The sequence below is a fragment of the Haliotis rubra genome, unplaced genomic scaffold (assembly GCF_003918875.1).
Source record: "Haliotis rubra isolate DU_JTF1 unplaced genomic scaffold, ASM391887v1 Scf361, whole genome shotgun sequence".
Lineage (NCBI taxonomy): Eukaryota > Metazoa > Mollusca > Gastropoda > Lepetellida > Haliotidae > Haliotis > Haliotis rubra.
In genome coordinates this window covers 417,972-562,150 of record NW_025767037.1, presented here as the reverse complement: position 1 = coordinate 562,150, position 144,179 = coordinate 417,972, and the positions used below count along the sequence as shown (strand labels likewise).

General features: G+C 42.2%; 4 protein-coding genes across 4 annotated transcripts; 2 read left to right on the top strand and 2 right to left on the bottom strand.

Annotated features, from left to right (window-relative positions):
• The first annotated feature begins 9,762 nt into the window (after window positions 1–9,762).
• Window positions 9,763–15,190, top strand: LOC124285528 (alpha-amylase-like). Its single transcript, XM_046721767.1, has 8 exons — window positions 9,763–9,806; window positions 10,089–10,237; window positions 10,513–10,667; window positions 11,203–11,547; window positions 12,204–12,976; window positions 13,154–13,357; window positions 13,506–13,725; window positions 14,868–15,190. Exons 1-8 carry the CDS (start codon window positions 9,779–9,781, stop codon window positions 15,109–15,111), a joined length of 2,118 nt encoding a protein of 705 aa, XP_046577723.1. The 5' UTR covers window positions 9,763–9,778; the 3' UTR covers window positions 15,112–15,190.
• Window positions 15,191–29,571: 14,381 nt separating this feature from the next.
• Window positions 29,572–39,592, bottom strand: LOC124285531 (alpha-amylase-like). The gene is made up of 8 exons (XM_046721773.1): window positions 39,527–39,592; window positions 39,239–39,387; window positions 36,640–36,794; window positions 34,718–35,062; window positions 33,571–34,343; window positions 31,585–31,824; window positions 31,138–31,369; window positions 29,572–29,852 (listed from the first exon to the last, which is right to left on the bottom strand). The coding sequence occupies exons 1-8, from the start codon at window positions 39,552–39,554 to the stop codon at window positions 29,615–29,617; spliced, it is 2,160 nt and encodes a 719-aa protein (XP_046577729.1). The 5' UTR covers window positions 39,555–39,592; the 3' UTR covers window positions 29,572–29,614.
• Window positions 39,593–43,775: 4,183 nt separating this feature from the next.
• Window positions 43,776–115,554, bottom strand: LOC124285523 (sodium/bile acid cotransporter 7-B-like). The gene is made up of 11 exons (XM_046721762.1): window positions 115,332–115,554; window positions 96,675–96,757; window positions 95,747–95,883; window positions 77,435–77,510; window positions 75,502–75,540; window positions 68,628–68,663; window positions 63,216–63,364; window positions 57,319–57,419; window positions 53,942–54,067; window positions 45,553–45,702; window positions 43,776–44,776 (listed from the first exon to the last, which is right to left on the bottom strand). The coding sequence occupies exons 1-10, from the start codon at window positions 115,429–115,431 to the stop codon at window positions 45,584–45,586; spliced, it is 966 nt and encodes a 321-aa protein (XP_046577718.1). The 5' UTR covers window positions 115,432–115,554; the 3' UTR covers window positions 43,776–44,776; window positions 45,553–45,583.
• A 135-nt stretch (window positions 115,555–115,689) lies between these two features.
• LOC124285525 (ORC ubiquitin ligase 1-like) lies at window positions 115,690–138,130 on the top strand. The gene is given in 8 exon segments (XM_046721765.1): window positions 115,690–115,857; window positions 116,656–116,791; window positions 122,892–122,983; window positions 128,984–129,208; window positions 129,685–129,736; window positions 129,739–129,772; window positions 134,903–135,900; window positions 136,852–138,130. Coding segments are annotated over 8 exon segments (2,022 nt in total). The 5' UTR covers window positions 115,690–115,770; the 3' UTR covers window positions 137,250–138,130.
• Window positions 138,131–144,179: the final 6,049 nt, after the last annotated feature.

Genomic DNA, 144,179 nt, shown 5'->3' with positions numbered 1-144,179 from the left:
CAGGAACATTAATAACGCACCACCCATATGTTTTATATGATAAGTAGAAAAGTACTATATTATGTTGTATATGCTTTGAAAACCAATTTCGACGTATTAATATGGTACCTGTGACATAAAAAGCACATTTGGTAACAACTGACTTCTGAGAGGAATACATGCACAGAAACGTCAATATCAACAATGCTGGAAAGTATGGCTCCCGTGACTACGCCACGTTGTTATACAGTTCTCAAATAATGATTGTATGAACCCACACTGGCGACCACATCAGACCCTTATGTAGCCACCCCTTGTACTATCTATTAGCAGCATCCTTATACTAGCTATCAAGCATCGAATTCTCAGCATCGGAAGTGTTTGTGACAATTCCTGCATTGCGGCATACGCAACGCAACGCAACGCAACGCAACGCAACGCAACGCAACGCAATGCAACCCTCTATACATTTTGTCCAAAAGTAAATTATACAATGAAGACTAGGGTAAAAAATGAGTTTGTAACCACATGAACTTTACCATGTTTAAAATGTACATTTGTGCCTACAAAAGTTACAAAGTTACTTTCAAACACAGTCGTTGTGAATTGTGTATTTGTTTTTTTAAAAGTTTCACATTGAATAATATATATATAATTTTATTTTTATTAAACCCTACATAATATCACTTCTTTTTAGATATTTTCTATTGAAAACAACAACCCATGTTAAATTGAACTGAAATGTACAGTTCCGTTGGACATTCGGTTCAGAAGATAACCTTGGCCCATCACTTACTTCTACTAAATTGGTATTTTTAATCCACAGATGCCTTTCTCCCACAAGAACTACAGCTCAAAATATGCAATGTAATAGATAACATATCTAAATACTGATAAACTGACATAAGAAAGTAATCTATGTGTAAACCTTGCTCCCATTTTCCAAATACTTTCACGACCAGCAACGATTACATTCGTCTCCACGCTGTGTGCAGCATCGACGTCTGTTGGTCTGAATATACAGCATACATACTGATACATCTCCCCAAAATTAGAAAGAATCTGTTGTTCAGAACAAGTAATTAACATTGTATACTGAACAAGAGGGTTTGCATCACTTCTAAGTAATTACGAAAAGTTAAAGCTGCCCTTTTGTAGCGTAAATGATTTTTCAATCGACATTTCTCACTGCTTTGACTATTTTCTCTTTGTTTGCGAATATTTTCTTGTTATTTCAGTTCCCTTCTCGAAACATTGAGACTTTGCTCATTTACTTCCATATTTTTCGTCTCTTCAAGTTTCTTTCAAAACCTCGAAATTTCGTTTACACTGAAAGTTGCAATTCTTCTCCATTCGCAAAGTCGTGCAAAACCTTTCCATGGATGGTAATCATTGAAATCTCCAAACTTTCAGAGGTCGAAATCTCTTGAAATACTTGGAATACTTTAGATTTAACCAGTTTTGTATGTTTTGGCGTAGGTTTTCAATATCTTATAATCATTGTTTCGGTAGCTGGAATAGTAGGTTGCCAAGCTGCCAAGCATTACAAAAATTGTCAACTCAAGTTTGGAGAGTAGTGTATTTCCATCCAGATTCAAACATGCTGTAGTCAAACCTCTGCTAAAGAAACCTGATCTTGACTCTCAGAATCTTCAGAACTTTCGACCTGTCTTAAATTTATCCTTCATTTCCAAGATAATTGAGAAGGCCGTGCATGTCAGACTCAAAGACCATCTCTATAAACATCTTCTGCTTGATGAATTCCAGTCAGCGTATCGGCAATACTATAGTACGGAGACTGCCTTACTGCAAGTGACGAATGAGCTTCGTTGTGCTGTCGACGATGGTAGGATTGCTGCTCTAGTGTTGTTGGACCTCTCTGCAGCCTTCGACACAATCGATCACCATAGACTCTTGTCCAGGCTCACACAACAGTACGGACTTGAAGGTCATGCCCTTCAATGGGTGACGTCTTATCTGTGTGACCGACAGCAATCTGTTGTTGTTGGCACTGAGAGATCAAGAGGCACTGTAATCACATGTGGAGTGCCACAGGGATCAGTCCTTGGTCCAGTGCTATTTGTGTTGTATACCGGATATGTCGGAAGGATTACTACAGACCACACAGTTTCTCATCATGCCTACGCTGATGACACCCAGCTCCTGAAAGCGTTTCATCTGTCAGATCTCTCCACGTCTCTTCAGTGCATCGCTGAATGTACGCAGGACATCAAGTGCTGGATGACAGGAAACATGCTTAAACTTAATGACACAAAAACAGAAGCAGTTCTCATTGGTACAAAGCAACAACTCAGCAAAGGTCAAAACCGACACCCTTACAGTCGCAGACTTGGGTGTCCACATCGACTCTTCCTTGACTCTGGATGCTCATGTTAACCGTTTGAGCAGGACCTGCTACTTTCACCTAAGATCCATTGGTAACATTCGGCAATACCTGACAACTGCTGCAACTCGAGCCCTTGTTCGAGCTCTTGTTACATCTAGGCTTGATTACTGTAACAGCATCCTTTCAGGCCTCAGTTCTAAACTCCTTGATAAGCTTCAGAAGATCCAAAATACTTCCGCCCGCATCATCAGCAAGACTTCTAAACGTTCCCATATAACACCAGTGTTGAAAGAACTGCATTGGCTACCAGTTAGGGCCAGAATTGACTTTAAGATCCTCTGTCTGACATACAAGTGCCTCCATGGTTTGGCTCCCTCCTACTTGTCTGAACTCCTACATCCGTATGTCCCCGCACGCAACTTGCGCTCAAACACACAAAACCGACTGGTCATCCCATCCTACAAACTGAAATCCTTCGGACACCGATCATTCTCTTACTCCGCGCCTGTGCTCTGGAACTCTCTCCCATGTGCCCTTAAAAGCTCTGCCACAATTGACATTTTTTAAGTCCAGACTTAAAACCCACCTTTTCTCAGTATATTATGTATAACTGTAAATACTCCAGTGTAAATATTCTGTAGCGCTTTGAGCATGCCTTAGGGTGTGGAAGGGGCGCATTATAAATATGCATTTATTATTATAAATATGCATTTATTATAGGTATCTCTTCACTGTCTGGACAGCAGATACTTCTTCACTTTGTAGAGTTGAGTTTGGCTTTACGTCACATCGGCATTATTCCAGCCACATAGTGACGAGATCAAGTCTGCATTCATAATCATCTTAAGTACAAAGTCCAAATGAGTTTTATTCTGAAAACATGTATATTCATTGCATTATTATTTGAAAACAGAAAATGTCCTAGCACAAAATTTAAAAGCAATCAATTCGTTATTCACATTACAATTTAAGCAGTTAACGATGCCCGCTCACACGTAGAGGGGCGGCGGCGGTAGCCCTTTGATTACAGCTTTCACTCGTCACACTGAAGACCCATGTTGGTACAATGTATGAAGTCCATCTCTAGTGTCCCTTCACTGTGATATTGCTGAAATAGCACTATTAAAAAGACTGAGTAAAAACAAACCCACTTTTTTGAGGACTGGAAACTTGTTGGCTCTTGGCTGAAGCAATCCTGCTTATTCTCAATTTCAGTAAGGGCGCAAGAATGAGTGGGTGTTGGCGCTTCCACGCCATCTACAATTTCAAGTTTCCCCAGTCGTCACTGTATGTGATTTCTTGGACCTGATACTTTACAGTAGACAGTGTTCAGCTGAAGCTGACAGTTCCAGTGTTGCGCCCAGGTCCATTTTGTGGGTTACTGGTTTATTAGCGAGAGAAAGAGGCCACAGGCCCATTATACATCAGGTGTACACATTATACATCAGGTGTACATAATATACAATCATTAGAGCACCGTACAACATCATGATAACTGCAAAATTATATATTTGTGGGTACAAGGACTGAAAGTACTTTTTTTCATGGCAAAAATAGGTGTTTTGCAAGACAATTTATAATATAAGTATTCTTTGACGTAAACAACTGAGCTAATTTCACCTCAGATAGATAGGCATGATAATGTTTAGAATATCATTTCTTAATTTCCCATGAAAAAGGCATTCGATGCAGACGTGATATTCATTTTCTATATTAGGTATGATACAAAGCGGGCACAGGCGATCCTCCCTTTTAAGACCTAAAATGTCTACCGTACACTATCATCAAATTGTGGTTTGAGCGACGAAATCTGTTTTACACTAACACTATTGAGCCTACGATAGAAATCCAATTTCGAAACAAGTATAATACGAGATGACCACAACTGGTTACCTATGTCAATGCATCTTTGCTGAAATAATGATATGAAAGTAGATATATTTCCAGCACTTTGACTGGCCCACACATTGCTAAAACCATAACTGTACAAAAGAGATTTCACCTTAAAAGCCCAACAATGTATACCTTTTTCAGCAAGACAATGCTGATAATCATATATACTTATTTAAGATTACATTCTCAACTTGAGACAGGAGGCGAGCCCAATATTTAACAATTTTAATATACTGGTTTACCTTTAATGAATGACAACCAATCTCAGCACGCGCTACAATATTTGGCGTGTTTCTTGAAAGACCCAAAACATGTTAACAGAACCTATCGTGTACATTCAATACAGATGGCGACGGATGGAAACCCCAGACTTCACTTCCGTATAGTAACAATGGCAAAACTTTGACATCAAATATATGGAGCAGAACATCAATTGGTAGATTATAAAAGTTCTTAACCGATGATCTGAGAATATTCAACACCTTCCATGCTTGGTCAACCAAAGTTTTCTGTGAAACATACCATGATCCAGAGGAAGGGAGTGAACACCGAAATATTTAGATGATGCAACAATTTCAAGCAACCGTCCCTTCAAAAGGAATTTTTCGTAATGTCTTAGTCGACCAGCCTTCCTGAATACAATAACTTTACTTTTTCACTTGTTACAATACGAAACTAGCTTGTTTAGCCTCTTTTGCAGACCTATAACTGTAAAGTCAAAAAGCGCAATTATATCATCAGCAAACAATGGGATGAACAGCTCAACTAAGTCTAGATTGATACCCCTCTGACCATCAGCGGATAGACAATCAACAATATCGTTGACAAAGAAGGAAATGAGAAAGGGAGACAACTGGCATCCCTGACGAACTCCTGATAAACAATCAAAGAAGAACGGTGTGTAACCATCTCTCATCGACACATAAGCTATAACATTTTGGTACATGTTTGTCTATAAATTTTACCTTTCGCATTGCCAAGCCAAAGTTTGTAAAGGACACCACACCTATCAACTGAGTCAAAAGCGGCCTTCAAGTCAATAAATGCACAATAGAGGAGGCCTTTGTAAAGTGAAAGATATGTACCAATTATATCATTAAGAATGAAAATATTATCATGAGTCTGGAAACCATACCTGAACCCAGCTTGCTCGTCAACGAAGAATTCTTCCCTTTCAGCCCAAGCGTTCAACCTGTTGTTGATAATGTTACAAAATATTTTACCAGTTACTTCAAGCAGTGTTATAGGTCTATAATTCCCAGGGCAATCAATTTTACCTTTCTTATACAAAGGAATTATAACTCCATACGTCCACTCAGATGGATAAATACCTGTAGACAAAATGCTATTAAAAAGAGATTTCAAGAAATCAATACAATGATGAGGTGCATCTTTTAAAAGTACACACTTGGAATGCTACCGAGTCCTGGTGCTTTTCCATTATGCATTTCTCTAGTAATTCTTAGGGTATTTTTGTGTGAACTGCCTCTCCTTTTTGTGAATTGGAAGACGGACATGTTGTCAAGATGTGGGTGGTAGAACCTGTCCCTGTTAAAGGTTTTGACTTTCAGGGGAACGTAGACAGAATTATGACACATTGGCTGAAGAGAAACCACTTCTGGGCAAGGAGCAGTAAAGTAAAGTTACAAGAGGAGGATCAATAACTCAAAAGTATCGCCACTCTCTTTAGAAGAAACTGACATGGGATCAGTTTGCTATTAATTTAAGGATCACGTTTTGTTGAGGATGTCAGGGCAGATGTTCCTGCCGATACTGAAGGGAAGATTCTTCGCCATGATTCATAAAGAATCATGTATTGATTTAATGATATATGGCAAGTCATTTCAAATCATTTCATATCCCATTTATTATGGTCTCATTTGTGGAATGATGTGTGCGAAATCTGCAGTGAATGTCAAATGGTTGGCCAAATCCATTTCCAAATCAGAAAATGCCATCCTCACCTTTGGAAGTCATTCCAAAGTCTGGAGAACTAATCGTCGGTTTTGTTTGTAGTTTGCCTAAACAGAAATGACAATTTCATAGTGTCACAGGTCATAGTGACCAGAATTCACCCTGCATTCTGTGGTAAAACTGTGCCCGCGAATCAACATCCCTACTGGGTGAATCCACTCAAGCTGCTTGGAACCCTACATAAGAAAGTTCATACATGGTGGACATTATTGAACCAGGTCATAGTGACTAGAATTCACCCTGCATTCTTGAACCAAAGCCTGGTGTAATTACAGATACTGTACGGACAGGAAAATGATGAATACTTGTTATATCAGCAAGAATCAATTGCATTGACAGAATCGGCCCAGGCCAGTATGCCAGATGGACTTGATCATTACAGACTTATGCCGTTTGTGCTCATGAATGATCCAGTCATCTTCCAGTATCAGTGACATTACAGCTCATCTTAAGGGTGTTCAAACCTACACAGCTGATAACAAAGCATTTTTCAAGCTTAAAGTAGACTGACGTTGTTGATGGTGTTGACTGCCATCGTCTCCATGTAGACGTCTTACTAATTGTTGGATCTACATTCTAGAACATGATGAAAACGGTGTAAGAATCTACACCGAAACGTCGCTGTATGCAATAAATAAGATGTTGTTAGCAATGAAGTCGTTTGCTTTATTGACTCATCGACTTTCGGAATGCTGATCAAACATTGCTGATGTCACCGCTCCTTCCATGGAGTGGGATTAACACCTGAAAAGGATCAGTGCCTTCTTCGAGAGACTCACTGACACGAAGTATACTGTAAAGTTAGTAAAATGTGAATTTGCACAGGCACCATGGGGTCATGCCACACGCCAGGTGCTGCCAGTCCAAGCAAAGATGAGCGCTGTTCCAGAACATACTTGTTAATTCTTTAACATTTCCTTCATGTCGGTTATGATTTCATAATTTCCTTTTCAGATAGTTATGATAATGTGGAAACCAAATAGGGTCAAGGTATAACTAGTACATAATTTTTATAATTAGTCATATATAATTCCTTTTAGAAATGTTTGTAGCCATTTATCTCTGTAATAAAATTAATGTGATTGGTATTTTAATGTTCTTAAGATAATGTTTTAAACAACCTGTCTGACGAGTCTGACATTAAGTTGGAAGATAAATTCAGCTATATATGTCATATTCTCTGGAGTATAATACCCCTGCATCCCTGGTGTCAGCATCTTGGACATCAGATGCAATTTGACACTGTCCTTGTTGACATTCCGTGGTGGGTTGGGGGCAAGGGTGCCGATTTGTTTTCCTTTTCATCATGGCACTTCAGTCATCTGGTTCATCTGGAAACGAAAAAAGCGACGTTTAGAGGATTTAGATCTCTCTACTGGAAATATGTCTTCTAACACTGGCTCCTGTGCTCGTTTTATGGTAATTGACGTTTGCTCGTTCGTCTTTCCCACAGTCAATTAAAGCAGGATATTTCAACATCAGAATGGATGTGTATGTCTCCAATCCACTCAAGATATTACAAATGTCCGCATTTCGGACACGGGTCACAATCGTGCCGTAACACTGTAGCATGCCATCGTTGTGGTGATCACCATGAATGTTCTGACTGCGGAAAGGATTACAAGTGCGCTAACTGCGATGGCGCACATCCTGCTTTATCAAGACTCTGCCCTGTGTGGCAACGAGAATCCAAACTTATGAGACTGAAATGTGAAAAAACATATTTCAGTCCCATGAAGGAGGCCAAGTTCTTGGTTCTTATTTTCGACTCCATCCAACTTTTCTTCCGCATATCAAATACCTAAATATAAATGCCTGAATTTACTAGATTTCGTAAAAGTTGTTTCCAACTCAAGGTACCCTCCTTCACATTTATAGATCATTGGTCCGCTCAAAACTTTATCATGGCTCAATCGTATATGGTGGAACCAGCAAAAGCAACCAAAAACTATTAGATTCTGTCCACCACCAATGCCTAAGACTTTGTCGTTGGTCCTTTAGAACTTCACCTGTTGAAAGTCTCTACATCAAGGCCTATGAGTCATCTCTTAAACAACCCCGTATAAAATTATCTTTACAGTATCTCACTAAACTATACTCTTAGAAAAAGAAAATTGACATGCTGTTTTGGGGGTTACTTACTGAGTGCATATATAACTGATTCAAACATGACATCATTGCTCAGTTACAGTAAAATCATCACTTTACAAATGACCAAAACATGATTATCGAGAAAGTGTTTGGTAAAACCACAGAGGGCTATTAAAGCCACTTGGTCAGAGTAAAATGTCAGTATCTGGTGTGACCACCATGAGCATCGATAACAGCTTGGCAGCGGTGATCCATAGATGAAAGGAGATGCCGAATGCTGTCTTGAGAATGTTTTGATACACTTACGTTGACGTTGAACTGGTCTTCTGGCAAAAAGTCTGGCTTTCCATAACCTTTCCTTTCTGCTGCTGGCATTGAGCTGGCATCTCTTTCCCGCCTGCTTTCTTCTCCTCTTTGGCAATTAGTCAGACCACAAGTTGACCTAACATTCAACACTTTCAAGAAATCAGAAACTAATGAATTACAATATAAACAAGAATTTAACCCTTCTTTGAGAGGCATTTTAGAAGTTGGATAGATGAAGGAAAACCAAGTTCTATGGATAGTCAACTTCTTTATTGCAATGAGTTACGACGTTTCGGTGAAGGTACTAACACCGTTTTACGGTGCTTAAATACTTGCTTGATAACGGTCTTAGTACCTACACCGAAACGTCGCACCCATTTCAACAAATCTGTGAGCCCACTTCCGATCCCATACTCCGATAACAAAGCTGTCATTAGATCTAATGGAAAAGAAAAGGGACACTCAAGTAGGTATCAATAAATTACATGCAATAAAACCAACCATCTGTTACACCTACTTAGATTGTCAGTCCAGATTTGAAGAAGTCATCATGCGACGATGGCGTATTGGCCACAGCAGATATACTCATGAATATCTATTGAAAGGCGATAATCCTCTGTTTTGCATCCCTTTTGATTTAAGAATCATGGTCAAGTCCTGTTTGACTGTGTTTTGCATTGCAAGGGATAAGTATTTCAATGTAAAAACGATGGAGGATCTTTTGAATAATGTACCGGTTAATTAAATGTGACTGTTAGTGGCAATAGCTTCAGAGAGGTTGAAGTAGCGTAAAATTACTGTCGCCCCGTGTGGGTATGTCAGTCCCATTTCAATCAAATGTTTTGTCACACTACCTGTTTTTAATATCAGAATAGGTGTTCTTTTAATGTTTGGCTAAATGGTGTAAATCCAGCTGGGTCCATGCAGGTAGCACAAGCACTATAAATCCCAATGGTCCCTAGTATGGTTTGTGTAGATTGTAATGTCCTGAATAGTATATAATTTTAAGTAACACGATAGGTTTTAAATCTATAACTGTGATATTTTAGTTGTTTTACTAATACGTGATAAACAGACAATGAAACATTTCATCTAGTACTGAGGTTCCTTGAACAGAACTTCTTATCGGTTTCAAGGTCAGTTAAGACCTATATATACTTAAGCCAGATAAAGGAAACCACAGACACAATGTTGGTGCAATACGGAATTGTCTCAGGTACAGTAAGTCAAATCCATGCCCAGCACATAATGTTCTCGCTTGTTTGTGTATATTTGGAAATCTCAAAAATTGGGATGTGATCTACCGTTTTCGCTTTTACAGAGTTCGACAAGATGGAGGTTGATGCGTCGGTTTAATTCTATGTTCAATATTTCCAAGCGTTACAGAGTGAAATCAAAACATCTTATTCCTTTAGGCAACTAAACGTTAAACAATGTGAAACGGTGATAAAAAATTGAAAACATGTACAGTTGCACTTGTATGTTCTATGTTGGTCAGCTCTGCTGTTTCTGACGGTGAGAGGTGAGTTCACGGATCCCCACTGCAATGGTAAGCAGGTGTTAGTGCACCTGTTCGAGTGGAAGTGGACAGACATCGCTACAGAATGTGAGCGGTTCCTCTCCAAGAAAGGTTATTGTGCTGTCCAGGTAACTGCAACGTCAAAGTAACAAAATCGCAGATCAAGTAAGGCGCCGGCCATGAATAATGTTCGGGGTAACTAGTGAAAAGGAGCGAACAATCCAATGTATATCGGCAGCATAGGAATAAAATGCAAATAGCTGTCTGACAGTAAGTACTGCAGCGTTGCAGTTCGTTCAACATATCTCGACTGGATGATTAATTTGACAGTATCACTTTATGCTGTAAACATGGATTTGTCCTTCTGTCGGCCATGTTGTATATAAAAGACATTGATATGAAGGTCTCCCCACCCAACGAGCATGTGATGGTGACGAAGGAGTATGCCCGCCCATGGTGGGAGGTGTACCAGCCGGTCAGCTACAAACTCACCAGCAGGTGTGGTAATGAACAGCAGTTCAAGGACATGGTTCAGAGGTGCAAGAAAGTTGGGGTCAGGTACGTCGTCCAAGATATTTCATTTTGTTAATGTTTCAATGCATTTTATTATGATGGATGATCTATGGTGAGTCTTCTGGGAGAATGTAACTGACAATATTCATTGATTTGGCGATAACTTGATAGTGACATGCACAGTTAATCATTGCAAAGTCAGTAACACTGACAGTGTCCAGCACAGTCCTGAAACTGTCGTCCGAATCTCTAACACAGTTACATATCAAATCACATCATCTCTAGGATGACATCTGTTGACATGAATATCAACAGAATTTCATACGTTAATGGTCTATTTTTTGGGTTCTGCGGCTGTTGTTATTCTGAGGGCAAATTCAGTCCAGGTTTCTTTGACGAATACCATAATCTTCAGGGCAATATCAGGACAAAAAACATAAACATAAAATAAATGCCATGTTCTCTGAAAAGTGGATAATTTGTATAAAAAAGCGCTATGTCTGTTTGCAATGAAAATATAGAAAATAATATCCATATATTCTCACCAAGTTAGTGTTACCTAAATACTTTCATGTTTCAGGATTATCGTGGATGGGGTTGTCAACCATATGGCTGGACTGGGAAGATCTGGAACAGGAACGGCAGGTAGTAGCTTCAACTCTGACAACTTGGACTTCCCTGGGGTACCATACCGGAGGGAGCATTTCAATGACCGCAGCAAATGTCCATCTGGCGATGGAAACGTTAACAACTATGGCGACCCCAATAATGTAAGAAACTGTTATCTCGTTGGCCTCACTGACTTGAATCAAGGCGTCGAGTATGTCAGGGACAAGATCGCTGGCTATTTCAATAATCTCATCGATATCGGAGTAGCTGGTTTTAGGATTGACGCTGCTAAACACATGTGGCCTGCTGATATCAGGTAAGTACCATCGGCATTATGTGAAATGTGATGATAGTGGTATGTTGTATTGATTGCGCTAAAATAATGGGCGTTATTCGGGTCGAAGAACCTCGAGCTTTTTATCTATACATTTAAAGGGGAATCGTGCTGCTGAAAACTGCTTTTGGGGGATTGCAATATCTGTTATATTGGGATTACAATTTCTCAGTAAAGTAAAGATTCTAGAACTCCTTTGGGTTGGGTCTCACCCGGGATTCGAGCCCGCACTAACACAGTAAAGCACCTTATCCTCAGCAAACAAAGTCAGCGAGCTAATCCACTCAGCAAACTCGGCTTCAAAGACAAAAACACCTACTTTGTGTACCCCTTGACAAGTGTAAACTGCCACGGCTTCCATGGCCGAAGGTATGAGTACACAATTAGAACATTGTCATCCCAATGAATACAAAGTGCGCTCCCCTTCTTGGTGATCATTATGCATTCTTAAAGCATGTTCAACTGAAGCTCTAAAGTAAATGGGCTCATGAAACTGCAACATGTTCATACAGTGAATCATCAGCACGTGCTTGTTATTCAGCAGGTATTGTACTAACGACTCTGATTTCAGCAGGTTTCATTTCATTGTTGAACGGGTTTTATTGCTTTCATTGGCATAGATGAACCTTGTGTTTCAGCGCAATTCAAAAGCGGGTTAAAGATCTCCCTGAGGGAGGTAAAGCGTTCTGGGCTCACGAGGTGATTGACCAGAATGATGGCGCAATAAAAGTGGGAGAGTACACTTCTCTTGGTTACGTCACCGAGATGAGATATTGTCAAAAAATAGCTCAAGGTGTACATAACTTTGGAGAGCTTGGCAATGTAGTTGACTATGGATGGGGTATGACGCCTTCATCTAACGCCTTTGTCTTTGTTGATAATCACGACAATCAGAGAGGCCATGGTGGCGGCGGGAACCTCATCACCCATAAAACACCCAGAGATTACAAGATGGCCCAAGCGTTCACTCTGGCCTACAACTATGGGTTTGTCAGAGTGATGAGCAGTTATTTCTTCGGAGATGATTCTGATGCTGGACCTCCGCACAACGCGGACTTCACTGCCAAAGATGTCACTATTAATGCAGATGGTTCATGCGGAAATGGCTGGGTTTGTGAGCACAGGTGGGCTCCCATTGCCAACATGGTAGCGTTCAGGAATGCTGTAGCTGGGACAGGCATTGAACATTGGTATGATAGTGGGGACGTCGTTGCCTTTGCCAGAGGCAACAAGGGCTTCTTTGTGATGGCAAAGCAAGGCAATCTGGACCAAACATTCCAAACAGGGCTCCCAGCTGGAGAGTACTGTGACATTATTCATGATTGCCAGCAAAAGGTTACAGTGGATGGCTCAGGAAATGCTCATATTCACATCAGCAACAACGAGGAACCAGTTGTCGCCATTATTGTAGGTTAGTTTTCATGTCTTTGAAAGAGTTCACGAGGATTCATTTGACAAGTGACATCAGTGTATATGAGTATATCAAATTCTATTTAAAGCACAATAGATATATGTATGGTTTATTGATAATAGTTGTGCGTATCTATGTTGCAAATACGTATCTCTGATGACACAAGTCTTTTCTTAGGTGGTCCAACTGGAAGTACAGGGGGTGGAAACACAGGGGGTGGAAACACGGGGGGTGGAAACACCGGAGGAGTGACTCAAGCCCCTGTGACACCGGACTATTCTACTGGAGGCTGGAAACACACAGTGTTATTGATAGAGAGGCGGACCGTTCCAGGCCAGGATCTCTTCATCAGAGGTGGCATTGACCATGGCCACATGACAGGTTACACAACTTCACAACACTCCCGCTTTGTTAAAGTTTGTTCAGACCAACTATTCACTCGTAAATGTATCAATATTTCACAAAATTATTTATGAGATTACTATAAACTGTTCTTTAAAGGATAACCTGTTTCCACATTGTGTTCAAGGTTGCTCGAGTTCGGTGTCTGGGAATCCTTGTGCTATTCCTATCCGCCACAGAGATCTTGGTTCTGGAACCCACTTCGCCAAATATAATGCATGGAGCGCAGGCGATAACTACCTGGACTGGTACGGGACTGAGCCTGGCCAAGTGTCATCTGCCCCTGGAACACCCGCACTGTGGACAACGAACAGTGCTGACAGACCCGAGTACAACCAATACAATACGTATGTATGGAAAAATACAATGTTCCATCTTGGCGAGTTATTGTTATGGGGTGATTTTCGAACTGGAACGCAAATCCAGGAATCTGTTTGCACAGAACTAAATTGAAAAATCAAAGCGAGACGACACAACATTAATGAATGACCAGCAAACAGTTTGGGGTTGAAATTACTAAAAATATAATATTTTATGTGTGAGTATCAATAAGTCACAGGTCCTGCACCTAGTGTTTGTCACGAGTGTCCGGAGTATTTTCTCTGTTGAAAGAGCCATGTACTTTAATCTAGAATGCCATTCGTTTGTTTCACATTAATTTTCGAATCTCTGTGCGCATGCGCAGTGCGTGTAAAAGTATCCACTGGACAACTTCCGGCTTGGTCGTATGCTTTACCGATAGTGTAAACACATTCTAAAGAAAGCAAAAATCAAAACAAATATATGGTTTTATGTCGAATTTAACTGATCTCAATTCATTTATGAATGGAAGGGACCGGGATTAGTTACATAAATAGCTTAACGTTTGTTAACAAGCTCTTGTATAAACACATCTCACCAACACCCGTTCACCGTCCTTCCTACACATCCCTTTCTCACATCTCTGATGCAATTGCCACCAAAATAGGACAATTATTGAAAAGCATAGGCAAGTGGATGTATGTACTCAACTATGAACACTTGTCACACGTAAATAATCTTCATAAAGCTTTTATTTAGAGTGTGTTTACATTATCGGTAATACGATCAAACCGGAAGTTTATTTTTACACGTTCTACGCATGCGCACAGCGAGTCGAAAATTAATGTGAAACCAACGAATAGGAAGCTGGGGGAATTCAGTTCTTACACAATTGGCAACTAGAATATAAACAAGTCTGCTGTTCTGACATATACATTCCCAAAACAACTGTCCTATACAGAACGAGTATGCCTGCCCCGTCAGGGGCATATAACTTTCGCTGAAAACCGTCAGGGATGTTCTGCTCGATGGTGTACATACACCAGCAACACTTGCACGCAACAATATTCATTGCAATCTGTACCCCCTGATCCCCTCTGCGGAGCATTTATCGGGTGAGTGTGATCACAGAATAACCTCACAAGAGTCGCAATAACATGCATGTTTCATATTCTAGTATTTTTCACAGATTTGGAGAGCATTATTGGTTGGTGGACATCGACATGGACTGCTCCAAAACAAAAAATGGCTTTTTCGAGTTCAAGTCTATTGTGAATGGCGGCTGGGAAGGAAACGTGATGGGGGCAACATGCACTGGGTCTGGGGCTGCCTCGCCTCCCTACACAAGCAAGAACCACATGGCCAGGTGCGGTTACCTCAACGTATTCCACTGGGGCAGCGGCTCATGTACGATCACACCGCTTTCCTCCTAAACAACACAATGATGATATACACACATCTATGTAATAACACATTTGAAAAGGTTATTAAATTGGTATGTAGCAAAAAGACGCCTCAGAAATTCGAGTTATTATATTTGACATTCCGACACGTACGCACACCAGCACACGTGGAATATTTAGAGAAAACTACATCTATCCAGAGATTATACATACGTTGAGATAGTGTGCCTATGATTGGGACACGTTTTGCGTAGTCATTATTTCTGTCATATCATGGAAAGGCCGTTGTGCTCACAACCTTGTAAATTCTTTTCAAAACGTTTCATGTTGGAAACGGAGAGACCATTTCCAAATTTGTCGCAACGGTAATCAAAATGGAGTCTGATGCAATTCTCTACTTACACCGTGTGTTCCCATAGTTGTTCGAGTGTACGCTTGACGTGCCTTTGCATGGGTTTGTGGTGTGTACAACCGGTAGGGGAGGATACACTCACCTCGAGCGTCTGGATCAAACGAAGTCTGACTGGACTTACGCCGCTTGTAGCAATGTTCCGGCAAAGTCACGGCGAGGTCACCAAAAATGGCATGGTACGCAAGTGGAGAATCAAACCTGGGTCCTCGGCGTCGCAACGTTCACTTTCAAGCCAGATAACCTGACTCATATCATTTCACTTCAATGCAGTCTTGAGAAGTGCTAAAGTCTAAGCTAAGAAAAAACACCTGTATTCAAGTTCAGGAACTCAGGAACAAATCCGACATACCTCGGGGGAAACGCCAGATGGAGAGCTAGTGGTATGCTTCAGTCTGGTGACGCTGCTCGTCGATTACACATCCATAGAAACACCATTTGGCACGTGCATGTGTATGGCACTTTCAGCAACACAACCAAGTTCTAGACCCCTCTGAGTGACCGCCCACCACCCGAACACCGAGGGAACCACGCACCGCACAACCGTGCAAGCCCAGTCTAACGTCCAATTCTGAAGTCAGAACATCGACGTTGACGTTTCCACGATCACAGAGAACACTTGCGATGGGAAAGAAAATGAGTGGAGAAGATTTCTCTTTACCTGTGAGTTGAGTTTCCTTCTTCGCCGAGATGACTACAGGCACGCAAAGGTGAACGTTACATCGGGACATATGTTCTGGAAGAGGATCGTTTTGTTGATGAGGGCGTTATGATCAGGGCGGGAAAGGGACAGCTGCAGCGAGGACGCCAGTGACTATGACTGAGTGAAACATAAATGCTGTCAGGTACCAAGAAGTGTGATCTTCCATAAGGGCGCTATACCGTGTTTTGTAACAGACACTATAAGGCTAGACCACACCTTGCTGTACAGAAGTATCTTCCCCTGGACTTTTATCAACGTTTAATCGCCTCAATGATCAATGGTACCAGGTCTGAATCAATGCACAAGGCGGACACACTCGTCACTGACCGTATGAACTTGCTTGTGAAGCCCCACTTAAGCACGGGCCCTCGTGACTTTGCGAAGATTAAGGGTTAAACAATTTTAACAACATCAGTGAATGAATGCCAGTGCCCACGTATACGGAAGTGTCAACGGCAGTAAGTGTGTATCTGTGTCCTTATACACACCAGTGAATGAATGATAGTGCCCACGTATACGGAAGTGTCTACGGCAGTAAGTGTCTGTCTGTGTCCTTATACACACCAGTGAATGAATGCCAGTACCCACGTATACGGAAGTGTCTACGGCAGTAAGTGTGAGTCTGTGCCCTTATACACACTAGTGAATGAATGCAGGTGCCCACGTATGCGGAAGTGTCTACGGCAGTAAGTGTGTATCTGTGTCCTTATACACACCAGTGAATGAATGATAGTGCCCACGTATACGGAAGTGTCTACGGCAGTAAGTGTCTGTCTGTGTCCTTATACACACCAGTGAATGAATGCCAGTACCCACGTATACGGAAGCGTCTACGGCAGTAAATGTGAGTCTGTGCCCTTATACACACTAGTGAATGAATGCCAGTGCCCACGTATACGGAAGTGTCTACGGCAGTAAGTGTGAGTCTGTGCCCTTATACACACCAGTGAATGAATGCCAGTACCCACGTATACGGAAGTGTCTACGGCAGTAAGTGTGAGTCTGTGCCCTTATACACACCAGTGAATGAATGCCAGTGCCCACGTATACGGAAGTGTCTACGGCAGTAAGTGTCTGTCAGTATCCTTATACACATCAGTGAATGAATGCCAGTACCCACGTATACGGAAGTGTCTACGGCAGTCAGTGTCTGTCTGTGTCTTTATACACACCAGTGAATGAATCCAAGTACCCACGTTTACGGAAGTGTCTACGGCAGTAAGTGTAGGTCAGTATCCTTATACACATCAGTGAATGAATGCCAGTACCCACGTATACGGAAGTGTCTACGGCAGGTAGTGTCTGTCTGTGCCCTTATACACACCAGTGAATGAATGCCAGTACCCACGTATACGGAAGTGTCTACGGCAGGTAGTGTCTGTCTGTGCCCTTATACACACCAGTGAATGAATGCCAGTACCCACGTATACGGAAGTGTCTACGGCAGTAAGTGTGTGTCTGTGCCCTTATACACACCAGTGAATGAATGCCAGTACCCACGTATACGGAAGTGTCTACGGCAGCAAGTGTGAGTCTGTGCCCTTATACACACCAGTGAATGAATGCCAGTGCCCACGTATACGGAAGTGTCTACGGTAGTAAGTGTCTGTCAGTATCCTTATACACATCAGTGAATGAATGCCAGTACCCACGTATACGGAAGTGTCAACGGCAGTAAGTGTCTGTCTGTGTCCTTATACACACCAGTGAATGAATGCCAGTACCCACGTATACGGAAGTGTCTACGGCAGTAAGTGTCTGTCTGTGTCCTTATACACATCAGTGAATGAATGCCAGTACCCACGTATACGGAAGTGTCAACGGCAGTAAGTGTCTCTCAGTATCCATATTCACATCAGTGAATGAATGCTAGTGCCCACGTATACGGAAGTGTCTACGGCAGTAAGTGACTGTCTGTGTCCTTATACACATCAGTGAATGAATGCCAGTGCCCACGTATACGGAAGTGTCTACGACAGTAAGTGTGTGTCTGTGCCCTTATACACATCAGTGAATGAATGCCAGTACCCACGTATACGGAAGTGTCTACGGCAGTAAGTGTCTGTCTGTGTCCTTATACACATCAGTGAATGAATGGCAGTGCCCACGTATACGGAAGTGTCTACGGCAGTAAGTGTCTGTCTGTGTCCTTATACACACCAGTGAATGAATGGCAGTGCCCACGCATACAGAAGTGTCTACGGCAGGTAGTGTCTGTCTGTGCCCTTATACACATCAGTGAATGAATGGCAGTGCCCACGTATACGGAAGTGTCTACGGAAGTCAGTGTCTGTCTGTGTCCTTATACACACCAGTGAATGAATACCAGTACCCACGTATACGGAAGTATCTACGGCAGTAAATGTCTGTCAGTATCCTTATACACATCAGTGAATGAATGGCAGTGTCCACGTATACGGAAGTGTCAACGGCAGTAAATGTCGGTCAGTATCCTTATACACATCAGTGAATGAATGCCAGTGCCAACGTATACGGAAGTGTCAACGGCAGTAAGTGTGTGTCTGTGCCCTTATACACATCAGTGAATGAATGCCAGTACCCACGTATACGGAAGTGTTTGCGGCAGTAAGTGTCTGTGTCCTTCTACACACCAGTGAATGAATGCCGGTGCCCACGTATACGGAAGTGTCTACGGCAGTAAGTGTCTGTGTCATATACACCCAGTGAATGAATGCCAGTGCCCACGTATACGGAAGTGTCTACGGCAGGTATTGTCTGTCTGTGCCCTTATACACACTAGTGAATGAATGCCAGTACCCACGTATACGGAAGTGTCTACGGCAGTCAGTGTCTGTCCGTGTCCTTATACACATCAGTGAATGAATGCCAGTACCCACGTATACGGAAGTGTCAACGGCAGTAAGTGACTGTCTGTGCCCCATATACACACTAGTGAATGAATGCCAGTGCCCACGTATACGGAAGTGTCTACGGCAGTAAGTGTGAGTCTGTGCCCTTATACACACCAGTGAATGAATGCCAGTACCCACGTATACGGAAGTGTCTACGGCAGTAAGTGTGAGTCTGTGCCCTTATACACACCAGTGAATGAATGCCAGTGCCCACGTATACGGAAGTGTCTACGGCAGTAAGTGTGAGTCTGTGCCCTTATACACACCAGTGAATGAATGCCAGTGCCCACGTATACGGAAGTGTCTACGGCAGTAAGTGTCTGTCAGTATCCCATACAATATCAGTGAATGAATGCCAGTACCCACGTATACGGAAGTGTCTACGGCAGTCAGTGTCTGTCTGTGTCTTTATACACACTAGTGAATGAATGCCAGTACCCACGTATACGGAAGTGTCTACGGCAGTCAGTATCTGTCTGTGATCTTTATACACACCAGTGAATGAATGCCAGTACCCACGTATACGGAAGTGTCTACGGCAGTAAGTGTGAGTCTGTGCCCCATATACACACCAGTGAATGAATGCCAGTGCCCACGTATACGGAAGTGTCTACGGCAGGTAGTGTCTGTCTGTGCCCTTATACACACCAGTGAATGAATGCCAGTACCCACGTATACGGAAGTGTCTACGGCAGTAAGTGTGTCTGTGCCCTTATACACACCAGTGAATGAATGCCAGTACCCACGTATACGGAAGTGTCTACGGCAGCAAGTGTGAGTCTTCGCCCTTATACACACCAGTGAATGAATGCCAGTGCCCACGTATACGGAAGTGTCTACGGTAGTAAGTGTCTGTCAGTATCCTTATACACATCAGTGAATGAATGCCAGTACCCACGTATACGGAAGTGTCAACGGCAGTAAGTGTCTGTCTGTGTCCTTATACACACCAGTGAATGAATGCCAGTACCCACGTATACGGAAGTGTCTACGGCAGTAAGTGTCTGTCTGTGTCCTTATACACATCAGTGAATGAATGCCAGTACCCACGTATACGGAAGTGTAAACGGCAGTAAGTGTCTGTCAGTATCCTTATTCACATCAGTGAATGAATGCTAGTGCCCACGTATACGGAAGTGTCTACGGCAGTAAGTGACTGTCTGTGTCCTTATACACATCAGTGAATGAATGCCAGTGCCCACGTATACGGAAGTGTCTACGACAGTAAGTGTGTCTGTGCCCTTATACACATCAGTGAATGAATGCCAGTACCCACGTATACGGAAGTGTCTACGGCAGTAAGTGTGAGTCTGTGCCCTTATACACACCAGTGAATGAATGCAGGTGCCCACGTATGCGGAAGTGTCTACGGCAGTAAGTGTGTATCTGTGTCCTTATACACACCAGTGAATGAATGATAGTGCCCACGTATACGGAAGTGTCTACGGCAGTAAGTGTCTGTCTGTGTCCTTATACACATCAGTGAATGAATGGCAGTGCCCACGTATACGGAAGTGTCTACGGCAGTAAGTGTCTGTCTGTGTCCTTATACACATCAGTGAATGAATGGCAGTGCCCACGCATACAGAAGTGTCTACGGCAGGTAGTGTCTGTCTGTGCCCTTATACACATCAGTGAATGAATGCCAGTGCCCACGTATACGGAAGTGTCTACGGAAGTCAGTGTGTCTGTCTGTGTCCTTATACACACCAGTGAATGAATACCAGTACCCACGTATACGGAAGTATCTACGGCAGTAAATGTCTGTCGGTATCATATACACATCAGTGAATGAATGGCAGTGTCCACGTATACGGAAGTGTCAACGGCAGTAAATGTCGGTCAGTATCCTATACACATCAGTGAATGAATGCCAGTGCCAACGTATACGGAAGTGTCAACGGCAGTAAGTGTGTGTCTGTGCCCTTATACACATCAGTGAATGAATGCCAGTACCCACGTATACGGAAGTGTTTGCGGCAGTAAGTGTCTGTGTCCTTCTACACACCAGTGAATGAATGCCGGTGCCCACGTATACGGAAGTGTCTACGGCAGTAATGTGTCTGTGTCCTTATACACACCAGTGAATGAATGCCAGTGCCCACGTATACGGAAGTGTCTACGGCGGGTATTGTCTGTCTGTGCCCTTATACACTAGTGAATGAATGCCAGTACCCACGTATACGGAAGTGTCTACGGCAGTCAGTGTCTGTCCGTGTCCTTATACACATCAGTGAATGAATGCCAGTACCCACGTATACGGAAGTGTCAACGGCAGTAAGTGACTGACTGTGCCCTTATACACACTAGTGAATGAATGCCAGTGCCCACGTATACGGAAGTGTCTACGGCAGTAAGTGTGAGTCTGTGCCCTTATACACACCAGTGAATGAATGCCAGTACCCACGTATACGGAAGTGTCTACGGCAGTAAGTGTGAGTCTGTGCCCTTATACACACCAGTGAATGAATGCCAGTGCCCACGTATACGGAAGTGTCTACGGCAGTAAGTGTGAGTCTGTGCCCCTATACACACCAGTGAATGAATGCCAGTGCCCACGTATACGGAAGTGTCTACGGCAGTAAGTGTCTGTCAGTATCCTTATACACATCAGTGAATGAATGCCAGTACCCACGTATACGGAAGTGTCTACGGCAGTCAGTGTCTGTCTGTGTCTTTATACACACTAGTGAATGAATGCCAGTACCCACGTATACGGAAGTGTCTACGGCAGTCAGTGTCTGTCTGTGTCTTTATACACACCAGTGAATGAATGCCAGTACCCACGTATACGGAAGTGTCTACGGCAGTAAGTGTGAGTCTGTGCCCTTATACACACCAGTGAATGAATGCCAGTGCCCACGTATACGGAAGTGTCTACGGCAGGTAGTGTCTGTCTGTGCCCTTATACACACCAGTGAATGAATGCCAGTACCCACGTATACGGAAGTGTCTACGGCAGTAAGTGTGTGTCTGTGCCCTTTATACACACCAGTGAATGAATGCCAGTACCCACGTATACGGAAGTGTCTACGGCAGCAAGTGTGAGTCTTCGCCCCATATACACACCAGTGAATGAATGCCAGTGCCCACATTATACGGAAGTGTCTACGGTAGTAAGTGTCTGTCAGTATCCTTATACACATCAGTGAATGAATGCCAGTACCCACGTATGCGGAAGTGTCAACGGCGGTAAGTGTCTGTCTGTGTCCTATACACACCAGTGAATGAATGCCAGTACCCACGTATACGGAAGTGTCTACGGCAGTAAGTGTCTGTCTGTGTCCTTATACACATCAGTGAATGAATGCCAGTACCCACGTATACGGAAGTGTAAACGGCAGTAAAGTGTCTGTCAGTATCCTTATTCACATCAGTGAATGAATGCTAGTGCCCACGTATACGGAAGTGTCTACGGCAGTAAGTGACTGTCTGTGTCCTTATACACATCAGTGAATGAATGCCAGTGCCCACGTATACGGAAGTGTCTACGACAGTAAGTGTGTGTCTGTGCCCTTATACACATCAGTGAATGAATGCCAGTACCCACGTATACGGAAGTGTCTACGGCAGTAAGTGTGAGTCTGTGCCCTTATACACACTAGTGAATGAATGCAGGTGCCCACGTATGCGGAAGTGTCTACGGCAGTAAGTGTGTATCTGTGTCCTTATACACACCAGTGAATGAATGATAGTGCCCACGTATACGGAAGTGTCTACGGCAGTAAGTGTCTGTCTGTGTCCTTATACACATCAGTGAATGAATGGCAGTGCCCACGTATACGGAAGTGTCTACGGCAGTAAGTGTCTGTCTGTGTCCTTATACACACAGGTGAATGAATGGCAGTGCCCACGCATACAGAAGTGTCTACGGCAGGTAGTGTCTGTCTGTGCCCTTATACACATCAGTGAATGAATGGCAGTGCCCACGTATACGGAAGTGTCTACGGAAGTCAGTGTCTGTCTGTGTCCTTATACACACCAGTGAATGAATACCAGTACCCACGTATACGGAAGTATCTACGGCAGTAAATGTCTGTCAGTATCCTTATACACATCAGTGAATGAATGGCAGTGTCCACGTATACGGAAGTGTCAACGGCAGTAAATGTCGGTCAGTATCCTTATACACATCAGTGAATGAATGCCAGTGCCAACGTATACGGAAGTGTCAACGGCAGTAAGTGTGTGTCTGTGCCCTTATACACATCAGTGAATGAATGCCAGTACCCACGTATACGGAAGTGTTTGCGGCAGTAAGTGTCTGTGTCCTTCTACACACCAGTGAATGAATGCCGGTGCCCACGTATACGGAAGTGTCTACGGCAGTAAGTGTCTGTGTCCTTATACACACCAGTGAATGAATGCCAGTGCCCACGTATACGGAAGTGTCTACGGCAGGTATTGTCTGTCTGTGCCCTTATACACACTAGTGAATGAATGCCAGTACCCACGTATACGGAAGTGTCTACGGCAGTCAGTGTCTGTCCGTGTCCTTATACACATCAGTGAATGAATGCCAGTACCCACGTATACGGAAGTGTCAACGGCAGTAAGTGACTGTCTGTGCCCTTATACACACTAGTGAATGAATGCCAGTGCCCACGTATACGGAAGTGTCTACGGCAGTAAGTGTGAGTCTGTGCCCTTATACACACCAGTGAATGAATGCCAGTACCCACGTATACGGAAGTGTCTACGGCAGTAAGTGTGAGTCTGTGCCCTTATACACACCAGTGAATGAATGCCAGTGCCCACGTATACGGAAGTGTCTACGGCAGTAAGGGTGAGTCTGTGCCCTTATACACACCAGTGAATGAATGCCAGTGCCCACGTATACGGAAGTGTCTACGGCAGTAAGTGTTTGTCAGTATCCTTATACACATCAGTGAATGAATGCCAGTACCCACGTATACGGAAGTGTCTACGGCAGTCAGTGTCTGTCTGTGTCTTTATACACACTAGTGAATGAATGCCAGTACCCACGTATACGGAAGTGTCTACGGCAGTCAGTGTCTGTCTGTGTCTTTATACACACAGTGAATGAATGGCAGTACCCACGTATACGGAAGTGTCTACGGCAGTAAGTGTGAGTCTGTGCCCTTATACACACCAGTGAATGAATGCCAGTGCCCACGTATACGGAAGTGTCTACGGCAGGTAGTGTCTGTCTGTGCCCTTATACACACCAGTGAATGAATGCCAGTACCCACGTATACGGAAGTGTCTACGGCAGTAAGTGTGTGTCTGTGCCCTTATACACACCAGTGAATGAATGCCAGTACCCACGTATACGGAAGTGTCTACGGCAGCAAGTGTGAGTCTTCGCCCTTATACACACCAGTGAATGAATGCCAGTGCCCACGTATACGGAAGTGTCTACGGTAGTAAGTGTCTGTCAGTATCCTTATACACATCAGTGAATGAATGCCAGTACCCACGTATACGGAAGTGTCAACGGCAGTAAGTGTCTGTCTGTGTCCTTATACACCAGTGAATGAATGCCAGTACCCACGTATACGGAAGTGTCTACGGCAGTAAGTGTCTGTCTGTGTCCTTATACACATCAGTGAATGAATGCCAGTACCCACGTATACGGAAGTGTAAACGGCAGTAAGTGTCTGTCAGTATCCTTATTCACATCAGTGAATGAATGCTAGTGCCCACGTATACGGAAGTGTCTACGGCAGTAAGTGACTGTCTGTGTCCTTATACACATCAGTGAATGAATGCCAGTGCCCACGTATACGGAAGTGTCTACGACAGTAAGTGTGTGTCTGTGCCCTTATACACATCAGTGAATGAATGCCAGTACCCACGTATACGGAAGTGTCTACGGCAGTAAGTGTGAGTCTGTGCCCTTATACACACTAGTGAATGAATGCAGGTGCCCACGTATGCGGAAGTGTCTACGGCAGTAAGTGTGTATCTGTGTCCTATACACACCAGTGAATGAATGATAGTGCCCACGTATACGGAAGTGTCTACGGCAGTAAGTGTCTGTCTGTGTCCTTATACACACCAGTGAATGAATGCCAGTACCCACGTATACGGAAGTGTCTACGGCAGTAAATGTGAGTCTGTGCCCTTATACACACTAGTGAATGAATGCCAGTGCCCACGTATACGGAAGTGTCTACGGCAGTAAGTGTCTGTCAGTATCCTTATACACATCAGTGAATGAATGCCAGTACCCACGTATACGGAAGTGTCTACGGCAGTAAGTGTCTGTCTGTGTCTTTATACACACCAGTGAATGAATCCAAGTACCCACGTTTACGGAAGTGTCTACGGCAGTAAGTGTATGTCAGTATCCTTATACACACCAGTGAATGAATGCCAGTACCCACGTATACGGAAGTGTCTACGGCAGGTAGTGTCTGTCTGTGCCCTTATACACACCAGTGAATGAATGCCAGTACCCACGTATACGGAAGTGTCTACGGCAGTAAGTGTGTGTCTGTGCCCTTATACACACCAGTGAATGAATGCCAGTACCCACGTATACGGAAGTGTCTACCGCAGCAAGTGTGAGTCTTCGCCCTTATACACATCAGTGAATGAATGCCAGTGCCCACGTATACGGAAGTGTCTACGGTAGTAAGTGTCTGTCAGTATCCTTATACACATCAGTGAATGAATGCCAGTACCCACGTATACGGAAGTGTCAACGGCAGTAAGTGTCTGTCTGTGTCCTTATACACACCAGTGAATGAATGCCAGTACCCACGTATACGGAAGTGTCTACGGCAGTAAGTGTCTGTCTGTGTCCTTATACACATCAGTGAATGAATGCCAGTACCCACGTATACGGAAGTGTCAACGGCAGTAAGTGTCTCTCAGTATCCATATTCACATCAGTGAATGAATGCTAGTACCCACGTATACGGAAGTGTCTACGGCAGTAAGTGTCTGTCTGTGTCCTTATACACATCAGTGAATGAATGGCAGTGCCCACGCATACAGAAGTGTCTACGGCAGGTAGTGTCTGTCTGTGCCCTTATACACATCAGTGAATGAATGGCAGTGCCCACGTATACGGAAGTGTCTACGGAAGTCAGTGTCTGTCTGTGTCCTTATACACACCAGTGAATGAATACCAGTACCCACGTATACGGAAGTATCTACGGCAGTAAATGTCTGTCAGTATCCTTATACACATCAGTGAATGAATGGCAGTGTCCACGTATACGGAAGTGTCTACGGCAGTAAATGTCGGTCAGTATCCTTATACACATCAGTGAATGAATACCAGTGCCAACGTATACGGAAGTGTCAACGGCAGTAAGTGTGTGTCTGTGCCCTTATACACATCAGTGAATGAATGCCAGTACCCACGTATACGGAAGTGTCTGCGGCAGTAAGTGTCTGTATCCTTCTACACACCAGTGAATGAATGCCGGTGCCCACGTATACGGAAGTGTCTACGGCAGTAAGTGTCTGTCTGTGTCCTTATACACACCAGTGAATGAATGCCAGTGCCCACGTATACGGAAGTGTCTACGGCAGGTAGTGTCTGTCTGTGCCCTTATACACACTAGTGAATGAATGCCAGTACCCACGTATACGGAAGTGTCTACGGCAGTAAGTGTCTGTCCGTGTCCTTATACACATCAGTGAATGAATGCCAGTACCCACGTATACGGAAGTGTCAACGGCAGTAAGTGACTGTCTGTGTCCTTATACACACTAGTGAATGAATGCCAGTGCCCACGTATACGGAAGTGTCTACGGCAGTAAGTGTCTGTCTGTGCCCTTATACACACCAGTGAATGAATGCCAGTACCCACGTATACGGAAGTGTCTACGGCAGTAAGTGTGAGTCTGTGCCCTTATACACATCAGTGAATGAATGCCAGTGCCCACGTATACGGAAGTGTCTACGGCAGTAAGTGTGAGTCTGTGCCCTTATACACACCAGTGAATGAATGGCAGTGCCCACGTATACGGAAGTGTCTACGGCAGTAAGTGTCTGTCAGTATCCTTATACACATCAGTGAATGAATGCCAGTACCCACGTATACGGAAGTGTCTACGGCAGTCAGTGTCTGTCTGTGTCTTTATACACACCAGTGAATGAATGCCAGTACCCACGTATACGGAAGTGTCTACGGCAGTAAGTGTGAGTCTGTGCCCTTATACACACCAGTGAATGAATGCCAGTGCCCACGTATACGGAAGTGTCTACGGCAGGTAGTGTCTGTCTGTGCCCTTATACACACCAGTGAATGAATGCCAGTACCCACGTATACGGAAGTGTCTACGGCAGTAAGTGTGTGTCTGTGCCCTTATACACACCAGTGAATGAATGCCAGTACCCACGTATACGGAAGTGTCTACGGCAGCAAGTGTGAGTCTTCGCCCTTATACACACCAGTGAATGAATGCCAGTGCCCACGTATACGGAAGTGTCTACGGTAGTAAGTGTCTGTCAGTATCCTTATACACATCAGTGAATGAATGCCGAGTACCCACGTATACGGAAGTGTCAACGGCAGTAAGTGTCTGTCTGTGTCCTTATACACACCAGTGAATGAATGCCAGTACCCACGTATACGGAAGTGTCTACGGCAGTAAGTGTCTGTCTGTGTCCTTATACACATCAGTGAATGAATGCCAGTACCCACGTATACGGAAGTGTAAACGGCAGTAAGTGTCTGTCAGTATCCTTATTCACATCAGTGAATGAATGCTAGTGCCCACGTATACGGAAGTGTCTACGGCAGTAAGTGACTGTCTGTGTCCTTATACACATCAGTGAATGAATGCCAGTGCCCACATATACGGAAGTGTCTACGACAGTAAGTGTGTGTCTGTGCCCTTATACACATCAGTGAATGAATGCCAGTACCCACGTATACGGAAGTGTCTACGGCAGTAAGTGTCTGTCTGTGTCCTTATACACATCAGTGAATGAATGGCAGTGCCCACGTATACGGAAGTGTCTACGGCAGTAAGTGTCTGTCTGTGTCCTTATACACACCAGTGAATGAATGGCAGTGCCCACGCATACAGAAGTGTCTACGGCAGGTAGTGTCTGTCTGTGCCCTTATACATATCAGTGAATGAATGGCATTGCCCACGTATACGGAAGTGTCTACGGCAGTCAGTGTCTGTCTGTGTCCTTATACACATCAGTGAATGAATGCCAGTACCCACGTATACGGAAGTATCTACGGCAGTAAATGTCTGTCAGTATCCTTATACACATCAGTGAATGAATGCCAGTGCCCACGTATACGGAAGTGTCTACCGCAGTAAATGTCTGTCAGTATCCTTATACACATCAGTGAATGAATGGCAGTGTCCACGTATACGGAAGTGTCAACGGCAGTAAATGTCGGTCAGTATCCTTATACACATCAGTGAATGAATGCCAGTGCCAACGTATACGGAAGTGTCAACGGCAGTAAGTGTGTGTCTGTGCCCCATACACATCAGTGAATGAATGCCAGTACCCACGTATGCGGAAGTGTCTGCGGCAGTAAGTGTCTGTGTCCTTCTACACACCAGTGAATGAATGCCGGTGCCCACGTATACGGAAGTGTCTACGGCAGTAAGTGTCTGTCTGTGTCCTTATACACACCAGTGAATGAATGCCAGTGCCCACGTATACGGAAGTGTCTACGGCAGGTAGTGTCTGTCTGTGCCCTTATACACACTAGTGAATGAATGCCAGTACCCACGTATACGGAAGTGTCTACGGCAGTAAGTGTCTCTCCGTGTCCTTATACACATCAGTGAATGAATGCCAGTACCCACGTATACGGAAGTGTCTGCGGCAGTAAGTGTCTGTGTCCTTCTACACACCAGTGAATGAATGCCGGTGCCCACGTATACGGAAGTGTCTACGGCAGTAAGTGTCTGTCTGTGTCCTTATACACACCAGTGAATGAATGCCAGTGCCCACGTATACGGAAGTGTCTACGGCAGGTAGTGTCTGTCTGTGCCCTTATACACACTAGTGAATGAATGCCAGTACCCACGTATACGGAAGTGTCTACGGCAGTAAGTGTCTCTCCGTGTCCTTATACACATCAGTGAATGAATGCCAGTACCCACGTATACGGAAGTGTCAACGGCAGTAAGTGTCTGTCAGTATCCTTATTCACATCAGTGAATGAATGCTAGTGCCCACGTATACGGAAGTGTCTGCGGCAGTAAGTGTCTGTGTCCTTCTACACACCAGTGAATGAATGCCGGTGCCCACGTATACGGAAGTGTCTATGGCAGTAAGTGTCTGTCTGTGTCCTTATACACACCAGTGAATGAATGCCAGTGCCCACGTATACGGAAGTGTCTACGGCAGGTAGTGTCTGTCTGTGCCCTTATACACATCAGTGAATGAATGGCAGTGCCCACGTATACGGAAGTGTCTACGGCAATAAGTGTGTTATTGTGTCTTCATATACGGTATGTTTTATCATATGCAAATGTAAAAAGGAATTCGACTAAAGTTCTGATCCCTGCTATCATTCTCTCACATACTGATGAGCACACATGTACACATTTCCAAATGAACTTTATTCCTCTTTAATCTTGCGTCTTTTACACAGGCAGTATTTCACAAGTACTGGTGTCCCAGTGAAAGACATTGACGTACCCACACCGGCCCATGTGGTTCTGGGATTGATACGGGGGATCTACGGCACCTGCACCAGAACACTTGTCCCCGTACATGATACCCTCCCAAGCTCCGTTCACCTCAGCCTTCACCTCAAAGAAACTGTTCACCGTCTTTGAACAGTCCATATCGACCTCCACCAACCAGTAGTGCTCTCCATACCTACAACAGAACAAGAATGCCCAACCGTGATATATTTGTTGGTCAAACGGGCGCCTCTCTTCGCTCAGATTGTATCCCTCGGCTGTCCAAGTTTCCAGATCAGCACCATGCCGCTGTCATGGACTTACACGGAATATCAGAACGTCTTTGATTTCAGGGCTTTCCTTTCCCTTCAACTGAAGTACTGTTCGAAGCGGGATTATAGACCAGAGACCATATAATAGATATGGTCCCTGTATAGACTTGACCGAACTCACTTGCATATTTGTATTCTCTCTGTGAAATAGTGGATATTGGAACAAACAGAAAGTTATCGGTTGACGGGCAAGACAAAGGAAGGACACAACAACTAGATCAGCAACAGAACGTGTGGGCGGTGTAAGGCTGAAAACAACCATCACACACCACAGCGGTGTGCATTCATTGAGTTCTTGTTATCTGATCAGTACAGTATCTGCATATAGACGAGGTCTTGTTATCTGATCAGTACAGTATCTGCATATAGACGAGGTCTTGTTATCTGACCAGTACAGTATCTGCATATAGACGAGGTCTTGTTATCTGACCAGTACAGTATCTGCATATAGACGAGGTCTTGTTATCTGACCAGTACAGTATCTGCATATAGACGAGGTCTTGTTATCTGATCAGTAATTTAGCTGAATGTAGACCGGTTCTTGTTATCTAATGAGTAATTTAGCTGAATGTAGCCCGGTTCTTGTTATCTAATGAGTAATTGAGCTGAATGTAGACCGGTTCTTGTTATCTAATGAGTAATTTAGCTGAATGTAGCCCGGTTCTTGTTATCTAATCAGTAATTGAGCTGAATGTAGACCGGTTCTTGCTATCTAATCAGCAAATGCACAAGTGAACAGCTATCTAATCAGCAAATGCACAAGTGAACAACGATATTATTTGCTGGTTGATTTCTAAAATCTTGTCTTTTTATGAATCGAACCCGGGCTACTCATGTGTTTTACCTAGGTCGACGAGGGCATGTTTTACCTAGGTCGACGAGGGCATGTTTTACCTAGGTCGACGAGGGCATGTTTTACCTAGGTCGACGAGGGCATGTTTTACCTAGGACGACCAACTCTGACAACCGATTATAGGTTGTATATTCTGTGACCCTCTACTCAGAGTTTAAATCAAATTTTATAACACACATCTATATATAACAATTCATATAGTTGCAACAGTCCACATACTCTTTCATCAGATAATTGGAATTTGGACACATCACCTGAATATTCTGGATGTGGATGTTGTAGAATGTTCTACATACTTGTTGTATTTGTTGTATTCTGGTCTATTCTGACTGTTTGTTGTCCACACAGCTGGAGTCCCCTCTGCTACTCTGCCATTGTATGTACCCTGACCTGGCTCAGTACCAAACCAATCCAGATAGTTGTCTCCCTTGCTCCAGGCATTGTAGCTTGCAAAGTGGACACCGGAGCCTAGATTTGTGTGTCGTATTGGGATGGCGCATGGGCTTGTGGTAACGTCACTGGAACAACCTGTCGGAATATAAATCACACACACGTTTTCAAACGTGCATTATTTCGTCCCGCCATATTAAAGGACAAGGCCAATATATGCAATTTTAAAATATCAGCAAAACCGCAACAACAAATGTTAAGTGTATGCATGAAGAATTACGTAACACAAACTTATCAAAACAACCTCCCCTTTGAGATCTGATTGATTTACAACTGATCACTTGTATACCCACCGTTGACATGACTATGATCAATGCCTCCCCTTAAGAACACGTCTTGTCCAGGGTTAGTCCGTCTCTGCACCAGAATAATAGTTTTCTTCCAGCTGCCTGTGTTGTGGTCTGGTGTTGATGCCGGGACTGCTGTAGTTAGGGTAGCTGTAGTGGGGGAGTCTGTGGCGGCAGGGTTGGTATTCCCACCCATGCTGCTGCCATGGGTTACCGTGTTGCCGTGTGTAGGGCCACTGGCACCACCTTCAGCACCGCATCAAAATATAAATAATACTGAGTCAAAAAAGAAACTTCATTCTTTCTTCAGGGCACTATAAAAGAACAAGAGATGGTAAGATGGTTAAATTGTTATTATTTCATTGCTGAGATCTGTGTGATGTACTCGATACACTGACAGTGCCATAATCAGTTCCTTTAGGCTACATCGCCGTTCCAAAACATGGGTATACAGAATGTCAAGTCACAAGAATAAAAATTCGAAATTTCTCAGTTCAGTATTGTTTATGGCCGTCCCGCGCATTCACCACTGCCAAACACCGTCTCCTCATCGACTGCCTGATGCTAGTGAACACGTGGTTGGGGATTCTGCGCCATTGCTCTTGCAAGGCAGCGCCAAGTTCCTGCAAATTCTGAGGTTGGTTCCTAAGACCACAAAGCCTTCTCCCAAGGGCATCCCAAACTTGCTCTATTGGATTAAGGTCAGGGGGTCTCGATGGCCAGTCCATGACGCTGATTCCAGCGTTTTGATGGAAATTTCGTGTCAACATCGCAGTATGCGACCGAGCATTATCATGCTGGAACTGTAGACCTGGGCCATGAGCCGCCATGAAAGGAACGAGTTCAGGGGTGAGCACCTGGTCGCGGTAAGCAGCAGCTGTGAGGTTTCCACGGATGACCAGAAGTCGGGAACGGTTGTTCCCACAGAAAGCACCCCACACCATGCAACTTCCGCCCCCGAATCTGTCGACTTCCTGTACACAACATTGGGCATACCGTTCACGACGTCGTCTCCAGACTCTATGCCTGCCGTCCGCGAATCTGAGGGTAAACCTTGATTCATCGCTAAAGACGATTCGATTCCAGTCTCTCTGGGTCCATCGGAGGTGACGTTGGGCCCACAGCAGACGTTGACGTTGATGAAACGGCGTCAATATTGGCCCACGATATGGAAGTCGAGAATTGAGATTCGCAGCCCGCAACCGATTTCGGATGGTCTGTGAGGACAGTCGACCTCTAAACGTCTCAGCCCTGGTTCGTGTAGCCGGCAGAAATCTGTCACGTAGGTGACGTAGGGCGAGTTGATGGTCTTCTGCTCGTGACGTCACACGTGGACGACCCGACCTTGGGCGATCAGAAGTGGTGCCAGTTTGTTGTAGACGACCTCGCAAGTCATACACAGTACGATGGCTGCATCCCATTCCTCTTGTGACGTCAATAACTGATCTTCCCGCTTGCAACATGCCAACGGCACTTTCACGTTGCACATTTGACAATCGTGGCATTTCAAGTACCGTTAGAACTGTGGTTTAAAAGCGTTTTTTTCAATTCTTGAGGCCAATGCAAACACGTCCATATGAAGAAAACTTCGACGCGAAGATCACGTGATCGACTGCACGTGCAAAACCTGATTTGGCACTAACGTCATTTGCACGACGAATGGATGGGTTTTAGGGGGTTTTGCTAACGTTTTTCTAGAGTCGAAAGATAGGGATCCCATTTCGGATACATAGATGTATCATCAGAGAAAAAGTGTTCATTATTTTTTAAAATTACAATTTGTGAAGTTTCTTTTTTGACTCAGTATATATTATAAATACACCTTTAACATCTTAACACAATTGATCAGTAGATTTATTAAGAAAGGAATACGATATTGCTGATAAACGACAACCGAATGAAGTAATCTGATACGACACCGAGTTTCCCCTCAAGCACTAATATCAGTATTTCACCAAACTACAAATCAGAAGTACTACACAATAAACATACCAACAATAAAAGCAGCAATGGGTTCATCATTGTTGTCAATGTGGATATGAGCATTTCCTGAGCCATCCACTGTTATCTTCTGTTGACAGTTATGCACCAAATCACAGTACTCTCCAGCTGGGAGCCCTGTTTGGAATGTTTGGTCCAGATTGCCTTGCTTTGCCATCACAAAGAAGCCCTTGTTGCCTCTGGCAAAGGCAACGACGTCCCCACTATCATACCAATGTTCAATGCCTGTCCCAGCTACAGCATTCCTGAACGCTACCATGTTGGCAATGGGAGCCCACCTGTGCTCACAAACCCAGCCATTTCCGCATGAACCATCTGCATTAATAGTGACATCTTTGGCAGAGAAGTCCGCGTTGTGAGGTGGACCTGCTTCAGAATCATCTCCGAAGAAGTAACTGCTCATCACTCTGACAAACCCATAGTTGTAGGCCAGAGTGAACGCTTGGGCCATCTTGTAATCTCTGGGTGTTTTATGGGTGATGAGGTTCCCGCCGCCACCATGGCCCCTCTGATTGTCGTGATTATCAACAAAGACGAAGGCGTGTGCAGAGTCTGCCATACCCCATCCATAATCCACAACACCACCTAGCTGACCAAAGTCATGCGTTCCATAAGCTATCTTTTGACAGTACCGAAACTCAGTCACATAGCCCAAGTCGTAGTACTCGTTCACTTTGATTGCACCGTCATTCTGGTCGATTACTTCATGGAAGAAAAATGCTTTACCACCTTCTGGTAGATCCTTCATCCGTTCCTGAATAGCCCTAGATGCAAGCATGTGAATATCAACATCTTGTGATAATGAAATGAATCACTTTACAAGTGTAGATTATTTACTAAAACTGTAAAGTCAACACAGGTATATGTTGATTTATACCCTACAACAGTCTGACCACTACTAACCTCCAGTTAGTTACTGTGGAGCCCCGACATTGTCAGTGTTACTACTTATTAATGAAGAAGAGAAGGCACTTCCTTCGTTCTAAGCAGTATATACAAAATTGTAGAATTACATTAGGAAATAATCACAGCAAAGATATTCTAATATATCCATAATCAGTTACTGTGTGTTTGTATGCCAATCGTAAAGGTGACACATCTAACTATATATAAATACTTAGTACAATTACTCTCGTACTTTATGTCAGCAGGCCACATGTGTTTCGCAGCATCGATTCTGAAGCCAGCAACACCCAGGTCAATGAGGTGATCGTAGAAGCCAGCAATCTTGTCTCGCACATACTCGATACTTTGATCGAGATCGGTGAGACCAACAAGGTTGCAGTTCCTGACGTTGTTTGGATCTCCGTAGTTGTTGACATTGCCGTCACCTGAAGGACATTTACTGCGCGTGTTGAAGTGTTCTCGCCTGTAAGGAACTCCCGGGAAGTCATAGGCATCAGAATTAAACTGACTCCCAGCAGTGCCGGTACCCGTCCGACCCAGTCCAGCCATGTGGTTCACAACAGAGTCCACATAAATTCTAGAAAGAGAAATGAGACTGTCTAGATGAACTGACTTCTTCAGTATGCAAGTTTTAACTCTTCAATTCCTCATAGGAGGACAATAATAACATGTGAAATGTTCAGCCAAGCGATATAAGTATATTACCATTCTGTGCATCATACATGTATGTAACAATATAGAAGTATATTACCACTCTGTGCATCACTCATGTAATATAACAATATATTACCATTCTGTGCATCATACACATGTATGTGCATCACACATGTATGTAACAATATAAGTATTTTACCATTCCATGTATGTGCATATAAACATGTATATTACCATTCTGTGCATGTAAACAATATAAGTACATGTATGTAACAATCATATTACCAGTATATTACCATGTGCATCACACATGTAACAATATAAGTATTTTACAATGTATGTAACAATATAGAGTATATTACCATTCTGTATATTACCATTATATTACCATTCTGTGCATCACACATGTATGTAACAATATAAGTATATTACCATTGTGTGCATCACACATGTATGTAACAATATAAGTATATTACCATTGTGTGCATCATACATGTATGTAACAATATAAGTATATTACCATTGTGTGCATCACACATGTATGTAACAATATAAGTATATTACCATTCTGTGCATCACACATGTATGTAACAATATAAGTATATTACCATTCTGTGCATCACACATGTATGTAACAATAATATAAGTATATTACCATATTACCATTCTGTGCATGTATGTAACAATATAAGTATATTACCATTCATCACACATGTATGTAACAATATAAGTATATTACCACTCTGTGCATTACACATGTATGTAACAATAGAAGTATATTACCACTCTGTGCATCACACATGTATGTAACAATAGAAGTATATTACCACTCTGTGCATCACACATGTATGTAACAATAGAAGTATATTACCACTCTGTGCATCACTCATGTATGTAACAATAGAAGTTGTACGTAATGATGTAAACATCCTCTTCTAATGCTGCAGAACGCGGCCGGAGTGAACATAATGTTCAGTTCAGCTTACACGTGTCTTCTCAAGGACAGCGGCCTGTAGCAATATCTCGCAAGTTTGCAAATATTTTGATAATGAAGAATGAGGCACTACCTTTCACAGTTTCTACTGGTTATACTGAACAAAGTTCACTGAAGAAGTTCGCGTAGTTAAATGAATATCTGAATCTATTTGATGTTACCTGTTGTTGTTGATAATAATAATATAATTTTAAACGCTGCAATATAGGACTTCCAAGCTGCTTTTGAATACGAATACTATAACTTTAAGTGAGGTATACTGATAAATTGCAGGTAACACATATTTCTCTTTTAGTGGTTTATTTCGAATGCATTGAATGAGGAGAATGGATGACTCGTTTAACGTACATCTTACTCTTCCATCCGCCTAATGACTGTAGGGTGGCAACGACATGTGCAATCGTTTAGGATTAGTTGGATTATAACGTGGATGATATCAGTCACTAATTTCTTTCACAGAACAGTCAAACCATGGTCATCAAAACATTATTGCAAATACATCTTACCTGACCCCTACTTTTTTGCATCTCTGAACCATGTCCTTAAACTGGTCCTCTGTACCTGATCTGCTGGTGAGTTTGTAGCTGACTGGCTGGTACCTCTCCCACCATGGACGGGCATACTCCTTCGTCACCATCACATGCTCGTTGGGTGGGGATACCTATATTGTGTTCAATAATAACAATATTACTTATTATCATGTATAGCAACTGGAAGAAAATATCATGATACTCACATTACTGAAATTTGAAGATTATGCTGCTCTAATTTCGAAGTTGCCCTCCCCCAATTGACACAAGAGTGACTATCTTTGTTGTCCATACAGTGTAAAATTAAATGTGTGTTTCCAAAGGCTGGAAATGTAGATACTTTGGCTGAAAAAAAGAGGACGAATTTCGCTCTTAAAGAAGCACTGGTGACCACTATATATTATATTACAATGACGGGGAAATGTCGAGAGTTTCTGTTTCTCGAATTGTGTAAAAGAGTTGTGCAGAAAATAGTGATTATATTTTTGTAAAATGACGAAAAAATGAACTTACTGTAAAATCTTATATCATTTTCTCATACGTTGTTCATAATATTAAAAATGTAAGGCTTATAAACATTTCGAAATCTGGACACAAGAGCAGTTAGTTTGTGGAATGGCATATGATGTTTTATTTACCCTGAACAGTATAGTGGTACTGCCAGTAATTTCGTATGGTGCTGCGATTTAGGGTTTGGTTTTGGTTGTTGTTTACGCCACACTCGACAATATTTCATCTATATGGCGGCCAGAGCCAGTCGTATATACTTGGGGTAGGACATAACACTCCACATCTAGCAGCCTGCCGTGAGATGGGTTAGTTGTCATGTACAATAAAACTGAAACTCTTGTGGGCGATGGGGTAGCCTGGTGGTTAAAGCGTTCGCTTGTCACGCCGAAGGCCCGGGATCGATTCCCCACATGTTCAGCCCAGTCTGTAATATCAGGTCGGTGGGATGCAAATGCATACTAATTATTATCGGTCACAAGACTGACAGGCACGATCACTCACTGAGTAGAAATGTTAACGCTATTGTTGTTCCGCGTGTCATTTCTGAGAGTCGGACAGTCACGAAGTGCTGTATTCTTACAGCAATGTTAACTGACAAACCTGGCTGTGGTGGAAAGCTGTCGACCATGTGCATGCATCGATTTCCAGCTGATCAGCCGACATAAACGACGTTTTGATGCATGTCTGCTCATCTGCCTAAATCTTTGGTTGTCAAACGATGTCTTTGATGCTGAGGGAGCACTAATGCATTCAGTTGATCTAAACCTCAGTGGCAAGTGTCGTGCTCTGTGATACTGATGTGCAACAGTTTTCTACTGACACATACAAATGCTCCTGGTGCACTTGGCTGCATGTCTCTTCATGAAACTGGGATCCTTTTGGCCTTAACAAATGATTTTACCGGTATATTTTAACTATATTTGATAGATGATGTTATTAATCATCAAACTTCATCCTTATCAAACTTTAAGAAGTCTATGTCAATATATCATTTTTTGAGATGTATGCGGGGTTTGTTCGTGCATCGTTGGTGTTTTGCGAAAACTAGAAGTGTCTATCGGGAGAAGATTGTAGTATAACAGACACTGCAGAGGACGGTTGCACAGTGCCAGCTTTGTCCCCAATGGAATGACCAGCTGAAGTTATAATAGCCCTGTCCGTGTGAGGTGTCACTGTTTATTGAAAGTGTATAAATATCTTTAACTGGTGATCTGTACACGGATAAATGCTAATGATTATCCCTATGATAAATATGAAAATAAACATTTACTGCCCCGCTTGGCCTGTAGGATTCAGATCTTGACTCCTGGCGGACCAAGGTAGAGTTGCCATCGCCTCTTGACGTATGAAACGTGCACGTGCACGACATGGCCTAGCATTATCGTCAACGAAGACTAGCTTTTTATCAGGGGATGCTGATTGAAATGTGGTACAACAAGCCTGTCTAGGGTGGCAGTGATATACCGTTGTCCGTTTGTCTGATCGTCATAAGGTCAAGTTAACTGCCATGTGAGAGGCACCCCTACACCATCAAAGAAGCAACGCCAAACGGTCATTGCCCCAAGACATTCCGTCGTGCATACCAAACACGAGCTCAACCATCCGTCATGAACAAACAAGAAACACCCCGTGACCTTCACTTCCAGTGACGTCGAGATTGACACCAAGATAGTCGTACTGCTTTGTGCTCTGGGGATAACAACGGAAGTCTGAAAGGCCGTCTAGCTCAAGGTTCGGTCGATATTAGGCAATTTCAAAATCATCTTACAAACAAACATTACTATGGGTATAGATGGCTATACAGTGGTTGAGAATCATCGGTGTTGCAATACGTTTTTCAATGTGTTTAGAATTGATATTGACAAGATTAGCCTTTCTTCTTAAAGGGGCATTTAGAAAGTGGTATAGGAACTTCTTTACTGCAATATATGTAACGTGTCGGTGCGGATGCTAACATCGTTATTCATGACTTGCTTGGTAACGGCGCTAGCATCTACACCGACACGTCGCATCTGTTGCAATAAAGAAGTTGTCCTCTCCACGATCAGTCATATATGGAACATACCTGAACTCCACAAAAGCCTTTCTGAGACAGAAATCGTTCGCACTCATTTGCAACGTCAGTCCACTTCCACTCAAACAGATGGACCATGACCTGTTTGCCCCCACAGTGGGGGTCAGTATGTGCTCCCCAGGTCAAGGTCAGACGCAGAGCTGAATGGAGCAAACACACCATTAGTGTCATTAAAACAGTTATAAACCACAGTTTGGATACAAACACAAAAGTAAAATATTTGTGGTGGGGAAAGGTCTAATTCGTTTAAGAAATCTGTACACCAACAATAAAACTTACTCAGGAGTATTCCAAACAAAGGTAACATCTTGGCTCAGACAACGAGTCTCCCCAGGGACTTATATATGTGGCATATGAACGCAGATAAGATAACATGTTTTTCATTTTGGCAAAAACGTCCTATGAGACGGTGCAAAGTAGGTGTGTGAACGATAGCTGCTGTTTAAGTAGGGCGAACAACGCGATCTTTATACTGGAATGTCTTTCTATATAAAACAATGTGGTTGTCCAAATCGGGAAAAACAGAGACCAGAAGTGGTTCCTAAAATGTAAGAATTTTAATGGTCCGATATGATGAGGTAGGTTCAGTGAGTGAGTATGGTTCTACGCCGCTTTTAGCAATACCCCAGCAATATCACGACAGGGGACACCAGAAACGGGCTTCACACATTGTGTCTAATACTGCCTATCAGGGACATCAAACCCGGGTCTTCAGCGTGACAAGGTGACGCTTTAACCATTTGGCTACCCCACTGCCCTAGGTAGGTTCAGGAAACCATTGTCGCACTAGGCTTGTGTAAAAGGGGAAATACAATCACCGGACGTGTGGCGGTTATTCTTTAAGGCTAATTTGAAAATTGACCTTAATTATAGTCCGTTTGGCTCAAAAGCGGACCGATGAATTGCAATCTAACTCGAAAACTGATCATAAATGAAAACGTCAGACCAACTCTGAGAGGTGTTTGCAGAATTTATGTCCTAAAAATAAAAAAGTTGTTTAACAAACTATCATTAAAATATAAAGGGACAACCGGGTGTGCGAGATTGGATGGAGACGGCACAGCACAGGTTAATGAATCAATAACTTTGTCGGCACATTTGCAAGTGCTTCTCTAACACCTGGCTGTCCCTTTCTCTGCACTCCTCCCTCGTAACAAATAGTGAACTGTGTCAATATTTTAATGATAGTTTGTTAAACAACTTTTTTAATTTTAGGACAAAAATTATGCAAACAAATCACAGAGTTGGTCTGATATTTTGATTATGATCAGCGTTTCATTGAGCATTCTATGTTTATTAGTTTTTGAGTTAGATTGCAATTCATCGGTCCGCTTTTGAGCCAAACGCACTATACATGTGTGTCGGTGAATATTAAGTCAAAATGCGACAATTTTATAAGATACAACAGACGGAATATTCCACACCAAGATCCTAGAAGCGACATTTTAAAGGAAGATATGAAAAATGTGTAGTGATTATACTGATTATTAGAATGATGTTAGCCTTAATTTACACCCTTTTCTATAGTACATAATCATAAAAAGGTTGGGGGTATTCGGAAATAACTTAACATTTCCAGAATCGAAGTATTAGATTCTGTTAATAGTTTACGACAATACAATAATGAACTCATTAAAACCGATAGAGTAGTAAGACATTAGGCGCTGTGACCGCCAGCTTTCTTGTTCGACTACTGAAATTTGACATTTCAACATCAAAAGAGCACAGAATCGCCACGATTTGTCAAACATTCATTTATGATCACTCGGCCTGAAAAAATGCATACGAGTCTCCCACCGGAATGGGAATGTGTCCAACTCCTTTTGCAGCATCTGGCCAAGTTCAGCCAACTTAGTCAGCTTCATTGACGCACATTGCCAGAGACATGTTCAATGGGGGAGGTCTGGGCTCATTATTGTTCCGGACAGTTTATGCAGTAGAACCCTGGTCCAGGATGTAAACAGTCCAACTCAACGAGAACCTTCTTGTCTAAGAGCTTGTATATATACTGTCATTGCTACTGTAAACTTGGGGTCCCTGGGCTGAAAGATGTGCCATCTATGGGCAAGTCTTGTCGATTCAAAGGCAATATGCTTCCTTGATGAGATCCAAGATTCGGTCATGATGAGCTTCCAATTGTCCACAAATGCCGACAGACTGCCTTCCACTGGACCCATAGATATCGACACAGGTAAATCCAGCATTTTTACTGCAAGATTGTTGGACACAACATAAGTCGTGGACACAATATCTAGAGGTTGAGAAGTCCAAGAGCAGGGAGGTCTGTTTCTGTCCCTGCTTTCCATTCTTCTTCCGTGGGCCCAACACAGCCTTAACATCTTCCGTGGCCCCAACACAGCCTTAACATCTTCCGTGGCCCCAACACAGCCTTAACATCTTCCGTGGCCCCAACACAGTCTTAACATCTTCCGTGGGCCCAACACAGCCTTAACATCTTCCGTGGCCCCAACACAGCCTTAACATCTTCCGTGGCCCCAACACAGCCATAACATCTTCCGTGGCCCCAACACAGTCTTAACATCTTCCGTGGGCCAAACCCATCCTTAACATCTTCCGTGGGCCCAACACAGCCTTAACATCTTCCGTGGGCCCAACACAGCCTTAACATCTTCCGTGGGCCAAACACAGCCTTTACATCTTCCATGGCCCCAACACAGCCTTAACATCTTCCGTGGCTCCTACACAGCCTTAACATCTTCCGTGGGCCAAACACAGACTTAACATCTTCCGTGGGCCCAACACAGCCTTAACATCTTCCGTGGCCCCAACACAGCCTTAACATCTTCCGTGGGCCCAACACAGCCTTAACATCTTCCGTGGGCCAAACCCATCCTTAACATCTTCCGTGGGCCCAACACAGCCTTAACATCTTCCGTGGGCCCAACACAGCCTTAACATCTTCCGTGGGCCAAACCCAGCCTTAACATCTTCCATGGGCCAAACACAGCCTTAACATCTTCCGTGGGCCAAACACAGCCTTAACATCTTCCATGGGCCCAACACAGCCTTAACATCTTCCGTGGGCCAAACCCAGCCTTAACATCTTCCATGGGCCAAACACAGCCTTAACATCTTCCGTGGGCCAAACACAGCCTTAACATCTTCCGTTGGCCCAACACAGCCTTAACATCTTCCATGGGCCCTGTCAAACCTGGTCCTTGCCATGACCAGTAGGGATGAGGTGTCTGAATCCTGAGGAACTGAGGATCTGAGGCAGAAGTTAGGGAGTGATGAAATGTCCTATCCTCTTCAGACACGAGGACTTTCAATGCTTCCTAACATCTCCCATGAAACAGTTGGTCTGATGACCGAATGTAGAGCATGTTAAAGGGACACTGATCCAGAGCAATTCCCGGGATGACATCCCAGAATTCTTGACTGGGTTGCGATCGCTGCTGCGCAACCCCCCATGCAAAGAAATGTATAACTAGTGATGAACACTTTCTAACAGCGTTAGCATCTACACCGAAATGTCGAATCGATTGCAATAAAAAAGTTGTCTATCCTTAAAAATACATTCCTGTTTATCATGCCAGCTTCTAAATGTCACTCAGAGAAGTAATAACTAGTGATAGTTTCTGGTCACATGAGGGGACATGAGTTTCTCGCAAGCAGCCAAATTTTATTTCCCAGGGGGGAGGCAGAAATGAATTTTGAACCTTTAGACTTGATCCATGCATGTGAACTCTTTAGTGTTGACTCATGTATTTCATATGACTGCAAGATGGATTGTATATCAATATTATCAACAGGAATTATTATTATTAGTAGTAGTAGTAGTAGTAGTAGTAGTAGTATTTAGTATAGTATATATTTATATAGCGCACATATCCACGCAACTGGTGCATGCTCAAGGCGCTGGTATTTTTTCCCTCGACCATTGGATGTCAATCTCAATGGCACATCGTATTATTATCAATCTCAACTCCCTGGGGAGTATGCAACTCTTGAGATTCTGCTATTATGCCACATTTGACAACCACCCCACTGCCAGTCATCATAGATGACAATAGTAGGCCTCACCGCTCCAAGCCATCATCCCCCATGCGCTGAACAACGCCATCTAAACACTACCAAGACTTGCCCTGATATGAACCCCATAGAACATTTTTGGGACAATCTTGGACATCAAATCTGAGCTCGAGATCCTCCTGTCCAAAATCTGCAGGAAGTGATGTAGACACACCATGAGGAATGGCAGAGGACTCCGGTAATTTCGGTAGATTACCAGTATGATCAGGAGACCGGAAGATGCTGTCCCAGCTTGGGGTGGCTACACCAGGTACTGATGTGGTCACCAGTGGTGCTTCATACAATCATTATTTGAGAATTCTGTGACAATCAGATTGGTGGCATTGTCATGTTGACCATACTTTCTGGCATTGTTGATATTCAAGTTATCAAATCATTACCAAATTTTAGTTTTAGTTTTGTTTTCATTAGATTAAAATATGTGAAAGTGTTAAGATGCAGATTTTGGATTTCCAAGCAAATACAACAACATGTGGTGTTTTCATACTTTTATAAAATGATATGTGGGTGGTGATTGATTATTGGGAACAGGGTAAGCTTGCTTAACAGTGCTTTTGTAGCCAGACCCTTGACCTTATGAGGTGATGTGAACTTTTGTGGTAAAGGTATCAGCATATGACAAATGAGGCAATATGAACCCAATAATTCACTGTAGAAAGATCATGATCATTGTTTTCTATTTTGTACTTTGAGCACATAAAAAACAATTCAAATACATATCCTGGATATCTGAAATCATACCAAATTTTACAGATTTACAAATGTTTGCCAGCCAAAAGAAAATCACATATTTCAAACTCTTGTAAATTTAGTCACAAAAATCAGCAGAAATGAACTTGAAATAGGCAATGATCAAGTATTTATGCTTGGAAATGTCTGCGAATCTAGTCAAAGCATTCATGAAAAGCGGGACTGTGCATACTGCTATAAGCAGTTGTCACACATTTAACGTAGCTCCAAAAACAATAACATACGAAGTCAGTTCATCTTAGAAACATACATTTCCCCCCTGTATTTGCCTTAAATAGGTGTACAATCTGGTTTTGGTCATGTAATATGTCCAACAGCAACCTTGATGGAGATGATTATGGAGGTGGATGGGATTACTCCTTATCTCAGAATAGAGGTCCTTGAGTTGTTATCAACAACTATTTTCACTTGATAAATCTTGCAAACACAAAACCTCTATTTTATCACAGGAACAATCCACACAGTTTTTCGGTGGGTCCAGACATCCATTGACACACTGGACAACATTAAAATTCCCATGTGAAGCTTGAAAGTGCTGTAGATTGTTGGTTCTTTACGAATAAATGCTTACACCAGAACACATCAGTTGCCTTTAATTGTTGGTAAAATACATAAGATCCTCTGCCCTCCAATGCATTGATCTTTTGTCAGATCAAACACAAAGAGTGTGTCAGAATTCAAACTTGTAGAAATTGTGCAAACCTCTGTCGACTTGGATACATATATCTGTAAAACAACAAAACAAACATTAAAGTACACTACTGGTTGAAAAACATAAGCAAAATCCATTCCCGCTAACTCAATTCAGTTAATCACCCCATCAGTCATCGAAACAAGCACTTATTAAGCTATGTAAAAGTGCTTTTACGGTACTTCTGCAGATATTGTAATGCCAAAAGATGAGGTTGCAGGTATTGTGGTGTATCTTTGAAAAATAGAGCCACCAAATATTCTTGGGCACCATAGTTGAGTGACAAACATCACTCAGTGATCAACCTTGAACATACTGATTCTGGGAAAGTATTACTGTATGGTCAAAGTCTAAAAGCCCACAAGAATATTTAGAACATACAAGTTCCTACAACCAAAAACTATACATATACTCTTGAGTGAGTGAGTATGGTTTTACGCCACCTTTAGCAGTATTCCAATATCACGGCCGGGGACACCAGAAATGGGCTTTGATCATTGTACCCATGTAGGGAATCGAACCCGGGTCTTCAGCATGATGAGAGAACGCTTTAACCACTAGGCTACCCCACCGCCCTATACAAATGCCAAACTCACTCCTTTAGATAAATTGTATGACTGTGGACAAACAGAAAGGAGGTCAAAGTGTTGATGGATGACCGCTCAGCAGGTATGCTTCATATACTAGCCATAACATTGAGCTAATAAGGATATTTAAAGTACTGCAACAATGGCAATAATCATTAACAACAACATCTTTAAACACACCACAATGTTTGATTATATTTTCATAAGACAAAGAAGCGGTTTACCTGAACCTCTCTGTGGTGATGAGCCATGCCTTTACCATGGGAACGAGAAGCCCCCCAAGTAGAATCTGTACTGGGTGGTAGACCAGCAGGGGATGCTTATCAGAGATAAACCATCATACCCACCAAATATGATCTTGATTATTGGAATGCCTGTTAAAAAAGTACATCCAGTTATGAATAAAGATACTAAAGGACATTAAAGAGAGGTGAAAGAATTTCTAAGAATGCATAAAAGGACTGGAATATTGGGAAAACAAGTGACTTCTGTCAGGTTTGTGTTCTAATATGGATTGTGTATGGTATGTGAACACCCTACTATTGACAAATTTAGCAATCTCATAAAATCTAGTCTTATTCCTTGCAAAAACAAATAATGGATCAGAGTATATCCCAGTGTGGGTCACATCAGATGTGGCATGATCTGTCATGGACGACCTCAGATCTTTGTTTAGCAGTAGCACGAATACAAATCTGACTTTAATGAGGATGTAACTCTACATGCCTCTGCCAATGTGGTCACTGACCTGGGATTTCATAATGTTGACCATTCACTGAACCAAACATAAATTTGACATGTTTACAAGTAAATAGTTTTTAATTCATCACAGTTTATATCATTTGGAAAACTTGAAATGTGCATTGAGAAATATGACATATGTTCAACATGTAATTTTTGGGATAAAATTGATATTTTATACTCATGCTATATTGTTTATCTCCCTTCTCCTTCGAACGGTTAAGTGGAAACTTGAATCCCTTTCAGTTCCCTGAAGCGAACGTACAATCACTCACCCGGGAGCTGCCTTTCCCGCCAAAAGCACCCACGTGACCATAAGGCATGCAGTTTCACTCTCTCAGCGTATCTGCCAACACTAAGGCTTGCAGGGAAACCAGAAGTGCTGAGAGGGGACAGTTGGGAGGGCTTCAAATCATGAGTCACGATAAGTATAAAATAAAAAATTTATCTGAATAATTACATAGTTTTCCTTATCCTCACTCATGCTATATTGTTTATTGAATCCGAAGAAAACAGGTGGTGGGTCAGCCACCTATGGGATTCTCTGTGACTGAATAATCATGTCATCGTTCCCTCATATACCCCCTGGGAACTCTTCTTGCGGCTGGAACACATCAAATTTTCCTGATTATCGGGGAGCCACCTTCTTTTACATGCGTAACAGAAGTAAGTCATGTAGATTTCGTGGATGTTAGATAAACTAGTACGCCACCATGTCTAGTTATCTAGAACGACCCATATGTTAAGGTAAGGACTATTACCGAAACTGAGCCTATATCACTCATGCGCTGACTTATCTTGTAAGACAGGGGAACATGGACTCTCAGCCGGTGGCAATGGATCAGTTGCCTGGTGTCAACGAGTCTGTGTGACAAGGATGAGTATTCTCATCGTCTGGCTGGAATCATGCTGCACTACTACTAGTGGCCTGAACTGGTGTATCCTGGATACGTCTTCAGTAGCGATATCTCGTAGATAGTGGTTGGCGAACACAGAGTCTGACTTCCAAAAGCAGCCTTCCATCATGGATGATAAAGAGCAGTTCCCATGTAGGGCGAGTGTCGAGGCCAGTGCTCATACTTCATGTGGGTTCGATGCTTGGGTGGCTCTAACCCTGTTGCTTTATACGCTCATAGGATCACGGCTCTGATCCAAAAGGATATCGTAGTTCGGGAGACCTCTAGTTGTGGCGGGTGATAGTGGGATAAATAAACTGACGGGCAAAAGTTAGTATATGACGTTTTGAACGTCCTGTAACAAAGACATACACCGAAATTTCCCAAAAATATTTCATGCATCATAATAAAAAAACACTTGAGCTGTAAATCACAAAAAATCAACAATTTCATTCAAGGAGTTTGTGAGCCGCTGTCAAGTAAACACGCAAGGGGTGGAATTTTGCATAAATCGATTATCACAATCTGAGTTTATGAGTCAGTAGCAGGGGCATTCCTTCAATACAGGATCTTGTGCACATCAGTATCGTGTGCTGACCCCCTGCTGCGTCAATGCATGCCCTCACACGTCTCCTCATTGGCGTCGTCAAGCGTCGAATGGCGTCATTGGGAATGCGGTTCCATTCCTCTCTGAGTGCTTGCTCTAGCTGTTGCCTGTTCTGTGGAACTTGTTGCCGACCTCTGATCTTCCTGTCCAGATGATCCCAGAGGTGCTCGATCGGGTTCATATCCGGTGAACACGCTGGCCAGGAGCAGGGCGTCAACATTGTTCTGTTGCAGAAAGTAGCGAGTCTCTCTGGCAGTGTGAGGTCTCGCGTTGTCATGTTGTAGGAGTACACCCGGGGTTGATTCTGTAGGAAGGGTACCACAACTGGCTGTAGGATCTGTCCGATGTACCCGTGCATTGAGATTGCCCTGCACTACAACCAGACAGGTCTTCTGGTCTCCACAGATACCGCCCCAAACCATGACTCCACCCCGCCCGAATGGATGAACTTCTCTGATGCATGGCCTTGATAAGCGTTCCCTCGTCCCGCGATATACCCGTTCTTTGCCATCCGCACTTGTAAAGGGTGAAACGGCTTTCATCGGAAAAGAGAACACGTTAAGCCAATCTCGGACTTGCCACCTGTAAACTTGCCTTGCCCACCGCTGTCTGTTTTGGCGATGTCTGAGGGTCAGGACCATTCAGCGGAAAGGCGGTAAGCCCTTATACCAGCTAATCTCAATCTTCGGTCACTGTGCGGCGACTGATCACGATGCCAGAGTGCTGTAGCCGCCGTCGGCGTTGCCGTCCGCGAACCTGTTCGGAGATGGATAGTCCGGATGTAGCGGTCTTCTATGGGTGTAGTGACCCGTGGCCGTCCACTTCGGCCTGTCTTGAGTGCTACCAGTATTCGATAACGTGTGAACAGCCTGGAGATTGTTGCTGGGGTACAGCCCGAGCGTTCTGGCAAGATGAGCTTGGGTAGCTCCATATCGCATTCAATGGCTTGCTCTCGCTGAATTTGTGTCAGCCCGGCATTTTTGCATGTGCTTTCAGTTACTGTGATATGCCAGCATGTATCCATCCCATTTCTACCCGACTGGTGCACGTGCATGTTCGTGATTTTCAAAGATTACATGTTATACCTTTTTCTCGTGCTAGGGGTCACGTGACTACATCTACTGACATCACTACCATTCTGCAATATTCTCGTGACTTTGACAATGTTTGCTTTGGATGTTTCATTGGAATTTAGACATGCTCAATTTCCCCAAACCAAATTGAAAACGTTATACTAACTTTTGCCCGTCAGTTTAGATGCTTGAACTTCCTCCTCCTCACAGCAGTCCTGTCTAAGTAGACTTCCAAGGCTCTGACCGGGCATAAGGATAGATCTTGTGTATCGTCTGGACCCAAGATGGTTGATAGTGCCAGAACATAGAACTGACGATCCAGTTGGCCAGGCAGCTGATTCTTAGCGATGACGTCCCATCTAATGTCTAGATGGACTGCAGCACGCTGTCCAGTGTCGAATCTCGTACGGCCGAAGTTGAGGGCGTGGATTTCTGACATTCTAGCAGCAGTAGCTAGGTGTCTAGTAGCCCTCAGATGACACAGGTAGTCAGCTACTTGTGGGTGCGTTCCTTTCATGGCCGAGAACCCTTTGTTAGCACTGTTTTAACTGCTCTGGCGGAGTACCCTCTTCTCTTCAAATAGTGCGTAATATGTTCCATGTATGTATATGGAAACCTGCTGGGTGTGAGGATGGATCGCAAGAGCCAGGAGGAAGAAAGTCTTAAATGTGACATTCTCGAAATCCTTCTCCGCCAGGGGTTTGTATTCCTCTGACGTGAGATGGTTTAGAGGTGAGGTGAGGTCCCAGGCTTGTGGCCGGAACTTCCGGGATTGATCAGCAACTTTGTAAGATCTGAGGAGAGACTGGAGCTCAGGGACAGTTGACACCTTCACACCCATAGCCGGCGCAATAACTGTGTTAAGCGCGAACAGGTACGTAGACAAGGTAGAACCCTCCAATTTCTTGGAAGTTCTAGGATGCTGGAGGTACTCCGCGACCATCTGCGGCGATGCTGTTGTGGGAAATACAATACCCTTCGCCTTGCAGTACGCTTCAAAATTCTTCCATTTGTCATCATAGAGTGACCTGGTGGAAGGTCGGTGCACCGTGGTAATCGCCGTAGTGACTCGCTTGGAATATCCCTTTGCAGTTAGCGATTTATGTAAATGCGTCAGGCGTGAAGATGGAGCGTGAGCGGAGACCAGTGCAGCTGATCGGAGTGAGGATGAACCAGAAGATCGACGCGATCAGGAAGTGGTACTGGATTTGGATCGGCCAAGTCTTGCAGGTCTACAAACCCAACTTCTGGCCGGCCAAAAAGGTGCGACCAAAATCAGTGTGTCGCTGTGTCATGCGTAACTTGAGCACTATGCATGGAAGTAGAGCCACTGGTGGAAACACATACGCGTTCAAGTCGTCCCAATGGCTGGCTAGAGCATCATATTCCCAGGCCAAAGGATCCGGGATCGTGGAGACGAACATTGGAAGCTGATGACCGAAGCAGGTAGCAAACAGATCCACTATTGGGTTCGACATCTGAAAGCACACATGCGAACACCTGCGGGATGGTCGAACCGGACGGGACAGAGAATCTGCAATGACGTTCTTCACCCCTGGGATGTGATTGGCCTGGACCGTGATGCTCAGAGAGTCCACTAAGTGGACAAACTGTTTTGTCCACTGAAGAAGCTGAGGAGACCCTGTGGATCCCATTCGATTGATGTGCCACACGACTGCAGCATTGTCCGATAAAATCAAAAGCAACAGGTGTTGCCAATGAGTGATCGCTAGAATCACTGCCCTGAGCTCCAGAACGTTGATGTGACACGTGTGGTCTGCGGAACCACCTGCTGATCGAGAAGGTGAGCTCCCTACCCATGTAGAGAGGCGTCTACGTACAGGTGATGTACTGGAGCAAACGGCCTTAAAGAGACTCCGCCACAAACATTGAACTCGTCCAACCACCACTGAAGATGGGGATGGAGCGCTGGAAGAAGAGAGATCAATGTGTGAGGGAGGCTGATCCTGATGTGCGGACACACACAAATTGGAGAGGCCGTAGTTAAAGCTATCCCCTGAGAGTCAAAGCTTGAACTGACGTCAACAGAAGTTAGGGGTACCATAGAACTCAAGCGCAGACATTCTGTTCATCGAGCGATCACTGAAGGACTGGACGAAGCGGTACTGAAAGGAGAATCAATTCCTTCGGGTTCAGTTGTCGGCCTCGAGATACGAGAGTATAAATCGCTGTATCAGCCAAAGCTGGAGATGGCCTCTGTATGTTGGGGCTTGAGCTGATGTCAGAAGGCCCAGCAACTACTGCCACTGAAGATGGGATCTCTCCTGAGATAGGATACGTTCGATTAGCCAAGCTTCCTTCACAGTACTGAAGAAGTGCTGAATGTAGTAGGTTCATGGCACGGAGATTATCAGTCAATCTACAGGACAGTCACATTGTACACAGAGTGATGAAGGTCATATAATCAGTGATCGCAGGAACGTATGGTTCGCCAAAAGAAGTGTTGGTCAAGTTTCTGCGTGTGGTACCAGCAGTGATGTATCTTCGTCGAAAGGTAGATTCGTTGAATCGAATCATTCATCAAAGATGAAGATCGGAAGGTAGATGACGGAGGAATTTTGACGATCCAGGATCGTCAATAGCCATCATAATTTAGAGGCCTGTGCTACTGACATAACTACTACCTCTGTACAACCAGCAGAAACAATGCACTAACTGGAAGTGCCGCACTGGATGGAAGCGTTGATACATAAGAGAGCAGCGCTCTGGATACGAGTGGCGTACTAGTAGGAAACATGGGATTGAAGCGGCGCATTGGTGTGTAGAGACAAGCCAATCAAAACCCAAGGTACACTCTGAAGCACCGAACTGAATGAAAGCGCCGCATTGGAGTGAACGCTCTGTCCGTACATAGATACCGCAGAAGCATGAAGCGTAACCCCAAAGCCAAGCTGAGCAATGGTAGAAACTGCAGAAATGAGGTATCAACACGGAAGTTGGAAGAATTGTTGAAGGTAAACTCGTAGTAGAAAAAATCACTGTAGGTAACATAGTTTGCGAACTAGCAAACAAAGTCATGTTGACAGTAGGTGCATAGAGGGAATCAGATGAATCGGTGAATGCTGATAGTTCGGCGAACACTGTCGGATCGGCATATACTGTTGGAGCAGCGATCTGGTGTGGTTCGTCGACCAGGATCAGTTCTGAGATCTAGGTCGGTTCGACGATCTGGGCCTAGATTTTCGAAGCTCTCTTAGCGCTTAGATAGTTGTAAGTGCCATTCATTAACATACAACTATCTTAGCTCTAAGAGAGCTTCGAAAATTTAGGCACAGATTAGGAAAGGTGATCTTGTTCAGTACTGTGATCCGGTTTGGTCAAGTGATTTGGTTCGGCTGATCTAAAGCGCTGAGTCAATCAGGACCGGTGCACTCATCTAAAACGCCATACTATACAGTAATGGTTTACTGGACTGAAAAGTTGTTCAATCGAAAAAACAGTTCACAAGGTTGAATCGTTGTTCCAATCGAAAAGGCACACTGGGCAGAAGTGTTGATCCAATCGAAGCGGCGCACTGGGGTAATGAGTTGTACCGAGCGAGAGCGGTGAACTGAAGTGAAATGGTGCACTGGCCTTTTCTTCCCTATGTGAGAGCGTCCGGTGATAGTGATAAATGGCGAGCTGTTTGGTACGGACAATCTCGCTTCGAAAGTTGAGATGAAGATGGACCCTTGGAAAGCCTCCGACGATTTCTGTCTGCCACATGATAATGGAGAACGCTTCCAAACTGGCACAATAAGAGCAACAGTGAGGCCCGTCACACCATCCGATACAATCAACGCACAGTGTGTGAGGATCAGAGGCAGGGAAAAACAATTCTATAATTGTCACAGTGTCATCTCTTCCAGGAAGATTGAACACTTTCCTCATGATGAAAAGTAGAGACGAGTGGCAGACAGAGCATAACACAGGTCCACACCAGTGGGCAACAAGAAAGAGAATGACAGTAATGGGATGTCACATGATCATCTGAGCGATCTCATCTTATGGAGATGATTGACAGGTCATGCTATCGGAGTGGGGGCAGAGGTCAGGTGGGACAGAGGCCGAAAGATTTGATTCAACTTAGCCAACAGCCTTCTACTTTCCACATATGGGTCAAAGTAGAAGAGAGAGGTGCATACCGTGAGATAGGATAAGTTTAAAGATTTCAACGAATTCCAAAAATCATACAAATGTGTATAATAAATACATGTTGAGAATATCAAACAGGATTCCAGACACAATTGAGCAACCAATGTGTGAATCAAGCGTTGAGACGTGATAATATCATTGTTTACACAAAGATCATGTAAACAGACAGTCACCTGGAATGGAGTGAAAATCATACAAATTAGTCGAAATTTACACAACAATTTCCATAAATATGAATAATAGCCTAAATAACACATTCACGGCAAAAATTGAGTTAAATATCCAAAGTAAAAAGCATTATAAGCCGCAAAAGGGACCCTGAATATACCGCCCAACCGTTCACTTGGGCAATTAAGGAGAGAGTGAGGACTGCATGCCTTATGGTCACGTGGGTGCTTTTGGCGGGAAAGGCATGGGAGGCAGCTCCAGGGTAAGTGATTGTACGTTCGCTTCAGGGAACTGAAAGGGATTCAAGTTTCCACTTAACCGTTCGAAGGAGAAGGGAGATAAGCAACAAAGATCTAGCATGAGTCAGGATAAGGAAAATTATCATTTTTGGTTATTATTATTCTATTATTTTCTCCTGAATAATGTTCACAATCTTTTCTATGTTGCCTCAGAAAATCTCTTTAGGCGGACACATGTTCATCAATATGGCCTCCTTCAAACCGGCCAATAGAGAGGAACCAACCTCCCCTCATGGCACTCTGGATTTCCCTGTAGATCCGGGTGTCGGGCTCATATTCGGAGAGAGTGAAGAGCATGTCTGATCATGTGACGGTTTTGGCGCCAAATATCAAAGGAAGGCTACTTTTGGGGTGAGTGATTTTACGTCCGCTTTTTTTAAGGGAGCTTCAAAAGGGGATTCAAGTGTTCCACTATAGCTCGCAAGAAGGAGACAAGCAATTAAGCATGAGTCAGGATACGGAAAAATAATTATTTTTGGTTTTATTTGGTTAAGAAACCTGTACGGTCTAGTTATTTTAACAGGGCATATGAGCCTTTTAAAATATGGACTAATTGGCCTTGTTCAGTTATTAACGAGGATCCACCGATATCTCTGAAACTTATTGTTTGAAACACTGACTACAGTAAATTACCAGAGATAGAGCCATTTTGATGTTTAGAAACTGATATATACCTAGAGTCAAGGACTTATGCGTACAACAGAACACCAGAGCCACAGTATCAGCTGGCTGTAGTCCAAGAAAGGAGCATTTTGACACAGCAAAAACTAACATCATCAGGCCAGCTTGAAGCACGATTACTGAAAAGTAAATGACATCATCAATTACCACATTGTTTAAAAAGCAAAGCACTCTGAAAAACAAGAAAACAAAATAGTAAGACTTTGGTTTGTTAACAACCGGTCAGCCTGGAAGCTTAAGATTGTCCACCATGTCACGTGCATCATGATAACTATATACAGTAAAAAAGTATTGCAACACATATGTTTTTAATACCCATATACCCATTCATATTGAGTTTTTGATTATTTTGACCCTTTGGGCGAACCATACATTGATTTTAGATACACACCTGCTATGAATAAGTACGAGTATTACATGCAATGCATGTACTCGTCATTAAGTACAGAACCGTAACCTAAATTCGTGGATAACCTTGATTCGTGGATCGCGGAAATTATCATGCTAGCTCGTAAATTAAGTCTCGACTGACGTCACGAAGCGGTACTTTTGATGTACATACAATGCCACGCCTAGCTGACAAAAAGGTTCCGAATCTCTGCATTACACACAAGTACACTAAATGTAATTGTCCAGCATTGAGATAAATAGCCCCAGATCACTAATTACCATTACCAAATTTTATTTTTACAAAATTTCAAGTAAAAAAGATACCGTTAGCTCCAGCCTTCGCACTTCTCGTTGTCTGCTTTCCTTGGTGTCAATACTTACTGCCGTGTTATGTCGTACATAGTGGTATAAAGTAACCGACTACGTAATCCACGAAACAAGGTGACGTCACATTTTGTGGGCACACGAATGGGTGATGATTGCAAATGGCTTCCGTAAACAAACGTTTCATACACGAGTGGAATATTAGGCATTTTCAATTTGCTGAATAAATGAATAAACTAATCAGTGCGTATACAAAATGAAATCATGCATTTAAAATATGAATTTCGCCGCATTCCTTTATATCCACAAATCAAGGTTACGCGAGTGTACATATCAAGTTTCAGAAAAATGTTTTCCAGCTTGATAACTTTGAAAAACTATTGATTTTGTAACATGGGGCTTCCGAAACTGACAACTGCTCAAAGATGGTAAGTTATTGGTATGCGGAATGCTGGCATGTTATTGAGGACTACTGCAAGAGATAATAGTTGTCATCCATTATTTAGCCAATTTTCAAGAAAATATCAGCCAACTAATGACAATAAGGACTGCCAACATTCAAGTCAACAATGCACAATGCAATACCATTTGGCAGGGATTCACTGATGGTGTGGGGTACCTCTCACGTGACTGTAAACTTGAGATCATCACACAAAATCTTGAATTATTGGAACAAGCCTTCCATCAAGAATGGAATGCAATGCCTTAATTTCAAATTCAACCTACGATACAGTCAACGAGGAGGAGGGTCAAGCATGCCATTCCATTGCAGTTGGCATGGGTTACACTAGATACTGACATTGTGCTCGGTTATTGATACTTATGTGATATTGAAGATTGTAGGCATGGGTTACACTAGATACTGACATTGTGCTCGGTTATTGATACTTATGTGATATTGAAGATTGTAGGCATGGGTTACACTAGATACTGACATTGTGCTCGGTTATTGATACTTATGTGATATTGAAGATTGTAGGCATGGGTTACACTAGATACTGACATTGTGCTCAATTTATTGATACTTATGTGATATTGAAGATTGTAGGCATGGGTTACACTAGATACTGACATTGTGCTCGGTTATTGATACTTATGTGATATTGAAGATTGTAGGCATGGGTTACACTAGATACTTGAGACATTTGACAGATACTTATGTGATATTATTGAATACAACTAGATACTGACAGGTTATTATTGATACTTATGTGATATTGAAGATTGTAGGCATGGGTTACACTAGATACTGACATTGTGCTTTCGGCCTTATGTGATATATTGAAGATTGTAGGCATGGGTTACACTAGATACTGACATTGTGCTCGGTTATTGATACTTATGTGATATTGAAGATTGTAGGCATGGGTTACACTAGATACTGACATTGTGCTCGGTTATTGATACTTATGTGATATTGAAGATTGTAGGCATGAATCTTGAAAATTACCAGACTTCTTGACAGAATACAACCACAGTTATCAGCTCTACAAAATGAATCAGTTTTGGCCATGTAGGCTTCCCTAAAAACAACAACATTTTTTTCACTCTTTTAGCATTTTAATTATGCCTTGAGGGTCAATTAATCCCAATAGTAAGTTAAATTAGAGGTTTGATAAGTTACTTTGCTTTGGTAAATTGTAACATTTTGATACTATGAAAAATAAGGTGTCTTGCGATACTTTTTCCATAAGTATTCATGGAAATGTCACAGCCAATAAATAGCTAACCATATGACAGTAACTGAAACTAACTACAGCAGATTTTTTTGAAGTAAAACAGATTTTTCAGTAGCTTTTGCACAAACCTTTAATAAAAATTACAAATAATCAGTTTCCAAAATGGAAGTAGAATTCCTAGTGAGAACTCCATGCATGCAAAGTAGGGGTGGGTATTGCAGAGAATTTTCATATTGCGATATATTGCGATTCGAAAGCATATATTGCGATACGTATTGCAATATATTGCAAGAATATTTTTTCACCAAAACTTACTTATAATCGAGTTAATGCTTGATTTATAAAGCAAAAAGACAACAAAATCACTATGCTTGATTAAGCTTTAATAAAAACTTTTAATCATGTTAAAATGAAGGAAACAAGGAAACATCAACACAGTGGTTACTAGTTTGAACTAGTTTCTCCACTATCAAAAATGCCCCGAGATTTTAGACAGCAACTTGACCTGGTCAGGACATATCAGGGATCACTGGTCATTAATGAGTAAATATAGAACGTTCAGATCAGAAACTTTGCGAAATACTTGAGCAAAAATTAAGAACACAACTTCAAACCGAACTTAACTTGATTTCCGGTGTGAAAAATGTTAATATCCAAAGATTTCTGAGTGTTACGAAGTTTTCCGAATGCATGTCGAAAAAACAGTTTTCGATCCGGGTATCGCAATACGTATCGATTTCATGTCTGAACCGGTAAATATACTGGTAAACCGGTTATATTGCGCAGCCCTAATGCAAAGTAATAATTGAAATAAAACTTCCTATGTATTAGAAACTCACCATAAGTTTTCATTCTTTGAAATACCTCAATCTTTAGATAGTGCATGTACCATCATCTCTACTGGACAACATACCAGCTTACCGATTAAACCTATGGTACCTGTGTAGGTTCATAACGATTGTTCTGCAAATACATACCTAACAGAACAACTGATACTAAGCTCATCTCGTCCACGTTGATGTCCCTGTGGGAGAACGTGTCACAGAAGGTGGTGTAGATGACAAGCAGGAGCACCACACTGTGGAGACAAACACACATGTCAGCTGGGCTAGATACATGGACATCTACCATCAAACACACGTCAGCTGGGCTAGATACATGGACATCTACCATCTAACACACATGTCAGCTGGGCTAGATACATGGACATCTACCATCAAACACACATCAGCTGGGCTAGATACATGGACACCTACCATCAAACACACATGTCAGCTGGGCTAGACACATGGACATCTACCATCTAACACACATGTCAGCTGGGCTAGATACATGGACATCTACCATCAAACACACATGTCAGCTGGGCTAGATACATGGACATCTACCATCTAACACACATGTCTACTGGGAATAGATACATGGACATCTACCATCAAACACATGTCAGCTGGGCTAGATACATGGACATCTACCATCAAACACACATGTCAGCTGGGGGACACATGGACATCTACCATCAAACACACATGTCAGCTTGGCTAGATACATGGACATCTACCATCTAACACACATGTCAGCTGGGCTAGATACATGGACATCTACCATCTAACACACATGTCAGCTGGGCTAGATACATGGACATCTACCATCAAACACATGTCAGCTGGGCTAGATACATGGACATCTACCATCAAACACACATGTCAGCTGGGCTAGATACATGGACATCTACCATCAAACACACGTCAGCTGGGACAGATACATGGACATCTACCATCAAACACACATGTCAGCTGGGCTAGATACATGGACATCTACCATCAAACACACATGTCAGCTGGGCTAGATACATGGACATCTACCATCAAACACACATGTCAGCTGGGCTAGATACATGGACATCTACCATCAAACACACATGTCAGCTGGGCTAGATACATGGACATCTACCATCAAACACACATGTCAGCTGGGCTAGATACATGGACATCTACCATCAAACACACACGTCAGCTGGGCTAGATACATGGACATCTCAAACCATGGGCTAGATACATGGACATCTACCATCAAACACACATCTCAGCTGGGCTAGACACATGGACATCTACCATCAAACACACATGTCAGCTGGGTAAGACACATGGACATCTACCATCAAACACACACGTCAGCTGGGTTAGACACATGGACATCTACCATCAAACACACATGTCAGCTGGGCTAGATACATGGACATCTACCATCAAACACACATGTCAGCTGGGCTAGATACATGGACATCTACCATCAAACACACATGTCAGCTGGGCTAGACACATGGATATCTACCATCAAACACACATGTCAGCTGGGCTAGATTCATGGACATCTACCATCAAACACATGTCAGCTGGGCTAGACACATGCACATCTACCATCAAACACACATGTCAGCTGGGCTAGATACATGCACATCTACCATCAAACACACATGTCAGCTGGGCTAGACACATGGACATTTACCATCAAACACACATGTCAGCTGGGCTTGATACATGGACATCTACCATCAAACACACACATCAGCTGGGCTAGACACATGGACATCTACAATCAAACACACACGTCAGCTGGGTTAGACACATGGACATCTACCATCAAACACACACGTCAGCTGGGTGAGACACATGGACATCTACCATCAAACACACACGTCAGCTGAGTTAGACACATGGACATCTACCATCAAACACACATGTCAGCTGGGCTAGACACATGGACATCTACTATCAAACACACATGTCAGCTGGGCTAGATACATGCACATCTACCATCAAACACACATGTCAGCTGGGCTAGACACATGGACATCTACCATCAAACACACATGTCAGCTGGGCTTGATACATGGACATCTACCATCAAACACACATGTCAGCTGGGGGACACATGGATATCTACCATCTAACACACACGTCAGCTGGGTTAGATACATGCACATCTACCATCAAACACACATGTCAGCTGGGCTAGATACATGCACATCTACCATCAAACACACATGTCAGCCGGGCTAGACACATGGACATCTACCATCAAACACACATGTCAGCTGGGCTTGATACATGGACATCTACCATCAAACACACATGTCAGCTGGGGGACACATGGATATCTACCATCTAACACACACGTCAGCTGGGTTAGATACACGGACATCTTCAATCAAACACACGTCAGCAGGGACAGATACATGAAAATCTGCCATCTAACACACGTCAGCTGGGGGACACATAGACATCTACAATCAAACACACACGTCAGCTGGGCTAGATACGTGGATATCTACCATGAAACACACATGTCAGCTGGGCTAGATACATGGACATCTACCATCAAACATACATGTCAGCTGGGAATAGATACATGGACATCTACCATCAAACACACATGTCAGCTGGGCTAGATAAATGGACATCTACCATCAAACACACATGTCAGCTGGGGGACACATGGACATCTACCATCTAACACACATGTCAGCTGGGCTAGATACATGGACATCTACCATCAAACACACATGTCAGCTGGGCTAGATACATGGACCATCTAACACATCAGCTGGGCTAGATACACACACCATGTAACACACATGTCAGCTGGGCTAGATACATGGACATCTACCATCAAACACACATGTCAGCTGGGGGACACATGGACATCCTGGGATAGATACATGGACATCTACCATCTAACACACACGTCAGCTGGGGGACACATGGACATCTACCATCTAACACACATGTCAGCTGGGATAGATACGTGGATATCTACCATCAAACACACATGTCAGCTGGGCTAGATACATGGACATCTACCATCAAAAACACACGTCAGCTGGGGGACACATGGACATCTACCATCTAACACACATGTCAGCTAGGGGACACATGGATATCTACCATCAAACATACATGTCAGCTGGGCTAGATAAGTGGATATCTACCATCAAACACACACGTCAGCTGGGACAGATACATGGACATCTACCATCAAACACACACATCAGCTGGGCTAGATACATGGACATCTACCATCAAACACACACATCAGCTGGGCTAGATACATGGACATCTACCATCAAACACACATGTCAGCTGGGAATAGATACATGGACATCTACCATCAAACACACATGTCAGCTGTACCTGTACAACTATGTACCTTCAGCTGATTGAATCATGTGGCCAATTCCGACTGCCAATATCAGTAAACTTATGAAATCATGCTTTCAGGAAGGTTTAGCACACACTAATTTCAGTGAAATTCCATCAGTTCTTGTTCCAGGTTACCATTAAGAAATAAACCTCGAACACAAACAGGACAATCTTCGAAGACTGACAATCTATCCATGTGTGTTATACCTTATCAGTACTTATCAAACGGAATGTGTAAACATATCCCTGGCAAATTCTAGACTGGACATGTAACTTTTGACACACTGTTATTTGGCTTGCTATCTTGACCATGTGCTAGATCACAAGCAACAGTTCCTGTAGTTTTGAAACTCTGCCACAATCTCCCAACAACACTACAAGTGGCACTAAATCATTTTACACCTTGCATCATATTATCTCAGGTTCCATTAGGTGTATTTATTGAAAAGAATGGCTTCATCTCCACCTGTCATGTCTAAATACATAAAGCCTTAGTTGTTGCACTGATTATAGATTGAGGCCTACAAAATAGCCTTGATTTTCATCAAGATATTCATACAGCTGATTGGTGATCGTGAACAACCCGTGTATTGCTAGCTGCAGTTGTGTACTCTCCCAGGACACCATTGCTTCTGTTTATGTGTTTACATCACGTAACATGGACAGGCCACCTGCAGTGAGACTGAGACAGAGGTACACAACTGATCAGTCTCACATGGCAGGAACTGCAAGACCGAGAAGTCTCTTGTCCTTTACAGTACAGGATGACACTGAAGCATAATGTAAAACCTGGAGTCAACTGAACAAATTGTATCACTGTTAGTGAAATAAGCATGGGACACAGCTGCCAATAGTTGGTCAGGCCAATGTCTGCATGCCTTATCTTGGAATCATGTCATCTGGAATTGTTATCTTCCACTTCAAAATGTCTGCTGGTAATTGCAGAAAATGGAAAAATGACAGGACACAAAGTCCGCGGACCTCAGGCCAGTCAAATGTCCATTCAAAACAACATCAGTTTGCCTGCCATTACCCTTGACTGATCATAGACAAGTTTGGTTAACCTGGTATGCCACTCAACTTGGAATATTGACATCCCCCTTCTGTCTTACCCACAATTCACCATTCTGTCTGGTTATTGAAGCATGGGCCAAGCAACACTGGCATCTGCTCCTCCACCACATGCTGTTCAGGCTTGGTGTAATATTTCAGGATTAGATGATGCATTCAGATGCAATACCACAGTATTGTAAATGTACACCTCAAAGATAGCTCCAATTAAACAAGTTTGGTAAGTTTTTGGTAGTGTATATGTTCAAGACGAAACCATATTTTATTACTGACAAATGAGTCTTGACATATGGCAATTTTGAAATTATTTGAAGCATGTGATTTCAATCCATGTGAAAACAATGAAGTGTCTGAACATATACACATATGATTATACCTTTAAACAATGACGACAAGTGGAGTTAAGACAATAGTTTCCACTCACCTTCCCTTATCATCTCAACATAACAAAATTAGTTTAAAGGTTACATGCAACATAAAACACAACTTTGCAGATTCTGATACTTTTCGGTATGGACTTACCGAAACAAATCATCAAAAATGCAAATTCAACTTATAAAGTTGAAAAATAACGCGATGAAAAAAACCATGCGAAATCGTAGTTCAAACAATTCACTAACTTTCCCCAAGCGCTTGGGGGAATTCAATTGGTTTCAACAGCTGGGCTGCGCTCATAGCACATGCGCAGTGAAATAGGTTCGCAGAGCTTGGAAGCGGGTTGTCCGGTAAATTCGGTGGAGGCTTTGGTGTGAGCTATTTTTCTAATGTTTTGTTGATATTTCACAGGCGCGAGCTTTTTATATGTTATTACAGTAGATTACCGATTTAACTGTTTATATAATTTCATTTGTCTATTTCACCACACGTTCTTCTTACCGAGTCACTTTCTCAGTTTGATACTTAAAAGCAATGTCATTATTTAGCGTCAACAGAATTTCTAACTGTGATATAGATATGTCGTTGTCACAGACAAAACTCAAAGTCTGTTTTATTGGCACCTATGTGTCTGCCTGCCCGTCTGCTAATGACAATATTCAATACACAATTTCAATCACTGACCACATGCAATTTGAACTTAACACCTATCAGGCTATACACCATAAACAAAACGCATTGATTTATGGCCCGAGTTCGGTCGCTGTCACATTATGTAATTACACAGACAGGCAGGTGTGATACTTGTACACATGACATGTTATGATGTCTGTTGATTGCAAATTGTTATACACAAAAAACGAGCATGTATTTACAAAACCCAACATCTCTATATATACACACAATGAGCCGTGAGGGCATACGCAAATGAACCAGCCGTTACACTTGAGTGCACACCCACCCGCTCTGACTGGGTTCGGTATCCCGGCTGCTTCGTTTCTTGGGAAGTACACCCCAAGTACAAAATATTGCACTTTTGATTTGCAATTGTATGCTTATAATTTTGTTTTTATGTTTTTTCATATCCAGCAATGTATATTATATGTCATGAATTAGTGATAATTGTGTTTTAATTATGTTTTATTTTTTGGTTGCATGTGACCTTTAAGTCTGAAAATTCTGCAAGGTACAAACATAAAAGTATCATTTATCATTTCTGTAACAACCTTCCAATAGCTCCAAAGGGTATCTTGTTTCTCTCCAGCTTTCGTTTATACGCAGCCCGCAACATCTGTCCTAGGGCCAGAGGCAGAACCACTGTGGAGGACAGCTGTACGAAGATAGTGCTGACCGGGACATGTGCAGTTGATCCTACCTGCACAGGAAAACAAAGGAAATGATCACAGGAATATCACTCAGAATATAGGATACACACTTCTCGCATTGATCATCAGCTGTTGAACATGTTTACAAATCAGTATGCATCTCTGAACTGAGATTACACAACAATCTCTGAGTTCAGTACTATCAGCCAAAGATTACACAACAATCTCTGAGTTCAGCACTATCAGCCCAAGATTACACAACAATCTCTGAGTTCAGCACTATCAGCCCAAGATTACACAACAATCTCTGAGTTCAGCACTATCAGCCCAAGATTACACAACAATCTCTGAGTTCAGCACTATCAGCCCAAGATTACACAACAATCTCTGAGTTCAGCACTATCAGCCAGAGATTACACAACAATCTCTGAGTTCAGCACTATCACCCAAACATTACACAACCATCTCTGAGTTCAGCACTATCAGCCAGAGATTACACAACAATCTCTGAGTTCAGCACTATCAGCCAGGGATTACACAACAATCTCTGAGTTCAGCACTATCAGCCCAAGATTACACAACAATCTCTGAGTTCAGCACTATCAGCCAGAGATTACACAACAATCTCTGAGTTCAGCACTATCAGCCAGAGATTACACAACAATCTCTGAGTTCAGCACTATCAGCCAAAGATTACACAACAATCTCTGAGTTCAGCACTATCAGCCAGAGATTACACAACAATCTCTGAGTTCAGCACTATCAGCCAGAGATTACACAACAATCTCTGAGTTCAGCACTATCAGCCAGAGATTACACAACAATCTCTGAGTTCAGCACTATCAGCCAGAGATTACACAACAATCTCTGAGTTCAGCACTATCAGCCAGAGATTACACAACAATCTCTGAGTTCAGCACTATCAGCCAGAGATTACACAACAATCTCTGAGTTCAGCACTATCAACCAGAGATTACACAACAATCTCTGAGTTCAGCACTATCAGCCAGAGATTACACAACAATCTCTGAGTTCAGCACTATCAGCCAGAGATTACACAACAATCTCTGAGTTCAGCACTATCAGCCAGAGATTACACAACAATCTCTGAGTTCAGCACTATCACCCAAACATTACACAACAATCTCTGAGTTCAGCACTATCAGCCAGAGATTACACAACAATCTCTGAGTTCAGCACTATCAGCCAAACATTACACAACAATCTCTGAGTTCAGCACTATCAGCCAGAGATTACACAACAATCTCTGAGTTCAGCACTATCAGCCAGGGATTACACAACAATCAATGATATGGGAACTTCAATCGTCTGAAGAAGGCAAAATTTGTTCAATCAGTCGACAATGTCATGAATCCTTAATGCAGGTGGCCTGACAGACCACATATACTATACTGATCTGCTCGGGCAACTACATTACAATAAGAAGGGTAAATGTGGTAGAAAACTGACAAAAGATGTGGTGTTTCACCAGGACAATGAAGCTATGGACAAGTATGTTGTTGCCAAGTCTGTAATGCATCAATGTGCCTTTGGCCTGATTAAATATCCTCCATATTCCCCAGATCTGTGACCAATCCATGTCTTGCCAAACTTAAAAACATTTAAGTGTGGTATATTGTAATAATGTGGAAGTCTTCTTACATCAGTTCAGTCCAGACACTTCAGCATTGTTGGCCGAAATGTGTGGACCTTGGAGGCTAATATGTTGAAAAGGTTTTCATAAACCAACTCTATGAATGTTTGGCATAAAACTAACACAGCCAGCCCTTGTAGTGAGCAATCATGGTTTTACTCCACTTTATGCAATATTCCACCAACATCATGTCTGGGGGCACCAGAAAAAAGCATCACACATTGGCACAATGTGCTAAATCGGAACTCAGTATTTTGGTTCGATTAGCAAATACTGTTTACAGGGTGAAGAAAAGTATTCAGAGACAATTTAGAAGCATGGCCAAAGTGTCTAGTGAAGTGGTGAATTGAACCTAGATCTTGTGCATTATTATCACATGTCTTAACCACTACGATACTGGACTAGGCTGCCACATTAATCGTTTCCCTAACAACCATGTTACAATGTCCTTGATGAAGTATAGTTTACAATATAGAAGACAGGAGCTTTTCTAAAACAAACAGGACCAGACCATACAAGAAACCATCAAGATTTACCTCCCTTTCAGAAGAGCTTGATTGTCATGAATCTGAATAATATCACACCGTGTTGTTTTTTAAATATCTGCACAAATAATTGCAAAGTCTAAATGCTTCCTCTGAACAAACCTAATTTCAGAACCATCATAGCTTCAATTATCAAGCGGTTTCACTTACATTAAGTACATAATCAGTTGGATAGCACAGGCTATACCCACGTCAGATAAATGTTTCAGATTCATGACACAGCAAAATGAACAGCTGCTTGCCAACAAAGGACTACACCATTTCCATGATTGTCAACTTGTACCTCCTGTCCATGTAGCAAACAGAATATAAACATAGGCCAGAGACATAACAGCAATATACATTCACACTTTAAAAAACAAGAAGACACTCAGAGAAAATTTACAATTTCAAAAACTGTAACACATATTACTCTCTAGTATCAGATGCCATACAGTAATACATGAAATGGTATCATTTTACAACTGGTTAATGGGTGACAGTAAATGTCCTGAACAATTTCGAAGCAATAAAGGGGTAGGATGGGAAGTTTCAAAGTTCTTAGATGAGTAGTGGGTGGTCAGCTGCACTCATGTCTTCCTGTCACGTCCCTGATGTCTTCATTGAACCAAAGGTCTGGGGTCTGGCCATACCTTCCATGGATGTTGGACTGCTGGAGTGAGTATGACAAAATGTTGTCCAAAACCATTTTTTTTTCTCTTGTAATATGGTGAGGGTTTTGCTCAGTCACAGTGGTGCAACACCATAACCGCTCAACTAACAAATGAGATCAACTCTTGTCACTGACTGTTCCAAGGACTACTGGTTGAAGGCTGTGAAACACTGAAAGTATTTGACACTGCATGCTCACTTCTGCCATTTTGCATCATGCCAATCACCTGTAGATGGGGCACCGCAGACATTGTATCACTAGTTCATACAAAAACAACCAAGTACATAAAGAAAATCTGAATGATGACAGTGTCAACATCAAGCATGACACCCTATGCATGTGTGTGAAGATTCTGATTGCAGCACATGCAAACAATCATTCTACCATGACATTTAAGTATGTTCGTTTTTGATTGGCTGTTACTAAAAAATTAGAAGTGAAAACATTTCAATAACCACTTCTGAGAGCCGGTTCAAACTGTGAGTAGGAATATTTTGCACTCATTAACCCTTACAAAGGTAAACAAACATGTCGTCTGAAACTGTTACGTTTGACCTCGGCGATTACTTTGATGTGTTTGGATCGGATATGGAGGAAAATATTGACCCAGCCTGGTTCCAAGTCGAATCACATAATCACTGCTTCCTGTCTTCGATGTCTGGTCTTTTCAAAATTAACAACAGTCAGGTTGTCATAAATAACTACTTTCGGAACTAAGCAAAGCACTGACACGCATCCAGGACAGCCACGTTTCGAAAATGGCACGCGCCAATGATGTCAGAACGAAGGTCAAACCAGACGAATCTATTTTTGAAGTTAGAGGGGTGTTCCTTATTACATAACTCATCCCATTAAAGTTGTCCAGAACATAAGAAGTAGAATGCCAGTACAGATGTTGCAACTTGCAATGTATTTGAAGGAAACTTCATCGTGGAAATAATTAAAACATTTGACACTATGTAAATTGTTTCTTGTTCCTGTTTCACCCCGAGTATGGGTGAAACCATTTAGAAGGCTCTAGCCGCAGTAGTGTCAAAACACTACGCAAGGGTAAAGAGTGCATATTTAAAACGCGTTTTATTCATGGTGCATATGTCATGGTAGAATGGAGATAATCCTATTGTGTTTACATTTTGGAAGTGATTATAGTTGGTTGAATGATGCTAAATGAAACATTTAGCAGCGTTCAACCAACTATAATCACTTCCAAAATGTAAACACAATAGGATTATCTCCTAAGTAAAGGGTAATGACAAAGACAGACACACAACTGTCGAAGGTAGGATCAGCAAAGAAGGAACAAAGGCAACAACATCAACATGGTTGATGGTAGTGGTACCCACGTCAAGGTTGCACCAAGGATTGGCCAACCACATGTAGGAATCGGTAAAGGTGAAGGGATTGTCAAACTAGCTGAAGAGAGCCTAACTAGCTGGAGGCATCTTCAAACCAGAGGGATAGCGAGTGAGAGAGTGAGTGAGTGAGTGAGTGAGTGAGTGAGTGAGTGAGTTAGAGTTTATTTTTACTCCGCTTTTAGCAATATTCCAGCATTATCACGGTGGGGGACACCAGAAATGGGCTTCACACATTGTACCCATGTGGATAATCGAACCAGGGTCTTCGGGTGTGACAAGTGAAAGCTTAACCACTAGGCTACCCCAGTGCCCCATCAGAGGGATAGACAAACCAGATTGAGAGATTGATGAATGATTACATCAATCAGCCCAACTGCATGAAACCAGGCAGTCACTTGAAGCCATGTGGGGGTTGAGTGCTAAAAACATCTGTTAGCAGTTTGAACAGACTTTTCTTTTTGTCATCTGTTGTCAAGGTAAGCTGTCTTCACAGGACGGCAACAAAAAACGAAAATGACTTCAGTAGGGAGTCATGCGGTCATCCAAGGCAAGACGCATTCACTGGCTTCTTGTGACTGCCTACATCAATAGCTGGATCAGGGTTGTGCTCGGTCAATATGATACCACAGAGTCTAGGAGGTCGCTTGATAACAAGGGATAGTGTACAGAGAGAGATAGGATAAGTTTAAAATATGTATTTTTGAAAAATTGATGCCTTAAACCATCTTGAGCTTCCCTAAGCCTTTGAATATACAGCCAGGTTTCAGGCCAGTCAAGCAGGTTCCAGAGTGAGGGTTTGAAAGTTGATTTGACCAGTCAGCATTATTCCTGCTACAATTTCCAAGAAAGTTCCTGGTAGAAAAATGTGGGCTTATATTATTCAAATCAAATTTTGTTCAAAATAAAACTGAGAGACAAAGTTTCACTTGTCATCCATTAGATATACCCATACAATTCAATGCTATCACCATTCCAACAGTGTGGTGTCAATCTAATACATCTATACCACTGACATCAACAAAATGCAGCAGTGATGTGCCTTGACGAGGCAATACCTGCTGGCTTGATAATCCTGTTTATTGCCACTGGAGGCTGATAGATACTCACTGTAGCTAGGATGAGAGCTGGAGTGATGAAGACGCCCTAGAAATTGAAATGAAGAAGAAATGTAAACAATAACAGGTACAATAACAAGAAGATCACAAAAAAGGACTTCGAGTGTTTCTGTCCAGCCTCAGAAATTAAGTAACCATCTGAACAATCACACAATGGTTCTGGAGAGCTTGAGCAAATAGAATAACCCATTCATATCAGAATAGAATCTGAGCACCTTGAGTGTTTCAGCAAGTGTGTTTTTATTTCCATACTTTATATTACAGACGAGAACTGTAAGTCCAGAACACAGCGTGAAATGCCCCATGTGAAGCACAAACATAACTGGAGAACACTTTGTGGTTCTGGGGAATCATACAACTCAAGTATTGCTGGCTGCAGCAACTTTCAAAAAATATTTTCAGATATTGAAAAGAGTTGGTTCACATTATATTGAAAAGTTGAGCCACAGCACTGTAGCAATTGTAGATATGTTGTCAACATTTTATAATGTCTGTTGCCTTCTGCAAGTGAGCTGATGATGTTAAGGGTTGCCAGCAATTCTGGGCAAAGGTCAAAATATTTCTGCTGACAGGCATTGGATAGAGTGAGTGAGCTTAGAGTTTTACACCGCTTTTAGCAATATTCCAGCCATATCATGGCGAGGGACACCAGAAATGGGCTTCACACATTGTTCCCATGTGGGGACTCGAACCTGGGTCTTCGGCGTGAAGAAGAAAATGCTTTAACCACTAGGCTACCCCATCGCCCCCGGAGAGATTGGTATGACTGGAGGCAGGAGATCCCAGTGTCTATCATTGGTACATCTACGAGGGACATTCAAAAAGTACTCAGCCTAACTATATTCTCGATGTCCAATGTTTGAAAAGCTTCCATTTTATTTTGATGGAATCATTAGCAAAGCCAAATCCAAAATTTCACATATGTGGGTAATGTGGTTAACATAATTTTAATCATTACAACACATTGTGGTATAAAATAGTTCTTAAAAATGAAAAACGATCTGTCATTTGGTACCTCTTGGATAATGGTATGCCTTCAGATAATATGGTATAAACTATGTTCAGTATAGTATTGGATGACTACGCGTCATAATCAACATCATGTAATTTTCTGACTAAAATTGATATTTTATACTTATCCTGACTCATGCTAAATGCTTGTCTCCTTCTTCTTGCGAATGATAGTGGAACACTTGAAATCCCTTGAAGTTCCCTTCTACCCACGAGTCTCCCTTGCCTCCTTTTGGCTCCCTTTTGTATCACATGACCAGCCATGTTTGTCACTCTCTCCGTATGTATGCCCGACACCCGGATTTACAGGGACATCCAGAGTGCTCTGAGAGGGGAGGTTGAGAGAACTGACCTCATGAGTCAGGATAAGTATAAAATATCAATTTTAGTCAGAAAATGACATATTTTTCCTTATCCTGACTCATGTTAAATGCTTGCAGAATCCGTCGGAATCGGTGGTGGGTCAGGCCACTTCCTGGATTCACTGGCTGTTGATTTATGTCCTGTATTATCCCCCATAGGAACTTATGACGGCACAGACGGTTCTGTTCTTTCAACTTCCCCTGATGAGTCTGGGGGGGAACCACAACTTGTCAGATTTCTTCCGAAACTTCTCCTGACATTTTCGACATTTGCATACTGTTCAAATCTCTGCCACTTGTCATCGTACAAGTTGCGAGTTGATCTGCGTTGAGCTAGTGTTACTGCTTTTGCTGCTCTGGCGGAGTACCCTCCAGTCTTCAGGCATGCACTGATATGCTCAACGAGTGTAGCTGGAACCAAGCCGGATTCCCGTTAGCTTGCTTGGTGTGTGGATGGACGAGCAGGTTCGACCTGCGTCTGTTGCCCATGCCTGAGGATCCGGAATCGGTGAGACGAATGTTGGTAGTTGCAAGTTGAACTTTGTTGCAAACAGTCTATCAGTGGAGATCCTATTGCCTGTATGACGAACCGGAGCGCTTCTGGGTGTAACATCCATTCCGTCGGGGATGGTTGTAATGGACGAGATAGGGCGTCTGCTATGGCATTCTTTGCTCCTGGAATGTGGCATGCCTTCATGTAAATGTTCAGGTCGTCGACGATGCTGAACAGGAGAGTTGTAGCAGACTTGTTGATCTTGTTGATCCTTGTTTGTTGATGTTCAACGCTACTGTGGAGATGTCCGTGTGGACCGTGAGTCTAGCGTTCTTTAGTACGCTAGACCAGTCTTGTAAAGCGTTGATCACTGCTTTCATCTCCAACAGGTTGATGTGCAGACTCTGATCCTGACTCGACCACTTCCCTGCTGCCACTTCGTTGTCGAGGTGGGCACCCCATCCTTGTAGCGATGCATCCACGTAGAGATGAGTGTTGCAAACAGGCTCTGACAAAAAGGTTCCTCCGCAAACATTCGACTTCCGAGTCCACCATAAGAGGTATGGTTTCAGGCTGTCCGGTAGTATCAGCGGATCCAGACTGTTGAGATGTGGGGTTCACAAATATGTGTAGTGGGCGCAGTTGTAATTTCCTGCTGCGAGTCATGTCTTGAGCTGAGCTGAGTAGACCGAGCTTGCTTTGCCAAGCACATAGTGTCAATGGAGAGAGCATTGCTTGAGATATCATATGTTGTATCTTGACCCAACGATCCTCTGGGACAACTATGCGATTCACAGGCGTGATGAGTCATATTCCTAGAAATTGAAGATCCTGTTTCGGCTCCAGTTCCAACTTGAGGAGATTTACCAGCCATCCTAAATGAGTGAGAAGCCTGATGGTGAAGTCTAGTTGCAGTCTGAGTTGACTGGGATATTGATGAACTTGAATTCCGTCGTCCAGGTAAAAAAGCACTGCGTAGACCTCGACGATGTAGATATGTGACGATGGGCTTGGTCACTCGAGTAAACAACCAAAGGGGCCGACGTTATTCCAAACGGTAGAACCTTCCACTGGAAGTGATGTCCGTTGAAAAGGAATCTTAGGTATTTCCTTGAGTCTGGATGTATCGGGATGTGTAGGTATGCATCTTGTAGATCTGTGCTGGCGAGGTAGTCTGATGGCCGAACGAGATGTCGGAGCTGAGGAAGATGTATCATCTTGAATTTTTGCTGGTCTGTGGAGATACTCCTGGTTGAACGTCCTCATGTTGTAGATGAGCTGAAACTTTTCCTTGGAATTCTTCTTCGGTACCAGGAAAATTGGGGAGTATAAACCAGGCACGATGAGATCTTGATTTATCTCTTCTACTGCATCTTTGTCGAGTAGAGTCTTGATTGCGTCGTCCAGTTTCTCTGTCTGGTCGGCTGTGTAGTTGAAGTTCAGCGGGTTGCTTGTAAGCGGCGGGGTGGCTTCCAACTGTATCTTGTACCCTCTGCGTAGTATCTGGAATACGTAGTCGTCCTGTAGTATACCCCAATTCTCCCAGTACCGTTGAAGACGTCCACCCACTGTCCAAGGTTGTACAGGAATGGCTGGGGGTGGAAGACTCCAGTCGTTCCAAACCTGTCCTTTAGCGTTTGGTTCCCCTGGCACCCCCGGGTGCTCGGCCTCTTCCGGGGTTACTTCTTGGGGCTTCGGTTGGGCGACGAAAAGAACCTCTTCCTCCTCTTGAGCTGGAATACTTCTTTTCTCTGGCTCTCTGGACTCCTGCAAACTTGGATTTGTTGGAGTAGCACTGGGACGTCTTGCGAATCACATTTGCCAAGGTATCTATGGACTTTATCATCATGACCTCCCTTGATTCGTGTGTAACCTCTTTGGCAACTTCTTCAATTCCTCCTCCGAAGATGGATGATGCTGACCATGGGGCTCTGTGTAGGGACTTTGTGAACCGCTCACTCCAGGTGCACGATGACAATAATCCTTGTCTCCTCAGAAAAGTCAGGCCTGCTGATGTGGATGCTAGATGCTCCGACATAAACTGGTGGTCCTTTTTCTGAGTCAGTAGCGCAGAATATATCATCCAGTCGTCTTCGGCGGTTGAGTTCTTGAACTTCGAGATGAGTGCTTCATTGATAGCCCTAGACCTGGCTAGTCCGAAGAAGGTACGTCTAGTAGTCGTATCCAGTTGCGCTAGCTTCTTGTCCTCTATCTTGTAAGTTCTATAGCGGGAGTTGTTGATGATCTTGTAGTCCTCATCAATCTCTGGTCCCTTCAGGAAGGGTTCCATGTGATGTAAAGGGAATTTCCTGGCGTTGAACGTCGGGATATGCTGATTCCGGAACTTGGTAGCCTTATCAAAGGCTGAGCTGAGACTGTTCGGTACTTGGGAGATCGGGTCGATAGGCGGAAAGGTGAGTGTGTGGAAATCATCGTTGGACATCTTGTATGTAAATGCTTCGTCTATGTCCTTGGAAGGAGATGCTAGGTCCAGGCCATTAGCAATCCATGAGGTTACTTCTGTATCGGAGAGTATGACTTCACCCTCTTCCTCTGATTTAGACATCTCCCGCTCTGACGATCCACACAACGTGAGTCTCTGTGTGAAGATCTGTATGACGAACTGCGCGCAGGTGAGCGATCCCGATGTGATAGTGTATCCTTCCTGGAGTCTTGAGATGTCTCTCTAGACCTTTGTGAAAATTGATTCTTAGGCATAGTCTCCCCTCTGTAAGATGTGGATTGCCTGCGTGCAGGTTCCCGATGTGCATCTGAGTCCGATGGTGATGACGACCCGTATCTATGACGTCTGCAGGGTTCCGGGAGAACGCTTCGATCTGCTTCTGATGATGCTTCTGACAACGATGAGGTGTCTTCTAAGGCACGCTGCACATGTGAAGAGTTGACGCTGCTGCTATCTCTGGTACCCAATGTCTGCGTTGATAGAAGGTCTTCTGTCAATGTCTGCGCTGATAAAGTTGCCGATGTAACTGTAGAAGCAGGCTTCTTGCTGACAACTGTGACTTCATGTATGAGGATGGGGGGATCATGATACACATCTGCTTCTTCCGGAGGTACAATCTCGGCAGAGAAGGATCTTGTCTTCTGCGTAGAGCTGAGTAGAGACTTCGATGAAGTCTTAGGGGTAGTAGCCTTCTTCTTCTGCGTTAAAGACGATCTAGTCTTCTTCGCCTGAGAAGAGGTCAGCTCCGTTGACGACGATCTCTTATTGGCTCCAGAGTTCATCACTGGAACAGTGACCTGCCCCCCATAAAACGCTCGTCAATTCACTGGAATTATGAACATTGGCAGCAGTAGTTAACACACGGTTATCAGCGCAATCACTCGATTTACCAGACATGACTTGTGACCTTCTTACCCAGTCCTTTGCACGTCTATGAATCGAAAAAAGGTAGTTATTTAATTCAAAAGTGGTTAAATTCAGACAATGTTTACAGCGAGAGCTGAAAGAACATGAAGGAGTGCGATCAGGACATAATAAATGTGGGTCAGCCGCAGATAGCCGGTACCTACAAGGAATACAAGTTTTCATCAAATGTAAACACGATGAAAAAACATGTCAAACAACGAATAATTTAGATCAAATTTCAAACCATATAGTAGAATACAATCTTAAAAGCCATATACAGCAATAATTTTGATGTAAAGGTCCAAAAGAGAAAAGGATATGTGCCGTATAGGGACCCAGGTGCTCTCACAACCGTCGTCAAGGGCGAAGAAGGAGAGAGTGACAAACATGGCTGGTCATGTGATACAAAAGGGAGCCAAAAGGAGGCAAGGGAGACTACTCGTGGGTGAGTGATGATTTTACGTCCGCTTTTTAGAAGGGAACTTCAAGGGATTTCAAGTGTTCCACTATCATTCGCAAGAAGAAGGAGACAAGCATTTAGGATGAGTCAGGATAAGGAAAAATTAAAGATTTAGATTGCTTGATATATATTTAGATGGGGGCTGTTTTTTAAGGACACCCCCATTTAATCTTTCAAAAACATTGTGTCCAGATATTCAAGTTGGCACTGTTTACAATATATTGAGACCTGACACTTGTGTGACCATTCAGTATTTAGATTGAACCCTTGGCATCATGTAGGAATACGTGAAAATATTAGAATACGTTATGTCGTTATGATTATGTCATCTGAAAGGGGGTGGGTAGTGTCTCCAAAACAAGCTCTTGCAGTAAACAAGAAGGAGGGAGTCACTTTTACAAGCGATTGTAGTTTCAAATTGCTTTTTTATGCACTTGATTATATAAGTTTGATTCTAGCAGATTATCTCAAATACACAAAACGTTTCTTGCATATTTTGTTTCCTGAAGTTTGTGATGCATTTATTGCAGATTTTGCATTTTTGGGGGGTACCAAGATATAAAGTCAAACAAAATGGGGATCGTGAGGCTGGAATATAGCAAAACCAAATTGCTTGAGGTTGACAGATAATATGCAGAAAACTAAAACATAAAAACAGCAGCGTTTGTATCATTTGTGAGGCTGACTACTTTTTGAACGCCCCTCATACAACTAACTTTCTTGTAGATCTTCATCATTAATATGATTACAAGCAGAGAAAACTTATCCCATGCACTAATGGCAAGACAATCACGCATGAAGGGAGGTGTCAAAAGAAGAAAAGATGTGATTACAACTATCACACACCTTCTTCTGCCGTGTCATTTTTGCCCAAAGTTCATCTGTATCTTCTAAGATAAGCAAATAAGTTGTAGCCAGTTGTAGCCTAAAGAAATATATTCTCTGAAAGACATTTGTGAAGTCCATTTCTGGTGTTCCCCGCAGTGATCTGGCTGAAATATTGCTCAAGGAGGAGTAAAACTAAGACAGGAAGTCTTCCCTCACAGGCTTTAAGAAAGTGAAATGGAGATAGCTGGAAGTATATTTCTTTAAAATGACTTGCACTTGAGATAAGGTAAGTAAACGTTCACAGAGATGGATATATATTAATTCAGGAAAAGAAAGACTTACCAAGAAACTACCAAGTGCAGAATTAAATACTGCAACAGCCTGGAAAAGAAAACATTTGCATAATTAGATGGTACAAACAGCCAGTGTAGTTATGAAATAGGGCCTCAGTTACTCCAGTTTCAACCATTAACACTTTGACTGCCACCCCAGTACATTCCCAGCTACACCAATGGTATGTTGAAACAAGTTTCACATGTTGGCAAAACAGGCACAAGAAACAATCGTCTCCTGGCGGTAGCAAAGAACGCCAGGAGACGTTTGTTTCTTGAGCCTATTTTACCAACACGCGAAACCATTGATGTAGCTGGGAATGTACTCGGGTGGCAGTCAACGTGTTATCTCGTAGTGGCAAATTCGGCCAGAATTGATACTACAAGTATATTCCTGAAAGGCAGTCAATGTGTTAATCAATGAAGGCCATCTTGGCTGTGGGTGTGTGTGTTGAAGTTTAGGAACAATAGGTCTATCAGAATGGAGAGCACTTGGCAATGAATTGGCAGGAAACATTTGTCCATAATGTCCATAGCCATCAATAATAAGGTGTGAGATGCCATGATTTTTCCAGCTGATGTTCCTCATCCCCATATCTTCATGGATTGTCCACAACAACATTTCACTATTTGACAATTTCTTCTATGTGTGACTCAGACTTGAACATTATCAAGAATGATAATAATTCTCAGAGTACTACATCTTACACTTGATTGCATTTTTCGGAATCCACAGGCTAAAATAAAATGTTAACATCCAAGGACGTCTTTCTTCCTTGTGGTCCACCAAATGCTATTTTTTCCTAGGGCACCATAACTATAAGGTACTCTGTGATTCAAGTGTTAGAGGTAGTATTCTAAGAATTATAATCATTGTTGACAATGTTAAAAAATTCCCAAGAAGACATCCCAGAGTATCCTCAGCCCAAGAAAGGAAGGACAATCATAAAGAAACAGTGACTGAACGTTAACTGGTAAGGGACCGTTCATAATTTATGGCTAGGGGGTGATGACGATTTTAAGGGGGTGGTGGGGTGTCTCACCCATTTTGTTCTGGGGATTTAGGGGGGATCAGCAATTTTGTACATAAAAATATTAAAAAATTATGCTCAGAAATTATAGGAGGGTGGGGGTGGGGGTGTGTGTGTCATTGATTTTGCACATGATATGCAAGGGGGGTCATATGTATAATATGGAGGATTTATTACATCTTTTCCAGTTAATGTTACATCTGACGACGTCACTTCCAGTTAGTTATTGTCCACTAGATGTGAAAACGGAATAACATCCCTGAATGGACAAAACAACAGCTCACTTTTTATCATTTGAGGCATGAGACATAAGTCATGAAGCAAGAAGCATCAATGAGTTCATGACAACAAACCACAGGATTGAGTTATTAGGAATGCCTTGGAAGGGTTCAGTCATTTGGAGATACCATCAGAGGTACAGACAAGCTGTGTATCTGCGTAAATTACGCAAATATCTATGTGAAAACTAAATTCCTGAGAGAGAGAAGTCCATGTCTTATTCCTTTACTGTCCCGCAGTAAGCAGGATAACAATAAGTATTATCTTTGTCTCCTGGTAGGACATGGCCAGGGCAATTACCACTGACACCTAACCCCAAAAAAGATTTTTCGTTTGTTGTTATCAGGTAACATTTTTTTACAAAATAGACACCTTACCTCATTGCAAAGAAGGAAAATTATCCTTACAACAACTGAAAACATTGACTAATGATTTCTGAGCAGAGATTCTTCCAGGGCCCAAGTCCAGTTTGTACATTAGTTGTACCCTGGGACATGAGAAGCGTGTTAGGTGAGTATAGCATTAATATAGTTGGTAAACTGCTGGGGGATGGTTTCAAGTTTAATACTAATGATAAGACAAAATATACGTAAAAAGGTCAGTATTACAATAATGCATGAAGAACGTGCTAACCTCATTCCCACCGGCTGCTTTTGTGAGTAGAACTGCTGAGGAGACCGGCGGGGGCATGCAGCTCAGTAGTCTCAGTCTGGAACACACAAAATGGTCGTTGTGCTCAGCATACTGACAGCTGTCAATACTCATGCCAACAAAAGTTGATGTTGTCCCCATATCAAGAGTACTTCCATACTACTAGCTATGATACCATGGCAATGAACGTATGTTTACATTCCAAGGAGTAAAGGATTTCACATTACGCTAATACAACTCTTTCTATGAACAAAATACAGTGTAAGAATTACTATTGCAACATTCCAAGTCAGCAAACTGGCATTTACAGAAAACAAAATAATAAGGAATACAGTAGTCAGGAGGACGGACTGATAGACTGAAGTTGTAAAAGTGGTGGACAGTCGGATAGACTGAAGTTGTAAAGTGGTGGACAAACAGATAGACTGAAGTTGTAAAAGTGGTGGACGATCAGATAGACTGAAGTTGTAAAAGTGGTGGACGATCGGATAGACTGAAGTTGTAAAAGTGGTGGACAGTCGGATAGACTGAAGTTGTAAAAGTGGTGGACAGTCGGATAGACTGAAGTTGTAAAAGTGGTGGACAGTCGGATAGACTGAAGTTGTAAAAGTGGTGGACAGTCGGATAGACTGAAGTTGTAAAAGTGGTGGACAGTCGGATAGACTGAAGTTGTAAAAGTGGTGGACAGTCGGATAGACTGAAGTTGTAAAAGTGGTGGACAGTCGGATAGACTGAAGTTGTAAAAGTGGTGGACAGTCGGATAGACTGAAGTTGTAAAAGTGGTGGACAGTCGAATAGACTGAAGTTGTAAAGGTGGTGGACATTCCGATAGACTGAAGTTGTAAAAGTGGTGGACAGTCGGATAGACTGAAGTTGTAAAAGTGGTGGACAGTCGGATAGACTGAAGTTGTAAAATTGGTGGACAGTCGGATAGACTGAAGTTGTAAAAGTGGTGGACAGTCGGATAGACTGAAGTTGTAAAAGTGGTGGACAGTCGTATAGACTGAAGTTGTAAAAGTGGTGGACAATCGGATAGACTGAAATTGTAAAAGTGGTGGACAGTCGAATAGACTGAAGTTGTAAAAGTGGTGGACAATCGGATCGACTGAAGTTGTAAAACTGGTGGACGGTCGGATAGACAGAAGTTGTAAAAGTGGTGGACAGTCGGATAGACTGAAGTTGTAAAAGTGGTGGACAGTCGTATAGACTGAAGTTGTAAAGGTGGTGGACATTCCGATAGACTGAAGTTGTAAAAGTGGTGGACAAACGGATAGACTGAAGTTGTAAAAGTGGTGGACAGTCGTATAGACTGAAGTTGTAAAGGTGGTGGACATTCCGATAGACTGAAGTTGTAAAAGTGGTGGACAAACGGATAGACTGAAGTTGTAAAAGTGGTGGACAATCGGATCGACTGAAGTTGTAAAACTGGTGGACGGTCGGATAGACAGAAGTTGTAAAAGTGGTGGACAGTCGGATAGACTGAAGTTGTAAAAGTGGTGGACAGTCGGATAGACTGAAGTTGTAAAACTGGTGGACGGTCGGATAGACAGAAGTTGTAAAAGTGGTGGACAGTCGGATAGACTGAAGTTGTAAAAGTGGTGGACAGTCGGATAGACTGAAGTTGTAACAGTCGGATAGACTGAAGTTGTAAAAGTGGTGGACAGTCGGATAGACTGAAGTTGTAACAGTCGGATAGACTGAAGTTGTAAAAGTGGTGGACAGTCGGAAAGACTGAAGTTGTAAAAGTGGTGGACAGTCGGATAGACTGAAGTTGTTAAAGTGGTGGACAAACGGATAGACTGAAGTTGTAAAAGTGGTGGACGATCAGATAGACTGCAAGGATAGACTGAAGTTGTAAAAGTGGTGGGCATCAGGATAGACTGAAGTTGTAAAAGTGGTGGACAGTCCGGATAGACTGAAGTTGTAAAAGTGGTGGACAGTCGGATAGACTGAAGTTGTAAAGTGGTGGACAGTCGGATAGGACTGAAGTTGTAAAAGTGGTGGACAGTCGGATAGACTGAAGTTGTAAAGTGGTGGACAGTCGAATAGACTGAAGTTGTAAAGGTGGTGGACAATCCGGATAGACTGAAGTTGTAAAAAGACAAAATGGTGGACAGTCGGATAGACTGAAGTTGTAAAAAGTGGTGGACAGTCGGATAGACTGAAGTTGTAAAAGTGGGTGGACAGTCGGATAGACTGAAGTTGTAAATGAATGACTCAGGTGGTGGACAGTCGGATAGACTGAAGTTGTAAAGTGGTGGACAAAAGTCGGATAGACTGAAGTTGTAAAAAGTGGTGGACAGTCGGGATAGACTGAAGTTGTAAAAGTGGTGGACAGTTCGGAATAGACTGAAGTTGTAAAAGTGGTGGACAACCCTTTAAAATATATGAAACGAAGACAATGGAACTGAAAGAACACTGGTAAATAAAACCAAGCTGAAAGTTCCATACCAATGGGCCATTCGAATATGAAACTTCAAAACCCTAAAATGTGAAAAAACCATTAGGAATGCCAAAAGACTTGCCAAAGTTTCTAAAAGTATTATTTGAATACATTCCATAATTGAAATTATAAAAGTAAGTGAACCCATGGAACAAGGCTGAGGCATTCCATGCCTACATAAACCAAATACCGACAAAAGAAACACACCAAAAATGACATTACGATTGAGCTTCAATTTTAAAGAAATATTGGACCAACGGATAAACTAAGAAAATTCTGCAAAACAGTACACAAGACGCAATATTATGAACTAAAGAAATTACAAAAGTAATGAAAGGCTATTCGAACTTGAAAATGAATACCATTGGACTAAGACTGAAATTATACAAAATGGTAGGCTGAAATGAGACGAACTAAGAAATTATAAAAACAGACATTCGGATAAGGCACTTCAAAAGAACCATAAAATGAAACAGACACCATTCGGGATGAGCTTCGAAAGGAGACCAAGAAATATCATTGGTGCAAATGAATGAAAACCACATACATGTCAATGGGCACCCGTAAGAATGAACCAAAGAAATTAAAAGTATTGAACCACATTTTCTGAGACATAAGGCTTCAAAATTCTAAAATATTGAATGCAATTAAGACAGACTTCAGAAAATTACAAAAAATGAAACAATTAGAACCAAACCGAACACAAAAGTAATTGAGACAATGGGACATGAACTAAATTTCCACTACCAAAACAGACCATTCAAGACTTCTTCAAATTACATAAAATGATGAACATTCAAATGACTCAGAAACATTAAAGCATAATTGATACATTCGATTCAAACTGAAATTCTTTAAAAATGATGAACTGGTATATGGAATCCCAGGCTGAAATTCCTATAAAAGAAATATGAACAAATAGGATCCATTCGAGAAATTGCCTCCAAAATAAAACAACTAGATACATTAGGATATAAACCCCGAAATTATACCATTGTGGTAATTCAGACCAATTTAATTTTAAGAAATTTCAGACCAAACTGATTGGAAAATAAACCATAAAACAGTGAATATTTATTTAGCCTTGACTAATTACCCATGGTGGGCTGTCAGGACAAACTTCAAGAACCATAAAAGTAATTGAACACATTGGGACTAAATTACCCATAAAGCTATCAAACAGACTGATGGATGAACTGTAAAAAGTAATTGAGACTGCATTCTCAGGACCTTGAGCTAAGAGAACTAAAAGCTGAGCAGACTGATAGGAATGAAAGACCAATTCCATAAGAAACTGTTGGAGGCAAATAGATCAGACTTCGAAGTTCTTTAAAATGATGAGACGTCAGAACAGGCTGAAAGTTCCAAAATGTTGTGGGCATTATTTCGTACTGAGCTGAGAAGTTCATAAAATGACATGGTTGACCAACCAAAGTGGTGGACAGTCGGATAGACTGAAGTTGTAAAAAGTGGTGGACAGTCGGATAGACTGAAGTTGTAAAAGTGGTGGACAGTCGGATAGACTGAAGTTGTAAAAGTGGTGGACAGTCGGGATAGACTGAAGTTGTAAAAGTGGTGGACAGTCGGATAGACTGAAGTTGTAAAAGTGGTGGACAGTCGGATAGACTGAAGTTGTAAAAGTGGTGGACAGTCGGATAGACTGAAGTTGTAAAAAGTGGTGGACAGTCGGATAGACTGAAGCTGTAAAAGTGGTGGACAATCGGATAGACTGAAGTTGTAAGTTGTAAAAGTGGTGGACAGTCGGATATAGACTGAAGTTGTAAAAGTGGTGGACAGTCGGATAGACTGAAGTTGTAAAAGTGGTGGACAGTCGGATAGACTGAAGTTGTAAAAGTGGTGGACAGTCGGATAGACTGAAGTTGTAAAAGTGGTGGACAGTCGGATAGACTGAAGTTGTAAAAGTGGTGGACAGTCGGATAGACTGAAGTTGTAAAAGTGGTGACTGACAAAGTCGTGATAGACTGAAGTTGTAAAAGTGGTGGTGGACAGTCGGATAGACTGAAGTTGTAAAGTGGTGGACAGTCGGATAGACTGAAGTTGTAAAAGTGGTGGACAGTCGGATAGACTGAAGATAAACTGACAGTTAGATAAAAGTGGTGGTGGTGGACAACGGATAGACTGAAGTTGTAAAAGTGGTGGACAGTCGGATAGACTGAAGTTGTTAAAGTGGTGGACAAACGGATAGACTGAAGTTGTAAAAAGTGGTGGACAGTCGGATAGACTGAAGTTGTAAAAGTGGTGGACAGTCGGATAGACTGAAGTTGTAAAAGTGGTGGACAGTCGGATAGACTGAAGTTGTAAAGTGGTGGACAGTCGGATAGACTGAAGTTGTAAAAGTGGTGGACAATCGGATAGACTGAAGTTGTAAAAGTGGTGGACAGTCGGATAGACTGAAGTTGTAAAAGTGGTGGACAGTCGGATAGACTGAAGTTGTAAAAGTGGTGGACAGTCGGATAGACTGAAGTTGTAAAAGTGGTGGACAGTCGGATAGACTGAAGTTGTAAAAAGTGGTGGACAGTCGGATAGACTGAAGTTGTAAAAGTGGTGGACAGTCGGATAGACTGAAGTTGTAAAAGTGGTGGACAGTCGGATAGACTGAAGTTGTAAAAGTGGTGGACAGTCGGATAGACTGAAGTTGTAAAAGTGGTGGACAGTCGGATAGACTGAAGTTGTAAAAGTGGTGGACAATCGGATAGACTGAAGTTGTAAAAGTGGTGGACAGTCGGATAGACTGAAGTTGTAAAGTGGTGGACAGTCGGATAGACTGGAAGTGAAGTTGTAAAAGACTGGTGGACAGTCGGATAGACTGAAGTTGTAAAAGTGTGGTGGACAGTCGGATAGACTGAAGTTGTAAAAGTGGTGGACAGTCGGATAGACTGAAGTTGTAAAAGTGGTGGACAATCGGATAGACTGAAGTTGTAAAAGTGGTGGACAGTCGGATAGACTGAAGTTGTAAAGTGGTGGACAGTCGGATAGACTGAAGTTGTAAAGTGGTGGACAGTCGGATAGACTGAAGTTGTAAAAGTGGTGGACAGTCGGATAGACTGAAGTTGTAAAAGTGGTGGACAGTCGGATAGACTGAAGTTGTAAAAGTGGTGGACAGTCGGATAGACTGAAGTTGTAAAAGTGGTGGACAAAGTCGGATAGACTGAAGTTGTAAAGTGGTGGACAGTCGGATAGACTGAAGTTGTAAAAGTGGTGGACAGTCGGATAGACTGAAGTTGTAAAAGTGGTGGACAGTCGGATAGACTGAAGTTGTAAAAGTGGGTGGACAGTCGGATAGACTGAAGTTGTAAAAGTGGTGGACAGTCGGATAGACTGAAGTTGTAAAAGTGGTGGACAGTCGGATAGACTGAAGTTGTAAAAGTGGTGGACAGTCGGATAGACTGAAGTTGTAAAAGTGGTGGACAGTCGGATAGACTGAAGTTGTAAAGTGGTGGACAGTCGGATAGACTGAAGTTGTAAAAGTGTGGACAGTGGTGGACAGTCAGGATAGACTGAAGTTGTAAAAGTGGTGGACAGTCGGATAGACTGAAGTTGTAAAGTGGTGGACAGTCGGATAGACTGAAGTTGTAAAAGTGGTGGACAATCGGATAGACTGAAGTTGTAAAAGTGGTGGACAGTCGGATAGACTGAAGTTGTAAAAGTGGTGGACAGTCGGATAGACTGAAGTTGTAAAAGTGGTGGACAGTCGGATAGACTGAAGTTGTAAAAGTGGTGGACAGTCGGATAGACTGAAGTTGTAAAAGTGGTGGACAGTCGGATAGACTGAAGTTGTAAAAGTGGTGGACAGTCGGATAGACTGAAGTTGTAAAAGTGGTGGACAGTCGGATAGACTGAAGTTGTAAAGTGGTGGACAGTCGGATAGACTGAAGTTGTAAAAGTGGTGGACAGTCGGATAGACTGAAGTTGTAAAAGTGGTGGACAGTCGGATAGACTGAAGTTGTAAAAGTGGTGGACAGTCGGATAGACTGAAGTTGTAAAGTGGTGGACAGTCGGATAGACTGAAGTTGTAAAAGTGGTGGACAGTCGGATAGACTGAAGTTGTAAAAGTGGTGGACAGTCGGATAGACTGAAGTTGTAAAAGTGGTGGACAGTCGGATAGACTGAAGTTGTAAAAGTGGTGGACAGTCGGATAGACTGAAGTTGTAAAAGTGGTGGACAGTCGGATAGACTGAAGTTGTAAAAGTGGTGGACAGTCGGATAGACTGAAGTTGTAAAAGTGGTGGACAGTCGGATAGACTGAAGTTGTAAAAGTGGTGGACAGTCGGATAGACTGAAGTTGTAAAAGTGGTGGACAGTCGATAGACTGAAGTTGTAAAGTGGTGGACAGTCGGATAGACTGAAGTTGTAAAAAGTGGTGGACAGTCGGATAGACTGAAGTTGTAAAAGTGGTGGACAAGTCGGATATAGACTGAAGTTGTAAAAGTGGTGGACAGTCGGATAGACTGAAGTTGTAAAAGTGGTGGACAGTCGGATAGACTGAAGTTGTAAAAGTGGTGGACAGTCAGGATAGACTGAAGTTGTAAAAGTGGTGGACAGTCGGATAGACTGAAGTTGTAAAAGTGGTGGACAGTCGGATAGACTGAAGTTGTAAAAGTGGTGGACAGTCGGATAGACTGAAGTTGTAAAAGTGGTGGACAGTCGGATAGACTGAAGTTGTAAAAGTGGTGGACAGTCGGATAGACTGAAGTTGTAAAAAAGTGGTGGACAGTCGGATAGACTGAAGTTGTAAAAGTGGTGGACAGTCGGATAGACTGAAGTTGTAAAAGTGGTGGACAGTCGGATAGACTGAAGTTGTAAAAGTGGTGGACAGTCGGATAGACTGAAGTTGTAAAAGTGGTGGACAGTCGGATAGACTGAAGTTGTAAAAGTGGTGGACAGTCAGATAGACTGAAGTTGTAAAAGTGGTGGACAGTCAGATAGACTGAAGTTGTAAAAGTGGTGGACAGTCGGATAGACTGAAGTTGTAAAAGTGGTGGACAGTCGGATAGACTGAAGTTGTAAAAGTGGTGGACAGTCGGATAGACTGAAGTTGTAAAAGTTGTAAAAGTGGTGGACAGTCGGATAGACTGAAGTTGTAAAAGGGTGGACAGTCGGATAGACTGAAGTTGTAAAAGTGGTGGACAGTCGGATAGACTGAAGTTGTAAAAGTGGTGGACAGTCAGGATAGACTGAAGTTGTAAAAGTGGTGGACAGTCGGATAGACTGAAGTTGTAAAAGTGGTGGACAGTCGGATAGACTGAAGTTGTAAAAGTTGGTGGACAGTCGGATAGACTGAAGTTGTAAAAAGTGGTGGACAGTCGGATAGACTGAAGTTGTAAAAGTGGTGGACAGTCGGATAGACTGAAGTTGTAAAAGTGGTGGACAGTCGGATAGACTGAAGTTGTAAAAGTGGTGGACAGATAGACTGAAGTTGATAGATAGACTGAAGTTGTAAAAGTGGTGGACAGTCATATAGACTGAAGTTGTAAAAGTAGACTAGACTGAAGTTGTAAAAGTGGTGGACAGTCGGATAGACTGAAGTTGTAAAAGTGGTGGACAGTCGGATAGACTGAAGTTGTAAAAGTGGTGGACAGTCGGATAGACTGAAGTTGTTAAAGTGGTGGACAAACGGATAGACTGAAGTTGTAAAAAGTGGTGGACAGTCGGATAGACTGAAGTTGTAAAAGTGGTGGACAGTCGGATAGACTGAAGTTGTAAAAGTGGTGGACAGTCGGATAGACTGAAGTTGTAAAGTGGTGGACAGTCGGATAGACTGAAGTTGTAAAAGTGGTGGACAGTCGGATAGACTGAAGTTGTAAAGTGGTGGACAGTCGGATAGACTGAAGTTGTAAAAGTGGTGGACAGTCGGATAGACTGAAGTTGTAAAGTGGTGGACAGTCGGATAGACTGAAGTTGTAAAAGTGGTGGACAGTCGGATAGACTGAAGTTGTAAAAGTGGTGGACAGTCGGATAGACTGAAGTTGTAAAAGTGGTGGACAGTCGGATAGACTGAAGTTGTAAAAGTGGTGGACAGTCGGATAGACTGAAGTTGTAAAAGTAGTGGACAGTCAGATAGACTGAAGTTGTAAAAGTGGTGGACAGTCGGATAGACTGAAGTCTACCGGCTGAAGCAGCACAGTGGTCAGTTGGATGGGACAAGTGGTAATGTGGGAAGTGGTGTACAGTCAGATAGGCTGTAGCAAATAGGTCTATGTGTGGCTGTTCTCAGGTTAAAGCTTTCTGCCCTAATGCTTCTGGATGTAATGTGCATTCTGTGGATATATCATATGTTATATTTGGGATTACACTTTCTCAGTAAAGTACAAATTCCAGTACTTTTGGGGGGTTGAGTCCCATCCGGGATTCGAACCCACACCCTCAGAGTCAGGCACCTAATCGCCAAAAATGGAAGTCGGACAACTGGTAGTCTAGACTGCGGACTTAGTGTACCCCTCTGATAAGCGTTAATTGGCACGTCTCCCAGGGCCGAAAGCTATGAAATACACAACGCCATATTAGAAAGTGGTGAAATGTAACATATGTTATATTTGGGATTACACCTTCTCAGTAAAGTACAAATTCCAGTACTTTTTGTGGGTTGAGTCCCATTCGGGATTCGAACCCACACCCTCAGAGTCAGGCACCTACTCGCCAGCACACAAAGTCAGACGCCTAGACCGTTCAGCCACCGCGGCTTCCACAAAAATGGAAGTCGGACAACTGGTACTCTAAACGGCGGACTTTGTGTACCCCTCTGATAAGAGTTAATTGGCAAGGCTCCCACGGCCGAAAGCTATGAAATGTTAAATTGGCTTTATTCAGTTCATGAATACCAGATACAACATTGCACGCCATGTGCTTGTGCTCGACAGACCATAATCTACCGGAAACAGGTGGCGCTCACAATCTCCCCTTAAAAATTAAAAATATTAACTTGTCAAGTTGGCGTAATAGCATTCACAAATTAAAAATATATCTGTGCACCGATATATACATGTGCAGTGTTAAATATTTGTTGTTGTTGTAATTTTAAAATGTGGAAATATAATTGAAATGAACTGGTTAAAAAAATTTGAAGTTCAAATGTTGAAAGTGCATTCAACCAATGTGTGAGTTAGCACATCATCAGGACTTTGACACAGTTCAGTTCTTTCACTTGTATCTAGGAATGTTTTATTGTCGTTAGGTCCAGGGTTCCATCATGTATCGCTTTCAATAATGGAAATGATGAGGCTCCATTCTTTGTGAAACAGTCTGCAAGTTGATCATTGGTAGGAGACCAATGCACACCAGTAATTTGACCAGTTCCAATGAGTTCTTTGATTCCACTTATCTCAAGACTCAGACGTTTGTCAGACACAAACTTTGTGGACTTGACTGCGTCAAAGAGAGAGTGGTTATCCACAATACACTGTATCGGAAGTCTTGCTTCGTCAGTCTCACCAGTTGTAACCTCTGAATAGAGGGTGCTGAGGAATATTCCGTTATCTATTCCATCTGCCAATGCAAGTGTCTCACCCTCTAACGTGCTTCGCACAACACAGCCTGATTCTCTTTGACTGCTAACACAAAGGAGAGAACTTGCCATCATCTCCCAGCAGCATAACGACATGACGACCTTGTGTTGCCCCATCAGGCAAGTTGCCCAAAGAAGCATCACTAAACACCACTAAACTTCGTCAAATGTATAAATCTCAAAGAAATGCTTTTTGCAAGATTGTCCGAGAGCAGAAGCAAATCACAGAGTGTGTAGGAAAGCCTAGAGATCTCCACAATTTCATGAAATATATTATGGGCAAGACGAAAGAAGTTGTTCTTCCTCAATGTGATAATGTTACACAACTTGGAAATGATTTCAATTCATTCTTTGAGAATAAAATTCTGGATATCAAGAAACTTCTCAGGGAGTATCAACAGCCAGACATGGTGTTCGAGGAAACCTTGTTTGATGGCGTTCCTCTGAGGGAGTTCGCACTTTGTACTCCACAGGATGTTCTGAGTCTCATCAAATCATCCAACAAAACCACTTGTCTGAATGATCCAATGCCAAGCAATCTTGTGGTTGATCATCTCGATCATTTACTTCCAGTTATAACCGACATTATTAATAAAAGTCTTTCATCCGGTGTTTTCCTACATGTTTGAAAGATGCTATTGTTACTCCACTGTTAAAGAATTCCAAACTTGATACCAACATCTCAAGAACTATCGGCCCATTTCAAACTTGACTTTTCTTTCAAAACTTGTGGAGAAAGCTGTTACCAGACAACTGATGAAGCATATCAACCTCCATGACATCCTTGATGACTATCAGTCTGCTTATCGTCCGCAGCATTCAACAGAGACCTTGCTCCTGAGAGTTGTTAATGATCTCAGGTGTCTAGTGGATTCTGGTGACATGGCAATGCTGACTCTTTTAGATCTCAGTGCAGCATTTGATATGGTTGATCATTCCAAGCTTCTGGATATTTTACAGCATCAAGTTGGTACCAGTGGAACAGTGCTCTCTTGGTTTGCATCTTATCTCCATGTCAGGCAGCAGTCTATATATGTCTTGGGACAGTTTTCGGATAAGACAGTGCTCTTGTGTGGAGTCCCACAAGGTTCAGTGTTGGGACCTGTGTTGTTTCTCTTATACGTAAACTGTCTCAAAACCATAACTGACAAGTTTGGGACTCCTCATTTTTCATATGCAGATGATGTTCAACTGATGAATAGATTTAACACTGAATAAATTTCATTTCTGACACCCTACAACAAATTGAAAACTGTACTTCTGCAATTAAGTCATGGATGACCGAAAGAAAACTAAAGTTAAATGACGACAAAACAGAGGTATTATTGGTTGGAAGACAACAGCACATCGACAAGGTAGATGTTGAGCGAGTGATGATTGCTTCTGCCTGTATCTCCCCATCACGACAAGTTAAATATCTTGGAGTACAGCTACAGTCGGACCTTTCCATGTCTGCACAAGTGGATCATCTGTGTAAGACATGCTACTTTCACATTCGTTCCATTGGTACCATCCGAAAATACATCACTAAAGAGAATGCACATATCCTGATCAGATGTCTTGTGTCTTCTCGTCTAGACTACTGCAATAGCCTTCTCACTGGAATATCCAAAGAACACATGAAAAAACTCCAGAAAGTGCAGAATACAGCCGCTAGAATTATATCTTTGAGTTCTAAATATGATCATATAGCCCCCGTGATAAAGTGTTTGCACTGGCTTCCTGTTCAATACCAAGTTGACTTCAAAGTTCTGTGTACAGTCTTAGAGTGTCTCAACAACCTTGCCCCTACATATCTCTCATCTCTCCTAACCCAGTATGTGCCTTCCAGAACTCTACGTTCCCAGGATAAACAGCTCCTCAAAGTACCTCAAGCTCGGCTCACCTCTTTTGGAAAGAGGAGTTTTCAGCATGTCACGCCTCTCTTATGGAACTCTCTACCGCTCCAAATCAAACACGCCCCGACCCTGGACTCTTTTAAGAAGGCCCTAAAGACATTCCTTTTTACTAAAGCCTATAATTGACATTTTCCCATAATTAGTGATATTTAGACTTCACTGGTCCCTTGGCTTATTAGGAGAATATGTTTAAAGGGAAAGGATAGCATTTTAAGAGAATTTTGTGGTAAGATGAAAGTCAAATGTATACTGAAGAGTTTATCTGGGTAATCTGGGTCAAACTTTGAAATATCACAGAAAAAGGAACATATAACTTTAGCCCAACTACTAACTATACATATAACACATCTGATTATATCTTTAACAAAAATGCCTCAGTCATGGCCTACATTGAAAGTGAGATTTGAAAGTCTTAGCAAATTCAGGTGTCATGATCAGTGTGAAGTCTCAACTTAATTGGTCCAGTTGGTTGTAAGCACATGATATTTACAGATGTTGATGACAAGCAGGCAGTAAAGTCAAGTGAGTTCAAAATGACTTTACGACAGGTGAGATAAGTTTCTATTCTAAGAGTCAGGTTAAGAGAACCAGTTGTACCGTGTTTATATTTTGCTAAACTTACGTCATTGACAGATTACAGTTGAAAATTAAAACAACAATGTCTTTATTGTTTTACCTAAATGCCTATATGTTCACAATCCAATGCTACATACCGCCATACATGAACATACAGAATAGGCCCATTTGCATACAGTAGTGACTGAGATAAACAGATGTAATTCAATTCATTAAAATTTAGCACCAGACAAGAAGAACTAAAGTACTGTCGGAAATAGAAAAAAACTGTATTTTCTCATTTATATCTACAATTTATGTAGTTGATATGTGAAAGTGCGAAATATCTGTTAAACTAACTTCGGCCTAACTACAGTCTTAGTGGTAGGGACATAGGAAACGGAGAAAAGGACTTTACTGAGGGGAAATTAGAGCAGAAATGAGCAAGACTTATTTGGAACAGACCATGGCTTTATGCAAATTAATGTGCGACGATATTGTATTACAAAGGACACTTTTAAAATGCCCAATTTGAAATTAGACGTAGATTCATTATAAACGATAGCTGACGTAAAAAATAATAACTTTTATGCTGAAACTATTAAGGATGTAGCTTCCATGGAGTCTCACTGCCACTATATAAAGAAACAGATAGGAGGGGTTGTCACAAAAGCAAAAACCTGGGGTCGGGCTGGGGGATAGGTGAGGTGAGGTGAAATTGGGTTTTACGTCGTGCTTGAGATAATTTCGCTCATATGACGACGTGCATGCGTGTGTATGTGTATGTGCGGCTGCTTGTACTAGCCCAGACTGAAGCTGGTTTTATAGTGCTAGCCCACTGAGATACCATGCCGCAGTGAAGCATGAATACCCCACTCAGACACATTATACTGACTCCGAGCCGACCAGTCCTTGTTGTGCCCATTAATGCCGAGCGCCAGGCAGGGACCAACAAGTACCATATTTTAACGTCTTTTTGGTATGACGCGGTCGGGGATCGAACCCGCGACCTTCCGCTCTCCGGCGGACGCTCTAACCACTACACCACGGAGGCGGTCGCTGGGGGATAGAGATATCAGCTAAGATAAGATCATCCTTTAGGGCAATTATACTGGGGAGGTACACGGCACGTCATAACAATTTACAAATAATATCCAGTCATGTCGATTTTCGGGTGGTCATGCCACCAATATACTACGATGCGTTTCTATGGTTTTCGGGTATCATACTCTTTTACATATCTCAACATAAACTTTATGAAAGAAAGACACGTAAGATGTTAATCAATAGATGAGACATAGTCAACACACATGAAAAAGCACAAAATATCTTTGAGACGACCCCTTGTGCCTGTAGGCAGCACGTGCATTTCATGCCAAGTGAGTCGACGGTCCGTCTTCATACCTGGCTGAGCGACCTAATTGCCATCTATAGTCTGATCTATTGTTTTCAGCAGCTCTTCGAATTTTTTCTTAGTTTTGACCGATTTTACGAGTAAACATGCTTTTCTGGATATCGTATTACGCATCCCACTGAACGCCCAGTTAGACCGAAGTGGGTTATTTCGACATATGCTATTTGCAATTGTGTAAATTTTAGGGATACAGAGTAACAGCCTAAAACAGTTTTTTTTCTATTTTTGTCAGTACTTTAGTCAAGAGGGATTCCCTACAAGAGAAGGGAGGTAACTCTGTGTAATCTGCCTGACTACAGTTTTGGTAAACTTACGTCACTGACAGATTACAGTTGAAAATTAAAACAACAATGTCTTTATTGTTTGAACTAAATGCCTATATAGTGAAAAAGAGACATGATAAAGCAATCTGCCATATTAACATGTCAAACATTTTTTAACTCTCAAAAAGCACAATAGTACACCAATATCTTAAAAATCTTAAAGAAAATATTAGGCTTACTCCTATGGTAACAAGAAAATGCTGAAATTCCATAATTATGGTAGAAACACTGATATCAACCATTGAGTACCGACTCTGAAAAGTCTTTTGGTGTTCTGCTGTGTACATAATGTCCATAGAAAACAGACTGTTTTCCATCTCCCGACTTTCATGACAATTTTAGGATCCTGACAATTCAGAATCACCAGTGATGCTCCTGTTGGACGGAACGATTTTGCAGAAAACTGCTTGGAAGAGAGTCCGGCATCTTTTATGGATTGTTCTAGAATCTCTGAAACAGTAGATGCTTGCACAGAGACAAGAAAACACTACTAGTGTCCATTCAGAGAGAGTCTGTCCGACCTATGTAATCCTTCAAGGTCCAACTTGCTGCAATCTGCAGGCTGAACCAAAACCTCAAAACCAGTACGTGAAGTGTCATTTTTTATGACAAAGAAGTTTATAGTCAGAGAACCATCTGCATGAAAAGACAATTGATTCGTTGTAAACTTGTTGCTCTTAGTCAAGCGGGTCTGGGCATCATAATGTACCGATTTCAAGGCGATATCTGATGGGCGCAACCTAGCCACCACAGCTAATAGAGTCACTGCCTTTTGGCGGAGCTGTTTTATTGACAACATTTTGTTATCTGGCCATCATTGGAACAGATCATTCAATGCTGATACTGGCATCACCGTGGAACGCTGCATAGGAACCTCTGTACCAGACTTCACTAGAGCCTTTACTAATCTAGATACATTAGGAGTGTGCACAATGTTCTGAAGATTCATAGTTTCATACAGACAAGGTATAGCCGCACATGCACTTTTCAACTGAGATCTAGGTTTAGGTGATGAATCCGCAACCTTACACAGAAAAGTTGCTAACACAGATGTACTAGTAGGTGGAAAGACACATTTCTCTTCAATGTGATATCTGATCAGCAGCTCGAGTCGTCCACTCAGAACGAATTAACCATTCCCTCCATAGATCTTCCAAGCAAACAGTCTGCATTTTGGATTTGCCAGTGGTTCCGGTTTTGCTAACAGTGGAAGGCAACAACGTCATTGACGAGGAAGCTTTAGAGGTGAGCACATTGATAGTTTCTGAAGACAAGGAAACCATGTCTGGGCTGGCCACCATGGCGCTATCACTGTGGTAAAGGACTTTGTGGACACAACTTTTTGCAGAATGTCTGGTATCAATCTGAACGGAGCGTTGACAAAATTGTTGTGTATATGCCAATCCTTCTGAGCCAGCCTGTCGACTCCTTGAGTGTACGGATCGCATGTTCGACTGTTGTAGACTAGCAGCTGTGTGGTTTGATACGACACAAATTTGTCAACTGTGTGTGGTCCCCACATGTAATCCAGCATGTTGAAGACACGTGGTTGTAACCTCCACTCGTACCAGTCGAATCGGCGGGATAGCATGTCCGCCTCTACATTCTCCACCCCGGGTAGATGGCGAGCCACTAGCATAATGTCTCTGTCTAAGCAGAGCTCCCATATTCTTGTTGCCAGCTCTGTTAACTCCTTGATGGGACCTCCAATGTGATTGAGGTAAGCCATTGTTGTCACATTGTCCGATAGCAATTGAATTTTTCGGCCTGTCAGGTGAATCGAAAATGACTTTAGAGCCCTTAACACAGCAAGCATTTCTCAAAAGTTTATTGACTGAAATGAAGTGTCCACTGTCCATACACCCTGTGCTAAAAAGGCCTTTGAAAACTGCTCCCAAGCCGGTGTTCGAGGCATCCGTTTCGAGCTGTCCGTCGAAAGGTCCTCACAAGCATAGTGGTACCGTTCCAGGAATTCAAGGCGCTTATCCACCATTTCAGATCTGAAAGGCTATCATCAGTCCAAACTAATGTTGATACCCATGTGTGTTTGCTCGCAAGAAGCCTATACACTGACCTAAGCTTAAGTTTTCCTGGAAATATTGCTCTACAGACAGAGATACACTGGCCTGCAAGGCGCGCTAAATGTCTAGCTCTAATGTAAGGGACAGATATCGCTCTCCGTATGTCCTTCTTCAACTTTCTCACCTTGTGATTCCGAACCTTTAGAACAGGCACACCCTTAGGTCCAACAGAATCCACAAAGAATCCAAGAAATTCCTTTCTAATACTAGGACTGAGAGAAGATTTGTCATAATTTATCACCCATCCAAGAAACTCTAACACACAAATTACCTTGTTAGCATGGTCTGAAATAAGCTCCTTCTTAGCTACAATGATAATATCGTCCATGTTCACCAGGAGTCTTATACCTAACCCACGAAGATGTCGAGCAACTGGTCTGAGAGTCTTACAAAAAAAGTCTACGGGCTTACTGATAACTCAAAAGGGAGCAAATTCCACTAATAAAACCATCCATGCCAATGAAACCCAAAGTATTTTCTATCATCACTGTGAATTGGTACATGGTGAAATCCATCCTCTAGATCCAGTGTAACCAAATAGTCATTTGGCTCAATAATGTGTGACAATTTATGTTCATATCTAAATTTTGGTACTGAACAAATAGAGTTCACATATCGCAGATCAACAATTAAGCGCGACTTGTGATTGTGTTTACGAACAACACCTAGAGGATGCACACAATATGGTTTATCAGACACTCTTTGTATAGCTCCAGAAATTGTCAGTCTTGAAATCTCTTCATTGACAAAGTTAATCTGAGAACCTGTCAAACGATGATTGTCTTGAACACTTACAGAAGAAGAGCAATGGAAAGTTAACACCATTCTGAATCCAGGATAATATAAACTCTGGACATCCAAAATTTTGCCATTTCTGGTAACACCTAAGTAGAGCCATTACTGTTCATGATCCACTCGAGGAGTGTTATTGTGAAAAGGTGGTCCGTCCCGGCGACCGTAGGAGAATCTACCCCCTGAACCTTGGTAACCTCGGACATAACTACGCCCTCGGTTGAACCCACTGTTCCGTGGTGGCTTGAATGCAGCCGCAATGGTGGTTGCGTTACGTAGGGTATTCAAGGATTCTTCATTAAATGAACATGTATTTCTCTGCAGTGTCCTGTATATCCTTGTAGTATTGCGGTCAAACTGGCCTTGAACTATCAGAGATGACTGTTCCTCCTGCAGATAACGTATCTGTGCGAGTTGAACTTGATATAGTTTAATCAAAGCGTCCTGTATAATGTTTCTTGCATCAGAAACAAAGGTTTCAATGTTGTTTCACTATAATGCACACACCTTTCTACAACTGCCACATCTTGTTGATCCTCACGTTTAATACCCTGCTTAGAATCAGGCACTTTCAAGTCTGCAGGGAGTTTTACATTGGTTACAGTGTCATGTATTGTTTGATACTCTCCCTGAATATCCAAAGCTGCACTTCATATAAAAGCGGCACCTTGGGCACTATCGTGCTGAATCCCCTCGGTATTTAACTCATCACTTGAAATATCATCTGTTTGGCTAGCACTGTTGCTATGTCTATCTCGCACACATGCGGTAGGGTCAAAGTTCACTGAATCATGCGGACCCGACTGACTATCAACGCTCTCAAAGATATTAGACAAGCATCTAAGAGAACAAACATCATGGTCTAAACGATCTAACCTATGTCTTGTATCACTATTCTGCACTTTCACCTCCTTCAAAGCTTCAAGTATATCATTTAACTTGCAATTTTCTTCATCAGCCTTTTTGGCCATGTTGACAAGATCAACTAGTCAACCTTCCTTGACTAGAGATTCCCTACAAGGGAAGGGAGGTAACTCTGTGTAATCTGCCTGACTACAGTCAAAGCAAGTATATCAGGCAGCCTCCTCAAAGTATGATCTAATAATTACTTGGGAATTATGTCCCATTATTACATCAACCTGAACACCTTTTCCTCTTATCCTCCTTATTTTATACCACTAAGGGTGGTTAAGCTCAAATATAAAGTGAGATATATACTATGGATGTTTCTGCATGAGGGGTAAGCACAAATGTAAGATACATTACCCATCCAGCAGGTGAGCTTCCAGTGGACTGGTCTGCAGGAGGAGGGCCACTGCATGCAACAGGAACGGGATCACAATGAAGGTGAAACACTGCACAAACAAGTGAACGTTCACTTGGCAGAGAGCAGCAGTCAGTTGCTAAAAAACAATCAAATAGCAGTAAGAGAAATGTATATTTTGTCACATGAACCTCAGTGTACCAGGGTCTATTACTAACTGAGAGTGTAAACTCATAACCTTAGCAGTTAGACAGGTTATTACTAAGACTCTGAACACAGATCCATACAAGAACACCATACATCAACCTGATAACAGAACACAGGGCCATACAAGAATACCATACATCAACCTGATGACAGAACACAGGGCCATACAAGAATACCATACACCATCCTGATGACAGAACACACAGCCATACAAGAATACCATACATCAATCTGATGACAGAACACAGAGCCATACAAGAATACCATACATCAACCTGATGACAGAACACAGGGCCATACAAGAATACCATACATCAACCTGATGACAGAACACAGAGCCATACAAGAATACCATACATCAACCTGATGACAGAACACAGGGCCATACAAGAATACCATACATCAATCTGATGACAGAACACAGAGCCATACAAGAATACCATACATCAACCTGATGACAGAACACAGAGCCATACAAGAATAACATTAACACATATAAGAATGCCATTCGCTCATCTGATGACAGAACACAGAGCCATACAAGAATACCACCCCATACATGAATTCCACATCACACAAGAATTCCACTCACTTTGCATGTGACAGAACACATGGCCATACAAGAAGAATACCACACACTTAGATGATGACAGAACACATATCCATTGAAGTATTTATAAAAGGTCAAAAGTTAGATTATTCTAATTGACAGTATTTACGTACCTCAGTTTTCAATGAAAGGCCACTGTTGAAGAATATTATAGAAACTCCAATGTACTTCACAGTTACCTCTGGCTTTAAGAAACCTGGTAAAAGTGAAAAACAGTTTTGTCTGAAATATGTCAATACTCAAAACTAATTTCTGTGAAAGACTGAATGTTGTTTCATCCCGTAGTAACCTAAAACCTAAAACCAATCTGTAGAGACCATGCCAACCAGTGGCTGTAAGCATGAAATACAAACAAGCATTTCTTCTTGTATTGTAAGACATCTAAAACCTTAGAAATGAGATAAAATGCCATTTTGTTTCATCAACTATTCAATTTTCCTTCAAATTATTATTTTGTTTTCCCATAATCATTTCAATTTCATTTTGTCCTCATAAAATATGTTTTTGTCCATTTGAAATTGGTCAGAAACATAATACAACCATTTTCAAATTACTTAAATTACTATCTACAGCTCCACTCAGTGTAGTGTTTGTGCAGTCCTTGATTCACCAACAGGTTATCGGCTCCAAAGTCTTATATATACATATGTAACAGTATTTTTCCTAATTGACTGGAAAATACTCAGATGTTTTATGAATTAACCTGGAGTTTTAAGAAAAGTAAACCATTAATAATTTGACCTTCAGGAACATTGACCAAACAGGGAGGTCACTAACACATATATCAAGACCAGTCTTGAGAGATTGTAAAATGTTTTAGTAAATTCCATACTATGAAAACCCCCGAAAGGTATCTTTGTACACAAGCATTTCTATGCCATATTTATACTGAGCAATCTTAGCCTTCAATGTCGTCTAATCATGAGTCAGAAATATGAAACATCTATTATTTATTGCCTGATTATACAGGATTGAATGGTGGTTTCTAACATCCTGTTGGATAGCTAACAGTTGTTTATTGGTACCTAATACGTCAAAACCCTTCAAACTTAGGCACTATGAACATTGTAGAATATTAAATTCAGAAAGATTTCAAGGTCATAAGCAAATTATGGTCAATTTCAACTGTATTATTTCTATATTTGCGTCCCTTTTCCCACTTGTGACATCATCAGGTGACCCATTCATATTATCTTCCAGTGTGTCAGTGACGTCACTTCCACCCCTGAAGTCATTTATTGTGGCATGGATTGTCACCTCCAGGCATGATGTTAACTGCTCTGCCCTTCTCTCAGTTGATAATTAAGGTATAAAGGTTAACTTGCCTTCCAAAGCTGTAGCTGCCGGAATTCTGCCCCAAACAACTCCACTTCTTACTAGAAGGGAGACTACTGCTGGAGACTCCAGGGAGTTAAGCTTGAATATCATGGAAGTGGAAGTTACTGAACAAAGAGTGGGACTTGCATTGGCAGCCAGGGACCACTTGTTCAATGGAGACCAGGCTTCAAGATACTAGGCAGGTTGACATAGCCCTCTCTTTGTGTGTTGTTAATGATCCCAACAAAGGAGTACTAGATAGTGTACAGGTAGATATTTCTGTGTGACTATCTGCAAACATGGTTTTCAAGCATGCCGCATGTGACATGTTATGTTACACACAGTCTTACAGAACATGAGCTGTGTCCTGGTTCCATTTATGATTTGTCACTGCCAAATATTACCCAAGATCAGGTTGATCTACAGCTATACTCAGTGCAGAGTTTGTGCAGTCCGTGATTCACTAACAGGTTATCGGCTCCAAAGTCTGTGAAATATTCGACAGTGATAAAACTCCAAACCTCTGTGTGACAGGAGCAGGCAGCTGCGACACTTTAGCTGCTTGGGCTAGTAATAATAATAATAATAATAAGTGTTCTTGTATAGCGCACAAATCAAACTGCAAGGCAATTTCTCTAGGCGCTAAAAGATAGAGTGATCTGAAGAAAGGATTAAAGTTCATAAGCTTGTTTAAAAAGGAAAGTTTTCAGTTGGGACTGGAAAGATTCCACGGACGCGGCTTGTCGGATGTGAAGAGGCAGTGAGTTCCAGAAAAGGGGAGCTGTGTAAGAGAACTGTCTATGTCCATATGACTTTAATCTGACCTTGGGGACATTCAACTGACAATTAGAACTTGATCTTAAAAACCGTGGTGGGACATATTCACTGAGGAGATCTTTCAGATAGATTGGAGCTTTGTCATGGAGGCACTTGAAAGCGAGAGTGAGGATTTTATATTCTATTCTCTGTTTTGTGGGCAGCCAATGTAAAGCGTATCAGCAATGGTGTAATGTGACTGCGCTTTGTTGACTCGGCAAATCAATCGCGCCCGCAGAGTTCTGAATCCTCTGGAGCTTGGACAATAGATCTTGGCGGATATTTACAAGAAGACTGCAGCAATAATCCAAACGTGAGAGAACAAGTGAACGAACTAGGTGGTGAGCTGCATCAAATGTCAGAATATCACGAATGGAAGCAATATTTCTGAGATGAAAATAGCATGACTTACAAACAGAGTTTACGTGTGTTTCCATGGATAAATTTGAGTCTAGAAAAACACCAAGGTCTTTCACGGAATCACTGAAAGGAACTTTCTCATTACCCACTACCAACGAAGACACATCCACCTTAGCAGTGCTACTGGGTGATCCACACAGCAAAACCTCGGTCTTACTGTCATTTAATCTCAGCTTCCTTTGTATCATCCATGCTTTGGAGTCAAGGATACAGTCTTCGATTATAGACATATCGGCTGGAAGTGAGTCGGTTTAGTGGAGCATAACAGCTGGGTGTCATCAGCATATGACTTCATTACATCACAACATGATGCCGAATGATATTGCCGAGATTCTTCATATAGAGTGAAAAGAGAATGGGCCCAAGAACGGAACCTTGTGGCACTCCATTATGTAAGCTGATCGCATTACCGCGATTTCACGTCTTGAATGACCACAGATTGTGTCCTATTATTGAGGTATGAGACAAACCATCCAAGAGCTGTGCCATGAATACCAAATTCTGTTTTCAGACACTCAGTTAGTTGAACATGGTCAATGGTATCAAAAGCCGCTGATAAATCAAGCAGCGTTAGAACTGTAACATAGCCCGCATCAGCTGCAGCAAGAAATCTCTCCATCACATGCAGAAGTACGGTCTCTGTGGAATGATCGGAGCGATATGCAGACTGATGCACGTCATAGAGATCATAGTAGATAAGTCTTGGTCTTCTGAGGTGGGGTCCATACTCCAGAGAGTTATGCTTGAATATCACGAAAGTGGAAGTTACTGAACGAATAGTAGGACTTGCATTGGAAGCCAGAGACCACTTGTTCTATGGAGACCAGGCCCAAAGACACTAGGCAGGTTGACATAGCTCTTTCTTTGTATGTTATCAATGATCAAAAAATATAATCACATCCATTTGTTATGTATCGCATGGTGTGGTTTCCTAAACCGATATTATAATTCTGAGGAATAGAAGCTAATGCTAATCTATAATCCTCAATCGTACCATGACAAAACTTTTTAGGTAGGTGTAAAAAGTCTGCCAACATGTGCACAATCACATCTTTACTCTCTGGTCACCGCCTATCGCTCCACCACCAACAACCATCTGTCAACTGCAGATGAAGAAACATTATGTCTGTTGACAGCCAACACTCAACACTCTAGTAGTTCTTTCCTGGGTAGTTTTGACAGTCTAGAGAGAGACAGAGAGAAGGAGGAGGTAAAGGAGGAGAGGAGAGAAATGATGATTTTAAGGGGGTGTGAGTGGGGGGTTCAGCAATTTTCTACACATGTACTATGGGGGTGTTAGCAATTTTGTACAACTACATTTTTAAAAATATGCTTACAAATTATGGGAAGGGGGGACGGGGAGGGGGGGTCATTGATATTGTACATGATATGCAAAGGGGGTACTTACTTTGTACATAAATTTGGGGGGAGTGGGGGTCATTCAGTGTACATGCTTTTGCATAAAAATCACCATCACCCCCTTTGCCATAAATTATGAATGGTCCCTAAGCATTGTTACGTTAGAACTGAATACTACCTCCATCATTTGATAAGCCATTTTCCTGAAACTTGTTTCTGATCAACAGGTTTAATTGAACAAAAAAAAAAAATCCATTCAGTTTTGTTGTCTTACTTCCTGGTGGTCTATCCGAACACCCCTGATAGAACCCTGGTTGTATCCCCTGATAAGCTCACGAAACATCATAATTTTTCCTTTGGTATTTTTTGTGCAAAATACTCCTGTGAGGACAATGAGCAGGCCTTTACCTGAAGTATTAGAGGTATTATTTTAAGAATTATCCCCCTAACACTTGATTAGCCGCATCCCACATGGGCTTGGTGGGCCCAGACTAGCCTGGACTAGGATAGGAAGACAACCATACTACTCACAGCTCCAGATGTTTACTGCTAAGACAAATAGACCTGCGTTTGGTTGTTTTGACAACACTCAAGGACATCTTAATAATGGTTCTAGTAGGACAGTCCACGAACTCTCTGAGGTCCTTGCGGCTGATATTGTCCATGTGGCTTTTTGTGGACCATATGGTTAGCCTGGGTCAAGTGACTGTTGTGGACCGTGCAGTGAGGCTGGTCTGTGTGATTGGTGGGTCCCTGCAGCTGGTGATATCTCTACAATCACTCTGGTCGAAATCAGGTTGCAAGGGTAGAAAGTCATGTACCATGACTTGTGCTGACTGATCATCGATAGAGATGGGTGTCAAGGGCTGTGGAACTCAGGCTGTGTCTCACACCAGGTGACCCACACATTCAGTGTGGTCTCTATCATGGTCATAACGGCTGGTATAATGCTGTCTGCTATTCCCACCATGACTTAGGTCTGATGTAGTCAGAAAGTCATGGTGACCTGGAGATGTGCTGTCCAACTTCTTATCCTGCCCTTTTTGACTAGTCATCATAGCACATATACTGAGTCAAAAAAGAAACTTCACAAAATGTAATTCTCTGATGATACATCTATGTATCCGAAATGGGATCCCTATCTTTCGACTCTAGAAAAACGTTAGCAAAACCCACTCAAACCCATCCATTCGTCGTGCAAATGACGTTAGTGCCAACTCAGGTTTTGCACGTGCAGTCGATCACGTGATCTTTCGCATCGAAGTTTTCTTCATATGCACATGTTTGCATTGGCCTCAAGAATTGAAAAAACACTTTTAAACCACAGTTCTAACGGTACTTGAAATGCCACAATTGTCAAATGTGCAACGTGAACGTGCCGTTGGCATGTTACAAGCGGAAGATCAGTTCTTGACGTCGCAAAGAGCAATGGGATGCAGCCGTCGTACTGTGTATGACTTGCGAGGTCGTCTACAACAAACTGGCACCACTTCTGATCGCCCAAAGGTTGGATCGCCCACGTGTGGCGCCACGAGCAGAAGACCGTCAAATCGTCCTCGTCACCTACGTGACAGATTTCTGCCAGCTACACGAAACCAGGGCTGAGATGTTTAGAGGTCGACTGTCCTCACAGACCATTCAAATCGGGTTGCGGGCTGCCAATCTCCATTTCTCGGCGTCCATATCGTGGGCCAATATTGGCGCCGTTTCATCAACATCAAAGTCTGCTGTGGGCCCAACGTCACCTCCGATGGACCCAGAGAGACTGGAATCGAAGTCGCCTTTAGCGATGAATCCAGGTTTACCCTCAGATTCGCGGACGGCAGGCATAGAGTCTGGAGACGGCGTCGTGAACGGTATGCCCAATGTTGTGTACAAGAAGTCGACAGATTCGGGGCGGAAGTTGCATGGTGTGGGGTGCTTTCTGTGGGAACAACCGTTCCGACTTCTGGTCATCCGTGGAAACCTCACAGCTGCTGCTTACCACGCGACCAGGTGCTCACCCCTGAACTTGTTCCTTTCATGGCGGCTCATGGCCCAGGTCTACAGTTCCAGCTTGATAATGCTCGCCGCATATACCGCGATGTTGACACGAAATTTCCTTCAAAACGCTGGAATCAACGTCATGGACTGGCCATCAAGGTCCCCTGACCTTAATCCAATAGAGCACGTTTGGGATGCACTTGGGAGAAGGCTTCGTGGTCTTAGGAACCAACCTCAGAATTTGCAGGAACTTGGCTGCCTTGCAAGAGCAATGGCGCAGAATCCCCAACCACGTGTTCACAAGCATCAGGCAGTCGATGAGGAGACGGTGTTTGGCAGTGGTGAATGCGCGGGGCGGCCATACACGATACTGAACTGAGAAATTTCGCATTTTTATTCTTGTGACTTGACATTCTGTATACCCATGTTTTGAAATGGCGGTGTAGCCTAATGGAACTGATTATGGCACTGTCAGTGTATCGAGTACATCACACAGATCTCAGCAATGAAATAATAACAATTTAACCATCTTACCATCTCTTGTTCTTTTATAGTGCCCTGAAGAAAGAATGTGAAGTTTCATTTTTGACTCAGTATATTTCAAACACTGCTCATGATAAGGCTGAGCAGACATCGCAAGGAACATGGTGCATCTATGTACTCCCAACATTGATCATGAGCATTGTGATGAGACATCAATTTACTACAATCTTTTGTGCCCAAAGGAGAGGAAGAGATATACTTAGAGCCTTTAGATTTACCCATTGTATAATCAAATCAGAAAACTTAATTCAGAAATTTTGAAAAAAACATTATGATCAGGGGAGACAACACCTTCAGATAGAACTTGGGAAGACCACACAACTCTATAGATTCTAAAATTAAATTATATTCAATTAAACCTGTGGATCAGAAACAATTTTCAGGCTAACCAAGTGTCAGAGGGATGTATTAGTAAGAATTCTATAGCTTTGAAACAGGGGAACCTCATTCCACAAAGACTTCTACCCTGACCCGTTTATAAATATGAGAAGGAACAAATTGTGGATTTTCAATGGCAGCCAGAAAGCAATAACATACAGTGGCTATGAAAAAGCTACCATCTTGTCTCATGTGGGTTGGAGGCAACCAAGAGGTTAAAATAACCAGAGGAATACAGTCATCCAGGATACCTTAGTGTTTTACCATAAAGGGATGATTCAACAATTTTTCAGAAAATTTAGATACTAGTAGATCATTAAAGCTCTGACTTTGCAAAAGGAAAGGTCCTTCATATCGTCAGGATCTTAGTAGGGCTGGGCAAAAAGATTCTAAATATCATCGATAGAAAAGATTATTAAGGAGATAAACATACTGCGATGGAAAATCAGAGGTATATAACAAAATTATAATAGCCCTAAATTTGATTCGTTATATACCTCTGATGTTCCAACACAGTATGTTTATCTCCATTCTACCATAACCATGTTATTAAGATTTAAAAAAAGAAAGAATACATACTGTGTTGGAAAATTAGAGGTATATAATGTGAGTATATACCTCTGAATGACTTTAATTAACCAATCGCAATCCAGTATTTCCTGAAGTCATGGTAGAATAATGATTATCAATATGAAAACCCTGGCAATAAAATAAAGTTTTAATTTACTCACATAATACACAAAGTCAGGTCTTTATTCATGGGGTGCTTTTAAATTATGTTCAGAGCGCTGTTATGTTTGTAATCCATGCACAAACATGGTGTCTTTCAAAACATACTATAGAAGACTGTCTAAGAAGCATCAAGGCTTGAAACTGAGCAGCTGTGGAGATCTTGGAACCTGTGGTTGTGGAAATCACCCAATGAATAGCAGCTTCCCAGTAGCCCATGCAGGTCCTCTGCTAGCAGTGGAGGTGATGTATTGGTTAGATATGTCCTGTTTTAATGTCCCAAGACTTGCAATAATCCTTGAAAGCCTTCCACTTACGGTCATACAATGTCTTTGTGGAAGAGCAATAGCCATCAGCAATGTACTTGGATATGGAATACTTTCATTTGAAGTCAGAAAATAGTTTCCTCTCCAAGATCAAAGACAAAGGATGAGACATATTGTGTGAGACAAGATATATAAAAAAATTACATTTTCATTAGTCCCATTGATGCATATTTCATTTTAAAATACTGAATCAAATCAGTGATCAAAATGGCCATATACTATGTATACACATCTCGTTTAATGCTTTGTCAAGGCAAACAAACACAACCTCAGCTATTGAGCATCCATTGAATAAAAAGAGGAAACGATCAACTATACTCAAATGGGGCTTTGAACAACAACTGACACATAGTGGGTACTTGACAGAGTTGACTCCCTATTAAAACAAATGGCAGCATCTAATGGTAAAAAAATCCAACATTAATGGTTGCCATTCACAGAGAGAAGAGAACTATGCATGAAAACAACAAACCACAAAGAAATGAGCAGTAATTAACAATTGTATTCTAAAATAATGTAATTTTCTGAATAAAATTGATATTTTATACTTATCCTGACTCATGCTCTTTTGCTTGTCTCCTTCTTAGTGGAACACTTGTATCTCCTATTGAAGCTCCCTTCAATAAAGAACAGACGTAAAATCCCTACTCACCACGAGTTATCTGTGTGGCCGTTTTGGCGGGAAAGCGGCGCCACCGTACTCCCACGCTTCACTCTCTCCGAATTATGAGCCTGACACTTTAATTACAGGAAAATCCAAAGTGTCTAGCGGGGAGGTTGGGAGGGCTTATCTCATGAGTCAGGATAAGTATAAAATATCAATTTTATTCAGAAAATTACATATTTTTCCTTATCCTGACTCATGCTCTTTTGCTTGTAGAATCCTACGGAGTTGGTGGTGGGTCAAGCTACTTCTGGATTTCATGTAGTGATTTACGTCTTGCATACCCCCCTATGGGAACTTCTGTTACTGCTAGGCTCTGCTGCTGCTGTAACCCTTCACTTCCAGCTTTCTCTGATGGGGGGACCACAATTGTTAACTTTTGGTCCTTGCTTCTGTTAACATTTCATGTGGATTTTGCAACTCCATCTCTTGATGCGAGCATCAAGTGGAGAAGCGACCCTTTCCTGTACGAGGATGTCTTTACAAGTACTGGGTCATAACACTTATGCTAGTTTGTCTAGACTTGCATATAGACTCTAAAGCTGAACTCTCCTGAGTGTAGGCTTTTGCAAGTCATGTGGTAAAAGGGCGAGACTCCGTCCCAGCGCCTTTGTGGGACTGTCAATTGTTGTGCTACAACAAGTGGGCCGAAATGGTGAATGCCAGAGACTTCCTCGGTGGCGATGTCCCTCAGGTAGTGGTTGGCAAACACCATGTCCCATTTCCCGAAGCATCCCTCCATTATCGTCCTGATAGAGCGATTCCCATGTAGAGCGAGCGTTGACGCCAGAGCTCTAACTTCATGTGGGTTGGAGGCTCTTGGAGGATCAAATCCTGCTGCTTTGTAGGCCTGTAGTATGACAGTTCTGATCCAGCTGGGGCGGTGGGGTAGCCTAGTGGTTAAAGCGTTGGCTCGTCACGCCGAATACCCGGGTTCGATTCCCCACATGGGCACAATGTGTTAAGCCCATTTCTGGTGTCCCCCGCCGTGATATTGCTGGAATATTGCTAAAAGCGGCATAAAACTAAACTCAGTCAGTCAGTCTGATCCAGCTTGATATCTTAGTGCGGAAGACCTCCGTCTGTGTCGCTGTCGATATCGAGACGAAAAGACACTTGAATTTCCGTCTCCTGGACCTGGATCTTTGTAGGAAAACTTTCAATGCTCTCACTGGGCACAAGGATAGGTCCTGCGTATCCTGTGGTCTAAGGACTGATGATAGTGTTGGGACGTGGAACTGTCTGGCTGGATGACCTGGCAGTTGATTCTTTGCTATGAAGTCCCATCTCAGTCCCATATGCACGATGTTTTGACTTTCATCAAATCGTGTTCTCTCGAAGTCCAGAGCATGTATTTCCGACACCCTTGCTGCTGTTGCTAAGGTTATCAGGAACAGCGTCTTCTGCGTCAAGAACTCGAATGATGTTCTCTATAATGGTTCGTAGATGTCACTAGTGAGATGTCGTAGAACTACGTTGAGGTCTCACACCGGAGCTTTAAATCTCTTTTGTTGGTCCTCCAATTAAAAGGGCGTAGTAAGGCCAGTAACTCTGGTACTTTCGTCAGTTGCACTTGTCCTCATGGCGATAACTGACCTCAATGCCGCTAGGTATGTTGAGAGTGTTGACCCTTTTAACCGCTTCGTTTGTCTAGGTGACAAAGGTAGTCCGCCACTTGAGGATGTGTCGCTTTCATGGCTGTGAAGCCGGCCCTCGAAGCGTATGTCTCGAAGCGTCGCCACTTGTCACAAGTTGCGTGTAGACTTGCCTAAAGCTAGTGTGACTGCTTTCGCTGCCCTGGCAGAATATCCTCTCTTGTTCAAGCATGCCTTGATACAGTGCACACGTGTAGCCGGAACACCTCTGGGTTGCCGTGCGCCTGCTTTGTGTGAGGATGTATTAGTAAATTCATCCACTCTGGTAGTTGCAGTTGAGGCAGTCCTAGATCTTGTATGAGAATAGGGAACCATATTCTCGCTGGCCAGTAAGGCGCGCCCCAAGTAGTTGTAGGACTCTCGTGTGACTGATTTTCTGCAACACCCTCGGTATTAGAGCTGGTGGTGGAAAAGCGTAAGCATTTTAGTCCTTGCCAGGAGATGCTTAGCGTGTCCGTTGCCCATGCCCGTGGATCTGGTATTGGTGAGACGAATGTATCAGTTGACCCATGTGGCGAAGAGGTTCTAAATGGTGCTCCCATCTCTTGTATGATCTTCTGGATGTAGCATCCAGTCTGTTGAGAATGGCTGCGTTGGACAGGATAGTGCATCTGCTGTCACATTCTTGGCTCTTGGAATGTGGCATGCTCTGATGTGGACATTCAGGTTGACTGTTATGCTGGCCAGTTGAAAGCATAGGTCCAGAAGGTTTGCCGACCTTGTTGATCCTTCTGTGGATGTAGAACGCCACTATGGAGGTGACTGTATGTACCGTCAGATGAGCATTCAACAAAATGCTGGTCCTGTGGAGTATGGCGTTTATCACTGCTTTCATTTCCAGCATGTGGAAGAGCAGATCTTCTCTGCTATAGTCCATATCCCAGCTGACACATCTTTGTTGATGTGTGCTTCCCAATCTTGGAGAGATGCGTCGACATAGAGATGCGTCTTGTACTCCGGCTCTGCTAAATAGGTGCGTCTGCGAAACTCCTATCTCTGAGTCCACCATATTAGATATGGATTTAATCTGTCCGGGAGTCAGAAGGGGTCCGGATCGTCCAGTTGTACATTCACGAAGACCTGTAGTGGGCGTAGTTGTAGACTCCCTCTGCGTGTCATGTCTTGCGCTGACGTGAGAAGAACCAACAGACTCTGCCACTTCGTAGTAATAACGGAGAGAGTAGTGCTTGAGATACAAGGACTTGTATCTATATCCGACGATCTTGAAACCCTTGCCGTGTCCGTAAGGGAAATGAAGCGATGTCCGACTCTATGACTGCCATCGTTGTGAAGTCGTCTGGCTGCCACCACCTAAAGTCCGGCCAACGTATGTTGCTGCAAGTCGTCTGAAGAATCGTCTTCAATGATGACAGGGAAGGTCTCTAACCCCATGAAGGCAGCCAAATCACGTAGGTCCCATCTAACTGGACTGTAATTGAGGCCTTCCTCGCTCGCTGACATGTTGTTGTCACTTGTAACCCATTTCTTGACCTGTGAACTACGTCCGACCTCTGCGCAGGGCGTTGTCTCTCGTGGTCCAATCAAAATAAAGCATTTTGATTCCTTTGGCTTGCCGCGCTGTGACGTCACCGGAGTAGCAGGAAAAAGGTCCTTGTAGAATCTAGTGCCGCCGTTGATATCTGATCAACTGTCGGTCTTGTCCGTAGCCTTCCGAAGTTACACGAGTGACCACGTGTATCGAGGGTTGATTAGGTAAACGTGCAAAAAATTTCGCCGCGTAATACCGATGTAGGTAGGCTGTTTTCCTGGCTGCTGTGACTGTTACTTCAGTCCTGAAGATAATGCCGGCGCCCTTTATACAGATGATCAGCTGAAATCTTCACGTTGTCAGCTTGTAGACTGCATACATCAATGAAGCGTCGTAATTGTAGAATTAATGCTGAACTTTGTTGTAAATTCTACTCAGGGAATCGTTGACGAGTATGTATTTTCCTAGCAGTAGCAAGGCTGCTGTTGAACCACGCCAGTGAGAATATCTGCAGATCTGTACGGAAGTGAAGATCTCTATATGGCCATGAGTCTTCTAATGTAGATATATCAATCTATGTGAATCCCGTCCTGGATTCAGTCTGAAGATCCGTGCCGGTGATGAATTCGGACAAGAGTACCCCTCTTGAACTGTATTACATGTCCTTCAGTCTGTGTACCGACGAAGATCTTTCCCTTCTAGGGTGACGCTACCTGGTTGAATAACCTTGAAGATCTGCGTAGCGATGTGCGTGGTGGTCGGCGTGGTGTGACTGTATGGCGCCTTGCGTGTAGGTAATCATTTCGTAGTCCGGGATTGCCTTCCTGGCAATATATTCCTAAATGGTGATTCCCGTGATGATCTGCGAGGCGTCGTTGATGCCCTTGATGTAGGTAGTCGGCCTGAAGATCCTTTATTAGGCTCATCATCTGTTGACAGTCTCTGAAGATAGCGCCGTCCTTCGCGCAAGTTGTAGACGACCTGTAGCGTTCTGTTAAGAAGCTAAATACTGCGACGTCTCTGTAGATGGCCTGTGCGAATGCCTTCGCGCAGGCTCGGTGATGGCATGTAGCATTCTGTTGAGAATCTAAGTACTGCGGCGTCTCTGCGTTGTAGATGGCCTGCGCGAATGCCTTCGCGCAGGCTTGTTGACGGCATGTAGCTTTCAGTTGAGAGACTAAGTACTGCGATGTCTCTGCTTCGCTGGGGATCTGCGTGGAGACCTGCGTGACGACCTGCATGAAGACCTTCGTGGAGACCTGCGTGGAGATCGGCGTGGCGAGTGGCCCGGTGAACTGCGTCTGTAGGGTGACCTGCGCGGAGATGAGCGACTGTGGGTTCGCGAATGTCTCGGCGAATCCCTCGACGATCTGCATGATGTCTTGGATACTGTATCTGAAGTCCTTCGCGAACGCTGATCATCTGATTCCGCATCTGGGGAATGGCGACTGGTCCTTCGCGAACGCCTTCGCGAACGCTGGTCGTCCAATTCTGTATCCGGGGATGGGTGATTCCTCCTTCGCGAACGCCTTTGCGAATGCTGATCGTTCGAATCCCTTGCCGGTGATGACCGAGTCGTCCTTCGCGAATGCCTTCGCGGATGTTGAACGTCCGAGTTCGCCGCAGGGGATGGTTGAGTCGACCTTTCGCGCATGCTGGTCCTGCAGTGTAGATCTGCTGCCAGATGTCACGTTGATGGAGGGTCCCTCAGAGACGACGTCTGCGTTGGAGCCTTCGCGAAGGCTCGGGACCTCTTTGTGGGCTGTGACTTCTTCTCCAGGCCGTAACGCTGCTCTATCATCTCCTGCATAAAGTCCCCCGGGTTGAAGGTCTGCGGTGGTAGTAGCGCTGCCCTTTCTGCGGTGATAGCGACGTGGCCCACAGGACGCTCATCTGTTGTCAGCGTAGATACCTCGGGTACCGTGGAGATCTGCGCTGAAGTCACCGTAGCTGAGACTGGTCTTTTCTTGGGATGAACCTCTGGGATGATGATCGGTTGATCATCGTAGAGTCCCTGTTCCGTCAACGGGACAATCTCGGCAGAGAAAGTCCTAGTAGTCTGCGCAGACGTCCCCGTAGAGTTGGTCGTCATCTGAGGGGTGTGTAGCCTTCTCTGGGTAGAGGATGGCTTCTATTCATCGTCTGCGATGATTGTAGAGCTGCCCTCTCTGCGTTGATAGCGATATGGTCCAGGGATCGCTCATCTGCCGCCCTCGGACTGCGTGCTGTATCTCTGGGATGATCAGCAACGGCTCATCATGAAGTCATCTCACTGCCATCGGGACGATGTCTGTGATGCTTCATTCTGCGTAGAGGATGGCTTCTTCTTCTACGTCTGCGTTGAGGGGTTGTCCGATGTAGAAGCCAACGTCTTCGAAGTAATGGCGGACAACATCCCACGCCGATCCTCCGAGGACACCTCCGGCAGGTCACTTGATGGTAGTAAGTCGTCTAACAGCAGTAGACAGCTCGTGAGGGACTCAGCCAGTTTATCCATGACTAAGAAAGTCACCTGGATTTGTCGGTAGTACGTCTAAGTACAGAGAAAAATTATTTATTAAACTGAATTTCTATTAAATGCTGATAAAGATTACAGCTATAGCTGGAAGTACATGTTGTTGTGCAGCTAGGGCACAGTCAATGCGGGTTTGCAGCAGTGAACCTAAACCTACAACGAAAATAGGTTTTCATGAAATGTAAACAACTGAACAAACACGGACAATTCCGTGAATAAACAGTGCTAAATACGATTAAATATCAAACCATATTGTTGAAGAATACTAACTAAACCTCTATAAAAGTAGAATAGAGGAGAATAACTAAGTAATAAAAGGATATAGTGCCGTATAGGAGACACAGGCGCTCTCACAACCTGCCCACAGGGCGAAGAAGGAGAGAGTGAAGCGTGGGAGTACGGTGGCGCCGCTTTCCCACCAAAACGGCCACACAGATAACTCGTGGTGAGTAGGGATTTTACGTCTGTTCTTTATTGAAGGGAGCTTCAATAGGAGATACAAGTGTTCCACTAACGTTCGCAAGAGGAAGGAGACAAGCAAAAGAGCATGAGTCAGGATAAGGAAAAATAACAAAATTCACAAATCAGTACAAATTAAGTACAACCTACCATATGACAGTACAAAGAGAGGCAATACATATTCAGAGGCAGCATAATACAAGAGCACTGATTATAGCAATTAACACAATGATGGGATATTCATCTCTCAGCAAAGTAGTCCAACTTGAAACTAAGACTAGACAGGGTATGTGATCATCACACAATGGTGGCCTTCTGGTGACTGGGGATGTAAAGGGAGATGAGAAACAATAACTCACTCTGCTTATAATGCCAAGGAATGGCTTGGAAAATTCCACAATAGTCTCAGATGATTGTAGAACATGGGCGGATCCAGGAATTTTGAAGGGGTGGTGGGTGGTGGTGGTTCAGGGGTTCGATGAACCCCCCCTTGGATCCGCCCATGTAGAAAGTATGCAAAGGGTGACACATCATGGTATCTTACAGGCCACATTAGGAAAGGTGACTCATGGATGAAGAGAACTCTTCTCCACTCACATGCTCCCCGTCACAAGTGTTGTCTGTTCTACAGAAGACATCGACATCAGTGTTCTTGCAACAGAATTGGTTGCTGGGCTGGATGCATGGATGCGACACATAGGTGCAGTACAAATATTGTCACATATAAACCTCTGTTGCCAGATATGACACAGGCTGTATGGGTAGCTGGTTGGAACCTGTGTGGGAGGTGCACGGTTCAAAGCCATCGGTCTTGACATGAAGTCGTTACCGGTAGGGGGCCATTTCGGGGACAGTCTTTAACTTGATTGTTTGGCTGAAAATGTCATCATTATTGCCAAATGGTGTTTCTATGGACGTTAAATCAACAAGCAACGCCACACTGCGAGATACCAGACTGAAGTCACAATAACTTTTGCCTGAGTATATGTACACAATACCTTAAAATAACTGAACCAATTCATGTCAGCTGACTGCAGGTTAGTGTCAGACTCAGATGTCAAAGGATTCATATCTTAAGATTCCAGATATTTCAGAACTGTTTAAATAACATCTAATTGTATCAAATGTTGTGGTCCACCCAGACTTACATTGTAGTAGGATTGGTCAACTTACATAAGCCTGTATACATGTACGATAGTTGCTCTTGCCTACCTTGGAATATGCTCAGTCCCTGGCAAGTCTTTGTTCTCTCATCATTAAGGTATGTGTTTGTTAGCTACTGATCTAGCAATGAGCTATATATGTCTTTATATGCTTTCGAACTGTCTCTTGTTCTACCTGGCTATGAGCAAATGAGTATTGTTCTGGATACTCAGAGATTTTCATAACAGATAGGAAGTGAGCGGTGAACAGTAGTCCAGTCATATAGTGGCAGCCTGTAAATAATCTATTCTGAGCCAACACAATTCCTGCATCAGTGTACATCAGCTACTATTAGCAAAGTCACCAGAGCTGACCACCCAATCCATTATGGTGTCTGTTTCAACCCACAATGCCCATCGGAGAGAAAGGATAAGGATTAAAACATCTGAATTTTCTTGCACTTATATTTTACTCTGGAGTCATTTTATTGTTAAATGCCAGAAATTTGATTATCTGAAGAGAAGACCTTCAGACCAGTGGTGCTTAGTTTGCACATCCATAGAGCATACATACACTTCATACTAGTGTTCAATTTATGTGATATCACATATACTATTATCAGAGAAGTTGTTGCACAGTTTTCATTTGAGGTTAAAACATGAATTGAACTGAAACAACTTAAACATGTTAAAGCTGCGATTTACAAGGCACATCTAATATACAACACTAAATGATGTGACTTTCCTGTGATCAAAAGGATAAAGAAGAAAAAGGAATAGGTTTGTGAAGGTCATGTCCCTCATCATGCACATAATATTTGCTTTATTTTGACTTAACTGCTAAAGATCTTTTTTGGAAAACATTTCTGTTCATATCTTGAGAAAGAAATAATCTCAAACATATTTACTGTGTGTTCACCTCTAAATTAAAACTGTTTTTGTGAGGTTCTTTCTTTGCATGTGCACAAGTAATTTTCTTAAAGAATACTGGAAAATTGCAGTAACTGACTGGGTTACAGATAAAGTCATCAGAAACATGTACCCCAATTTCTAATGCAGAAGTATGATTATTTTTATTTTAATCATGAAAACAGTTTCTGCTTTCTCAGCTTTAGTCATTATGCATATTCCGCCAGCAAGTCCGTGAACCCACGTGACCTTTCACACTCGTGACATCATATGTGATTTAGGTCTGCCATAATGCATAAGACCAAGCGCTACAGTAATGTAAACCGCTTTTTTCTGTCATTTTTGGCAATTGATAAGATGGGGTATTGTGTTGCCTGGGGTTGCACGGCATCATCAGACAGTGGAAATAGGCACCACGGTGAGGTAAATAGTTTTGGCACCAGTTTTCAAACGACATGACCGTTACCATAGACCTTGATTTCTTACAAAAATAATTCATGCCCTTTTCATAATATTGCATCTATACTACATTATTACATGTTACAACTTACTGTCAGTGGTATGTTTTAACATTGATCAAATCAAGTCCAGTTGTGAAGAAACATGTATTATTAAAATCAGTAAGAGAATTCCCATGAGCTTGAAAATATTCCATTTGTTCCGGTTTGGAGCCCCAAATACTGCAGCCTACCCGAAAAAGACATTATCTAAAATACAACTGCAAAGTATAAAGTACCTGTTACATTAATTGTGTTTCATTTTGTCGAATTACGCGGCATCAGACTCAGACATTTTTCAGTATTTGTTCTGTATTCTCAATGGCTGACCTGATGTCATTCTAAGGTTACGACCTATTTCCATAATGAGTGAGTAAGATAAGCTTTCGCCGCACTCAGCAATATTCCATCTACATGGCGGTGGTCTGTAAATAATCGAGACTGGACCAGACAATCCAGTGATCAACAGCATGAGCATCGACCTGCGCAATTGGGGACCAATGACATGTGTCAACCAAGCCAGCGAGCCTGACCACCCGATCCCGTTAGTCGCCTCTTACGACAAGCATGGGTTACTGAAGGTTCATTCTAACCCGGACCTTCACGGGTACTATTTCCATAAGCTAAAACTAGGAAAACATACATTGTCCAGACTAGAATTTTAGAATTCATCCGTTTTGGGGTCTACATCGCTTATATTATCTCTGCTCAACCAGGCTGGGGTCTTGTGCGGAGACAAGATAATTTATTGATGAGAACTTGGGTCCTATTTTTTTTTCAATGAAATAGTTCCTTGCAACAGTGTAATTTTTGTAGCAGACAATTTCTATTTTCCCTCATCTGAAGCATAATAATTGTTTAAAAGATTTTCTGGGGCAATCAATTTGGGCTTTTTTAAAAAAAAAACCATCCCAGACTCCCTGCAGTCACCAGTTTAACACAAAAGGAACTGTAATCACATTTTAAAAAATAATTTTTACTTAAGGGTTGGTGATTTATAATTTGGGTGGGTGTGGCTGGTTGGAACTGTATCACAGTTTGTTGACAAATAAAATTGCTCTTAAAGTATATAGTCCATTTTAAAAATTATACGACATCAAGTGGTGCCTCTGTTTTGCTTGACGTAAAAGCTTGATTTGATACTGTGTAACACCCATGTAAAAAGTGACATCAGAAACATCTTTTACTGCTTCAGAACTTCAGAATTGTCCATGGTCAATGCCATGTCATATGGTACCTGGCTTCTTCTCACTAACTGTCGAGTGTTTCCGTATAAGTTCAGAGAGAGAGAGAGAGAGAGATGCTCTTCAGGGAAGTGTGTGTGTATAAAGCCACCTCAGTAAAGCTATATTATGGCAGTCTATAAATACTCAAGTCTGAAGGTGACAATCCAGTCATTTACATCATGAGCACTGTCATACACAACAGAGACATCATGACATGCATGGTCCAAGTTTGTGAGTGTGACATGAAAGCATAGGACAGTATATTAGATCCTGGACAAAGAGTCCTCCTTCCATTTAATCATGATACGAAAGTTTATAAATTTTGAATTGTGTTTCAGCCTACCTCCTTTTGCACCAACATTTGGGCTAGCTTTCGCCAAAATTATCACTAGTACAATGCCTATGAGGAACCAGTTCTGAATAACCGATCTTAACAGTGACATTATCCAGGAACATCCGGTTTTCTGTTTTTAGCACTTTTCATACTGATAACAGAGCTATCTAAATATATCTTCCATATGTAAGTGAATGCGAACTTGACAGCTGCCCAGAACAGGAAGTACACATGACCGTGTCGGAAGTAAGAGAATTCGCCTTGCAAAACATAGTCCCGACGTTGTACTTCAAACAGATCTTTATTCGATGAGATTATGTTAGGTCACATGTACCACTCCAAAAATGCTCGGTGTTAATGCTAACCAAGTTGTCACATTATGCAGATACTCCGTAATACTACGAAAACCTGTACTATTTTTATGTACTAATTTCTTTGTTTACATTTAATGGCGGCTACGATGAATGCAAGACGGGACAAGCCCGCAACAATTTCGTTCACACTGCCCATTTCATGTCAAATATGTCTCGGCAAGGTATTTGCATTTCTATGTTTGATATTTCATGTTATGAGAATCGATACACAAGATTGTCATTTTTAAGACTACCTGTCACGAGGAGTACGTACTTCTTTAAAGTTTAATACACTGAAATTGGCAGTGTGAAGAATTTGCATTGGTGTGACAGTGTCCGAAAACATAATTGACTTTGTCAGTTTGCCCTTTCCCAAGTTAAATTGTATACTACTAAGTTCTTTGAAGTTGAACAATGTAACAAGAAGTTTACAGATTCAGTAATTGGACAACTAATGTGTTGTCATGAAAAATGAAACACCAAATTAAACTTCTTTGATTGGCATTCAAGAAGATGGATAGATAAAAAGAATGAGGACTATTTTTATGGATATACAACTTCTTTATTCTGTATAGGCGATGTTTCGACATAGATCCTAATGTCGTTGTCACTACTTGCTATGTCGAAATGTCACCTACACACAATAACGAAGTTGTATATCCATAAAATAGTCCTCATTCTTCATCAAATTAAACTTTAGGAAGTATTTTTCTTATTGTTATGTTTGTTAATGAAGACGTAACCAACTGATGGAGCTTCTCACTCGTAAAACTGTATACATGGTAAAGTAAGCCACATATGATTACAATAAATAATTGATTGAATACTAAGATCCATTTGTAGATCTGCAATTTGTGAGCAATAACTGGCACTAATGTCAAATCATATATATTTTCTTTGGGTGCAGATTTGCTTTTTGGAGTGTGAGTCATCTAGTTGATCCTGTATGAGTTATCCAGTATCTGGATATTTTGTTGTAGGTGAAGCAGCCTGTGCTGTGTCCAAACAACCATGTTTTCTGCTCACCATGTATGGATGTCTGGCTGCAGAGAATCCAGCAGTGTCCTGCCTGCCGAACTCCAGTGGACTCCAGTAACCCCATCAAACATATCAAAGGTGCAGTTTGTATCTAACATAGCCATAATACTTTCAAATTATTTGATCAGCATGCTATAAATTCTGGTTTCTTGCATAGAGCAATGATGCTCTATGCTATAAACAATAATACAGTTAAATGCTTCAGTTTTGATAACTGTTAGTTAATTCATAAAGACTTCATATGTAAACCATGTAAACAATTAGTGTTACAGGGGTACAGATAAGCTGCGTATCTGCATAAATTATGCAAATATTTATGTGAAAACTCAATTCCTATTAAGTCTATTGTGTACAAGTACGCTTGAATTTTTGTAAATACTCAATAAATTTGATCTTACATGCATACACACAAAAATGTCAATCAGAGGACAAGCTGCATGCTTCTCAGGAGCTATTAGTGTCCAGATATGGTAGCAGCAGGGGTGTGTTTGGGCGAACGGTTTCAGGAGAGGCCAAACCTCTGTTTACAGTTCGTTTCCACTCAGCTGTCAAAAACACATAAGAGAGCGTACAAGACATGAGATAGGATAAATATTATAGATATACAATTTATAGTTAAAATTTTCAATATCTATTTGTTTTACCATACATCTTAGGAAATGCAAATCTGGGGCTAAAATACACTATATGTGTATGATGTTTTTCATCAAATAGAGTAACACAGCAACTTATGTGGCAGCAGCCTTAGGGACAATTAAATGATGTGACGCGGGTCTTTTGTAATTAAGCAGGTAGGATAGAAATAATTATGGTCTGTGATGTGTGTAACATAACAATTCATTTTCAGGGTAGTGGCAGATATTTTGAAAGTTACCATGGTAACTGAAATGTATTTCATGTTAGAATGTGTCGTCATGGTCATGGCAAACACAAGCAAACCCACATTTTTAAACTTATCCTATCTCACTGTATGCACCTCTCCTCTTCTTCTATGACCATGTGTGGAAACATACTGTAGGCTAAGTTGAATCAAATCTTACTGGCCTCTGACCACCTGACCTCTGCCCCCACTCCGATATCATATCATCTCAATAAGTGTGCAGATCGCTCAGATGATCACGTGACGTCCTGTGCCTGTCATTCTCTTTCTTGTCACTACGTCATGTGGACGTGTGCTTTTCTCAGAGAGTTTTGATTGTGTTTCAACATGGGTAGATCGAATCGTAATGTTTCTAAGAAGCGCAAACATTGTGACAGTTGTAACAGTAACTTATCCGTGGCAGATCCACATGCATTATGTGTGGATTGCTTAGGTCGTTGTGATTGGTCTTGTCGCTGCACTTTTTGTGCTGATCTCGACGACGATGCTTTTCCTGAATATCCCCGGGTAGCTTGTAGAAGCATGTCAGATAGGGACCGTTGTAAAACATCTGAGGGTCTGTCTTCGTCTAAACGCCCTAAGACAGAACGCCGTAAGAAAACAGCAGTTCGACGTTCGAAGTCCCCATCTCCCAAGAGGATTTCCTAGATGAGGCGTCTGATTCCTACCTCAGTGAAAATCTTCGTTGATTTTGCTGTCCGCATTTGCTATCCGATTTGCTATCTAGTTTTGATATGAAGCCAGGTGATTTTGGTTCTATCACCTTTCCGCCTCGTCCTTGCATCACTCAACTGGCAGCGTCTCTCTTGATGAGGCTTTTGATTACCTGAGGAAGGTTAAGGATGGGTTCGCGGCTCCCCCGCTTCAATTTAGCATCTTCTCATGTTCATGGTTTCTCTACGCTGATCGTCTCCCCTCCTGTGGATGATGACATTGTGTTGTTGGGGTCCAAACAGAGAGCCTACTCGCCATTTCTGGTCGAGGATCGTGAGCTATTGCATTTGGATGGTGTCATTAGGAAGATTATGGCACCCCTCAACAAGGTTTTGACGACGACTGAGGCGGTGGCTATGTCGGTGTCACATGCGACTTCCCATCAACAGGTGTATATTTGGGCGGCGATGGTGCTCTTACAAGAACAGTTTCAGACCATCTTGGATCAGTTGGCCCATTTTTTCTCCGACGTCACAGCGATGCGATGCAGGGGACCCCTTCACTTATCCTCATGGGAGGATAGGTTCCGAACTGACCTTTTCCGCCAACCGTGGTCTGGCAGGTCACTCTTCAACGGGGCTATTAGAGATGTAGCCACCAGAGTCGGTCAAGATGCTCATTTACAGGTTGTTGAAATTCCAACGATTGCAGGTAGAGGACTCGTTGCGTCAACGACGGCCAGCCCGTTATGTACCTTCCAACCCGGACCTTCGTTCGGGATCTGCTGCTTCCTTTCGTGGAAAGGGTTCGTCCAGAGGACGTTTCAGCCGTCAGCGATGGGCATTCACTGCTTCACGGCCAACTTCCTCTCCGACCAGTCCTCCTCTCAAAGGCCTGAGAAACAGTGACTTGCAGACATTAGAGCTCGACTGGGTCCTTCTGCCCAAGTCATGCCCATCCAGACTTCCCCAGTAGGCGGAAGACTTGGGATTTATGCTCCCAATTGGACCATCTTGGACGACCCTTTCGTCCTCTCCACTTTGTCCAAGGAGTTTCAGCTTCCGATCATCGGCAGTCCTCCTCTAACTTTACTTCCGGATCACAGAACGTATCCCGCTCAGCAAACGGCTGTTCTACGATCCACGATAAACACCTTACTCCAGAAACTTGCGATCGAATCCCTGGGCCCGGCCCCGGTCGCCCGGGATTTTACTCTCCAATGTTTCTGGTTCCCAAGAAGGATTCGGACAAGTTGAGACTAATATTCAACATGAAGGTCTTCAACGAGATGTTTCTGCAGCCTCCGCCCCATTTTTGAATGGTGTCGGTGGCCCTACTCAAGACTATTATCAAACCAGGAGACAACATGGTCAGCCTCGACCTACAGGATGCGTACCTTCGCATCCCGATCTTCCCGGCCCATCGCAAGTTCCTTTTGTTTGTCTTCGAGGGGCACCCACTATCAGTGGTGTGTCCTCCCGTTTGGAATTTCTTCGGCCCCGTGGCTGTTTACAAGGGTGACGAAGTCTATCACCAGTTTCCTCCATCGCAAGGGGATAGTTTTCAAGGCTTACATCGACGACTGCATTCAGGCGCAGACCGATCATGCCCTTCTACTTCGTCACCAATTAGGTCAATCTGCAGAAGTCGGAACTAGCCCCTACTTGCCGTCTTCAATTCATTGGAGCAGTGTTCGATACAGAGGTCAACAAACTGTTTGTCCCGAGGGATCGTTTCTGCAAGATACAGAGATTGGTTCCCCTTGCATTGGTGCAACCCAGGACGCTTCATCAATGGCAGAAGCTCCTGGGCCTCTTGACGTCAGCTCAGGCATTGACCCTCAGGGGCCAACTGCGACTTCGGCCCTTGCAGCTTTTCCTGGCACCTCACATCAGAGTGGGCGATCCGCTCGCTTTGATCACTCTGCCTCCAGAGCTCCATCCCCATCTCCTGTGGTGGATGGAAGAGTTGAACATTTGCGGTGGAGTTTGCTTAGGGCCGTTCGTTCCGTCTCACCACCTGTATGTGGATGCATCTCTACACGGGTGGGGGGCTCACCTTCTTGATCAGCAAGTGGCAGGGCAGTGGTCTCTCGCAGATCGCGCTTGCTACATCAATGTTCTGGAGTTCAGGGCGGTGATTCATTCAATCATTCACTAGCAAGAAATCCTTTGAGCAACTTCTCTCATGGTCTGATCGGAAAATGCAGCAGTTGTGTGGCACATCAGCAGGATGGGGTCAACGGGGTCTCCTCAACTCCTGCAGTAGACACAACAGTTCTTCGACCTGGTGGACTCTCTCAACATCTCTGTGCGAGCCAACCATATTCCAGGGGTGAAGAACGTCGTTGCGGATTCTCTGTCCCTCCCCAACAGAGTGGAAACTACACCCAAAGGTGTTCCAGACCTTCTGCCTTCTGTTGACGACTCCGACAGTGGATCTATTCGCCACCCGGTTCAACCATTAGCTGCCTCTGTTTGTGTCTCTGATTCCGGACCCTCTGGCTTGGGCTCACGATGCTCTAGCCATTCCATGGGACGACCTAAATGCTTACGCGTTTCCGCCAGTGGCCCTTCTTCCACGCATACTACTGAAACTGCGCGCAACTCAGCTTTAGGGTAGGGTAAATCTTCAAGAAATAGCTGAACCAGATCCGGTACCACTTCCTCGATCTACTGGTTCATCCGCACTCCGATCAGCTACATTGGTCTCCGCTCACGCTCCATCTTCACCTTTGGCGCATTTACATCGGTTGCCAACAGCCAAGGGTGTTGCTACTACCATTACTACAGCACATCGCACCTCCACTAGGTCACTTTATAATTACAAGTGGAAGAATTTTGAAGCGTATTGCAGGACGAAGGGCATAACATCTTTAAGACCTTCTTTCTCTTGGCCTTGGCTACAGCTGCCCGTATTTCCGAGTTGCACGCTCTCGATGTCTCTCAGGTACGTTTTGAAAGGTCTAGACATGCTAAAGTGTTCCTTGGTTTGAGCTGGGATTTTCTCGCCCAAAATCAGTTACCAGGACAGCCGGACCGCACGTTTACAATCCCACCACTGTCTACTATCCTGGGCCCAGATAACAAAGAAGATCTTTCCTTATGCCCGGTTCGTACATTACGGATTTACCTGGCTGCCTCTAAGGCCTGTGCAAGAGACTGTTCATTCCGTTTTCCACTGCCTCCGCCTCGGAAGTCCCTCGCACTACCTTAGCGTTTTGGATGAGGTCTACGATCCTGCGTGCATATGCCTTTGCTGACCTTCCTCCACCTTCAACGGCGAAGCCTCATGAGACTCAGGCTCTTGCTTCGACCATGGCGCTTCACAGGAATTGTTCCCTCCAGGCCATCGTGGAGTGATGCTTTTGGAAATCGGATACCGTGTTCGCCTCACTCTACCTTCAGGATCTCTCGGTTACAGATGTGGAATGTCTACATCAGTTCGGCCCTTTGGTCTTGTTCGCAGATGAAGCAATCCTTCTTTCTGTCGGTTTTGCTCTGTACATAATAAAAGATATCGATGTAATCCATGGCTTGCTACTTTTTTTCATTTGGGCTTAGATCATTCTCACCTAGGGAACTAGGGCGTGTCTGCACTGTCATAGCTATGACTGGATAGACTGTGAGGCCAGTCTTGTGCTACATGCAAAAATGGTCGACACTCCGCTTACTGACATCTACTGTCTGAGCAATTACGTAGTGAAGTGTTGATTTCCAATTACTTACATGGTTTTCGATGCATTCCGCTCCTAAGTCCTTTCTCACCTTTGGTAAGTTAGGGGGATTGGTACTGAACGTTAAACTAGTTGAGCAACCGGGCTATTCCCTCTTTCACCGCCTTCCAGCATGTGTCTGTGGGGGGTAGTTTCAATGCAGGGACTGGCCAGATTAAGGTCCTCGACTTTAATTCACTGGGGTCACCTGATAAATCAATGGGAGGCGGGGCCTACTTGCCAAACTGCATCCTTTTGCTTGTCAAAAGCTGCGACTGAAAACTTCATTAATTCAGGAGCGCCCACTCCCTAGAGTTTTTGTGCTGTGTAAGCCAAGGGGTTATCTGAAGAAACCGATCACAAGTTTTTGGAGTTTGCATATCGGGAGTTGGTCCTTTCTCCTGGCCTCCTTGTGTCATGCGTCCTCACGGTTGTACTGGTGACAGGGTAATCTGCGGCCCTCCTGCCAACAGTGGGATAATACATACCGTGAGCTAGGACAAGTTTAAAAATTTGGAAATTTTAACTATAAATTGTATATTTATATACTTATCCTATCCCACCCGACCTGCCCTACATCACAGATTACTGGAGGCTCCAAGATGAGAATGACAGGCACAGGACGTCATGTGATCATCTGAACAATCTGCACGCTTATTTAGATGATTGACAGGTGCTGATATCGGAGTGGGGGCAGAAGTCAGGTGGTCAGAGGCCAGTAAGATTTGATTCAACTTAGCGTACAGCACGTTTCCACACATGGTCGAGAAGAAGAAGAGGAGAGGTGCATACCGTGAGATAGGATAAGTATAAACATACAATTTATAGTTAAAATTTCAATTTTTAGTAAAGACAAATATTAAGCTGTCTCTTTAGGATTTTGCATATAATTTCTTACTAATATTGTTTCCGCTTTGTCTCTTTGTCAGGGGGATTGAATCAAGTTGAGGACAATAAAGAAAAGATGACTAACCCAGATATGAGAAGAGCCAGATTTGAACTGCTGTACAAGGAATATGAGGTTTGATTAAAACTGATTTAAAAAGTTATTCCCCATAACAGTTTTTAAACAATGAATGACATTATGTCAAATCCTAGGGATCATTAACTGCTGATTCTGAAGCTCACTGTCCCTTTGGTCAAAAAAGCCTTATGAACAGTGGGAAAATATTTACATTTTATCAATTTTTATTAGCAGACACACACTGTCATCAACATTGTTTAAAGGACCTTACATGATGATGTCATACAAAAGCAACTCATATGTTTGGTGACTTACAAGTACTAGATCAGCATGTGTAAACATGGTAGACAAACCCTGGTCAGATTTTTAAGGTGGACATCTACTGAATCAAAACTTAAGATATATTAAGTAGTCATACTAAGTACACATGTCTAAATCCCAGCTCCAGCTATGATGTCCTAGTGGAGAGATAGGTTAGGTATTTTTTCCTATCTTATCCTATCTCACGTTCTGTACTCTCTCTCTTACGTTCGATAGCTGAGTGGAAACGAACTGTAACTGAAATTTTTTGGAGTCTTTGAAGGGCATTTAGAAGTGATACACATAAAGACAAGAGTTTTTATGGATACTTCGAAACTTCGCGACCCTTCACAATAAAGAAGCTGTCATCCATAAAAACTCATCTTAATGAAAATGTTTACCTCTCTGAACAACTCGCCCGAACACACCCCTGCTGCTCTGGACAGCCTTGCAGCTCCTGTGAAGCATGCAGCATATCCTCTGGTTGATCATGTGACCCCTCTATATGTAGTCATTCTCTTTCTTGTCATGCTGATGTGCTGTAACTCTGTCAATAAACTGACTTAGATTAGACTTTAACATCAAGAGAAAGAAAGAATCTTCATCTAGAAAAAGGAAAGTTTGTGCTGACTGCAAGAAGACCTTTTCTACTTCGGATCCTCATGTGTCTTGCATTGACTGCATTAGACTTTGCAACTTGCATAGAAAGACGCAACGTGTGTATCAAGATGGACGAGGATAGCTTTGCTAACTACAGGGAGGTGGGGTCCCAGCGCCTTTCTTCAACTAAGAAAACCAAGAGTTCTGTAAAGAAGGCACACAGACGGAGTGTCCACATATATATCAGATCAAGACAACTTCTAGATATGCCGTCAGACTATTATTGAGTGAGAACTCAGATGCATCGATCCTCTTGTCCGTCAGTTTCATTACTGGTACTGGTCATACAATGTTTTCTGAACCTACAGTCATCGAACTCGCAAGACGCGGCAAACCCCCATTCGTCAGAATTGCAAGATGCTGTGGTTCCTCACAACTCAACGATGCCATTGGATTCGGGGAGACATCAGGCATCGGAGAACTTAGATGACTTTTAAATCCTTCGGACGGATCAGGCATTCGCCAATCCCCAGACCAGCAGTTTCATCATGGGCAGTGGTCTTCGAACCCACATCATTTGTTGAACTTGATCCTATGACTTCTACAATTACTAAGGTGTGTCAGTCTCACACATATGCGTAGAACAATCGTCAAAATAGTAAGATGCTGACGATTCCTCACGACTCGACCATCCTCTTGTATTCGACGGGACATTAGACTAAATCATCAATCCCACCTAGTTTGACAAACCTCTGAATACGAATCAACCATCTACGATCAATTCGGCACAGACTTCGGCTGCATATTCTGGCTCACATTCAGCAAACGCTAATGATTTGGCTACAGCGTCACATCACATCACTTCTACGATCCATACAGATTCGACTATCCCTACGACCAACTCCTAGATACCAGCCTACTTCTGTGACATTCACCTATACGTTTGCAAGCTACAAGACCGACACAGCCAATGTTACAAGTGTCTTAGGATCATTGTCCCAAGATACACAGTCGAATACCAACCTCCTAGTTCGCTTTCAAGAACCTGAAGAGAATCATGATGGTTTCTCTTCCCAAAATACTCTCAGGCAGAGGTTTGCTAGTTGTATCCCCACATAAACATCTTCACACTCTGCCCTAAAACGGAACAACACTCCCTTCCTAATTGAGAATCGGGACACCCGGCACAATATGTTTCGACGAATCCTGAACTGCAGGAATCGACTTGAGCTAAACTTCGCTTCAACCCAGGACAAGAGGAGAACTCAAATCCACATCCTACGGCAGAAGGGTGCAAACGGCAGACTCCAGTAAACAATGAATGTCAAGAGACTTCGCACAACTGGGATCTTCCACCCCCAGTCATCCTGATTTTAGATTCCCCGGTTGGCGGAAAAATTGGCACATATGCTAACAATAGATCCTTTCATCACACACTTGGCTTGGGCTATAAACTACCGATTGTCGGATCTCTGGCTTTGACGAATGATCTGGTTCAAAGAACCTACCCTTTGACGCAGATATCATCTCTACTAACCATTGGCTTTGCTATGGCCCAAGTCTATTTACCCTCATCATGAAACCCATCACTCAGTTCTGCATCGTCGGGGAATCGTTTCGAGGCCTACGTCAACGATTGTATACAAGCCATCAGAAATCGTCAGATCTTCCTACAATATCTACAATTCACCATAAGCTAGGGTTGATTCTCAACATCAAGAAGTCAGAGCGGATTCCAACTAAACGACTGCAGTTCATCGAGGCTGTCCTCGAAACTGGTATGGGGTAGATATTTGTTTATCTCAACAGTCTCTTTAGCAGAAGTCTGTCGTACCACGTTGGCCTTCTGGATGAGATCGACTATCCTGCATGCCTACATCTTCACCAGTATCCCCCTCCAGCCGCGTGAAGGCCTCACGAGACTCTGGCCCAGCATCTACGATGGCTCTTCACACAGAGGTACAGATAAGCTGCGTATCTGCGTAAATTAAGCAAATATTTATGTGAAAACTCAATTCCTATTTAGGCTATTGCATACAAGTATGCTTGATTTTTAGTAAATACTCAATAAATGTGAACTTACATGTGCACACACAAAAATGCCAAATCTTAGCTTGTATACCGGTTGATAAATAAAATAACTGAGGTATATTGAGAGGTTCTATTTCAGGACATGAACTTGGCAACTGGCAGTCTTTCTTATCGTTCCTCATATTACTGATCAAACATAAATAACAAACACTAACAGTTAAACTTTAGTGTATTTTTAAAATTAATGGAAAATGGCAAAATACCCAAATGAGTTGAGTGAGATGAGTACAATATATTTTTTACTCAAAGGAATATTAGGATACCCAATTGAGATGAACACAAGCGAGTACATAACTCAATGACCCAAAAAGTGATCTGTAGTTCTGTTCACATCAACTGTTTGTGGACATCTATTTTTGAGGGATGTTTCTGGAGATCACAGACGGTCTTTGCCGCCCACTACTACGTGACCTCTCAGTGACTGATGTAAAGTGACTCCATCAGTTTGGTATTGACGCAGTATCTGTCCTTGGCCCGACAACACAGATAGTGACATCCTCCATCCACGGAATGGGTGTTACCTTGTAAAAGTGAAGAAGGTGTATTCATTCGACTTCATCTTGGTTCTACTTTCCTTGGGCATAGATCTAACTCACCTGGAACGACACTGGGGCAGTGCAGTACAGTCACCATAGACTTCATCATAGACTGAGAGGCCAGCCTTGTGCTACGATGCAGAGGTGGTCGACACTCATATTCATTAACCTCTACACTAATGAGCAATCATGTCAGTGGTGTATGAATACTTAATTCCAGTGCATTTTGATGTGTTCTGCTCCAGGTTGCCAGAAACATCCTTCATCAAGGTTAAGCACAGGAGCTAGGGTCAATTGATGTCGTTCAGAAATGAATGTTAAACAGTTCAGCTAACCAAGCCATTCTGCCTTTTGCCTTTGTGTGTGATCGCAGGGGATGGTTTTGAAGCAGGGGCAAGCCAGACTAGAGTTTCTGGAAATCGGGGCGAAGCAGGGAAACCTGTTTGAGTTCTTTCATTTGTCTTTTTGACAAATGATACGTTGTGAAAACCACATAAACTCAGGAGCGCCCACTCCCTGAGAGTTTTATGCTGTGTAACGCTAAGGGGTTTATTGGAAGCAACCCATCACAAGTGATCTATGCAGTCAATCGGCAGATTGCAGTCATAACCAGCCAGTCCAACCTAAGACAGAGAGTACAGAACTTGAGATAGGATAAGAATTAAAAATATACATTACTGTAAACGTATTATATATCGCGCAGGTTTTATTTTCGCTCTTTTCGCTTTTACCGCGAAAATTTATACAGCGAATAAACCTTTCATTCATTCACTCAAGTTTGAAGATAGAAATCTAAAATGACGACTGATAGTAGCATAAAGAATCATACTTAACTGTCGCTGTAATGGATTTCCCAAATCATGTCCCAACATGTTCTATTTTGACCAATCGTAGTGACAGATGGTTTGATACAAAATGGATTACCATGAAACGACTCGGAAAGAAATAATACAGCAGTATTTTATTAATTCATTAAGATTTTATTTATGTTTATTCCCGCATATCACGAAATGAAATCACAAAGTCTGGAAGTCCAGGTGTCTTAGGGGTAGGTGCTTTCTTTAACCACATTCGCAATGCCATCGTCAGATCGTCAGAATTCGGAACATAAGACTGATGTGTTTTTCATCTCTTTATATAGTATACTAGTACCATCACATCTCACTTCCTAAGTTCTTAATACTTCCGTGAGTAAACGTATTACTGTACATATCGCGCAGGAAGGGATTTCCTGTGAGTAAGCAATACGCGCCGCCTGACAGATGCTTATAAGCCACCCTGGTTGTTTTCATTGATATTAGTGGCGGCCTAAGAGACAGCTGGCAGTTCCGGCAATTACTGATTGCGCGAATAATTGACTGCGCGATGTAGTCTAAACTGTCAATTCTGCTAAAATTTGCACCAAATCAAAAAAAGTACGTTTACAGTATATAGTTAAAATTTTCAATATCGAAATGCAAATCTGGGGCTAAAATACACTGTTTATGTTGTAATTGTTCAGGTATATGCAGATTCTGGAGTGACAATAAAACTCTCTTATCTGTCAACAACAAACAAACAAACAAACATCTCTCACAAATGGAGCCGACCGCCTCCGTGGTGTAGTGGTTAGAGCGTCCGCCGAGAGCCGGAAGGTCGCGGGTTCCATCCCCGACCGCGTCATACCAAAAGACGTTAAAATATGGTACTTGTTGGTCCCTGCCTGGCACTCGGCATTAATGGGTACAACAAGGACTGGTCGGCTCGGAGTCAGTATAATGTGTCTGAGTGGGGTATTCATGACCTCACGTCACCTCACAAATGGAGCCTAAACATTTTCCTGGACTGTGTGCATGTATTACACCACAAGGTTAGTGGTTTGTGTCACAGTGAATCTTGTGTTTAACATGCTTGGTATCTAAGATCATGTCGATTATTTGTTGGATGATAACAATCACATGACATAACAATACTTGATCACAGAAACAAAAGTTCTACATCAAACAATGAAAGTAGCACCTACCTTTTTTCTTTTGCATTTGTATATATTTAAATGTGTACTTTTTCTGGGGTTGAGTCCCATCTCATAATGATGCTCCCAATCGCCTGCACACAAAGCAAGTAGTACAATCTGTACACAAATATTGTGACCACTTTTTAAAAGGTATTGTTTAGTCATATTCTTCTTCTTTTTTAAATTGTTTATGGGTGAGTGAGTAAGGTTTCACGCCGCTTTTAGCAATATTCCAGCAATATCACTTTGTACCCATGTGGGGAACCCGGGACTTCCGTGTGACAAGTGGACGCTTTAACTGTTAGGCTACTCCACCACAAATGTTTATGGGGGTCGGTGGGTAGACTAGTGGTTAAAGTGGCTTGTCACGCCGTAGATGTAGGTTCGATTCCCCACATGAGTCCATGTCCCCAGCTGTGATATTGATGGAATATTGCTGAAAGAGATGTAAAACTATGCTCACTTATTTATTTTATGTCTTATATTGAAAGTTGTCATGCAGAAATTAAGTGATATGTTTATAACATTTGTTCACAGGATGAATTTAATCATCTAGAATCTGAGGTGAAGCTTTTCAAAAAGGAGAATGAAATCTTGAAAGAGCAGCTCAAGAGAGATGGGAGGTCAGAGGTCAGTGGAAGACCAGATTTCATTCATCCAGGATCCTCGGATACAAGTAGTCTGATGACACTCACCAAGAAACTACAAGATGCCCAGAAACTATATGAACGCCTCAAAACCGACATGAAGAAGGTCAATGAGGTACACATCTGACTAACTACAAGTTTCATCTCACCTGATAAACAGACACGTGAATCCTTCAAACTAGACCTGTTAATTCAGAAATAAGTTTTAGTGAAACAGGCGATCAAGCGTTAGAGGTAGTATTCTAAGAATTATTATCATTGTGTTTCAGTTTTGCAGATTCAGAAACATTGAGAATATTTTGTTGTTTCATAATGCTGAATACTTTTGTCCACATTATTAGTGCAGAAATTATTGAATAGAGTTCCAGGTGAGCTTCTTTGCGGTGGCACTAATTTTGTTTGTTAATAGAGTCTAAGACAAGCCAAGTTTGACATCCATGCAAACTAGACAGCATTTAGGGGGGTAAGCAATTAATTTAACTGTTTGTTTTTGCCCAGTTTATCTCATAAAATATGTCAAAGAGTAAATAACTCAATCTTTTTGTTAATATTGAGTTTCAAGTAATCGCTTTAATACTTACACATTTTTAGGAAAATAACAAACTCAAGGATGAAAAGGTCAACCTTAACCGAGAAAATGAGAAACTCGAATGGAGATTGCAACCCGATCTCCACACAGGTGAGTGCAATCATCTCCCTTCTGGTAATGCTGTTTTTCATTGTCTTTTTGTTGTAAGTGATAAACAAACTGACTTCTTAGCCACTGAAATGCTGTACCAATATCTAGTGCTGAGGGTGCACAATGCCATTTTCGAAGTTGCCAAATGTAACGAATGTAATATTTGGGATAACACTTTCTCAGTAAAGCAAAGATTCTAGTACTTTTTGAGGGTTGAGTCCCATCCAGGATTAGAAGCCATACTCTCAGAGTCCGGCACCCAATCGCCAGCACACAAAATCAATGATCTTACCCACCCAGCCACCATGGCTTCCACATAAATAGAAGTAAGACAACTGGTACTCTTGTTTACATATTTTGTGTACCCATCTGACTATCTTCACCAAGTTTTAGCCATGTATCATCCACACATCTCCAATGATCCAAATAAAATGTTATCTCTAACAAAAGTTGATGTCAGGTGCAATTAGAGTATAGTATAATATTGAACCATTCATCAAAATTTCATCCGAATTCCCTGAATTCCAGAATTTTGTAGGTATGACAATGACTTTAACTCTTTCAACACCAGTCAACCAGAGGTATTTACTGCCATGACACCGAGTTCCCAGAGACTCTAAGGTCATAGATGAAGCCTATGTTTATGAAGGAAATTATAAGCTTGTAAAACGTTATTGCTACTACATCTTATACACCATTTAAAAGATCTAATCCCACTGTTGATAAATATGAAGTTTATTTTTATAATATTATTCAAATAATACAACTACAACTAAAATAAATCTATTTTTAATGTCCAGATAAACCACGAAAAGAAGCAAAAACTATGGCGATTTTTTTCCATTTGTGACATGTCATAACATGCCCATGCCTTTTTCTTTTATATTTTCAGTTTTACGTAATCAGAAAATGATTATAAAAAGATTTCTGAAATAATATGTATGGTCGCCTATTTCCCGATATCAGTGGCTTTCCGCTCGGTAAAATGACACAACGGAAAATAAATCCGTTTTGGAAGCTTCGTATGAATAACATGCGAGGCGAATTGTTTGATGTCGGGTATCGTTCGAAAGCTCTGAACATCAACAATATCACTGTAGCCAATCATTTATGGCAATGGATACCTTCCTCGTAAATGAGAACTTTTAGAATTAGACGAAAGTTTTGGGTAAAATAATGCTATTCTGAACACATTAAGCAAGAAATCGCTACCTATACGTAAATTATGGAACCTGTTGGACATGTCGTGCTACGTTATTACCTGTGACAAAAATGCTTCATGCATATATTTTCGCATTGAACATCGTGTCCAAGCGTGAAGATTGAGGCGACGAGAGCCGAGATGTCACTTGTCAGTGACTTGACTTACATTACATGATCGCACAAAAAGATGGAAATAGTAATTTTATATGTACGTTTGACAACTTTTATGAATACTGTTGTTGATTTTATTCATTAGTTTATTCAATTTATTTAATGATTTCCTCGAAACATCATTACTTTGCTCTTTGACAATGTTATTGTGGACCCGCTGCCGAAGCATGTGTCCGAGAATCGTTGTTTTCAATAACATTGCGAAAAATAGTTTATAATTTTAATTCTGCTGATAATAATATATATAATCAATTGAAATTTAATAAGTGTTTTCAGACATTGTGAAATGTGATAGATTTAATATATGAATCATAAGTCAGGTAGGTTCCTAAAATTATGTCTCATTTTGATGTGTCTACTGCCTGGCCGGTGTCAGGGGACTCATAATGTTGTGGCCTGGGGTGTTGAATGGGTTAAGGTAGTTTCAGGTTTGGTGTCTAAATCTTGTAAACAGAGCATTTTGGCAATCATCAAAACATACCTTATGATCCATGTGAGGTAAGGTGAAATTGGGTTTAACGTCGTGCTTGAGAATATTTTGCTCATATGACGATTATGATCCATGTGGTAATTGCAAGTGGAAAGTGATCTAATCTACTGAGTTCTAAATGTGTGTGTGATAAAAAGGTTGCACACTAGGTCATTGAAGGGGTCTGGGATCAAATTTGCATTTTACAGCCAAAGTCATTAATATTTAGTAGGAATACTTGAGTTGTTCAGACATGAAAGGAATTTCAGGGCATGCTTGTGATGGTTCAACAACTGTGATGTATACAACTTCCATGACATCCTGGACATGTTCATAGGGAAAGGTCAGGACTTAGTGCTGGCCATGGTATGACATGGATTTTTCATCCCGGTACAATAGGCATGTGCATCATCATCATCATCATCATCATCATCATGAATGTTGAAATGTTACCTGATATGTTATGCAAATGTCATCTGTGACTCAACCATGGGCTTCACCTCGGTTCTTCAGTATCCTCCCTCGATAAAGGACGTCAGTGTTTCTAAATATTTCTCTCGTCTTCGCCTCGAGAAATACTTAGAAACACCTCCATAAATTTCACCAGGAAAAGGTAAAGTGCTGAAAGTGCAAGCCGTAAAAGTCAGGTTTTGGTTTTTTTTTTTTATTTTATATGTTAATGGCATGTTCACTTGTGAACTACATTCACATTCATGACACAGTTGGCAGCCGATATAACAGAACCAGGATCAATTGTGAATTCACCTGCTGCAGAACCTGTAGTAGTAGATATGCCAGTTGAATTGGGCTTTATATCGCGTCTTCAGCATCTTCATCTTGGCCTTTCTTTGGCAAAGTGTCCAGCAGTCTGCTGACTTGTAGATTTTGTTCTTCCAAGGTTCTCTTATATGAGCAAATGCCTGATTGAAAAATTAAAATTAAAAATTTTGAAATTACCAACACATCCACAAAGCAGTCTGAACACCATTAACGCATCATACTGAAAAATTACTCTACTTTCTGTTACATGTGAAACACAGGGTTCAGTTAGCCAGTTGTACATTAGGAACATCACACGACACATGGGATTCACGTGCAAAACATGACCATTTTAGTCACCTGTTATGACAAGCATGACCTAATGAGGTGTATTCCCCAGACACCATAAAACACCAATATAATTTCAAAATAAATAATGCGAAATCTTTGATTCAACAAACTAATTAGCCATATATCTTGGCGTACATGTAAAATATTAACCTGAACCCTCGCGATATGGCCAATATACCAGCTCAGGGCTCAGGTTAATATTTACTACAATAAGGTCAAAGCCAGACTCATCAGAGGTGTACAAAAGTTGTCGCAGACGTTTTATCTTGACAAGATTGCCTGGAGCCTCAAGCCAAAGATCTTTCATTCCCTCTGCCTGAAAATCAGCAATGCCCTGGTGGATCTCTGCGACCTGATTCAACAAAGATCTGTTGACATTTCTGTGATTCCAGGCCCTTCCTCTGAGGATCATGACACTGACCTGGAAGGGCCTGAACACGTTTGTGATTCCTCTATCATGCCTATTTCCATAAGTTCTCAACAAACTGCAGTCAACCCAAAAGATTCATCTTATTTTGGTCACACCCTTCTGGCTGCTGAAAAGTTGCCAGACAGACCAAGAGACAACTTGTTGACACACCCTCACTCTGACCAACACCATTGGTCTCTACAGATGGCTCATGTTCTCTAATCGTGATAGGAGACTCCAAAGAGTTGTTACAACAATCACATTGGCTCACTGTACCACCACTTGTGATAACTAATGGAAGATGTTTCAAGAACATTGTAATGTGCATAGTATTTCTTCACCTACTACTGTTCAGCACAGACAGTTGCCAAATACCTTCAGCTTCTTCACATTATTTTAAGAAATTCAAGTATTCTAACTTGTCTGTTTCTCATAGTCATTCATATGTTTATTCGACTGGGAATAGGATTTTTACAATTCCAGAACTTCAATCCTACAAGCTGGTTGATATGTCAAAGAAGGTCGAGCCACTTGGGATCTTACAGTGGTTCTCTCTCATCAGCTGATATTTTGAACCACTCAAGGAAAAAGACTTTGAGTGCAAAACCCTGTAGATAGTCTTCTTCATATCTTTCACTACTGCAGCAAGCATCTCACAGCAAGCACCTCATATTATTTAATTAATCATTTAATTTTGGAGGTGTGGCGGGCAAACTGTCCAAGGTGCCAGGCTAGTGATCGAGCGAGTTAAGGTGCTGAGATCGAGCCCACCAGTAACCGGGTGGCCACATGAATACGTGCAAACACCTAGTTGCGGATACAGCAACATGCTGTGAAGTTGGACAAAGTACTGTGACTATGTGTCCCAGTCCACCCAGCTGTGAATGGGTATCTCGTAAGGATGGGAAAGCCACATTAACTTTGTGTGCCTAATGGCTGCAAGTGTGATCCCCAGGGAGTTGAGATTGAAAATATGATGTGTAGTTGAGATTGGCATCCAATGATTGTGGGAAAACAAAGCGCCTTTGAGCAGCTGAATTGGATATTGGTGCTATACAAATATTAATGTGTGTGTGTGTGTGAGCGTGTGTTCGAGATTATTTGTTGGAAGTAAACACTTTTGTAAGTTCACTGGCATTAATCAACTAACGAGCTAGCCAATTATGTTAATTTTGTTGTTTTATTTGTTACACTCTACATATATACATGCCCTACACTTCATGTTACATTCTTGTCTGATTGAATGTTTTGTCCAAGGATCTTCTAATCACCACAGGAATAGACCAATGTGCATCATGTTCACTTGAAAGTAAGCTCTCAATTGTGTCCAAGGTCATTAGGGGCGGTGGGGTAGCCAAGTGGTTAAAAGCGTTTGCTCGTCACGCTGAAAACCCAGGTTCGATTCCTCACATGGGTACAATGTGTGAAGCCCATTTCTGGTTTTCCCCGCCGTGATATTGCTGGAATATTGATAAAAGCGTCACAAAACCATGTTCACTCACTCACTCACTCACTCCCAGGTCATTATTTTGAAGTGGCAAATACTAGTAACAGATACTTTCATTCCGCTGTCTTTGCAGACAAAATCTGGCTACATCACTGATAATCTTGTGAGTGAGAGAGGGAATATTGTTTAATGCTACATCTGCAATTTTACAGCTATGCAGCAAGGATAATTTCATGTATAATGTGTTATATTTTTACAAAATTACATAGTCTGATGGTTTGATTTTTACATATACTATAAGTTTCAATATTTTACTTTCAGATATGGGAGATACACTGTTGCAACATTGGAAGCAAAGGTTGAGAGCTATGAAAAGGAAGTAAGACAACTGAATAAAGCTTTGGAACGAAGTGATAGATATGTGGAAGATCTTGAATCCGAACTAAAAAAACTGAAAGGAATAATCCCAGGCAAATCCAGCTCTGTTCCCCACAAATCTTCCTTAGATTCAAGGAACAAAGATCATGTCTCTGAAAATCCGGCCAAAAGACAGCTGTTTGGAAGCTCCATGGAAGATTTAAGAAATCTTCATGCTGGAGATTTGATCTCAGTAAAAGCCAGACAAATGCCAACATCCACTGTCTATCAGAAAGTTGCTTCCGACAGAGCATTTGGAGGATCTGTAAATGGCTTCATGGATTCCAAGTCAAGATCACAAAAAGAGATGCAAAAGAGAGATGACACAGAGATCACCATGAACAGCACCTCTGATTCAGGATCACCAATAAAAGATAAGAGTCCCAAAAAAGTGCATTTTTCTCTCCCCCAAAAAACATATGATACATCATCCTTTGATCTGGATCAGCCAAGTCCACTGACACCCTCAAGTGCATTAGAGAAATTGGCCATTGGGAATGGTAGATCATCACCAAGTGAGATTGAGTCTAGATATTTTGAACGTGCGAGGTATGGCTCTGAAACCTCTGATAGAAAGAATTCTGTGGATGGCAATTCATCCCTTGATAGTTTTGATGGCTTGGGGAAAAAAGGAAAGTCCATTCTTAAAACTACAGAAAAATATGATGATACTTCAAGTACAAGCCTACTTAGTGTTCCTGACTTTGAAACAACACCTACAAAGAGGTTTAAACACAGGCATGACCTTGAGTTGAGTGACCTTGATGACACACAGACAATTAGAAGTGAGCTTGATGACCTGAATATATCTCTGACACCAGAGTTAAGTGACTGTATGAAATTGTTGAACCGAGCTGAGAAGAAAACACACAATTTTGAAGGAACTGTTCAAGACACAGCAGGTACAGCAACAGACATTGCACAAGACAACTATGCCAGCCAAGAGGGCCAGTTATTGAGTACTATGTTAACAACTGCTACTGTCCATCCATACCACTCAAATCCAGATAGTCTGTTAAGCGTGCAAGACAATGAATACTACAGTAAAGTAAGACCTAGCACTTACAAAATGCAGACTGTGCCCAGTGATAATGGAAGTAGTTACTCCAAGTTAGCATTCTCTGATGCAGGTGTTAGTAGTGCAAATGTCTACCCTAAGGTGGTCACCTCTCTTCCAGGTTCATCCTTAGCATATACAGGACTATCAAACTATGACACACTTCCAGCAACTACATCAGTTTCACATTCTTATGGTGCATCTGCCCATTTCAACCGTGGACAGTTAAAAGGTATTCACTCAATGCAAAATATGGATGAAAAGTTGCACATGCTAAACATAACAGGAGATAAATATAGAGCATCAGGTTTATATGACCAAAATGTTTTGGCTACTAAATCAGATTCAGCCCTGAAAAGCAGGTATGACAGGCACTTTCCATCAGCCACTGTCCCTCCCCAATCTTTCCACTCATCCTTGCCCATTACCACAACTGCAAAACCTCTTGATCGAGACTTGCTCCTTACAACTGATCTGCCTCCAAGAAATCCAATTCAGCGCCGTTCCTCTCTAGATTATGGCAAAGAAGTTCACTTTAATCCTCTTAAAGGTTCAGATGCTCAGAACCTTCTTGCTTGTCAAATGAAGGAACGAAAATCTTCCTCACTCACCAACATTCCAGCAGCTATCCCTTTGTCATCCTCGGCCCTTTCCAATTCGCAGACAGTCGGCAATCATCTTCACAAGTTGAATAAACTGTTTCCAGTCTCCTCCAGTTCTTCCATTGGAACTTATGTTTCCTCTGGTTTGCCTCATTCCATGTCTTCTAATCCTAGCTTCTCATTGTCATTGACAGGTAGCACTCCAGCTTCTGCTGTCATTGCGGCGTCCAGTTGTGTAGCTCACCCTGTGTCAAGGCCACCCCAAGCACTTCCTGCTAACTCCTTGCTCTCTGCTGCTGTCGTCCCAAACCAATCAGTGGTTAGCTACCCTGCTACATCCAGCATTACATTTGCACCTTCAGCTCTCAGGACATCCTCAACGAAATCATTAGTTCCAGACCGACTTGAACATTTGACAGGTGCAAGTGAAATAAGCAAGACAGGGAACTATAGTTACGTGTCTAATGCCTCAAATGACCTTTCATCCAGAGGGTCAGACTCTTATTTGCCAGAGCCCAAAAAGCGCCTTTTTGAGAGTGGAGATGATCTAGATCTGACTTTAAGCCCTATCAAGTCAACCAGAATTCACTAGTCAGTTCCAATTGAAAAGGTCAACCCCAAAACGTTGATCATCATGGCACATGCTTTATCACATTTGCACCAACCACTTAAAACCTCAAACAGGAACATGAGATAATGCTTAACTCAAAGACAATCTTTAAAATTGTATGAAATCAAAGTAGGTCAAATGTGAATGTGTATTTTTGTCCTTGTAAATCATTTCATGTATGTGACAAACACCCAAACACGCCTCTTCTATGTCGGGGCAACTGTTTCTCTTGCTTGCCACTCATGCCACTTCTAATCCCTCACTTTCCCTTCCCATCACACAAAAGATACATGTGTTTGTATTTGGGAACTGCAGTATTCAACATAACACATTCTTGAAGAACAAAACTTCAGTTACCTTCCTCAATGGTTACACTCTCTGTTGCAAATATTCAATTTTGCATTATGTGGAGTTACGGCAATTTTCCGCTGATCCACATATTTCCGCCGATTCCTTTTTTCAAATTGATCAGTTCTGTGAATCGTCTGAACGCCCCCATTCAATCACACAATGTTAAGTTTTCAGCTGAAAATAGATTTTCCTGTTGCCGTATCTAATAATGTGTTCTTGTTTAGTGTTCATTCCGCAAGTTGGTGAATGGTAAACTTTCCTGCCAAATCTTTGTAACTATTTATCTTGTTGCATCACCACAATCGTCTTTGGTTTAGACTATTTTTTTTGACAATCCCATCAAAAAGCCAACATTTTGTTTCATTAGAGGGCAATAGTGACCGTTTGATTTCATATTTGGGAATCTGTTATTGTTCATGTGCTTTTACACCAATATGACTTTTAATGTTATGTATCCTATGTATCATGAAACGGGTTGTCAATCAGTGTGTCGTTCTATAGGCCTCATTTCGGGATACAGTACTGTATTGCTGTATCATTACAGTGCTGATAACTGTCTCTCTAAGTACCAATGACAACATACATGTGTCAACTATATGCAAGGTATTTAATGTGTACACTTACGGTGTACCTGCTATGGCATCTTTGTACCGTTTTATTTGTGAATTGTCTTCATTTTTTTCCGCAGTCATTTTGTAACACATGCTTTACTGTCTACAAGCCCTTTCTTCTGGCAGATATTTCAGTAGATTTTTTCACAATATATGAACAAATGTCAGGTAAACTTACTTGTCGTGCTTATCAGGTGGAAATATTACTATTCATAGCTTTGGACTAGTTGCTGGCTTACTATCACATGATGAATTAGGGGTGATTTCAGGATTTTATAGAGGTGAGGATTCTGATTAGGTCATTTCTAGTGTCAGTGGCCAGGAGATTCCACACAAACGTTTTCCAGAAAATCACAAACATGATCAGTTAACTATTATTAATTTCACTTGAACAAGCAAATGAATGTTATCCATTGACCCTTTTTTCCACAATATGATGTGGGTTTTCCTCAGTTCTAGGCATGCCACCCACACCACAACAAATCTGCTGCTGAATCTGCCATAGGCTGAAAGGTTGACAATAGCTTGATGCTCATTTTGTTATTGTCTGACATGACCGTGTCCATTAAAGGTCACATGCAACCAAAAAATCAAACATAATTAAAACACAATTATCACTTATTCGTGACATATAATATACATTGCTGGTTATGAAAAAACATATAAACAAAATTATAAGCGTACAATCGCAAATCAAAAGTTTAATACTGTGTACTTGGGTTTACTTCCCAAGAAACGAAGCAGCCGGGATACCGAACCCAGTCAGAGCGGGTGGGTGTGCACTCAAGTGTAACGGCTGGTTCATTTGCGTATGCCCTCACGGCTTATTGTGTGTGTATATGTAGAGATGTTGGGTTTTGTAAATACATGCTCATTTTTGTGTATAACATTTTGCAATGAACAGACATCATAACATGTCAAGTGTTCAACTATCACACCTGCCTGTCTGTGTAATTACATAATGTGACAGAGACCGAACTTCGGGCCATAAATCAATGCATTTTGTTTATGGTGTATAGCCTGATTGGTGTTAAGTTCAAATTGCATGTGGTCAGTGATAGCAGCTGTGTATTAAATATTGTCATTAGCAGACAGGCAGGCAGACACACAGGTGTCAATAAAACAAGACATTGAGTTTTGTCTGTGACAACGACATATCTATATCACAGTTAGAAATTCTGTCAATGCTAAATAATGACATTGCTTTTAAGTATCGAACTGAGAAAGTGACTTCGGTAAGAAGAACGTGTGGTGAAATTATATAAACAGTTAATTTACTGTCATAACATATAAAAAGCTCGCGCCTGTGAGATATCAACAAAACATTAGAAAAATAGCTCCCACCAAAGCCTTCACCGAGTATTCACCGGACAACCCGCTTCCAAGCTGCGCGAACCTATTTCACTGCGCACGTGCTATGAGCGCAGCCCAGCTGTTGAAACCCGTTTTCCCCAGAAAAGTCGGGGGAAAATTAGTTGAACGTTTGAATTCCGATTTTGCGCGGGTTTTTTCATCGCGTTATTTTTCAACTTTATAAGTTGAATTTGCATTTTTGACGATTTGTTTCTGTAAGTCCATACCGAAAGGTATCAGAATCTGCAAAGTTGTGTTTTACGTTGCATGTGACCTTTAAGGAAGGGCAGGTTAATCAGGACTCCTCCACAAACAGGACACATTACATCAATGATTACTCCAGTTTTGACGTGTACACTATTGACTTTTGTTGGCATTATAATGATTTGTGAAAGGTGGTTATCAGGTATAAAAAGTGAGCTGCATGTCGACGATTTCTCATTGTGTTAGCTGTAACTTTTACTCCAAGAGCCTACAGCAATTTCATTTACCATTTGAACTCTATTTCATTGAGCTCAGTTTCTAGTCCTGTGCATGTTGTTGATTTTCAATGCCCTCAACAGGGGTGATAACAAAAAATGTTAAGGTTTGTTAGCACCTGTTGCATAGTTTGCTAATCATAGACTGTGAAACGCTGAACACAGTGATTGCAACTTGCAAACATCTCCCAGATTCCAGCATGCCAATCACCCATACATTTTTACGTATATTTTTCATGATGTTCTATTTTGGAAGGGTATATCGTGATCATAGTGAAAGGTTCTGACAGCTTGATTACATGTTTTACATTACTCTATTTTTCATGTTGATAAATGAAGACAATATCAGAACCTTGTACTGAATGAATTCCTGAATGGATTTCTTGTTAATTCAGATTGCTAGCAGTCATTGTGATTATAGGAGAAGTATAATATCTGATTCAACTGTGATATTCTAATTGTTTGCTCACCTTTGTAGTTAAATGAGCTTTATGTCATGCCATGCTTATTTTGTGACTCACTAAATGTTGGTGTGGGCACTGACATCTGCAACGACTATCCTCTCAGAAACCAGCACACCCATAAAGCATAAACTTTCCATGCTTGTTCCCATGAATGATGACTCATGGATTTATTCCAGAGGTTTGAATTTGATTTTCAGCATCATAGTTGTGAATCCCTTTCAAATCACAGTCTAATTGTCTTGTGCCAGCTGTGAAAATTTGATGTAACCAACCAGTTGTTCCTAAAAGTCAAGACAAATCATGTTGTATGCCAGATGCCTACAGGTAGGGCCACTGCTCATCCATTTCTACTCAAAAATGTATTACGTGAAGTAGATTTTACAGTTATGTTTTTCCACAAAGATTTGCAGAGTTGGAAAAAATCTGGACATTTAGGAACTGGTTGTCCTTAAAACATATGTAGAAAATAGCAGTGCTAATAACATCTTTTGTTAAGTGGCTCTCATTTTTGACAATTTATACTGTTATAATGCCATTGCTCGGAAATAATTGTTGATAACCACCCTACTATTCCCAATTTGGAAAAGACCTGACATGCCAGGTTTTATGTGGGAAACATGGGCAGTGGAAGTGAAAGGACTGGGCATTAAGGTCAGGACGGAAGCGGTCAGATTAGGATGTGTCATGTCAATGTCATGCCCACTAGATCTGGACCCAGTTTGAAGTAAGGTGGAATACTGCCGCTTTTGCGCGCTGTTAACGAATTTTCCAGTTTCATAGTTTATTCACTGGGAATAGGGTCAAGAAATTCTTCTTCAAACCATTCACTTCTTACTTCAAATGCATCAAAGATGCTGCCGAGGTAGAAATTGTTGGCGTCCGACATATTTGTTTACAAACAAAAGGGTCAACGAGTTCATTGTATTTATAAACTGTGAATCGGTCACTTTAATTAGCGGTTCTGCCATTTAAGTACGGAATTGATGAGTTCTCAGCCAATCAGAATCGAGTATCACACAATGTCATGCCAGAATTGACGTTTGTTCCACTGTGCAAATTTGGTATATGTGTAGCTTTTGTGGAACACAACATGTCCTGCTTTGTAAAATATTTCAAATGCTACTGTGGTTTCATGTTGCAAAGATCAAATAAAGATGAAAAGTATGTTCATTATTCATCCAATTTAATTTAAACCTGTAGATTATGTAGAGGATATGTGAATATTTTATGAGTAAAGTCAAATCATTCCTGGTACAACCGAATGTTCTTTGTGGAACAGGTTGAGAATAGCTTGCATGAAGACATCTTGGACTGTGGTCTCCAGTTAGCCTTTAGCCTCCTCTTGATTACTACTGCGATCTTGTGTGACAGACCCATTTTGGTTCTGTGACATCCTTTGCAAATTGCATGGCTCTTTTTGCATAGTATGTACATGGATGCATAGTTCTATGTACATGGTTGTATATGTAGTGGTGCATTGCAAGGTATACAATGTAGTAATTGTGTTTTGTACTCATGTAACAAGTACAATGTCATATTTTAAGCATAGTTTTCTCGGGGTGCCATTTGCTGTTTTGAGGAAGACATGCAAACCAATAAACAGGAAATCAATTTTGACTTTTCGTAGACAATTTCTTTCAGTCTCAATCCATTTACCTATTCTAGTGTCTCCTACAAAAGTTGGGTTGGTTTGATATCAGAATCCAGTCGGTTTCATATTGCCTTTTGGTTCCTCGGGACATGTTGCCGAAGATGAAAAGTCTTGACTGTTCAGCACCACAAAGATTTTGAAATATTCACAAAATATTGCTGGCCAGGAGGACCGACTGTAGAGACATAAGGGTGAGTGAGTGACTCATATATTAATCAAATAATAATTTAATATAATTGTGAAAACCCTCATCGTCATAGAGTTTGACATTGATAGTCAACGTTTCTTAAGTGTCCCAACAGGAATGGTTAAACTTTTAAGTTACAAATAATAAAAGCATGTTTGTCATACACAATGTGACAGTCATTCAAACAAACTGGTTACTCTGATTTCACAACCTTGAAATGTTTCAGAAGTTACTCAGAATGTTTATTGGTAATGGTGATATTGATCTACATGCATGGCAGATCTGTTGGTATTTTAAGAAACGTAGTGATGTGCATTAAAATAATCACTGTATCAGTAGCTAGTCTGGCTTGGGACATTTTAGAATCTTTACCATGTTCCAAAATTGCTAACTTGACTGCTGCTGTAGGTGTACAGGTACTACATTTAGCTCCACACGAGGATTAAGGTAATTCTCCTGTTGATTCAGACTTGTTCCTAAAAAGATGTAAGCCATGATCTTGTTCCTATCAACGGTACTGTTTAAAGAACTGGTTTCAATCTGTTATGGATATCGATGAGAAGCAAATTACATACTGTTGTAGCAGACTGAGTATATGATATCAAATTCCTGTCTATTTCCTATTTATTGTATATTTCTAAATTATCTTCATGTGTTCATGTGTTGAATGACAAAAAAACTTACACCTTCAGTGTAATATTTATGATATATTTGCAAGTAAATACAATATTTATGATCCTCTGTTAATTGTCATAACAAGATGTATATACTGTGAATCGTGAGATTAAAATCATTATTTTTCATAATTTCAAGTGTTGCTTGATCACATTAAAAAAGTGACGCAAAATTATCTTGATATAGTTGAATTGGGCCATCTTTGTTTTCTTATCAAATCATCTTATGGTTACAAACAAAAATATGTAGACAATTGTGATGGTATTGTTCTTTCAAACTGCAGTCACCCAGATTTTATCATGGAAAATAAGGTCAACAGTCTTGGTGTTATCATTTGCTTATTTTAAAGTTTTATAATTTCAAAAGAAAGGCAGATGGAATTAATTTCAGGACACATTTTTGACCTGAGGTCGTCACTTGCATTCTTTGAATGATGCATTAATTTCAATATATACAGTATACGATCGGTGCCAAATATAGCAACATGTTTTCAGAAACACAGAAATCTAATCAATATCCTGTAAAACATAACAGTATCATTGGATGTATCAGAATAAGTATTAGTGCAGAGGTGAATTCAGTTTTAGCTGTGTTTGAATTTTTTCTCTTTATATATAAATAGCCATACAGAGCCAACTTTGGCCCTTGGTGTCATGATATGATTGGTCACTTTTGTGAACTGTTAAATACTGAGAATAAACTATTTTTATATTTTGTTCAACTGGTTATTCATTATGGAACAAGTTTTTATGGATAACAACTTCTTTATTTCGTGAGTGCGATGTTTCGATACAGATTCTTGTACCGTTGTCAAGCAAGAGTGATACATGAAGTGGAGGAGCTGCATATAAATACTGTATATAACAATGAAACAACATACATAGTAATTGACAAAGGAAACAACATAATTGCCATAATTGGTTAAGCAGTAAGCTGATGAAGCCAGTGAGTACACAAAGGATAGTGAATGGTTATTCATTTATAGTGTGACATGGCAAATTGGCTTTGTCATCCAGTTGTCGGACCATCACTTATTTTTCATTTTCAACATGTCCAGAACTGAAAGATGGAACCTTGCAAGCATGACTCAGCTATTATGTGTCTGATACTTTCATACATATTTAGAAATAGGTTGATTTTG

Bases quoted from the DNA above. Each gene is read 5' to 3' on its own strand.
- LOC124285528 (XM_046721767.1), top strand. From the start codon at position 9,779: ATGTTGGTGCAATACGGAATTGTCTCAG. The intron at 10,238-10,512 runs GTAACTGCAACG...ATTGATATGAAG, and splicing joins AAGGTTATTGTGCTGTCCAG to GTCTCCCCACCCAACGAGCA. The intron at 13,726-14,867 runs GTATGTATGGAA...TATTTTTCACAG, and splicing joins GAGTACAACCAATACAATAC to ATTTGGAGAGCATTATTGGT.
- LOC124285531 (XM_046721773.1), bottom strand. From the start codon at position 39,554: ATGTTACCTTTGTTTGGAATACTCCTGA. The intron at 35,063-36,639 runs GTAAGATGTATT...TTCTCTTTCTAG, and splicing joins TGCAAAAAAGTAGGGGTCAG to AATTTATGTGGACTCTGTTG. The intron at 31,370-31,584 runs GTGGGTATACAA...ATATTCCGACAG, and splicing joins TGATCATAGTCATGTCAACG to GTTGTTCCAGTGACGTTACC.
- LOC124285523 (XM_046721762.1), bottom strand. From the start codon at position 115,431: ATGTCACTGTTAAGATCGGTTATTCAGAACTGGTTCCTCATAGGCATT. The intron at 96,758-115,331 runs GTAGGCTGAAAC...CACTTTTACCAG, and splicing joins AAATGTTGGTGCAAAAGGAG to GTTTCTTAAAGCCAGAGGTA. The intron at 57,420-63,215 runs GTTGTTACAGAA...TTGTCTCCACAG, and splicing joins CCCTTTGGAGCTATTGGAAG to TGTGGTGCTCCTGCTTGTCA.